This window comes from Perissodus microlepis, chromosome 23 (assembly GCF_051167445.1).
Source record: "Perissodus microlepis isolate ML-2025 ecotype Zambia chromosome 23, ASM5116744v1, whole genome shotgun sequence".
Lineage (NCBI taxonomy): Eukaryota > Metazoa > Chordata > Actinopteri > Cichliformes > Cichlidae > Perissodus > Perissodus microlepis.
The window spans coordinates 6,559,762-6,703,940 of record NC_140482.1 but is presented as its reverse complement, the minus strand read 5'-3'; the positions used below and the strand labels follow the sequence as shown (position 1 = coordinate 6,703,940).

The 144,179-nt window shown below is 43.8% G+C and overlaps 2 protein-coding genes and 1 long non-coding RNA gene across 4 annotated transcripts in view; all 3 read left to right on the top strand.

The window, feature by feature from the left end:
- Positions 1–27,303, top strand: part of pard3ba (par-3 family cell polarity regulator beta a) — a 196,633-nt gene extending 169,330 nt beyond the window's left edge. The window contains exons 23-24 of the mRNA XM_084922436.1: positions 6,690–6,766; positions 26,056–27,303. Of these exons, the coding sequence (XP_084778562.1) occupies positions 6,690–6,766; positions 26,056–26,473 (495 nt within the window). The 3' untranslated portion in view covers positions 26,474–27,303. The remainder of the gene's footprint in view (positions 1–6,689; positions 6,767–26,055) is intronic.
- A 29,511-nt stretch (positions 27,304–56,814) lies between these two features.
- On the top strand, positions 56,815–67,770 carry LOC146360891 (uncharacterized). The gene is made up of 3 exons (XR_014799510.1): positions 56,815–57,051; positions 64,523–64,673; positions 67,513–67,770. It is a non-coding gene; the product is annotated as an uncharacterized LOC146360891 (long non-coding RNA).
- A 3,979-nt stretch (positions 67,771–71,749) lies between these two features.
- On the top strand, positions 71,750–134,226 carry nrp2a (neuropilin 2a). Of its 2 annotated transcripts, XM_084920337.1 has the most exons (18): positions 71,750–72,694; positions 81,797–81,974; positions 92,007–92,188; positions 99,449–99,679; positions 101,026–101,181; positions 101,724–101,893; positions 102,839–102,994; positions 109,220–109,364; positions 111,805–111,980; positions 112,341–112,520; positions 112,614–112,758; positions 118,916–118,996; positions 119,226–119,330; positions 122,544–122,809; positions 124,312–124,408; positions 126,026–126,058; positions 131,022–131,072; positions 131,753–134,226. In XM_084920337.1, exons 1-18 carry the CDS (start codon positions 72,619–72,621, stop codon positions 132,055–132,057), a joined length of 2,733 nt encoding a protein of 910 aa, XP_084776463.1. In that variant the 5' UTR covers positions 71,750–72,618; the 3' UTR covers positions 132,058–134,226. The 2 variants fall into 2 exon arrangements, with proteins under 2 accessions (XP_084776463.1, XP_084776464.1); XM_084920338.1 differs by lacking the exons at positions 131,022–131,072; positions 131,753–134,226 and adding an exon at positions 128,001–130,757.
- Positions 134,227–144,179: the final 9,953 nt, after the last annotated feature.

The following is a 144,179-nucleotide window of genomic DNA, read 5'->3' as shown; positions in this document are numbered from 1 at the left end:
TCTGCAGTCTCTACTGTGCCATCTCTCTTTCTCTTTGTTTTAAATCTCTGTGAGTACGCTATGATAGAAGTATCATTATCAGGGGATGAACACGAGGCTCTCTGCAGACATCCTCATTGCCCTCCGAGGTCCATGCAGACACTACATTACAATGCACCAACTATGCATTAGTCCTCCAGGTGGACTTGGAGGGGAAGAAAAAAAATAAGTATAATAAGAACAGCTACTCACCTCTGATGTCTGCAGCTGTCTATATGTGCGTCAGCAGGAGGGTAAAATCCCAGCCTCAGTCTCTTTATTACCCACAGAAAGGCTCAACAGTGTTAAAGAGAAAGATGCACGCACCAATGTGTATGTGCAGTCAAACTGACTAGCAAAACATGGAAACAGCCACATCTGTGAACACCATCGCCCGGCCGTGTTTAAAATCTCATATTTGCAACCAATAATTCATCAAAAAATCCAGCTGCTTTGCACAGATGCTTTAACTTTAAAAGACAAGCCTACTTTGAATGCTGTGTCATCATTCTTGGCTGATGGCAGCTTAAACAAATCAAATCCTCTCTCACTCTCTCTCTGTGTTTGTCCACTTTTAGCCAGTAGCGTCACTGGTTTTCACAGCGATGTGCACAATGTTGTGTTGAGTATGCTTCCTCTCTCGCTTCTCTGATGCATGTAAAACATTCAGTCTATTTGGAGTTCATGTAAACAGTTTGAAAGTTTAAACTGGAGAAAATGTATTTGGACAGATAAATTAGCTTTGCGTGCAGCTGCGGCAAAGCATACGAGTCACCAGCACCGCTCTGAACACTCTGTAGCTAATGAGACAAAATATCTGTTGGCCCGGTTTGTTTCATCCTTACATGGACCTCTAGCACACTCGTCTAGTCAGAGCCTGAACTCAACTGTAAGGAAATGTAAAGAGCCATTGGAAGGTCAGAAGCTGAGGCCTGCACAAACACTAACAATGATGACAATTACCAGCAGATTGGCCTATTACCAAACTAGACTGCATTCCAGTCTGAATGTGTGTAACCTTTGGTCCCCGTGTGTGTGTATGTGTGTGTGTACCATCTGCTGCTAACGAGCTCTGTGTGAGCAGGGTCCAGGTGTGGGAGTGTTTAGTGTACACTGGGGGGCAAGTGAGCCTCCTGTTTGTGATCCGCACACACAGAGCCCTCCTAATTCGACATAATCTTGTGTGCCGACGGGCTCGATTCGGCTTAGCATGAAAGAGGTGCTTCGACCTTTTCGAGCATGAGCTGGTTATTAGCTGGTAACTATGCCAACAAACTGCCTCACAAGAACACTGCAAATCCAAGAATTTTGCCCGGAAAAAAAACCTTTCTTTTGGAAGAAGATGCTCAGCCCAGTGGCTTTGCAAAATAAAGGAAAAAAAACACACGAGAATGAAAAATAGAAAAATCACTGCTCTGGACCTGACATAGTTATCAGTGGTTAACATGAGTATTAATACTCAAACTACTACTATTGTTCCTCTTATCTTTCCTTAGTCGAGCTATATGATTATGCAAAGACTTCCACAGCCAAATTTGAGGACCCTCGATGTGGATGCACATCACAGCTAAATAAAGAAGCGGTAAAATGTTGCTCTATCTTTAAAAAACTGCAAAATAAGAGGAGGATGCTCTCGCAGATTAACGATGATACCTAGAGTATATCAAGCAATCCACTAATGCCGACGTTAGAAACAACTTATCCCTAAGAACGTTAAAGCCAACGGAAAAGAAGTCGTCTTAACTTTACCGTCACTCAACCCTAAATAGGATTAGAGCTTTAAAAAAAGCGCACAGCTGTTGTGCTTGTCTACATTTAAAAAGCGTGGTTGAAATTTAAAGATTTGTTCACCTCAAGAAGTGCTTTTCAAAGCTTTCAGGTGAGAAAGCACCCACTCAAAGAGAACGTACAGTGTCAGATTTAGCTCTGTAGTCATTAACATTTTAAAGCCATGTTTGGATGAAACTTGTTTTTGCAGGTGTGTTTTTGAATATATAAATATATATATATATATATATGGATGTGGTGGTTTCTTTATGTTTAAAACTCCAGCTGTCAGCAACTAGTGGCAGCAGTAGTTAGATACTCTTTGGCTCACAGGTTCCTGCTTTGTTTGGTGTTCTCTTCTACATGTGCCTCATATTTACAGCTTCTTTCCCCTGTTCTGTTTTCCCTCCCTCTTATCTATTCTATCTCCTCCCACGGGGGAGTCAGCAAAATCTCATCACAGTGATTTTTAGGGAGGGTGGGGGGAGAGAGAGGATGGATATCGGGTGGGTTCCGCCTCATCGTGCCAGTCGGATGCGGGGCTCGCGGGGTGATGTTGCCAACAGGAGGTGGGCATGGGGTGCCAGGCACAGGCTCCTACTGAGACACATGCTTAATTAGCATCCGAGATGGATGGAGGGAGGAAGAAAAGCATGGATGGATGGCAATACAGGAGGCTAATTATGCAGTTTGAAAAGAGACGGCGGAGTAAAGCGTCTTGGAAAAGGCGAATCTTAGCATCTCAGTCAGAGAATGAAAGCGCTGCTCAGGCATTGTGTCAAAGCACTTGGACTCTCATTTGAGGCTTATTGTATATATGAACATCACAAATTTCCAGCACAGCCAAAAGTGCTTCAAGAAATTCATTTCCTGAGCTCTGGCAATGCTTTCTGATGAATGCGACAGCTGCGCTGCTAGAGCTGAGTGGTGTGTGTTTTTCAATGCGTATCATCTGGCACTGTCAAGGCAAAGCTTTCTAATTTGGAAAAATGGAAAAGTGGCATTCTGCTCATTCACACTCGCGCACGTGCCAACCATTCTGTCATTGCGAGCGTTTGTCAACTGGCGAACTGCAGCACGTGCGATGACTCGACACAATTATAGACTTTATATCCTCTGTTATGTTTAAGCTCGTTTGCTTTCCCACGATGAGAGAGTATAAAAAGCAGTCTCTGGATATTCTTATTGTAAGGTTTTAGTGCAAACTACACACAAATAAATGCAAATGAACACAGAGGAAGTGCAAGCAAGATTAAAAGGGGGGCAGATTATGCTCATTTGCTACCTTCATGTTTTTTCCTTGGTCTTCATTAGAGTAGCTTTGGTTTTAACCATGAATCATGCAATCTCCCTTCGTCTTCTGGGCCTCATACTTCATCACCTGGGTTATAACAGCTTTCCTCTGATTGGCTGCCCCTCAGAAGGTTTAAACTGCATGGGGGTGGAGCTTCTGTGTGGGCAGTTACTTCTGATTTTTAATCTGAGCACCCACTATTGCACTAACAGTGTAAATATGACAGAAAATAAGGTAAAGCATTATTAGGTCCCCCTTTAGTTTCACCATATGGCACTACTCCCTATCATTGGTGTGCATGTGCAGAATCTGGCTTTCTTTCAGCTACCGCCTGCACATGACATTAACTTTGGCAGTGATAGCTGCACAGGCACAGCAGCAGCCATGCTGTACATACACACAGTGTTTTATATGAAGACGTCAGGTTCATCACCATGACGCTTGAGGAAAAGTGCATTTGATCCCTCTCCACCTTTCTGAAGTTCTTTTGCTCACTGACCGCCTCCTCAGAAGTCTGACTGCTGCATTTCCCCTCTTAACCGAGATGAATTTCATATTGCTGTTTTACCAGTTGCCATGGTGAGACCGAGACTTGTTTTGTGTGTTTGTTTACTTGCATGTATGTGTCTGTGTACACCGCAGCAGTATTTCAAGGCACATCATCTGGCACTAAAGCCGGCTGTCTAATTTAGGGGGAAATGGGCTTCCGTCTGAAAAGCATCCATGTGACAGGCATCCATAGTGTGTGTGTGTGTGTGTGTGTGTGTGTGTGTGTGTGTGTGTGTGTGTGTTTGTGAGTTAATAAAGGGATCATCCAGACCTTTGGCTGCAGGCTATTATGTTAATACAATCAATGGACAAAGAATTTCACTCATTTTATCTAAACACACATTTCCTCCTGTCCTCATCATTCTCTTCCTTCTCCTCCTCCTCTTCCCCTTTTTTTTGTCTGTTCACAGTCAGAAGATGTATTACGGCTTGTCCGACACACAGACACACACAGAAGGTCTTCCACCTGAGTCCCAGATTCTTGCTGCTGCTAATGCCCCCTTTACCTCACATTATTATGCATCTCTTTGCATAATGGCCCCTTCTCTCGCGCACACGCTGCCATCCAAAGATGGAGAGTTCACTTTCTGACATTATATTAAAACTGCACACAGACACACACGCGCACACAGTCGTCATGACTAGCACAATATTAGCATACTATATACACACACAGGCACAAAGCCACTTCAGCGAGTCAAGTAGCAGCCTTGCCCTAGCCATGGCTCTGATGTGCTTCACTTCCTGGCTCCCATTCATAGGCATTAGAGCTCTCTACATTACAGAGACATGCTAATGATATCTGGTAATGCGCCACTGCAGCATTGACATGCAGAATGAGTTTGAACTCATACATACATGCAAAACAGAGCGATAGACTGGTCTTGCATGAAGTCATGCGGACACTTTTCATAGTGTGTCTGTGGTTTTAAATGCTGTGTACGTTTGCTGGCTTGCATCGTTTTGATAGCCTGGATCAAACGTACGGCTGTTTGCCTTTTTCAGATTTCCGGGTGAGCATCTGTCAAATTCACGATTAGCTTGTTTATGTCAGTTATTGTACATATGGTTGCTTTTGTGTGTTTGACCAGCTTTCTAGCGCGTGCGTGTTGTGCTGCAGTGGTGGATGGAACGTTTGACCATTGAAATGTCGATTGGGTAAACAGCCTGTGTTTATATGTGAAAACTGAGAGTCCAGAATACAGATAATTGAAATTGTGTGCTCTCCCCATGTCTCTGCCTCCACACTCCTCCCTCCTCTCGTGCCCTCAGGGGCGGCTTGTTTAAAACCATTTGTATTGTCGCGATCTTGGAGCACGTGCACTTGTATGCAGCTAAATTTGATGGTAAACGTTAGACTTAAGTTCCAATTAAGTTGGATGATGGTGTTTATGGTGCAATCACTGTGCTAAAACACCGATGCATCTCAAATTCCCCTCATTTGTACAAATCCTTAATAAAATCCAAAAATGTCTTGGATCAGGGGTGTCAAACATAAGGTCTGGGGGCTAGAATCAGCCCGCCAAAGACTCCAATCTGCCCCACTTGATGTCTTAGGAAAATGTGCAGAGGGGCATAGATTTTAGACTTTTAACTTGTATATTCATGAGTTTAAGAGCTTTTCCTCCCGTTAAAGACCTCCTCATTCATAGTACACCAAAGTTTATTTAATTAAAGTTTAAGTTTATTTAAATAATTGAATTATTACAGGACAGTCTGAGCCATTTTCTGTAATTTTACAAACCTGTTACTTACTTTTTAGTCCCAACATGTCACGCTAACAGATTTCTTCCATTTACTCCAGCAGTGTTTCAATATCATGTAGAAAAACTGACAATGCTACATTTTTAAATGCTTTTGTCCAGCACGAGTCAATTTCCAGCTTCCAGTACAAAGGATGAAATGGTGAATATGATAAAAAAATAAGAGCTTCTTAGCACACCTCCTTATTATTATATTATTATTATTACTAATATATCCTTTAGTTAAACATGTAGCCTCATTGAGATCAAGGTCTTTCTTTCCAGAGAGACCTCAACCAAAAGAAACATGCAAGGATTGAAACAGCTACATAATAAAAGGCCACATTTTACATGATCACACATTCAGAAAGAAATCTACGAGAGTCGTTGCAGATGGACAAAAATCTAATATTGGAAGCAGAGTGCACCGTGCAGTGACCTGCAAGTCTGTATTGTGGTCAGGAACATAAGAAAATGAACATAGCATGTTTATTTTTTTTAAATTGGCTCTCATGCCCTGTATGGAAATGTCTGTATTCATCATGGGTTTTCTACATTTATTCACATTTCCCTTCCTCTGTAAGTAATTACAAAGTGCAGGCGATAACCTGTTATCCAGGAAAACAACGGAGAGACGTGGAGAAAGAAAGGGGAGGGGAAGAAATTTAGCCGATTGTTTTTCTGCTGCGGTGTTTCAGTGAGGATGAAAAGTTGACCTGAAAATGCAGGGCTGTGTACCAATCCATGTGGAAACTGTCTTTGCCAATTTATCCGCCTAAGCATGTGGACGGCTTTAATCATTCGGTCACTTCCTGGTGATGGCCTCTCTGATGAGAAACATATCAACCGTCTTTTCAAATCATACTTTGAATTTCTTATTCTTTTTTTCTTTACACGTGGCTGGCATGTTTGAAAGAACTGTACACACACACGCACACGCACATTTATCAAAGGGGTACAGCATCCACTTGGAGGCGAGTGTTTATGTTACCACATGTGGGGCATTCCACGACTCCTCGCTCTCTAATTTTTGTTTATACTGAAACCTTAAGGCTGCACACGAAAGCACATGTGCTTTGAATGCTTAATGTACATCAACAGAGTTAAATTACCACCGGACTACTGAAATATTACTGAGGTTAAACATGTAGCCTAAGGACATGTGTGGTCTGCACTGCAGGGTTTAGCTCCTTAAATAGGCCTAAAACTTTATTTATTCTTTCAGGTGACTTCCATCGACGCCGTTGTGGGTTCGTTGTTCGGTGTTTGGGCCATTTTGATTTGTTTACTTACATTGCTCGTCCTGTGTTTCCTCACAGATGGCACCCAGAGGAGCCGACTCTCGCCCTGACCACCAGTATGAAGAAATAGACCGACAGTACCTCACACAGCCCAGGTGAGACAGCTGTGTGTGTGTGTGTGCCTGTTTTATTCTTCAGAGCAGGAAATGAAGGGCTAACTTTTTGCCACTCCCTCCCTTTGTGTCTCCCCCACTCTCACAAGCGCACACTCACACAGAGCGCAGCACAGACTAATCCTCTTTGGAGCTTATAATTAAATCTGGAGTGTTTGCCTTGGGAGTGTCTACTCATCCCAGGAATAGGACTGATCAGCTCTCCAGAGAGCAGGGCACAGGCAGAAGGATTTCTCTCCCACAGACACACACAATCATGGAGGATGGTTTGCTCCCATGCAGGATGTATAACCTCTAGTGTGGGTTTAATGGAATTGCACATTCCTCCTGTTTGCTTAACCGTGCTCTTGTCAAGCTATATAGCACATATACATTTGCCCAACCACGCCAGAATATTCACTGTCTTATGCGTGTAAGCGTATGTATGCACATGCTGAGCAAACGCCATTTTCGTGATGTTCGCGGCCCGGCAGCTAAGTGGAGCGTGGAGTGGCACTGCGCATGGAAAGCGAGAGGAGGAGAATGAGGAAAAGAGGGGACACCGGGATGGAGAGCAGGAGAGTGAGAAAAAGAGAACAGTCATTTCACGGGTTATTGCCCCTCCTGATATGACAGGCACCAGGGAGCGCAGACATCAGCACCAGCTCAGTGGGTACGAGGCGCACTGAGAATCTGAGAGAGAGAAAGCAAAGGAGAAAGAAGGACATAACCAAGCTGCGCAGGGATAGAGAGATTATCCAGCTGTAACTAGGGGGACAAACCCAAATGGAGGCAGGTTGAAGGAGATTTGAATGACCTTTGACAGACCAAAGCTTCCCTTTTATTGCACTGTGATAATCCATCAGTCAGGTTAGCAAGGAAAAGTAAAACAACTTTAAGTCATTTCAGCATCTCGGATGTGTAGATTTGAATCTCCTTGGATTTGGAGTTTCTTGTTTGGCAACATTAGAAATTTGAAGATGCTTTATTGGGAACGTGAGTTTATCGGGAAAGCATGAACGCTGTCCCAGCCAAGGATGAAATATTCCAACATTTACTGTTTCGCAGCACATGATAGTGTTAAAAGTCTAACTCTCAGCTCATAGATGGATAGATATCATAGACTAAAACTATTCTGGGAGATCTTGAATAATTAGTCATTCCTGAGTCACTCGGAAGTTCAAAATACTACTCGGGCAGGGAAAGCATCAGTTTATATGCCGGGATGTGGAAAATGGTGGAATGATCTCCGGCACCAGAGAAGTGGAGATGCAATAGTGAAATGTAAACTGCTTCCAGCAATATTGCTAGCACAACTTCAGCTGTTCGCAAGCAGAGACAGCATGCTAACGCTAAGCTAGCCCAGAACCCAGAGTGATGATAAAGCTGAGTGCATGCTGACCCCAGACCAGCAGCCAGAGCCTGAACTTCACAAGGTAACAGAAGCAGTGATGAGCAGTCTCGCTTGTGCTTTATAGCCTCCATCTCTGTCTGCTCTACAGTAGAGTCACTGCGATGATGTAATATGGCCTCAGGTTTATATTGTCAACTGGTAATTATGAGACAATGGTTTCAGGTTGTTTTCACAGAGTAACACGAAAATAAAGTAACAAGTACTGTAACACATTACGTTTTCTGGCGAGTAATTAGTGAACATTTGATTTTAGTTTGACCAATCTCCCACTCAAGACTGCCCCCTTGTGCACATCTGGACTCCTTCCAGCACAGCTGCTATTTTTAGATTGCTTTTTGTGCAATTTCATCATGAACCTCAAACTTTCTCCGAGCCCAAACATCCATTTCTGCATCAACCTGACCTGACTTTGACGTTGCCCCTTTCCTACAGTGAAATTCGAGATAAATGGCCATTGTTTTGACACTGTGGATGGGGCCCAGCAGACGTCACAAACACACAAGTCCCTGGATCAGAATGAGTTGTCCGAGGAGTGATCTGAAAATAGCTGCAGCACTGCGCAAAGGGATGAACCTACAGAGGGAAACTGGCCATTTTTTAATTACACAGATGGGCTGAGTCATTATAAATTGAGTATGTGGGTTTAGATGCTGGTCAGGCAAATCAAGCAATTTAAAGATCTTATGAAGTCTGGGAAATCTTACTATGTAATTGTTCTCTATTTTCTGACATTTTTATTAAGGAAAACTTAATTAACCGATGATGAAAATAATCATTTGTACCGCCTTAGTGGTCTCTTGCTCTAAAATGTTTTTAGAGCATATAAATGATAATAACAGATGCTTTATATTAAAGTGGCCTCCTTCAGATTCTCTGGCTTTCGTAATTAGACACAAACACAACAAGTGAGGTTCAAATAATGTTCATTACCTCGAGAAATTTCCCTCACTGTTATTTAACTTTCTTCATCTCCTCTTTGAAGTATTTTTGGGTCCAAGACCCATAGGATGTGATCCACTTGAAATGCATATGCTACAGTTAACACGCTTCTGGGGACATTTGAATCAGCAACAGAGCAAAAAAAAAAAAAAGCCAGAGCAACAAAAGGCAGAGGAGAAGTGCCAGATAGAGTTTGAACACTATTCAGACTCACATGTTTGTGTTTTTGTTTCTGATGTTTCTGTAAAGATAAATCACGGCTCCTCGGTCCCCAAGACTCCTCTGACTCTCTCTAGCATAAATACCAAGGCGAGAGGAGGAGGGGGGCACAAATATATTCCGGAATGTGCTTTATTTTTTCTTTCCTCCTCCTTCTCCCTCTTCTTCTTCTTCTTCTTCTTCTTCTTTTTTTCATCGTGAGGGGGAAAAACAGGAGAAAAAGGGAGAGCAGACACAGCAGTGAATTGAATGCATTTTTCAAAGTGGAGCTGAACTTTGTGCAAAATCCCCCCGGGGGCCGCCATTATTGAAAGCCATTTCCTCTCAAAATGAGTGCGGCTCCACCATTGGCCTGGCTCTCATTAGCATACATTTGGCCTGCCTTTGTGTGGAGCCGGCTGGGGCTGCAGCTGGAGGGGTGGGAGGGAAAGAGGTGAGTGTGTGGGTGTGTGTGCACAGATAGTACAGGAGATGTATAAAAGCATCTCACAGATGGGTGGATATGGAAAGGAGAGGTAGGAGTTAGGATCGGTGATGTGGAGGCATTAAGGGCTTCAGGTAGAAATTCAAATATTTCGCTTTCAGTCGTCGGTATGCGTTAACAGATTACAGTTTTCCAAATGAAAGCACTTAAGTTTAGAAGATGTTTCTTAATGTTTTTTCCAACTCTTGAATGTTTGTTGGCACTTTGTGGTTATTGTGTTGGGAAAATATGGGGCTTAGTGCTAAGGGCTACTGCGTGGCAGCCAAGAAGAGAAGCTGAAGTCTGGCAAAGAGGATTTGGAAAGAGGGCTAGAAATGGCAGCATCGAGAGGTTTGCCCCAGGGGGAGGATAGTGCTGCTTTTGGCTCTTACCGCCCTCTCCACCGGCCATTAACGCTGGGGTGCAGCTCGACCTCCAGATTGCCCCCCGTGCTTTGGGAGGCACACACACACGAATGCCCAACACACACGCGACCATATGGAGAATATTAACATCATTACCAATTCAAAGCAGCGGGTCACAGGCGCGACGACCCAGCCCCGGGTTATCCAATCAGAGTGCCTTCGTGACCCGTTTCCCCAAGGTGATTGGATTAGGTTGCCAGGTTGGCGTAGCAACGTTTATCTCCAGGGCTGATAATTGGCTGATTAATGTGCAGCCGATGGCCAGAGAGTCAAGAGAGCACAGGGCTTCAGTCAGGAACCACAGTGAAGCTTCTCTCACATGTGAACAATGGAAATTATCCACTGAGAAGGACACAGAGGTTGGGCAGCATGTAAAAACTGTCCATCTGGCCACAGTAATCCCAACAGTGTATTTGTGGAGATGTGTGTGCCTCCCTTCCCTCACCAAAGGAAAACCAATAAAGGGCACCTCATTGTCTCTTAAATGATCAAACAGGTGAGGGTAACATATGCTGCAAAATGGTCAGTGAGCAACCTGTAACATGTGGTAGAGCTGAGCAGAAACTAGCAACAGTTGTAGACATTTGTTCTACACTTCTTAGTAAGTGTAGGAGGAAGACGAAATTAAATGACCAAATTCAGACAACATTCACCGACATGTTGGACTCATGAAGACCTCGAGCAAGTTCATCTCTCTGCACCTGTGTTTGCACTTAGCCGTTCTAAGGAGGTCCTCATGCTTGAATACTTGACAAGTGACTGAATCCTGTATGCTCTTAACAAGCACTCTCTGCTCCTCCTTAAAAACCAGGGGCCAACTTCTTGATTGTCCTTAGCATGCTGAGTATCCGCTGCTATGTGGGAAAGTGTCCCTTAAGGACTCTCAACTGACCCTCATGAAAAGTGCACGTGCTCTGTTCCTGGCTTTACAGCCTCTTGGCTTTCTCCACCATGTTTCAGCACTTTTCACTCCGGTTATGTATGCTCAGATCCCGATGAGAGACACTAAGGCTGGAAACACCAAGCATCCCAGGTTTTTTTTTGTTTTTTGTTTGTTTTTTTTTGGGGGGGGGTGTTTTTTTTTTTTTAACAAAGTACTGCACAAATGTCTTGTGCAAGACTTTAGGTTTTTTTTAAATTGTTTGTTGAAACACAAGTCCTGTAAAAATTATGTTCCTCCTTCCTGATGTCTGATTTTTGCAAGTTTTTCTCACTTGCATGCTTCAGGTCATCAAAAAATGTTTTTATGTTAGACAAAAATAACCCAAGTTACTACAAAATGCTGTTTTTTTTTTATTATTATGATTTAATTTATTAAGGGAAAATAAGTAATTCAAACCTACAGGTGGCCTTGTGTGAAAAAGTAATTTCCCCCTAGAACTAATGACTTGTTGGGCCACCCTTGGTAGCGACAACTGTATTCAAGCGATTGTGATAGCTGGCAATGAGTCTTTCATATCACTGTAGAGGAATGGTGGCCCATTCATCTTTACAGTAGTGTTGTAATTCACCCACTGGAGGGTTTTCAGCATTAACGGCCTGTTGAAGGTCATGCCACAGCATCTTAATCAGATTTAAGTCTAGACTATAACTCCAAAAACCTGTATTTTTTATTTTTTGAGTTATTCCGAGGTGGACTTGCTGGTGTGTTTTGGATCATTGTCCTGCTTCATAACCCTTGAACTGCAGCACATGAACTCATGGCCAGACATCCACTTTCAGGATTTTCTGGTAGAGAGCAGCACTCATGGTTGCATCAATTACAGCGAGTCATCCCAAAGCAGCTGCAGACCATCAAACTACCACCACCACCATGTTTGACTGTTGGTATAATGTTCCTTTTATGAAATTAACAGGACGCAAACCTTCCAAAAAGTCCAACCTTTGTCTCGTTAGTCCACAGAGTATTTTACTCAGTCTTGGGGATCATCACGATATTTTCTGGCAAAACTGAGACGAACCTTTGTTGTCTTTTTGGTGAGCACTGGTTTTCTCCTTGAACTCTCCCATGGACGCCATTTTTGCCCGCTCTCTTTCTTATTGTTGAATCATGAACTTTGACCTTAATTGAGACATGTGAAGCCTGCAGTTCCTTTAATGTCATTCTGGGATGTTTTGTGACCTCCCAGATGAGTCCTCGATGCACTCTTGGAGTAATTCTGGTTGGCCGATCACTCCTAGGATGGTTCACCGCTGTTCAAAGTTTTCTTCATTCATGTATAAAGGCTCTCACTGTGGTTCACTGGAGTCCCAAAGCCTTAGAAATCGCTTTACAACCTTTTCCAGACTGATGAATTTCAGTGACTTTGTTTCTCAACAGTATCTGTGGCACAATATGTTGCTTTTTGAGATCTTTTTGGTCTACTTTACTTTGTCAGACAGGCTCTATTTAAGTGATTTCATGATTTAACAGGTCTGGCAGTATTCAGGCCTGGATGTGACTGGTAGATTTGAGCTCAGCTTTTCAAAAAAATGGATAATCACAGCTAATTCATCATTTAAGAAGGAGGGCAATTGTTACTAGCAGCGTGTCACAAAACATGTTTGTTTTGTTTTGTCCAGTCTCTAAAAAAAGGCCAACGATAGATAATGAGTATCTTTGCACTCATTTCAATAAATTGCTGCATTTATTTCCCATTTCCCCTGCAAGCTATAAACAAATGAGGGCTGGCTCAAGTGCTGAGCTAAAAGTACTGTATTAAACAATTGTCACATTTAATCACTTATTTCTGCCGCACTGTTATTTCTCCAGCTGGAAATAAAACCTTCGAGTCCCGCGTCTCACACAGTCGTACTGCAAGTGTATTATCATTTTAGTGCAGTAATATTGTTAGCGCCTGAAGTTTTTGAGCTCCTGATGAATTTATACGGCCTTTTCAAGGTCAGTGGAGAAATGATATTTGTTGCTGTCCCTTCTTTATTAAACCTCAATTCAGCATCTGCCAGCTTCAGGAGCGATCACCTGTGTCCCCACCCGCTGCCGTCCAGCTGTCGAATGACTCACTTTAAACTTCTCTAACTCATTTAAAGTATATTGTCTCCGTAGGTCATTTCATTCCTCGGGTTCTAGAGAGTTCTTATTTCCGCTGTGCTTTTTTTCCTGCATTTGCCCCATAACAGCTGGTAATGGCTCAGTAACCGAGACGATTGGTTTAGAAGTTTGTGCGGCCCACCCCTCCCTCGCTTTATTGTTAAATAATACCAATAAATAAGCAGCCCAAGAGTATGGAAAGCAATGTGTGTGTGTGTGTGTGTGTGTGAAGCACTGTGGGTTTATTCGACTGATTTCCCAAGAGGTGCACTGACCCTTCCCTTTTTTAGGGGGCCTTTAAGACAGAGTGGGCCCATTGGTGTGCAGAGGCAGAAATGTTTGTCCCGCTAACAGCGTTTGCGCTCAGACACAGAAAGCTGTAATGGAATCAGCAGCAGGAAATGAAGGGGCTTTAACCAGCTCTGTCGCACGCTCAGCCGAGGCACCGGCAGCTCTACCTGTTTACAATAACTCCACTTTTTCAGCTTTTTCCCCCCTGATTCCATCAATCCTTTTGTCTGCATTCTTCCGTCACTTCTGTTTATACGTCTCTCACTTCTCTTTGTTTCTCTTCTGTCTTTCCCATCCCTCTCTCAGGCCCTGCGCACGAGGGGGGGAAATGAAATCATGGCATTATAAATAAAACAAAAGATATATACACTTTGATGCCACAGCGGTGCCTTTAAGCTCGGTGAGAAATACAAAGACTGTCATGTACGAGTCTGCGTGACATTTAGTCCACAAATACAGACGGACAGGCGGGAGTCACCGTGAATTCAAATGCTCTCCTCTTTTCTCAGAATAAAAGGGAATGCAATCCAGTGGACGCACTGATAGGGCTAATAGAGAAATGTGCTGCAGAGGACCTAAAAGTTTCTGTGTTTAGTTAAAAAGAAATCCCACCTGCTTCTGCCATCAAGTGTTGCTTTACTGCTTTTCCCCTTTTCCCCTGCACGTCTCTGTTACCCTGCAGTACTGTCCAAGAACTAAATCCAACCTTTGACTGCCTCAGTAATAGCTTCTACTTTTGCTGCCATGGGAAATTGACTGTTTTGGGGTTTTTTTCTTCTTCGTGCAGACGCTCTGGAGCAGCAGCAGATAAATGCTTTGGATTTCAGACGAATAAATGATAGAGCCCAGAAACATGACATCACCGTCACGATGAACAGGGGCACCGAATGTCGCTGCGACTTTTACCAAAGCGCCTATTCTTAGTTTACATACAGCCTGTTGGGCTTGCTGCATCTCGTCTCTCCTCACCTTCTCATTGCTAACCCCAAAGTCCCGTTCTGCACCTGGACCCACCGTTACCTGTCACCGATACTGTACACACTCCTACTCCCCCCGGCCACCCATCCTCACTATATAGTAGCAGCGAGTGTAAACACGGGTCCATTTAAATGAGGCACGTGCGTGCAGGTGAGAGCCAATTTCGACCGCTGTTGTTGACATAGGCTGGTTTGATTAGCAGAGCTGCCTCAGCAGCCAGGACCAGAGTGGCTAATGGTTTCCTGTGCTGTGGGCCTGCTCTGTGTCGAACGCTCAGCACAGTGCCATTAGCGCTCCCACTCTGCGCACGTGCATGTGGACGAGGATGAATTTGGAGAATCTGGCAAATGCATCATACTCTAATGAATATGTCAATCTGCTAAATATACTGTATTACATCCTTTAAATAAACAATCTTTACAATAACTGATGACCGGTCTGTTTGGACCACAGGAAATAGTTTGGCTAAGGTCTCAACTTATCATAAAGAAACCTGAGAATGCAGGCACAGATGTCACTGCCTGATTTAAAGCCATTTCGGTCTGTTTGGGGTCTTATTTCTTCTAATTCTGCTGCTACCTCTGCAAATTATGACACAATAAGCATTTTTACCCAGAAAAAGTGTGCACAGACATTCATATGAATGACTGTGTGCGTGGGTGTGTTTGGCAGTGAGATGCAGCAGCTGTTTTTTTTTTTTTTTTTTAACAGAGCAATTAATGTATTTTGCATGCAACTCATGCTTGTTTGTCATCATTTGACTAACAGGTGAGTGCAAAAACCGGCAGATGTGCGAGCATATGTATCTGCATGCTCCCCTCATCTTCGCTATCCGAACATTAATAGATTCAATGTGCAAATGTCAGTCAGCTGACTTTTTTGTGAGATTGTGTCTGAGAGTTTGCAGACACTAACAGCCGTGTTTTCAGGAGAGTGAGGGGTTACCTTGGCTTTTACTGCCGTCTTTTTGGTTCACGTCCCCTCAGTGAGAAGGGTCAGTGCAAAATAATCACTTGTAGTCTATGATGAATAGTTCCTCAGGCAAGTCACCTGTACAGTTCTATATAGGACCGTGCACTTGGGGTGATTTGGTAAAAATTTCAATTGTTAAGAAAAAAAAACAGCCAGCTGCACGCAGTTATTTGTCCAGCTTGTATTGATGAAAACTGTCTTGTGGCTTATTGTGAGTTGAAAGCGGCGTCCTTGGCATTCTCGTGTTGAGAATAGGAGTTTCTGAGATTCTGTGAATACCTTACCACGTAACTCTGAAACAGAAGAGGTGCAGTTCCTTTTCCTTCTTTTTTATTACTCATAGATTTGTGGTTAAATCAAAGACCATATCTGGAGTCGGGGGGTGTAAAATTATGGGCTGTTCCATAATAGTTTACAGCTTTAAATAACAGAGGCCTCCTTTTATGGTATTTTATGATTTCTGGGAAAAGTACGCATTAGTGTAAATTATGCAAAACTTGTATTTCTAACTACTGTCCTTGGAGTTCACACCTTTTTGTCCTTTACATTATACAAATTTACATTGAGTCCTTAAATTTACCTTTATTATCTACATGTTTTAAAGGTTATTTGGGATTAATGCAAATGTTATTGTACACAAGAGTGCTGTTTCTCCAACTTTAATCATACTTTTTGCCTTTTGGAGTCGGAGTGCGCGCGTGTCTGATATACACACATGGCTGTTTTCCAGCTGTTTACAGCACTTATGACAAATCAGGGAGAGCAGGATGGTGAAAGTATGGGGGGTCTAATAAGGCACTGGCAGTTGGGGGTGTTAATAATTTCCTCCTTCCGCTTCCTAGGGGCAGGTGTAGGATAACCCCCTCACACGCCTACCCCCATACACACATTCTTCGCCATCATACGGCAGAAGCGATGTCTAAATGGCCACACTCTCTCACAGTCCCTCATGGATACTCCTGTTTTTCTTTCACTGCAGAATATGTAATCATATGCACTCCCAGCACAAATTCACATGCATAGCTATGGATGTAATATCCACTCTATCATTTTCTCTGTCTCTCTCACACACACACTCACGCACACTCTCAGGCTCTCAGAGGGTGGTTGAGAGTGTGGTATATGGTGATGATGTTCTCAAAGTGTGAGTCAGATGTATTAGATGGCGTGTCATTACAGCTTTCCACTCCCGTGGTCCCCGTGGTTCACATCACACCTTGCACTGTTGCTCTATATAGACCTCAGAGGGACAGACGGGTGTCTCATCTGTCTCTCTGCCTGTCTCCTGCTAAACATAGCCTGTCTTTTTTTTTTTTTCTTTCAACGCAGACAGCCTTTTTCCACCTCACTTTACACTGTCTCCATTTTCTCAAATTGTGAATGCATCACATTTGAAGAAAGTAACATTAAAATTAGATACAGTGTTTTGCTGGATTTCTAAATGGTTTCCACTCTTGTTCAAATAGAGACGGGAGTCCTGTCCATACAGGAAGGGGGAAACAATTCATTGCTCTTGCTTTTTTTTCACTTTGTATTGCATGAATTTGCCTCCTTTTCAGTTCTGCCTACTAAAAGGCTGCCTAACTAAAAAAAAAAAAAAAAAACCCAAAGTCTTATGAGAGGAAGCAAATGCAGTCAGTAAAACAGGAGGCGCTATCAGCAGGAAGAGTGGGGAAACTGTGGTATCCTGACACTCAGTATACGTGTGTGTACAGCACGCAGTATGTCACTGATGTATAGAGATAGAAACTTCCAAATGTCAGTTTTAGACTGCTAAAGTGCTGCAAGGTGAAAGCATTGTGACAGTGTGAAGCTTGTATATGGCTGAGATACAATTATGAGTAACATCAGGATGTTTGCAAGTGTCTCGACTAACGTTAGCAGCTTGCTAATTTAGCTTTTCAAGGCTAACTAGACATAAATGAGGGTGGAGACGAGAGGTGGCACACCATACAACCAGTGGTGAAGCTCCTTAGTGGATCGTGCACAGACCAAGACAACTGAGGTTTTGAAGTCACTTGACTGCTAACCATTTGACGTTACTTTTTTTGCTATTTTAGACATGGGACAGTAGAGGGTTAAGTCAGAGGTCGACAGCCCGCAGCCCTTTAGTCCCTCAGCTGTTACTCGTGCAAGCTTAAAAAAAAAACAACAAAAAAAAAACAAAACTAATGTGACATCCACGCCCCACACATGTGCAGCTCTTTATCTCCCCATTTTCTTTGGTAGGAGGGGCTAAAATGCCTATTTTGACACTCTTTTGGTGTTGAAGATTGCCAGCCCCTAGAGGAAAGAATGTGTATTCCCCAACCAGTTGGCGAGTGTTTCTAAAGTTAATGTCAGTCACTCTGAATCAGCTGCTAAAGCCTTAGATAGGCCTAGAAATTGTTCAGTGACACCCCAATAACCACCAGTCGCTAATGAAAAATGTGCATTCCCTGACTGGTTGGCGAAAACCTTCTTGTGATTGTTTGGATCTCTGGCGTCACCAATAGTTTACATGAAACACACCAACTACTCTGCTTTTTACTACCCTTCAGCTAGTAGCTACCAAGTGTTTGTAGTCAAGTCTGTGTCTTCCATGCAAACTACACACATGTGTATCTACTAGTGACCAAAGCACTCACAAGGAGGATTTTGGTGCAGTACTCTCTGTTTGGCCAGTTTTGCCTGATAGCAGCCAGCAACCTCTAGAAACTTGTCCATGTAGGCTCTCAACCGTCCAAGATATGTTAAGCTTAATTATTTGAAATGATGGCAGCTGGACTTCTTTTTGGTTCGGGAAGACGTTTGGCCTCTCATCCAAGAGGCTTCTTCAGTTCAGAAACAACTGATGGATAGTCCCAAGTATTTAACCCCATGTGGGGGTCATTTTCTTCGAAGGGGCCCTGAGGCTTGTTGACCCACTATTAAATCATGCGAGTCATCACAGCCGAGGTGTGAAGGCTCTGTAAGACATTGCTCTGTCCCATCATCATATGAGCAGTTGAGGTCACTTGAGGCAAATTATGAGCAACCAATGGCCAAAAAGTCTGGGAAAGCAAAAAATAAAAATGGACTTTTAAGTTATTTGCCTCATTAAAAGTGTCTGTTTCTTCACCACTTGTGGTCGTTTTTAGAGTAGGGGGTATAATAAGTAATAAATAAGGATAACATAATGACAAATTGTACAAATAGATCAAATGTGACTTAGCACACTGTTAAATGTCATCTGTAAGTTACTGAGGCTAATGGCAGCTTAATAATATCACTACTATCACATTCAGTGGTAATAACAGCAGCCTGGCATGTACTAAATCACTCTTGAAAGTCTCCCATTCTCCTTTTTGACATTCATTCAGACCTGTTTATTTGTTCCAGCGTCGTACGTGGAACCCTTTCATTTGCATGTGATGTTTTAATTTAATTTTTTTATTTTGACATTTCTAAAGTGTGTGTGAAACTTTCCTGACAGCTGAATGGAAACACACCTACTGTCTGCTTGTCTCTCGTTGTCATAAGCTCCTTTCAAACCAGATTAGCAGTGCTGGCAGAGCCCCTCTAATTGTCATTACCGACAGCAAACAACATTTTAATCCGGCAGGAATCATGTTTGGCATGTTTGGGTTTTTTTTGCTTTGAAATAAGTCAAAAGTAAGAGCTATGGAGGAAATTTCCTCTTTGTCCTGAGTGAGCTGCAGCACAGTTATTATGCCGTTAGCGTGAGACGGGTTAATCGGTATACAAGAAAATCATTTTACATCTGACTTAATGCAAGTTGTGTCTAAAACTCAACATTGTTGGACTCTATTCTCTGTTTTTAGGCCTCGCATTTCTTTTTCCGTCTCCCCGTATTCATTTGCTACGTTGCACACAAACAGGCCCGTGAAGTGCGTTGCGTAAGTTATCAAGTAAACAGGGATCTCATTCTGACGCTTGGAATGTACAAACACGACCATGCACTCTTCTCTGGCTCGCGTTCTCTCGTTCACAATATTTTATTTAGCTCCACTAAATTCAATTATAATTTATGTGAAATTCAAATGTTGCATAAATCCAAAGTTGGTTGAGGACATTTCAGGTTACCGACCACCCACAAAAACTCATACGGAGTTGAAGACGTCCACTCCCGTCCGTCTCCCAACCAGGCTGGAGCCAGCTGTGCGACCCAGGGATGAGAAATTCCCTAAGGGTCACCGAGGCCCATAGAAGCCCTAATCCCCCAGCTGCTTGACCGGACACACACACGGATACATGCTGTCAAATGGTGGTAGACAGTCACGTCATTACTAACACATCTATGTTTGCTTACATGCAGTGCTTTCACAGGCTTGGAAGTAAAGGGTTTAACCAGTGTCCTTTACTGGTGTTGCCTGATTTCAGGTCTAATTGCCTGAAACCAGCAACTTTGTCATTGTTAGGGGTTCAGTCAGTCATTGAGCAGTACAATTTGCCAAAGCACTTATCAATAAGTTGGTTGGTGCTAACTTCTCTGGAACTGCTAATACTAGTCCTGTTCACTTCTATGTACAGGGTGGGCCATTTATATGGATACACCGTAATAACATGGGAATGGTTGGTGATATTAAAGTCCTGTTTGTGGCACATTAGTATATGTGAGGGGGCAAACTCCTCAAGATGGGTGGTGACCATGGTGGCCATTTAGAAGTCGGCCATCTTGGATACAACTTTAGTTTTTTCAATAGGAAGAGGGCCATGTGACACATCAAACTTATTGGTAATGTCACAAGAAAAACAATGGTGTGCTTGGTTTCAACGTAACTTTATTCTTTCATGAGTTATTTACAAGTTTCTCTTTGTTCACAGCCATTGACATGTCGAAGAGGTTAACACGTGAGGAGCGGATCGAAATTGTGTTGATATCTGGTGAACGCAGTAACCGGGTCATTGCGGCAGTTTTCAATGCAAGACACCCTACGAGACCACACATCTCCCATGCTACAATTAGCAAACTACTTTCTAAGTTTCGTGAAACTGGTTCAGTGTTGGATTTGCCAAAATGTGGACGCAAGAAAACTGTCACTAATGAAGAAACATCAGTGGCTGTCCTAGCTTCATTCAGCAAGAGCCCACAGCGTAGCACTCGCCGCATGTCACTGGAGAGTGGCATTAGTTGAACATCCCTTCGGCAGATATTAGCTACTCACAAATGGCACCCTTACAAACTCCAGCTACTGCAGCATCTCAACGAGGATGACCCAGATCGGCGCACAGAATTTGCAGAATGGGCAAAACAAAAATTGGAACAGGACCCTCAGTTCACGCAGAAGATTTTGTTCAGTGATGAGGCAAACTTTTATGTGAATGGTGAAGTTAACAAACAAAACCACCGCTATTGGTCTGACACTAACCCACATTGGATGAATCCTCCAAGACTGTTGGAACAACAAAAATGATGGTTTGGTGTGGTATATGGGGTACAACGATAGTGGGTCCATTCTTCATCAATGGAAACCTCAAGGCCACTGGATATTTGAAATTGCTACATGATGATGTGTTTCCCTCTTTATGCACTGAAGCTGGCACGTTCCCTGAGTTTTTCCAGCAAGATGGTGCACCACCACATTATGGGTGCCAGGTCCGAGCATTCCTAGATGAACAGTTTCCTGGAAAGTGGATTGGTCGTCGTGGGCCAGTTGAATGGCCCCCAAGGTCTCCCGATCTGACCCCCTTAGACTTTTATCTTTGGGGTCATCTGAAGGCAATTGTCTATGGTGTGAAAAGATACGAGATGTGCAGCACCTGAAACTACGGATACTGGATGCCTGTGCTGGCATTTCTCCTGCGGTGTTGCTATCAGTGTGTGAAGAGTGGGAGAAGAGGGTTGCATTGACAATCCAACACAATGGGCAGCACATTGAACACATTTTATAAGTGGTCAGAAACTTGTAAATAACTCATGAAAGAATAAAGTTATGTTGAAACCAAGCACACCATTGTTTTTCTTGTGACATTACCAATAAGTTTGATGTGTCACATGGCCCTCTTCCTATTGAAAAAACAAAAGTTGTATCCAAGATGGCCGACTTCTAAATGGCCACCATGGTTACCACCCATCTTGAGGAGTTTGCCCCCTCACATATACTAATGTGCCACAAACAGGACTTTAATATCACCAACCATTCCCATGTTATTACGGTGTATCCATATAAATGGCCCACCCTGTAGATTCATAAAAAGGTAGCTCTGTGGCAGGCCATCCCAGCATCCAAGAGAACTCTATCCCACCTACTGTAACTCTTAGAAAATGGACATGGCAGAATGAGATAATTTAACTATTTAGCTTTTAAAATTTTATACAGCTATAAATATTAGCACTGAAAATAAATGGATGTCAGCAAATCCAATTTTAGTGTAGCACTAAGGGGTTACTGTGATATTTGTTTGTTCTAATACTGCTTTGGCCTTATCTTAAAGAGGACCGAGGTGATTACATTTCCTGAATTGCTACTAAGCAGAGAGGTTATATAGGCGATGGAGAGACAAGTAAAGCCTAAAGGAGAAGAAGAGAAAGATGAATATGCTCGTCTGAAAGATGTGGAAATTGAAGATCGCAGAGGGAGGGAAAAAATAAGGAGCGATGAAAGAAGAACAGGGAAGCCAGCAGTGGTTCCTGTCTGTTTGGGTGGCCCTGAGCCGGATTGAGGACCCAGGTGTTCTCCCCCCTCTATCCACGTATCGCTCCATTCCTTCTCATCGCCTCCCCTGGTGGCCTTCGCCATTTAATCTGGATTAATGAGGAGGTTGACCTTCGGCTCGCTTCCTCTCTGTCTATCCCTTTCCATTCCTGCCTTGCAGAGCTTTCCAAGCAGGACTACGTTGTTTTTACCCACATTTTACCCATGTCTTCATTTCATATTGTTTCTTTTTCTACTTCTCTGAATCTTCTCTCTCCTCTCTCTCTTTTCAACCCTATTTTGCTCTTTATCTCAAGCCTTGGCAGTGCAAGTCTTTGTGCATGTGCAACTCCATCTTGGCTCTACTGACTGACAAAGCAGTGCTGTTCATTGTTGGGACCACCTGTGCATCCTGTCCCACTGCTCTGTTTGGGTGGTCAAGCCTCGCAGCCCACGCCGTACTGATATACGGACACACACTTAGAGAAATTCACGTCACCGCAGTCCATGAATATCCTCATGGGAAGTCTGCAAAGGCACAAGTACAGACGCACACTCACTCACAACCAAGCTGTGCGCTACCCAATCTGTGGTGAGTGAGTCCTTCTAATTGGCCAGTCAACAGGTGCTGAGCTCGACTCATGGGAGTGGACAGAGGAGACGGAGGGATATGATTACAGAACAAGGGAAAGGCTAAGCTCAAGGCTTCTGTATAATAACTGCAGCAGGAGCCAGTTTTGAAGGGTGGGAAGTAAATATCTAAATCTGTTTGGCTGTTCTGTGTTGCTGATTGATATACCACCAGAGCAATTTGAACAATAGCCAGCACTGTGCTGCTCATGTGGCGGTCAGAGCAGTTCTTAAAGTAGCAAGTAGCAACATGTTTTCCATAATCAAGGAAGGAATTATGCCAGTGTTATAGTTTTCAAACTAGAGTGCATCATGTTGTGCCCACCTAGGTCCAAGTGTCATAAGTATGTCATGTATATATTTTGTCATAGAGGCTAAACTACAGGCTCTGTGGAGACATATGTGCCTGCCAGTTATGTTGTTACCCCATGGTCTTGACCGTGTAGACCAAGGGTGGGGGAACTCCAGGCCTCAAGGAACGGTGTCCTGCAGGTTTTAGATGTGTCCTTGATCCACTTGGTGTAGACACTAAACTATGAGGGCATCAAATTTGCATCCCTGCTCCAAGAACACTGTGCAAATTAAGACAAAGAATAACAACTACTACTATGTTTGTGATGTCCACACAACGAAAGTATCAAATACAGCCTACTGTATCTCAGTCTGAATCAGATTATTAATTTTCTTTGGCAACACACACTACTGATCTATGTACTGCCTCGTCTCTCTTGTCATGTCTTTGTTGAACTCACTGAGTAATTACTCACTGTGTTGGATGGAAAAGCACACGTAAAAAAGGGAGTGAACTCTGGATTTAATAACTAGTAGACTCTCTATTATCAGTAACAGCTTCAGTCAGAGTTTCCCATCAGTCTTGCTCAATAGGGCTGGGCTATATCATACCGTTCACGGTAATACCGGTGTAATTTTGGGCAACGATAGGAAAATGAAATATCGCAATAGAATAATGGGTAAAACGCACATGCGCAGTGCCTTTGTTTACATACGCACATGGCGGCGACGCAGAATGAGAAGAGCGAAAGTGGATCGTTGAATGAAACGGATGAACCAGAATTGGTTTGTAAAAATGCTGCAACTTCATGGTGTGGAACTGGTTTAGCTTTCGTCCGTCAGATACACAACAAAGCACTATTTTTGGTAGCGCATGCTAGCGGGCCGTCGTTATTACCGTGTTGTTTGGAAAATACGGCACACTTAAAATCAATCCTTTGATTTTTCTGAAAATCGACAGTGCAGCTTATAATCCCGTGTGCCTTATGTATGAATTCTGGTTGTGTTTACTGACCTCTAAACGATTTTATGTGGTACACAGCGCTCGAAAACCTGTCAAATGTTTTAGTACGACTTTGCTAAGCTACGAACCCGCACAGCTTGATGGATTGTCGGAGCATTACGGCTATCGTAGTCAGGCGCCTCGCGGAGTGAAACGTACTGCGCTTCAACATAATATTACTGTATTGTGTGTGTATAACCTCTTTTTAAGTTTTGTGGATATTATACATGGTTATGCTGAGGATATGTCGGCCAATTTCCACTGGAAATGCCTTTTGGTTAAACTGTCAGCGAGGAATTTGCACTGTTACGTTTTTATATAACTTTAATGCACATAAAAAACAGCTGCTTGTTTAAGTGAAAATACATTGATGGGGTTTTTTGCACTAATAAAGTTGTGCAGTTGTAAAGTATTTTGTCTAGTGTCAATTATATCGTCAGTTATATCGTTATCGCAAATTTTCAAATGTATATTGTGAAAAATATTTTTGGTCATATCGCCCTGCTCTATTGCACAATAATGAGGGGGAATTCTGGGTTATCAGTTTATCAGTATTTTTGGGATGTATTGATTAAAAAGCCTTTGTAAGGTCATGCCACTTCATCTAATCCAGGTAAAGGTCAGAACTCTGGTAGAACTTTCTTCTATCTCTTGAGTCATGCATCTTGTGGCTTTACAGAACTTCTGTTAAAGTCTTTTCTTTTTTTCTTTTTGAGTAAAATCCCTTGGCGTAATGGTGATTCTGAAACCTTTGCAGCTTTTGTCTAATCCATCCACAGAACATGCTCCAGATCTTTGCATAACGTCTCCCACATGGACTGATGAACACCTAGGTCATACGTTTAGCTGATGTAGCGTTTTTAATGCTTCTTTTAAGGTATTGTGAAAGAAGTTGGGCTCAAGACATTGCCCAGTATTTAGTGAGAGTGCAGCTTTGTCAATAACTACCTCCTTAATGGGAACACGTGACTCCAAGTAACTTTTGAGAAGTCTTTAGCACAAAGGTCCTTATGTAATCCTGAGTACTGATTTTTAGTAAAGGCATGTTTTGGTCTAGAAATTGTGACTTAGATGAGCCACATTTTATAAGTAATCAATGTGAAGAATCCTGGAAGTTCCAAAGGATTTTTTGCAGCATATGAACATATGGTAAAAATGTGTAGTTTAAATTAGCTCATGTAGTATATTAAATTGTCTGGAAAGCAGAGATGTTTGCCAAAATGACTTTTATATAATTTGAATGCCAAAACGTATAATTTAAGATGTTGACAGTTCTCTTGCACCTCACCACTTTTATAAATAGGAGAGTTTCCCTTACAGCTAGGCTGCTGAAGACCTGACTTTTAGATTTGCTTACTCGCTCTAGCTTGACTTGTGTGTCACTCACCACTGGAAACAGCACATAAGACGGAAAACATTTGGGCCCGAATGAAAGGTGATCAGCCCTCCCTTTTCTTTTCTCCTGTGTGTCTCTCTTTTTTCTCCCCCCCCTCTCTCGCACTTTCTCTCTCCTTCCGTCTCCCCGAGCCCCGCGGGTCGCCTTACCCTGGGGTTTAGCCCCTAATCACCCACAGCTAGTGGGGAGGGAACCGGAGACTTCCAGCTGGCTGCCTCGTTATTGCAGACCCGAGGGACACACATACACACATTCCTGCACACACGAGCTAAAAACACACACACACACAACCTCATATATGCTTACCAAGGCATTTGCTGTTATCTCTTGGCATCTCTCCATCCACGGCCTCCCCCCCACAAGTCATTCCTGCCAAGGCCGCAGCCTCGCCACATAAACTGAATAACAGAAGGCGGCTTACCACAAAGGAGGCCCAAATCTCTGGCACGTCCACATCTCCAAACCAGTTTAAACTAGTCTTAAATGTTGACATCTCTAGACTGTTAGCCATACATCTATATTTGTATGTAAAATGCATGTGTCTGTCCTGACTGTTGGCGTCTAACAATCCTGCAGCCAGGACTCTAACAGAATTCTAACACCAACCATCTTTTTCCTTTCAGGAGGGATCCATATGATTACCCCACCCACTCCAGACCTGTGCCAAGAGATTCCGGCCCCAACCACTATCAGGACGCTCCAGGTGCGAGTAACTCGGGCCGTTTGCCAATCCCTCAGTTGAGCACCCAGCAGCCGCTCAACAATCCCCGCTACCACCCCTCTTCCCAGGCAGGACAGCAGCACCGTGCTGCCTTAAGACAGGACATCCCTCCGTCACCCTCCGTGGGTCAAAGAGGGCGCCAGTACTACGACACCGTAGGGAGAAAAGACGGATACCGGCAAGCCAGCCCCGGCCGCTACACCAGCCCAGAGAGAAACCCTGCCGTCAAGGAGCGTTACAACAGCCCCGACCGCTATCGCTACGGTGACGAAAGACAGCCTGACCCAAGACGGAAGAATCCCATGATAGGCGCGGTTTAAAACAGTACAAATGCAAGTAACATAAAGAGAGCGTGTTTGTGAAACATATCAGCTGTCACCTGGGCCGCCAGTGTGCATCAGTGAAATTTTTGCCATATTGATTCATGTAATCAGAAGCTGTAATGCAAAAAAAAAAAAAATAGGGCTTATTTTTTTGAGAAAGGGAGATTTGTGTGTTGTGTGTTTGTTTCCAGCTGCGTGTATCTATTTGCTGGTGTGTCGTGGTGTATAAGAAGAGGACACAAGATTTTATGATGTCGAAATTAAATGAAGTTAAATATATTATATAGAGTAAACTCCGTGCCAAACGTATACAATCAAGTATATTGAAAGCTATGAAAGCAGAGCTGACTCGCATTTTGCACATGCTGATCAAGCTGAAGGAAATTAAAGAGGGATCACCTTGACCCGTCAGACTGCTCCAGCACAGAGAGACGGGAAGCTAAAGTGGACAAACAGGAAAAGGAAGTAACACCCCCTTCTTCTTGTCCTTGATGTTTAGTCGCTTGGACTTCCTTTACATTCTGCTAACACACTGCTTCGTCTGTTTTTTTGTATTTTTACCTTTCCTTATCTGGACATGGCTTACTCCGTGCTCATTAACTGTGTAACTGAATTTGCAAATAAGATAAGTGATATTTTTGTAGCGCTTCTAATAAAATGTATAAATCTTGATCTGCTGCAGGCTCTTATGGTAAGCTCCTTGTAACTTGTGGAAGACATTAATGAAACATTTTATCCTTTTAACATATCACCGCTAAGAGTCACTGCACTGAAAACAAATTGTGTCAATGGTGGTTTGATTTAAACTGTCAAATAAGTGCACAACTTCTTTTTTTTTTTTTTTTTTTTTTTTACAACTATTTTCCATTAAATATCTTGATAAATATTCTCAGGCTGTGCCACGTCATTTCATTTCATCCCATTTCTGCTTCATTTCACCTGTTAGCTACAGTACGCGTGTATGAAACACTCAGACTAAGACAACACCATGAGTCATCACTTTAAAAATTCATTATAATATCCAGCTTAATGTCTCTGAGCACAATCTCTAGATAAATTTGCCCTGTGAGATGACTGATAAGAGTAGCCAGCATTCCGATAATGACTAAATCATCTTCAACAATTAGAGGCAGGGAAATCTCCACTGGAAAATGATTACTGCCCAATTTGCTCTCAGAAATAAAGATGGCACTGATTGGTGAAATTAGACTTGAAATGGGGAATAATTAGTGTGGAGAAGGCTTTTTCTATCAGTTTAGGTTTAATTAGCATCGAGGCCCATAAGGACCGGGCCTCTCTGCGTTCCCCTGACCCTCTCCTGTCTACACTGGAATAGACCTCCAAACAGACGAGCACAGGCAGATAAAAGCTGATCAATCCTTCTCTTTAAACCAGTTTTAAGCAAATTACCTATTTCCCAAAGACAGGAAACACGTAAGACTTCAGAGGAGATGCAACCTGTCTGACTAAATACTAGTATAAACAAATGCTTATTTTGACACATATCATATATAGTAAGAAATGCAGTGCTTGTCACAAACTAGAATAGATGAAAGCTGGATAAACAAGCAAGGGAACCACCAGCTGTCTGCTGAGCATCCTGTGATGACAAAACTGTCAGAAATTGTCCGCAGTTTCTTCCTAATAGATCTACCTTGAACTAATCAAGCACAGGCAGGGGAAACTAGTGCATCTGTAATGGCCTGTTTGATTACACAAGCTGTTATAGAAAAGTTTTAAGTGAGTCAGAGTAAGAAATCAAGTCCTCCAGAAGTCTCTTATGTTTTATACTCATAGTCCCCATAAAGGAGACACTTCTGCAGTAGCTGAAGGCATACATGGTAAGATAAGCTCAACTTATCTTTAAAAAAATACAATTAAATTAAAGAACTGAGCGGACCTCTTTGTGATTAAAGCAGAAGGTTATAACCATTTAAAGCCACAATTAAACAGCAGACATGCAAACCTACACAACTGATTCACATATTTCTTAACTTCATGTATTTGTTTTCCATATGTGAAAACCTAATGTTAATATCTGTAGGAGTATGGCTAACAGCTAAAATCATTAGCTAGCAGTATAGATAAACATGTTAGCTAAACCTGCTCACATGCTATGTACAGGGTGGGCCATTTATATGGATACACCGTAATAACATGGGAATGGTTGGTGATATTAAAGTCCTGTTTGTGGCACATTAGTATGTGTGAGGGGGCAAACTCCTCAAGATGGGTGGTGGCCATTTAGAAGTCGGCCATCTTGGATACAACTTTTGTTTTTTCAATAGGAAGGGGGCCATGTGACACGTCAAATTTATTGGTAATGTCACAAGAAAAACAATGGTGTGCTTGGTTTCAACGTAACTTTATTCTTTCATGAGTTATTTACAAGTTTCTGACCACTTATAAAATGTGTTCAATGTGCTGCCCACTGTGTTGGATTGTCAATGCAACCCTCTTCTCCCACTCTTCACACACTGATAGCAACACCGCAGGAGAAATGCCAGCACAGGCATCCAGTATCCGTAGTTTCAGGTGCTGCACATCTCGTATCTTCACACCATAGACAATTGCCTTCAGATGACCCCAAAGATAAAAGTCTAAGGGGGTCAGATAGGGAGACCTTGGGGGCCATTCAACTGGCCCACGACGACCAATCCACTTTCCAGGAAACTGTTCATCTAGGAATGCTCGGACCTGGCACCCATAATGTGGTGGTGCACCATCTTGCTGGAAAAACTCAGGGAACGTGCCAGCTTCAGTGCATAAAGAGGGAAACACATCATCATGTAGCAATTTCAAATATCCAGTGGCCTTGAGGTTTCCATTGATGAAGAATGGACCCACTATCATTGTACCCCATATACCACACCAAACCATCACTTTTGTTGTTCCAACAGTCTTGGAGGATCCATCCAATGTGGGTTAGTGTCAGACCAATAGCGGTGGTTTTGTTTGTTAACTTCACCATTCACATAAAAGTTTGCCTCATCACTGAACAAAATCTTCTGCGTGAACTGAGGGTCCTGTTCCAATTTTTGTTTTGCCCATTCTGCAAATTCTGTGCGCCGATCTGGGTCATCCTCGTTGAGATGCTGCAGTAGCTGGAGTTTGTAAGGGTGCCATTTGTGAGTAGCTAATATCCTCCGAAGGGATGTTCAACTAATGCCACTCTCCAGTGACATGCGGCGAGTGCTACGCTGTGGGCTCTTGCTGAATGAAGCTAGGACAGCCACTGATGTTTCTTCATTAGTGACAGTTTTCTTGCATCCACATTTTGGCAAATCCAACACTGAACCAGTTTCACGAAACTTAGCAAGTAGTTTGCTAATTGTAGCATGGGAGATGTGTGGTCTCGTAGGGTGTCTTGCATTGAAATCTGCCGCAATGACCTGGTTACTGCGTTCACCAGATATCAACACAATTTCGATCCGCTCCTCACGTGTTAACCTCTTCGACATGTCAATGGCTGTGAACAAAGAGAAACTTGTAAATAACTCATGAAAGAATAAAGTTACATTGAAACCAAGCACACCATTGTTTTTCTTGTGACATTACCAATAAGTTTGATGTGTCACATGGCCCTCTTCCTATTGAAAAAACTAAAGTTGTATCCAAGATGGGCGACTTCTAAATGGCCACCATGGTCACCACCCATCTTGAGGAGTTTGCCCCCTCACATATACTAATGTGCCACAAACAGGACTTTAATATCACCAACCATTCCCATGTTATTACGGTGCATCCATATAAATGGCCCACCCTGTATATTTAGCTTAAGGTATAGCTACAACAGTTTCAACTGCTAGCCACAATTTGGGCTAAAACAAAAGAGTCCCACTTTTTTTGTTTGCTATTTTAACATTTTTAACAGTTTACCTGTGCAAAAGTCTTGAGCCACTGGCTGAAATACTGCCCAAAATCATGGCGGACCCTCCACCATGTTCTACAGATGGCTCTAGACACTGTTGTACTGCACTCCTAACCTCCTTCGTGTATATTGACAATGATTTGAACATGAAAATGTCACATTTGGATTCATCACTCCAACAGACCTGTTGCCGCTGATTTTCAGTCCAGTTTTTGTGTAATTCGGAATACATCAGCCTTTTTGTTTTGCAGTTTCCTTCCTTTAGTGATTAACTAAAGTGTCAGGTGCATCTCTCAGGTCCTGTGTCAGGTCTTTGCTGGATTTTTTCCTGTTTCTTTCAGATACAGTTCCTGTGCTGTAAATGCAGTTTTTGAGGCTTGCCACTTCTTTTGTCCTCGACTTGTACAGTTTCTTCAAGGACACACTGCACACCATGCCAAGATATGTCAAATATGTGGCTGATAGCTTTTTAGGAATCACTTGTTGTTGCAAAAGTAATATTTTATGTCTGTCAAACGTCATTATCTTTGGCATTTCATATATTCAACAAAAGAAATGAGAACAAATGTTTTTGTGACAGGCTGCTCGTAACAAAGTGCCTAAAGATACAAATTAAAACTGGTTCTTTGCCAAGTTGTCTGTTACTTGTAGACACAACGCTGGTTTATTCGTTGACTTTTGTGCCTTTTTTATGGTTGAATGACTCAACAAACTAAAACACATTTCTGTTAAAGAAGTCAGGTACAAGGACTGGAGATAAAATGAGTGAAAAAGCAGCCAATATTCAAAGTAAAACTCTAAAGACCTCCAGAAAGCCTGAAGAGAGAGAAACACTCTTAACAATTATAAGAAAGTCTGGCTCCTTGAAAGCAAAATATAAAGAAATGAAGGGTGGCTCAAGATTTTTGCACAGCACTATATGCTTACCTAACACCTTTATTTGTTCATTGTAGTGAAATTGTTAGAATTAACAGCTTAAATAGTTCTATAAAAGACAGATGAACTTTTAAAACAGTGAGCATGAAGTTGTGAGCTAAAAGTATGCATTAACAGAAATGATTGGCTAAATATGGACAAATAAATTCTAAGCTAAACACAATAAATAAAGAACATGGACCTCATAAATAACTGTTAACAGGAGCGTTAAATGGTTAAAACAGTAAATCACAGTTATTGATAGGTGGTTGAGGTATTGCTAACCATAAGAGCCATAACAGTCTAAATGGGGAGCTGAAACTAGTTCAGATCTGGTTTTAAATAAGCTTAAAAGACCACACTGAATGTAAGAGGCATTGATGAAGGGATTCCTGAGTGCATGTGACAGAGCTGTGGGTATGTCAGATGAAAAAGGTTGGAAACCACTGGTTTACTTAATTAGCACTCGTATGTGTGTGTGTACTTATAAAGCACGTCTTTACCGTTATGAAAGACATGCAGTTATAATTCCATGATGATAGTATAGTAATGGCACCGTGCCATGGTATTACAAGCATGAAACACTGTAAAAACCTCCCTTGGGTGGTCTGATGAGACATTCCGGTGTCTAAATGTGTCGATGGTGGAGCGTCAGCTAATGAAAATGCCTCATTTGTGGAGTGTTTTCGGTAGATTATGAAACTTAGGAGCCAAATAGAGATAGGGCCCTCAAACCAAACATACTAAGAAGGAGATTATTTTATTAAGCGGTCACTGCTCATGGCTACGTAGGTGTGACCTGACCAGAAAACGAGTTCGGCACACTAGCAGTGTGTCGATGGATGCTCAAGCCATGCTAGGTATGAAGGAACACTGGATTGAGCAGGAAGTCAAGATGGACCAACTGAACTGAGGAGGGGGGCTGAGGGTACGTCTTTCACTGTCTTACAGTGCTGTGATTGCAGCCATTGCCCAGCTCTCCATGAATGATACTCATGACCATCGATTAGCGGTCAGCCAAGACTGAAGAAGTCACCTGGATGACGCCAAGGAGCTCGTCTCCAACGCCTGCGTCCATATGAACAGAATCAACTTCCTGATGTTTCCAAGTACGTTTGTTATAAAGCGGAGGTGGCAACAGCGAGCGCCGTGCCAAGATTTCCTGTGTCTCCTCTCATTCACACTGATGGTAACACAACTCGCGGCACTTAAGCTGGCTTCGCTGTGCTTTAAAGAAACGCTGTAAACAGGCTCCTCCGAGTGCTTGTGGTCAGCTCGCTGCTGCCAAAGATAATAAACAACAGCAACTGATTATCCGTGAATTAATTGCATTTTAAGTCCATTAAACAAAAGCTTTGGAATTGCTGTCAGGAGCACTTGGCTCTAACACCCATCTTAGCAAAATTACTCTTCCGTCCGCAGCCACAGCCTTCGAGAGTGCCTCGGCCTTTGTTCATGGTCATCCACAAGGAGTGCTTTTAGTGCAGTCACGTGACACACCCTCCCTCTGATGGTCCGCGGTCATGGCCGTTGATTCGCTGACAGACATATTTTTACGCCTCATATCAGCTCACGCCATGTAAAAAAGACGTTTTCCTCTCCCCGCTGCATGACCTCTGATTTCGAGAAAGGCCGTATCCTTCCTTAAGAGCTACTTATCTATTCTCTGCACCCACCCCTCCTTTTGTTGGCGATTCTTTCCCGACTTTAAAAAATAAAAATTCTCTCCCATCTTTTTCTCTGTTATGTGAGAAGGGGGTGGGGGTGTTTTGCGTGAATTAATCTGACACCTCGTAAGCCCACATTTTTGTGGAACTAAAATAAAAAATAAAAAAATGCAAACGCTGTTCCCCAGTCGATTGTCATGAACCGTAGGGTAGTGTGAGAATTCCCTGGTTATGTTCTCTTAGCATTACCTATTCTGCTGGTGCCCCTGTTGTACACCTTTGCTTGTTAGCATGTGTCAATCAAAAGGCGTGCTCTGGGGAGGGCAAAGTGGAGAGCTGAAGCAGTTATCTGTCTCCAACACAGCTCCCAAAAAAAAGACAGAGCAAAGTCGGCGGGAGGGGCTGAGATGGAGGGGATGTGAGTACGAGAGATGCTGGAGGACTAGTATAGAGGAGCATACACCCTCGCAACACAAGAATGAAGGTAAATGCCCGCGCTGACCTCGGCCTGCGCTCGCTGGCCCCTTTCATCCTCTTCATTAAAGGCACATTCCGCCATATTACCCCGCTGTCCTTCTGTCCTTCACCTGCTGCCATTCATTTCAATTCAGCCCTCGTTAAGGCATCACGGTCTCCGAACGGAGTGTAGTCGGAGCGGTCCGAGCGGATCCTCTCATTTAATTATACAGTTCATTAGAAAGGAGGCCCGCATCCCCACTCCACCTCCCCCCAGCTCTGAGGCAGACCATGGGAATAGCTGGTGGCTAATGTGCAGTTTAAATGGCCTAAATATGGAGATTGGTCGAGTTATGGATTACCGTTAACCGTTAGCCTGCCCTTCACCTACTTCATTCGCTTTTATGTCAGCCATGTAGCCTTTTGATGCAGTATCTCTCAAGTTGGAGTGTGCTCTTTCAGCCAGCGTGTTTGTTTGATATTGTTCATGAACTGTGAAATTGAATTTCCACACTTGGGCTGATATTGGAAATAATTTCATATCCCATGCAATATTCTTGCTCGGTTTCACCTTGCGCTGTGTTTAAGACATCCATTTTTGCTTAACGTGTCTTTCTGTGTTTTTCTCCTTCGTCTTCTTCTTTTGCAAAGTCGATTCTGCAACACCGTTAATTTGGACCATATTTACCCTGAAAGCAGTGTTGGCTCTCCTGGCTGCCTCTCTGTTCGCCCACACACCACAGCCGAGCCACCAACCACCATCTTTTACTCCAAAGCTGTCGTCATGGAAACGAGGCCGCCGCTCCTGGCACAGCAGCCCCCCCTTTTTTCCAGTGCTGATGACATCGTAGTAGCAACAATGAAAGGTTTGTACATCCCATTATTAAGAGGAGCAGGGGTTTTTTCCCCCCTCTTTTTCGCTTTTGGGGCAGGGTCACTGAGCACCTGAAACCTCACACAGTGTGAAATGCTTTATCAGAAACACCCAGGTCTTTTATTCTATTCTGCACCAACACTGGTACCACTTCAGGTAGACGAACCTGGCAGGAGAAAACATAAATACAAAGCTTTTGTCAGTAAGCTACATGCAGCATTTCTTCCTCTGCGTTTTGGGGAGCTTCTGGGATATGTAAATATATTTCCTATACTTGAAATCCAAAACACGGGCCTCAGTCAGTGAGCATGTTTCAACCCAGAAGATCCAAGACCAGCCTGAAACCACTGAATGGTCTCAATGTCTGTTTGCTGTGAGCTTGCACAAAGCAGCAACCTGTACGGCTGAGAGGTGAAGCCAAGGTGCAATTCCTCAAATGGCCACTTGAGGCTGTGATTTAAAAGTCATTCCCAGCAGACTCTAATGTTAAAACGGCCAACTTAATAGCAAAAACTAACATGTTTACAACCAGTTAGACATTTCTCCTTCAAAACATCTGCGCTCAGGTTATTATTTACTTATTTGTTTGTTTTAATAAATCACCCAGTTAAGTTTTCTTTGAGATTAAAGTTGGAATTAATCGGGACATGGCCCCTCGGACTCATCGGTGGGCTTCACCTCCACTAAAATGAATCTCCCGGTTTCCTTCCAAGGTACCTATGGTCCAGTTTTCGAGAGTGACACTCACTTTGTAGGCTATCGTTGCAGCTTGCTTAGCGAGTCAGCTAGTGTTAGCACGGCTCCATCGCTTCAGTTCAAAAAGGATACTTTCTGTTTAAACAACAAAAAAAAAAACAAGATGGCAATGCCACGAGGTGGTTTTTTTCATCTTTTATGTATAGTTTATTGCTCCGGCCCGAATGCAGCAGAAAGGTTTTACTCTCAGGAAAAAGCTTTGCATTGTTTATTTTCTTTTTGGCTACGTAGCCTTGGAGCTGCTGGACTCTTTAACAGCAAACCCTCCAGAACTTTGTCTTCATTCATCTCTCCCAGCCTTCTCCACTTTCCTATCGCTCCGGTGATGAAAAACACCAAAGAGCCTTGTGGACTGTGGTGTTAACTTGGGGCTAGCAGTGTGGTTCGCCGGGTTGTGATGTGGCCAACAACAGCTGAAGTCCGTGACCCCTGGACCCCATCCATCAGGCTTTCATCACCAGCCCTGGCCTCTGACACACACAAAACTTCAGCCGGGGAGAGAAAGCACGCAACTGGGAAATGCATCAATGTCACTGAGACACTGGGAACAGTATTAGATTATATATATTCACTTTGTCCGGCACTCGACATGCATGCGAGTTATCATACACCAGTGCGGTTTTTGCTCTTGAATATAAAGTTATAAATGTTTCCAGAAGTACTGAGTGAGGTTGCCAAACTGGTTTTATAGAGGTCCCAGACTAAGCTGTCCATCATGTGCAAACTCCTCGTGTATTAACCTCCTCTTCTGACACATTGTTTGCTTCCACTGCTGTCTCACACACACACACACACACACACACACACACACACACACACACACACACACACACACACACACACACACACACACACACACACACCTGCTCTGGGCTCAGGCATACACACAAACTGTCGTTATGGACACACAGAGCATCCGTATCGTTTTGCCCTCACACACATGTTACCAATATGTGTGTGGCAGAGGCTCAGCTGACCGCCTGGCAGTCACTGTGAAATTGGCGCCCTTCTCATACAGATGCCAGGTGTTTTGCTTGGCAGCCAGGGGTGCCGGGGGTGAGCTTGTGTCAGGAGTGTTGGGTTGCCATGAACTGCAGGGAAAGGATGGGAGCAATATGTTATGGGTCCCTGTTAGTCCAGCCGCTCGGCTAAGATGGAGCGCTGCCAAGGCCGAGATGAGTTTACAGACCGCTTGGTTTCTGTAGGAGTTTGAAAACATATATTAAATTATGAGGCAACATTATTTTTCAATTAACCTTATTTTCTTGACTGATGCACGTATGGGTGCCAAACATAACATCCCAGGCGTACCACTCAAGGCAGTTTTTGGCACTGAATAGCATTAACCTCCTGCACTGACATGTTTTTCTATTTTTGTTGTGCTGTAGGAATGAGAGCTCACCCCATACCATGAGCAGCCCTGCCAAAAAATTCGCATATGCTGCTCAAACACAGAGAATAAATCCAAGTTTGTAGTGAAAGCTGGAAAAGGCAACATTTTGGCAGTTTTGACATCTTAAGATTATTTTCTCCTGATACACCAAAAGGTGGCAGCTGTGGCTCTGGAGGATGAGCGGGTCATCGACCAAACTTTAGAGGTCTGCATATTGACGTATACTTGGGCAAGATACTGAACCCTGGGTTGCCTCCATGCATCCATTGGCGAGTGAGTGCATCTGTGAATATTAGACAGTGTGTTACGGTATAGGAAAAAAAGGTCTTATATGATTAGGTGAATAAGTCTTGTATTTAAAAGTGCCTTGAGTGCTCAGCCTGAACAGAAAAGCACTGTATCCATTTATAATTTTACCAAGAATCAACATTTCCTGTAGTGATCTTACCTGAAACTGGTTTTGCTGTTTGCATGAAAAGATGTCACGTTGGGGCATTAAATATGAGGTTACCACTGCAAGGTAGTTAGCTAAATTAGCTTAAGGAGAAAACAAGGAACAGCAAGTGGAAGTGAAACTTACAAATGCTACTTGCAGGATTTCGAAACTCAGTCTGCTTATAGAACATTTACAATGTGGACCTTTTTGTTTTTTTTGGAAACACTATAAGTGAATAGGCTAAAAGTTTTAGCTAACCGATATTAGCATCAGACTTCCCTAGCTGATTACTTACATTGGGGCAGTTATTTATTTTTTTAAGACTATTTCTTTAAATCTTAAATGTACAAATAAGGATTTTCTAGCAAAATGTGAGCAAATTTGCATTTTCCAGGGCAGAAATACACTCACTGGCCACTTTATTAGTTACACTTGATTGGACCTACTTTTGACTTCAGAACTGCCTTAAGTCTTCATGGCACAGATTCGACAAGGTGCTGAAAACATTCCTTGGAGGTGTTGGTCCATATTGACATGATAGCGTCTCACAGCTGCTGCAGATTTGTTGACTGCACACCCATGATGTGAATCTCCTGTTCCACCACATCCCGAAGGTGTTTATTTGTACTGATAACTCCAGGCTAACAGGCTATGGTGTTTAAATGATGTTCAGTTAGTACTAAGGGGCCAAAAGTATGCCGATTAAATATCCTTCGCACCACTACACGACCAGCAGCCGGAACTGTGAATACAAGGCAGGATGAATCCATGATTTCATGTCGGTTACACCAAATTCTGAACCTACCGCTCGAACGTCACACCAAAAATTGAAATTCATCAGTCAAAAAAACTGAAGCATCTATTCTGTTGTCCAGTTTTGATGAGCCTGTGTGAATTGTAGCCTCAGTTTCCTGTTCCTAGCTGATAGGAGTGACGCCTGGTGTGGTCGTCTGCTGCTGTAGCTCTTCTGCTTTAAGGTTTGATTTGTTGCATGATAACAGAGATGCTCTTCTGCACACTTTGTTTGTAACAAATAGTTACTTGAGTTACTATCACCTTCCTGCCAGCTCAAAGCAGACAGGCCATTCTCTGAACTGGTTGTGCCACAACAAGAATACCAAGTTCAGTGTCACCGGAATCACATTTTTCACCATTCTTCATGCCAGAAACCAAAAATAGTCATCTTTCAACATGTTTTTAGGCATTAAAAGTCTTGTAAATGATTGATATATGAGCTAACTCCTTTGTTAAAAACCTGAAATGGAAAAATGGGGAAAGTCTGGTGGATGTAATTGTTACCAAATTCAAGATTGCTGCCTTGGAGTGTGAATAATTTTGAGAAAGCAGCTTCTGAAGCTATGTTTTGTGAAACACCATAGATTTTTATTAGGCTCCAGTGGAGTGTGAGTGTTAGGTTAGAAGCATTTAAACACTGGGGGGAAGACGCTTGTTTGGATGTGTGGGTGAATGAGGCTTGCAGCAAGACAGTGATTTGGATGCTCAGAGTAGAAATACACTATATGAGCACCAGACCATTTATTAAAAATCAACTTACCAAGCTGATTATTTATGCTAGAACATTAATTTTGTGCTGCCAAGTTGTGTGTTTTTTTCTAATGTGTATTTATATATACAAATACAAATACTAATAGACACAGCGCAGGAAACTGTATGTCCTGATCTGAACAAAGACACTTTATATCAGCAAAATAGCTCAAAATCTCATAACTAAACAGTGTGAAAAATGCTTACACGGATCATATTAAAGGACTTGTTGACTTGTTTCCAGCTGAACTGAGGGTTAAGACTCCAACCATGAACTGCAGCCTCGCTGGTTTACGTCTCTGTGTCACTCGTGTGCTGCCGTCTCCAAAATCAAGCCGTGTTGACGTTACCCCAAGTATTCATAAACTCATCCAGACTATACAGAACATGTAAACAACAGGCAAACCTTTCCCTGCTATGACTGCCCAAACTGGCTTTGATGCAGGGGGTTGTGCTTCTTTTCTATTCTCCATCGCCACGGCATGCAAAAACGATGAGCCTTTTGTATGTTTCGTGCTATCCAAATGTTTATTCCTGTTCTATTCTGCGTTGCATTGGCTCTTTATGTTGGCCATCTAAGTCACATCACCCTGTTTCCATTTGAATCACTTCATTTTTACCAAGTTTAATCTTTCACATCACGTGTCACCTCACGCAGCTCTAAGAAGCAGACAGGTCATTTGATTTCCGGCCTCATCTTCATTTCGCAGAGATGGTCATTCCAGCGTGGATTAGATAAGGGTGAAGACAAAGTGGAGCCTCATTGGAAAGTCACTGTAGCAGCCAGCAGTGTAATCCATCCACGCATTCCTTCCAGAGAATGCCAAACAGCTCGCTGAAAATGAGCTGCCGACCTGACTCCATTAGATCTCTGCTCTGTCTCTCCACTTTCTATCTTTCAAAAACACACACACCTTGCACTGCAGAGAGTGACACACACACTCACACACACACTCGCTCTCTGCGCCTGTCACCGGCTTCATTAGCACTAAGAAATGTCCTGCTCATTAAGGCGAGGCAATTAGTGGCTAATTGAGAAGCTTTTTGCAGTGAAGACAAACTTGCTTCCTTCTCTTGTTCCAGCATGTGTATGCATGTGTGTGTGTGTGTGTGTGTGTGTGTGTGTGTGTCTGTGTGTGTCTGTGTGTGTGTGTGCGTGCACTTCGACCAGTTGTTACATCTGGATTCCACCTCCAGCTCATTTTCTTGAGGCGGTTGTTCACCACAGAGCTGCTGCCTGAAGGAGATAAGGAGCAAAACACTGGGAGAAGTTTTTTGATGCAAGACTATGTTTATTTCAGGAAAGAATTTCCCATGGATGAGCAAAACATGACACATAATTTTTTTTTGTATAATTGTCTATTTACTGCAAGTGTTTTGCAGTTTGCTCAGACAGTTTAGAGCTTCTATTTTGCAGAGTTGTGTCATGCGATCGAGAGAGAAAAGGCTTAATGGGGAGTTTTCCTGGCTCGTTTGAATGCGCCTTACCCCCCTTCATTATGCCTCCTTTCTAGACATAACAGCCCAAGTGCCACAACTGCACTGTGCACTCACATAAAAACACAAGTTACCAACTGCCTGCCCTTCTCACTCCGCAGTTTGACTTTCCATCCCTCCATCTCTCTGTTTCTCTCCTCCGTCTCCTCTTTCCATTCTGTCACTTCTCTCCTCCAATTCTTTGCAGTCCAGAGATAAGCTCTGTGATAGGGAGGAAATGACAGTAACACACATACACCCACACGCACACACACTGTCTGCCAATCACTTTTGCTCATTTCTCAGATAAAATCTCCTCTGGAGATAAAGTTGATTATGATATCTTTTATTTGTCTGTTTTCTTTATGCATGCTAATCCCCGTCCTTTCCGTCCTTTGCCCTACAGGGGGCAGAATCCGTATTACCTCATTGCACTTTGCAGCCATGTGACCTCTTCCCCGATTTAAATACGCATTCCCTGGCACCGCCGCGCACTCACATTGCACCATCGCCTCAAGTGATATACAATCTTTCTCCAACAAATGGAGATAAAAATGATGACCATCCAGCCCTAAATAAACTACTCACACACACACAGACACACACAGACGCACACATATACACAGCCTGTCTCCTTGTACCCTTTCACATCATGGTTTTCCCCTGTAAACAGCGCAGATATGTGACCTGCCCTCTCTGACCACCCCCTGAGTGAGTGTGTTTTTGTAACATGCCTTATCTCAGCCCACCCCACTTCAGAGGGAGAAGGACGGGAGAAGGGGGGCGAGCCGGGTCGGGGATTCCCTGTGTGTTTTGCTTAATTCCCATCTAGCACACACACGCACACATTCATGCACGTACACAAACGCTTTATAGAGGAATAAAGTTGCCATTGTGCCATGAATGTTTCCGTGTTAGAAGTCACACAGACTCCAGAGGTGATGGTCTGACCACATGAAAGCCTGGGGCTGACTTGACTCATGAAGGACACACACACATACACACACACGCTACATGAATAGTAGAGATGCCCCGCAGGGGGGAAGGCCTGTGGGTGTCCATGAGGGGCAAGTCACATCCTATTCCTCCTCTCAAACAAAGAGCAAAGTGAGCAGCAGCCTTGTTTTCTTGTGTGTTTTTGTGTGTTTCATGTTTCTGTAGGCCCATTTGTTACAGAGGAAAAATAATTATGTGTTGTAAATTGATGTTTTTTTTCTTAAACATGGTTTAACAAACAAGTGTAACTCTACTACTATGTTGTTTGAATATCCATGTATTTAACAAACTTGGGTAGACTTTGCAGAAGGAGTTCATTTATATAAGAGCTGGTGATTCAGGACCTGTGTGGGACTCTAAATGCACCTGAATAACACACAGACCTGCCACAGCTCTTACTAGTTTTAAACACAGAGCGTAATGTATGAACAGGGTCCCAGTGTCGAATCCACTGCCTGGCTGTGGCTTTTCTATGTGGACTTTTATGTTCACCCTGTGCCTGAGTGGGTTTACTCCAGCTACCAGCCGGCTTCCACCCACAGTCCAAAACACATGCATGTTAGGTTCATTGGTGATTCTAAACTGCCCATAGGTGTGAATGGGTGTCTGTTTGTCTGTGATAACCCTGTGATAGACTGGCAACCTGTCCAGGGTCTACTCCCATCCCACACCCTATGACAGCTGGGATAGGCTCCAGCCCCACGATCCTGAACTGGAAAAGCAGAAAAGGATGGATGGATGGATGTTACTACCTTGAACCGTTGCATATTTGACTTAAGTGTTCTGAAATGCCAAGGCTCTACCACAGCCGTCCACTACCTTTTTTGGGCCACAGACCGCTTTATGTCAGATAATATTTTCACGGACCGGCCTTTAAGGTGTCGCGGATAAATACAACAAATTAAACCAGTACCCTAAAAAAAGGAGATTTATTCTTAACAAACGGGAAAAGACCCAGGGAACGATAAAAACGATTAAAAAATAATGATAAAAGCCAATAAAAACCCTGAAAACCATAAATTTCACTGAGCCTCTACTCTCACGGACCAGCACCGTGGCCCGGGGGTTGGGGACCGCTGCTCTACCAGACAGACTGAGAGTAATGCTAATATTACTTCCAACATGGGCTTGTTTCCTTGTTTTTACCATCATGGTGTTCTTAAGGCGATCACACCAGCTGTTAAGAATCCTCACTGCTTGTAAAGCACAGCATTCACACCGGATGTTCAGTGTCACTAAAAAAGGTTCAGACTCAGTGAAATTTTAGTTGCAGCCTCTACATCAACTTTTACTGTGATTTACTGTAAGTGAATCTGAATTCTGTGAAACAACATACAAAAAAAAGGTAACACTTTATAATATAGCCCATGACTATGGATGATCATTCCCCTGTAATTAAATAGAATTTCAATGTGTTTTATTTAAAATACAATGTAATTATATTTACCTTGGATTATTTAAAGGTATTCTAGAATAAAGACGTTAAATATAGTTATTCATTTGTTTCTTGTAAAAATCTGATGTTGTTACCTTATTATTGTAGTGTACCTACCTTAAGTATCTGTGAGTGAATATAATTACATTGTAATTTAAAATAAAATACACTGAAATACTGTTTAATTACAGTAGAATTGTGCCCTCAGTCCCAGGCTGTATTATTGAGTTACCAAAAGATAAGCACGAATATATGACGTTTCTTTAATAGTGTGTGTCCACTGTGATCATGCAGGTGCCCTCCAGAAGCATCCCGACCTTCCTTCTCCTCCTTTCACCCTCAGCTGAAGCATATTGATGTCGTGTGAGGAGGTTAAGCCTTTGGTTTAGTGTCCGGGCGGCCGTGACATTCTTCCTCCCCAGCCTGTAATTGACTCATCGGTGTGTGTATCAGTTAAACCTCGGCTCACCGGCTCTGCGGGTGTCGAGGGGTCATGATTGACAAGCTTCTCTAATGCCCCGGCTCAGCAATTTGGAGCGTGGTTAGGGTTTTTTCTGCTCTGTTTTTCCCTGCAGGTACTCTTTTCTCCCTACATTTGATTTTTTTTCCTCTCCTGGCATTTCTCACACTTGTTTTGTTTTCATCTGTCTGCCACGGCGTCTGTTTGCCTGTCAATCACTGTCTCTACCTCTCTCTAGCTCCATCTTTATCTCTGTTTTCATCCAGTCCTCAGGACCTGCACGGACTTCCCTCCTCTTCGATCCACAGCGTGGGTTTACGTTAGTGAAGAGTAGTAGCGTTAAGGCTGTACTGCTCTGCAGAGACCAGCTGGGGGTCTGTGTTTCTCTGGAAAGTTTTCTGCTCACACTACCGGCATGCCTTTCTGCCCCTGGCTTGATTTCAGCTGTCTATTCCTGCATATGTACACACACACACGCACATACGCATCCACAAAATCGCTCTACCTCTCTTTCTCTCTCTCTCACACACACAAACACACACTCTCATGGACCATATGTTGAGCCTCCCCAGTGACTGGACCCCAGTAAGGGGACATTATCTATTTAAGGCGCTAACTCTGCGGATTAGATCAAGATTCAGCCCTGCAATGGCCAGACTGGCACAGCACCCTACTTCAATTAAGGTCACAACACACAGACAGACACAGTCACAATAATGTGATCAGTCTCGCACCCAGATGTGATCACACGTGACTACACAGTCAGAAAAGGCACAGCTTTAAAACGTTGACTGCAATTCTGTTTTTACAGTTTTCCCAACTGACGTCATTTTGGAAAAAATCTATACCTCCTCGTATAAGACGACCGCTGGCAAGAAAGTAAAGCAGATTACAGGTCATCACTGGCATTATGAGACATATTAACACCTTTCATTTAAAAGAAGCCATGCTTTAAATGTTAGAACCAAAGATTTTTTTAAAACTAGCTCATATAAGCTCCCTGAGTGACATCTGGATTTGCACCCGAGCTGAGTTTTTATTTTTTTGGACACTTTTCCAAGGCTGTAAATCTAAAGATGGCACTTTAGTGCACATGAAAATGGAGCTTCTGGAAAACAATAATATACAGCATGCCTGCTCACTCATATTCAGATGCTAAGCAATAATAAAGATGAACGCCTTCTTCATCCCGCTCTCTGTGATCTCTCGTCTTAAATGCCAGCACGGCTGATCGCATAATGCAGGGACCAGATGTGTAAACGGAGCATGTGCCGGGAAAAAAAGAAGAAAAATAAAGATTTGCTGTTTATGAAACTGAATTTATAGTGAGAATAGACTTATCTCTCACAAGTTTCATTTTCAATAGAAATCCAGAGTTACAGATAAGGTGGAGGTGGAAATGTGCACATTTAATATTGTGTATAAACATTTTTTGGCTTAAAGAGAAATTTGTGTTTTTTTATGACACTCAAACTGTGGCTCTTCGCCATTTCCACATGTACTAAAGATTTTGCGTGGACATCATCTTAGACCTCTGGCATGAATGGCTCAAAGAGGATCACCCATACACACGCACGGGGAAGCTTTTTCAATTACTAGCAAACATTGGAGCTAACTGTCTTTACTTATGATCGAGCTGGTAAACCCACCGCCCAACACACAAACACACCATCGTCCCATAATAATAATTCAGGTCCATTTGCTATTCTGGGCCCCCGTATTTATTTGTTTATATCATGAAAGCCATTCTGTGGAGTAGTTAGAGTTGGGAATGTTAGAATAATGAGGCAGGCCTGTAAATAATGAAACAAAGGATGTAGTGCATCAATTAAGAGCCATTTACTGCCTCGAATCCATCTCATCTCCATGCATGTGTGTGTGTGTGTGTGTTTGTTGCTGTGTGTGACTTCAAGCGTGTTTTGGGGTTTTTGCAAACTACCTCCCTGTGCGTTGCACACGTCCTCCTGAAAACACATTAATCAAATTGCGAGACATTGCGTTCTCCTCTGATATGAAAATGAGCCGTCCGGAAAAACATTGAGAACATTGTCACTGTAATTGCTCTTTGACAGATACACACACATGCAGACACTCATATAATCTTTAATTGCCTCCAAAATGTTTATGTCAAGATGGCGTTGCGAAGATAATGGCCGGGGACTGCGTGGCCCACACTAATGGCATCCCCGTATTTAGCGCTTCACATCAGCTGAGGAATCGGCAGAGCCCATCAGATATTTAGTGGAGTGCAATGGCTGCTATTGTTGGAGTAATATTGTGCTGCTGGATGCAAGCCAATTCATTAAAAAAAAAAAAAAGCTTATCACACCAGAAGGAAATCTACAGCACAGTGAGGCATATCAGGAAGATTTTAATAAATAAAGCTAATATGACATTTTTAATACTGCGCTTCACTGTTTACATGCTGGAATTTTGTTCTTCATGTTGCTTTAGAGCTGAGTTGTTTGCTAGTGTTTGCTCTCTTATATTTGTTACTTTCGCTGCAGAGTTCATTAAATCCAGACTTCTTTTTATGATCATTACAAAGGCGATGGTAAAAAATTAAAGAGTGCTATTTGTTATTCATGAGGTGGGCTGCAGAAGAAAACACTTGTGGGTATATCGCTGAAAATAACACCTTATCATATCCAAGATGTGTGAATTCATTACTAGAAAGAGACAGAGGAGGCAAATTGTGACAAAAGAGTGGAAAGACTGTGGAAAAAGGTAATAAATTGTGTATATTATATTATATTATATTATATTATATTATATTTTTCTGTTTCGTCACCACTTTAAACTACAAAATAAAAGAAATCCTCTGCCAATGACTTCTGCTTCTACTATAGACTGTAAGTAAAAGATGGCCTTCACCCATTGGGTGTTTTAGGACTGTTTTGTGTATTTTGGCCATGACAGTCTTGCTTTTTTAAAACCAGACATTACAAGTGAGGTGTAGGTCTTACTGAGAACCCAAACATGCTGGATGCCCATATAGAAGAAAATTATCAACCATAATATATAGCCATGTCCTAAAATATTCTTTATTGGCCTTGTTTACTTTAAATGTGACCAAATCTCTAAAACCAATATCATTGGGTATAAACTAACTTGTGACCATAAAGAAATCAGGGAAGTGTTTACTAAGATCATAAATTAAGTAACAACTATGGTCATTTGCTCATAAACGTCTATAAATTCTGATTTCCTTTGGCTTCTAAAGGTTTTAGAGCTGCAATAAATGTAATAATAATTTTAATGAATGTTATTATTATTGTTCAAGGTCAAATTTATTTATATAGCACATTTCAAACAGCCGATGCTGCACAAAGTGCTTAACAATATAAAAATGGTATTAAAAAGCAACAATGTAATACAATAATAACAATAAAAAACAATAATAGGACAATAAAATAATTAAAACAATAACTAAACTAATTCAAATAAGACCAAAATGCTTGGGTCATAGTGTGTTAAAAGCCAGGGCATAGAAATGTGTCTTTAGTAAGGATTTAAATTGCTCAAGTGTTTGTGCAGATCTAATATTTAAGGGGAGACTATTCCAAAGTCTGGGACCTGCCACAGAGAAGGATCTATCACCACGGGATTTGAGATTAGTCCGTGGGATGGACAGCATTAGTTTTGAGCTAGACCTCGTGGTTTTTCCTGGAGCATAGGCAGAGAGGAGCTCAGACAGGTAAGGAGGGGCTCAGGCATTAAGTGACTTAAAAACAAAAAGTAAAAGTTTAAATTGGATCCTGTAGGAGACAGGAAGCCAGTGTAAAGAAGCTAAAACTGGGGTTATATGCTCTCTCCGTTTGGTACCAGTTAGCAGGCGAGCAGCTGCATTTTGAACCATCTGAAGACGATGGATGGTGGCCTGATCTAGACCATAATACAATGAATTGCAGTAGTCTAATCTGCAAGTAAGAAAAAGGTGAATAACACGCTCAAAGACGTTAGCCGGGAGGTATGGCTTTACCTTGGCTAGCTGTCTTAACTGAAAAAAACAGGACTGAACTACTGCACTCACCTGCTTATTCAATTTAAAAGAACCATCAATGTAGACACCGAGGTTTTTTACATGTGTTTTACAATACGAGGAAAGGGCGCCCAGAGTGCTGTCGATATGATTAAAGTTGCCAAAATTATTATTATTGTTATTATTATCAGTGACAAACAAACTATTTACCTTGTTTTGTTTGTTGTTTTGGTTTTGAAGCCTATATAGCAGGTAGATGTTTTCAGTAAGCATCTTCCCCCTACAGTACCTGGTCAGCACCAACAGACAACATCACATAGATAGTGAGCTAAAAGAGCTAAAAGTAAAAATTGGTTGCCAACCATGTTTGGGTTTTTTTTGCATTTCGAGACCAGTTGCAAATAATTGTGGTGGCCGTCCACTTTTAATCGCAAGGTGAAGTTAAACTGTCATTCTGTAGCAACTACGCCCCTATTTGTGGGGACATTTTTGAATTTTTGTTTAACATTCACCAAATGATCACAGTTAATTCAGAGACTGATTCCTTCTTATTGCCATCTTATTGCTGTCTTGGCAGACTAAAAACTGAAGATGACAACTGGTTGCAAATGGTTGTGGATAAGGTCCCCATCTTCAAAGTAACTATTTCAAAAGCAATGAGACCGCCAGTCAATTGCACACGGTCACAATCATTTTAGTTGTGTTGTGGTCTCCAACCACTCAACAGTTGGAGACCACAACAATCGCATGATTGTTGATCTTTTAAGAGCCACAGCCAGATCAACCTCATGGGTGAATACCAAAACAGAGCTAAAAGAATTGCTCCCTGTATCACACAGCATCATCAGATCGTTACACACCTCATCCATCTTTGGTGGAGTGAGACATCCGTCAGTAATCACTGGACAAACTGCTTTTTCAACATAGAAATAACTTTTTAATGTCACCATAGAACTCTGAGTGAGGCAGGACAAAGTTTGCATATTGACTACTGGACTTCCATTTATCTGCTGGACGTAATTGTGATCTCAGTTTAATTGTAATGTTGCTCCACTGCTTCCTCAATTAGTGAAGCTTTAAGCAATGAGCCTCAGTGTAGCATTATGCCTGCAAGAACATCATTTTCCTTTAATTATGATACACAAAATTTTGCTTTCCATATTGTTTTTGTGTCACCTGAAACCTTAACTACACACTTTATAGAAATAGGCACCTATGGTTGGCTCACTAAGGTCTTTTGGCCCATTTTAAACGAGTACACATTCTCAGTATTAAGAACATGACTGACTGCATTAAATTTCACTCTCACACTGTTAGTTTTCTTAGGGCTGAGTAACCTACACCTTGAATTTTCATATCGTTACAGTTTGTTAGTTCTTCAGATAGCTTCGCCCAGCTCAACCCGAGGAGAGCTATAATCAAACAGAAGAAATGAAAACACCTGGTGGCTATACTGGACCTTTAAACGGGCAGCTAATCTACATTGAAAATGTACAGGAGTCTCACTTTGCATGTATTTCTTTTCACTGCAGGAAAAAAAATGTGTTAGGAGTTGACTTGCGGGGGTCAGAGTCTCCATCATTCCAGGAAAAAAAACACCTGAATAACAACAGCTGCACTATCTGCCGGTATCTGAGCTCACAGGTACAGTGTGTTCCTCTGTTTATGCACACGTCTCTCCATTTTCTCTGTTTCACACCCCACTCGCACACCAGCCAGATTTCCAAGTATTTATTTGCACATCATGAAGTGTCTGCACTAGAAACGCTGCATTGAAAAGAAGAAATTGATCTCCAAATTCCTGCTCTAGTCTGTTTTTAATTTTGTAAGTGAGGAGTTTAAGCTTTAAATGGACGAGTTACAGATAAGCAACATGAGCTGTTTTGGCTGTCGTCCCAGATATTCTCGTAACAAGTCTCCAGACAACATGAAAAACATGGCAACGTGAAAAAGGGAAGGCATTCTAACAACTTTTTTCTCTTGCGTAGACGGTTCTTTTTGTTGTTTCTTCAGTGTTGCTCACAGTAGTTTCCCATTTTCAAACTGAGCCGCCACCTTATTAGGCAGCTAAATGCAACAATACCGCCGTCAACATAACTCACCCAGGATTTTCTAAGATTTTTTTTTTTTTACATAACACTTTACTTGCATTACATTAAGGGAAGTTAGAAAAGTTCTCTTTAAAAAAACTAAGTTTACCTAATGGATGAAAATGTAGCTGCACTCGCTCACACACTTGCCAGCTCTCTCCTTGACTCGCATGCATCACACACACACTCTCAAACTCTCAGTTGCGATCAAGCTGCAGCAGTAGTGACCTTGCTATCGTTTACAGCAGCTGCCAGTCCATTGTGTACTGTGGTTTAGCTCAGTTACTCCCCCCTCCTCTCCACCACAACATTCACTCGTGCACACAAACACTGCAAATGGCATCCCAGTTTTAGCCATGCCTCTCTAGCCTCTGCCTAATTATCAGGGCACTGAAGCTGTCATAAAAAGCCTATTGTGGCCACGCTGAAGCAAGTCTCTTCACAAAACTCAGAGAGATTGACATTTATTAAGACGGAAACCTGCTCTGGGACTTTCTATCACAGTCACCGAGAGCAGAGAAAACGGATATAATGTGGGGAAGAAGACTGTAGATTGCGATGCATTTGTCTATTCAAAATCTAGGTTGCAGAATAACAAGTAAATGATTTATGAAGGCGAGCACTTTTCCACAGCGGCTGAGGATTTGAAGTCGAAGTGAAATGACAACAGGCTCAGGCAGATTGTTGTATTTACTCAGCAGGAATTCTGAGTGTAAACCCAAACTATGCAAAGTGATGACAGATTGGTTGTTGTCATTTATTTCTCCATAGCTTGCATATTAAAAACCTTGCAATCACAATCAGTTACTAAGTACAATAACTCTGCATGGGTTTGTCTTGGTTACACTGGCACAAAAAGACTGACAGCCAACTTAGTATGACAGTATTTACCCATAGTGTTGTATGATTACAAGCTAAGCCTGATGTTAAACATTTTAATTGTAAGTTATTAGGAACAAAAAACAAAGAAAAAACCCCCCAAACTGTTAAACTTTGGATACTTGGCTTAACTAGGCTTTGAACAAAGTTAGTCTAGAAACTGTTTTAAGCCAAATTTCCAAGTCCTCTTTGAACTATCTGCTACTGTTACCACTAAAAATCCAAAACAGTTGGACTGTGTAACTCAGATCTAAATCACCAAACATCCAAACAAACGAGTACGAACAGTGGAGTTCCACAAGGCCCTATTCTGGGTCCTCTTCTAATCTGACTTCTAATTTGATTTGAAGTTTGGCACGTCTGTATTGCAGTGTTAATGTTTGTTTTCAAATTCCTAGTTTTGCAGTGTTGTGACTGTTAAGGTGTCCTCATGTCCTGATGAGCAAATCCAAGTCATTGTTGCTGAAATTTTTTACAAAACCAGTGTTCCTGTAACTGTGCAGTGTATGAGGAATACGAATAGGACCAAAACCAGAAGCACTGTCTGCTAACACTTGTTATAAATACATACCAATAAGTACTCATGACTAGGATAAAATTAGCTGAGATTGTATAAATCAAATTTAAAAAGAAAGTAAGCAGAACGTTTATATCTTTGGTCTATTATATTAAGTTTATGTGTCTTATTCTCCTTAAATGTTGCACACTAATTATAAACAAATTAATACAACTTGCTCTTTTTAACTTAACACCACTTAATTTGTAAAGTGACCCTAACATGTGAAATTTTAGGGTTAGGGTTACTTTATTAGACTGTTGTTTTTTCTACAAATGTATACCACATTTAGTAACATACAAAGCTAAATATGCAGGAACCCTGGATTGCCTGTATGTGGAAGTAGAATACATTTTCACAAAATAGAAATCATTTCTCATTTATTTTAAATGAGTTTTCTTGGTTTTAATGGCTCATGCTGCATTTCTTAATTTGAGTCTTGTATTTATTATAAAAGCATTTCGGATTGCCTTTGTGTATGCTATGTCCTTTATAAATAAACTTGCTTTGGCTTGCCTATAAATAAATGTTCATTATGCACCTGTCTATCACAGATTAGTGGCTCAGTCTTTATCCGCCATAATACCTTGTGTCTGACTCGTGGCTATTTTCTTGGGAGGCCCTTTGGCACAAGAGATGCATTTTAGATTACATAGAAGAACTAGCTCGTTAGCATTATTAGTTATATTCACCGAAGCTGACAAGGCTGAGAAAAGTGAAAAACACCTATGAAAAAAAAAATACACAAAACAGTTTGTCACTAAGAAATAAATAGTGCTGCTGACTGACAGGGGATCTGCATGAAGTGTGGGAAGCAGAAGCACATCTTTTAGTCCAAAAACACTCAGAGTCAAAGATGAATCCGTTTAGATATAGTTGTATAGTCCAAGCTGTACTGCGGCCATTAGGCTCAACACATCCATCATACTGTTGCTGTGTGGGTTTTTTAGCAGCATGCCAACCAGCCTGCTCCCAAACCATCTTCGCTTTTCTGAAGCTCGACTTGCTCAAATTGAAAGAACATTGACCTCGAGTGGGGCGTGACTTCTTGCGACACTGTGGCCATTTTTAATAATGAGCAATGCATGGAAAGTGCTGGATGTGACGTTTGGACAAACAGGTTTATCACCCCTCCCAAAAAGACTTGAAAGCTATTGTCATGACCTTTAGATGGTAACCACCATAGGAGCGTGGGATTAGAAATAATGAGTCCAGCTGCAGTCATTACCCAAAGGGAAGGGTTGTGTGTATGTGGACTGCTGTCAGGGAACAATTCGATCACAAATACAAGCCCTGTATGTAAGTATACTGTAAATTTAAGTCTGTCAAATCCTAAAATTTACATTGTATTATGTTCTCTCTAACTGGACTAATGTCAGTTTTCTTAATGTAATAATATGTTTCTTTGCCTCTTTGGATCATCCCATTCAAATTCAGTCATTCTGACAGCCTCGTCTAAGTTGACAACAAACAACAGCCATGCAACAGTCAAAAAGATCAATGTCTTTCATTCTGTTTCTGTTTCCTCATAGACGCATACCCTTCCCTGTCACACTTCCCCCCCTCTCTCCCGGTTAAGGTGTTTACAGTGTGTTTGCCATCCGCAGAGCAGGCTAGTGAGCTTTGTTGCTCCTCTCTGGTCCCCTTCCTCATTTGCCTTTGACAACACTGATAATCCCACAACAAGATCCCCCCATTCAAACCTCCGTCTCCACACACACACCGCTCACACATTCGTGTGCGCAAGCCCCTCGCACACAAACGGAATCGTGCACATGTACGCTAGGTGCCAACCATCGCCATGGCAACTCCAATCAGCAAAAGCTCTCTTTCCCCTATTACAGCGAAGATATGACAGTTTCCCTCTCCTCCCTTCTGCCCTCCTTGGAATATGATTGTTTCTTCTCTTTCCCCCCCTCTTTTCCTTCCTCCCTCAGTCGCTCTGTCTTTTTCTTTATTTCCTATCACACACACCACTCTGTGTCTCTTCTTCCAGACCGCCGCTCGTACTCAGTGATACTAATCATCACCACAGTGCAAGAGGATAATATATATATTCAATTCAGATTTTTTTTAATCAGAAAAAAGGTGGGTGCTCGTCTCGGGAGAGTTCAGTTCAAGCTCAAACATTGGCAAGTAAAAGACACTTTTTCTTTCTTGACTGATCCCAATTTAAATCCTCATGTTCCAGTATTAGTTTTGGCCAAAGTCCTATCACATCCAAGGAACACACGATGGAAAAAAAGTAGGATTGGTTAGGATCTCTTGAATGTCAGAACCTCTTGGTCTAAATGACTCATCAGATCCCACTCTATGTGCTCCAGATACGGTGATACGCTATCCTACGTACATATCACTGTTTTTTGTGCAGTCACATGATTGACAGCTTATTTGGTTTTTATTGAGAGCTCTTTGCTTGGGGTGATTTTAACATCATCTGCCAAATACGAGCCACAAGTCGGCACCAGGGAAATTAAATTTAATGGGAAAACAAGAGTTAATGGTGTGTAGTTGGGGTATTTACCATGTAGCAATCAAAAAGTGTCAGATGAACACTCCCCTCATAAAATTACATGAATTTAACTATCTTGACTATCTTGCTGTACTTATTAATGACAGATACTGCTCTTAAGAGCTGGTGTTATAAGACACTAAACCATAGCACATTTCCAATTAAAATATATGGCTGTGCAGTGTTTTGCTGTAGGTGCTACTGGGTTAAAATAGGTGGAACAACCTGTAATGTGGGAAGCATTTTTGCCCTGCCGTAGAGAGGACAGAAGTCCTATTATACAATGAACGTCCTTACAGTGAAGTGAAACAGACCATTAAAAACTATGAAATCTGTCCACCAGACTCTCCGGTTCTCATGCATACTTTTTCTTATCTTCATAACAAACTCCACCGTTTCTCTCTTCCCTATTCAAGCCAACTTCTCAGCCATTCAGCACTCTTACCTACAGATAACATCATCGCCGTTGGGCTATGCACCGTTGAGTTTTCGTAGTATGGCACATTAGCACGTCCTCACTGGATCCACGTGCATGATTTGCGTAGGCAAAGGTGACACAAGCGCACACCAAAGTAGGACCATAAATCCCACACATGGAGTTGGAGAATGGATTGAAACAAGGTTGTGCTTAATTACAGCTACTAAAATCCTCACTTCTCCCTCCCCCCACTGCTGGCTGTGGCTGTCGAAAGACCAATTTAGGGTCCATTCACATCAAAGACCCCTTAAGACACTTCATGGTACCATTGTTGTTTTGTCTTTGAAAGAGTCAGAGGCAAAAGACAAAGGAGGAGAAAGTATAAGGAAGATAATGTTTAGTTGTTTGACATAGTCACCCCCTCATACTGCCTCTCACAGACACAAGTACACTGTCAGACAAACGTTTCCAGTCCATTTCTTCTCGTATTGACTCCTCTGATTGTATTTAAAGCAGTAAAAATGTTCTGTAAATTTGGTGATCCTTTCTGTGGATGTGAATCAAATCTTCACTCCAGCAAGATTATCTTCTTTAAAGATGGCTGCTTGGTTAGCAGCCACTAAACCACATCTGACTCTCGACTGGGCTCGACACCATAAAGCCCCGCACACTGTTCGCTTACAGATGGTGCGCGCACATCGGAGCCAGCGAAACCCGGCCAAACCATCAGAGACGATTCCAATTCACTGCTCTGATACAGAATTAATCTCAAAAGTATGCAAAGTGAACACTGACACATTTCAGACTCCTCTCACTGGAGTTAAAGTGTATATTTAGCAGCTTTTTACTAATGAGGATGCTAATGGGCAACTGTCTGTGATGCCGGAGCATCACAGCATTCAGACAGGAGGTTTTCGGAAAGTTATTTCCGATTTGCATCTCTTTATGTAAGAAAAAAGTGTTCGGCTTGAACACAGCTTTGAATAGTTTTAATGCACTGACTCAAATGGAGCCTCATGGTAGTCAAAAGCGGACTAAGAGGTGTTTCCTATCAAAAGAGAATCGGGAAAAGCTTTTATCAGAGTGTTTCATTCAGAAAATAAGAACTGTGATGACTAAGGGGAGAAGCTGTGAAATTACACCTTTTCAATATGCAGCGACAGTAAATAACGGTAATAGACATAAATTCACATTAAGCATTCAACCTTGACAGTTTGTGAGTTTCCAGCAGAAATCTCAACTTTTTACAATCCACATACTGGATATTAGGTCAGTTAATCAGTGAAAGCTGCCTGAGGAGGCTCCTTAAATGACTAATTATTGGATCATTCATCAAGAATAAATACTATTGTTTCACTAGACTTTTGACCTTGGGGTAGATTCCCATTATGTCAGTTTTGCACTATAGATGTCCTACTTAAGTGTCTCCCTCTTCACATTCAGCTGAGCTCCAGAGTCACTGAGCTCTACTGCGATGACATTTGTGACCCTGTTAAAAGTCACCGCTCGTGTTTGGATTTCCTCACTGTCCAAGTTATTTACACCCAAAGGTTTTTAAAAAAACAAGGACAGCGATTCTGGTCAACCAGCAGGGTTATTTAGTAAAAGCTAGCCAAGAAAATAAAAGGTTGCAAGAACTAATAGACGTACACAGTGATGTGAAAAAAGTAATTGCTCCCTAAAACTAATAACTGGTTGTGCCACCATTGGCAGCAAGAGCTGCAATCAAGTGTTTATGATCACTGACAATGAGTCTTTCACATCACTGTGGAGGAATTTTGGCCCACTCCTTGGAATTTTTTTTTAAGATTCAGCCACACTGGATGGTTTTCCAGCTGTTTAAGGTCACGCCAAAGCACCTCTGTCAGATTTGACTAGGCCACTCCAAAACCTTCATTTTGGTTTGTTTTTGTGGCATTCAGAGGGGTGTTACAGATCATTGTCCTGTTGCATAACCCAAGTGGTTTACTTTCTTTTATTATTATTACAACGTGAAAAGTACACAGTGAAACAAAATGCTACCATCAACACAAAAACTCAGCAGGAACACAGCAAAACCTCCATCCTGTTCACTTCTACAGCCCTGCTGATGCCCTTCTACATTAAGCATATTTTTAAAAATGTGTTTAATTGGGTATGTTAAATACTCTTTTTAATGACTAAAAAGCTCGTGACATATCAGTCTTATTTATCTTCCAAGGTCAGCAACATTTTCTGCTGGTTTTCTTGTTGAGAACTGTGCGACATATAGAGTAGAAGAAAACGTTTAAATGTTAAGCCAAGATACTAAAACGCCATTAGACCTTGAAGATAAAAATGAGTGCATCTGATAATGGCTCTATTTGATATTTCATAATGGGCTGATAATGACATTACAATGGAAATATTCCTGATAATTACAACAATTAAAAACACATCTGTCTCCTAACCTTCATTTAGATGGGATTTATCCGCCATTTCAAGAAAGAATGAAAAATGAGAAAGTTGAGCGCTCTTAATTATGGTCCATATAATTAAAGGCCTTGGAGACACAATATTAAGACAAAAGAGAAGTCTGCTAATCTTATAACAAAGAGGCTTTACATATAAATCTTTTCTTATTACTTAACAAAACCCCACTTTAGAAATACAAGTCTGACTCTTTCTTTCAGTTGAAACAAGTTAAACACACTAAATCAGGAATTAAAATGAGGACTTCAGCTTTTAATATACATTTTAATAAGCACCGACACTTTCACTGACTCTTGATATTTATTTCAATTGCGAGGTCCCTGAGAGACACTGGGACATTTCCAATATACATCTCAGTGAGCACAGCAGAGGCAGACACGAACACGAATTCTTCCCCCCCTGAAAAGCACCAGCCTGTATCCGTTGCTTCAGACAGAAATTTAAACTACGCATCACCAAACGTTGCCTTATCTAGGTCAGAACCGACATGACTCGAGTCTGATTTGGCAGTGGCAGCAGTCACATGTTTCATTCATCATCGCGGTGGTAAACCCTCGACAGTTTCACTTCACTGTAATTAATATAAAACCATAACGATGTAGCCCGTAGTGAGCACACGAGGTCCTTTCATTCAGCATGAGGCACCAAGCCAGGTTTGGCTAGATATCTTCCACTCCTCTAGCCAGTCTGTCAGTGTCACATTTTTAAGAGACATGAGGATAATTTGTAATATTTTGTTGAGGTGCACTCCACATAGTTGTGGTGAACTGGCATCAGTCCTAACGTGGGTGGTGAATTAGGAAGTTGGCGGAAAGATGTCTTCTGTCTATGCCAACTGTAAATTTTTATGTCCTATCATTTTCCACTTGTAAAAGCAAACTCAGTTTTTCCTGGAAGGCAAAATGAGTTTGCATATTGGTCTGTGGTCAGATCAAAATTCTGAGCGCAACCTTTAAGGAAGGAGTGCTCAGTGGAGATGGAGTTTAAATGTGGAGAAAGTCCAAGGCAAAAAACCCCAAAAGAAAACCTTACTGATATGATCAAATACTGTTTGTCGTAGAAACACATTTACTTAACACGTCTAACCCAACAGACCTTAAAAGCACCCACCTGCATCATTTATTACCTTAAGAGGTAATGAACAGTGTAGGTGGGCTGGAGGCACGGCTCTATTTAACCGAGCAGTTGATTAATTGTAAAGTTTCCAGTTAATAACTACTTGTCAGTCAAATCTGAACTCGCCTTGGCCTAGACCTGTAGCTTGGAGGTTAGTGCATTGTATAGAAATTATACTACAAGCGGATTTTAATTTTGCAGCATTGTATTCAGATAGTTGTTGGTCTTCGATTATATCACATTTGCTGTGACCAGAATAACTCAGATCCAGTAGACTTACATGCTGTGAAGGTAAGAAGACCTTTAATTATGTCGGCTAGCTTGTTTGTGCTAAGTGCACTGCTGCTGTTGTGACTTAGTCAGCCAACTGTTTGCTAGTTAGTGGCAATGCAATTTAAATACAGGCACAACAACTGTACCTTTTACCACTTAGCTGTTGATAACACCGTAGCATGGGATACAGTGGCAACGGGCTAGCTAACCCAGATTTCTTGTTCACTTTTGGTAGCTTACACTTGCTGTGGTGCAATGTTAGCATTCCTCTAAAATCAGTTTTAAGGTGTACTCATACTAGACATGGTTACTTTGTCTTTTGTTCCTGGGCCTAACTTGCACACTAGTCACATAAACTTCACTTTACTGGTCAGTTATGCTCAGGTGCAGCACAATCACCAGATCTGTTACTTATGATAGCTTTCGATATAAAAATTATTTTTTAGTAGCTAGGTATCATAGGCTTCTGGCGCTGATTTGGGCAGCATATGCCTACTGGGACATAACCAGTATATCTCAGTAAGCTTTCCACTAGCATTGGAAAAACTCTACGTGGTGCAGTTGCTGCGATAGCTCCAGCCTGACTCACTGATGAGAAAGGCAGTAAGAGTTGGGTATGGAAGTACTTTGCATTAAGAGCTACTTTTGCTGTGCCGTTATTCACAAGGGTTCTTGCAGCACATAGCTCCACTGGTTTGATTTGGCAGATTTTTTTTATACCAGATACCCTTCCTGACAACACCCCAGGGGGAACTGTGTCTTCTCCAAGAGTCAAACGTGGGATCATTCACTTGTAATGATACAAGTGAATGAATGATAAATGTATTAACCACTATGCAATGCTGTTGTGCAGCTATGCTCCACGGGCTGAAGTGCTTGAAATGACTAATGTTACACAAATACTGACGCTAACATAATGTAACTAATATTATAGCTTGCATTGATGTTAACAGGCTACTCAGCAACCTTCCTAACATTTCAAGTCATGTCAACAAAACATAATGTTAACATTTCAAAAACATCCCTAGGTCAGTGACTTAAAACCAGTTGTGTAATTCAACTCTTCTTGGTACCAAACACTAAATTTCTGCTACTAAGTGAGTACTAGTGAGTATACCCTCAGTTTAGATGCCCAACAGGCACCTGATAAGGATGATTTTTTAGTCTCATTAGATCAGTCATTACAAACATCCTCTATACCACAAAATGCTGTAGTTAATGTTCCTTAATCTTAGATAGTTGCCCACACTGTCAAACTCAGTGGAGAAAAGCTGAATAAGTACTGACATAAGCGAGCACTTAGACTAAGTTTGTTCTGATTTGCCACTCTTCTTTTTCTTTGAGTAAGCCAAGTTATCCAGCAGCTCATCATCAAGCTGGGATTTTTGGGGAGTTTCTTGTATTGTTCGAATCTCTCATACTCCAGACCTGCACGTCTACTTAGTGCTAGGGTAAGTTAGGCACATCCGGATCGGCTTTTCTGATTTGTTCAACCTGAGCTGACCAAAGACCCAGATTATGAAATATCCTGTTTTTACTGGTTCAACAGCTTGAGAATGAGGATCAGGCTGCTGAACCAGTAAAAACAGGCTTGCTCAGTTCCAACGCCAATGTTAGCCACAAGCCCTTTGATCTTTGTTTGCATGTGTGTTTTGTGATGTGTAGTAAAGTGAGGGACATTGATTAAACATTATTTGCATCCAGTGCTCCCAGACCAGTTAAAGGAATAAGGGAGAATGGATATCAATAATGTTAAAGATAAACTGAGTTAATTTCTTTAGAAGATGTCTAACACTGAAGGACAAACAGATTGATTAAAATCGACAAATGAAAGGAAAAACCAGCCTGAAGTGTATTTAAGGTATTGCATCACCACATGTTGTCGGAAAAGCTAAATTGCCCTTTAACATCGATTCTACGTGTCTCACTGAGAGACATTCAAAAAGATATTCAGTTTTTTTGTGCTTTGATTATGGATGAGACTCTCCTGTCCCTCCGAGGCCTGGGAACATGATCGCAAACAGCACAGCAGACCTACCGACTCCCCTCGCTGCAGGGGTCGAGGGTTCAGGTTCTTCCTTTAATCTGTCACTGATCTGTATCTTGTTTGTCATGAAGGATGGAGACGACTTACTCGTATTCCACCCGATAAACTTGTTTGTTGTGTTTTGCCTTGTCAGACACAAATCATCATCTATCTTCACTTTGGTCGAGGTTGGCTTCACCTGAGGTCAGGGCACACTTGATAACACCTTGATATCTCCTTCTTATCGGCTATCTAAATTACAACCGCCCGGGACCACCGTGGGGAGCTACACGAGCGCATACCAAACATACCGGTGTCACCCTTCCCTCAGTCCTTGCAGTGTGACTTGAAGCTCAGCCAAGCTTGATAAACACTGACAGTTGAAGCGAGGTATTTCCATGACTGACGGTTATTGACTCAGCGATATGGTGATTTGTTTCTGCGCTGCGGCGCAATTGATTAGCCATAAGGAAACTCAGGAGACGTTATTGGATTGCTATTCAGAAAGATTGAGTGTCAGTCTCCATCGGATTCCAAATCTCATCCATCTCCTTTTTTCACTCTCTGGGTTTCTCTCTTCAGAATATATTAGTCATTTTCAATAATAACAGCCTGATATGGAGGCGTCTCCTGTCCTCCATTTGATATTCTATATCCATGGCTAAATAATGATGGATCCACGGGCTTGTCTTGTTCACCTGTCACACTGTTCCTTCCTTCTCCATCTTTGCGCGTCAATGCCTTGCGGGTGCCTCGCCTGTCTCGCTTCCTTTCTGTCTGTCTGCTGCCTCCATGCTCTGACATTAAGGAACCACTCCACAAACTTTACACCTGACGACCAGTTAACTTGTGAGAGGTGGACTTCCAGAAGTAGACTGTAAAATTACATTTCTGTCCCTACAGGTACACTCTACACATAAGTACGCCCTGGGGCCTCCAGGTAATTATGTGTACCTTTTCAAGGCCTACAAATGTACATATACTGTATCGCCCTAAGCAGCAAATGGTCCAGTTTAGGGCTGGGCTATATCATACCGTTCACGGTAATACGGTGTAATTTTGGGCAACGATAGGAAAATGAAATATTGCGATAGAATATGGGTAAAACCGCATGCGCAGTGCATTTGTTTACATACGCACATGGCGGCGACGCAGAATGAGAAGAGCGAAAGTGGATCGTTGAATGAAACGGATGAACCAGAATTGGTTTGTAAAAATGCTGCAGCTTCAGTGGTGTGGAACTGGTTTAGCTTTCGTCCGTCAGATACACAACAAAGCACTATTTTTGGTAGAGCATGCTAGCGAGCCGTCGTTATTACCGTGTTGTTTGGAAAATACGGCACACTTAAAATCAATCCTTTGATTTTTCTGAAAGTCGACAGTGCCCCTTATAATCCAAGGGGCCTTATGTATGAATTCTGGTTGTGTTTACTGACCTCTAAACGATTTTATGTCGTACACAGCGCTTGAAAATCTGTCAAATGTTTTAGTACGACTTTGCTAAGCTACAAAGCCGCACCGCTTGTTGGATTGTCGGAGCATTACGGCTATATTAGGCAGGCGCCTCGCGGAGTGATACGTACTGTGCTTCAACATAATATTACCGTATTGTGTGTGTATAACCTCTTTTTAAGTTTTGTGGATATTATACATGGTTATGCTGAGGATATGTCGGCCAGTTTCCACTGGAAATGCCTTTTGGTTAAACTGTCGGCGAGGAATTTGCACTGTTACGTTTTTATATAACTTTAATGCACATAAAAAACAGCTGCTTGTTTAAGTGAAAATACATTGATGGGGTTTTTTGCACTAATAAAGTTGTGGAGTTGTAAAGTATTTTGTCTAGTGTCAATTATATCGTCAGTTATATTGTTATATCGCAAATTTTCAAATGTATATCGTGATAAATATTTTTGGTCATATCGCCCTGCTCTAGTCCAGTTGCATTTTTAAGGGTGCACTTTTTATGTAAGTTAAATGAAAATTATGCATTTTGACAAGTTTTATTCTGTATCTCTTTTGTATACTGAGCACACAGTTGGTGCAGAGAATAGCAACGTTGCCTCACAGCAAGAAGGTTCTGGCTTAAATTGGACAAAGTCTGTGTAGTGTCTGATGGCACTTCTGTGAGAAAAGGTACTTGTCTGGTGAATCCACAGCAAGTGAGTGGGTATTGTGTGTTCTGCCTGCATGGCTCTATTCAGGCACACTAAGCCTAAACCAAGGATTTCTAGTAGTGAGGACACACCTTAAGCAGACTATTTTCTGCTATGTTACAGTGATTGAGCTGAAAAAGGCGAGACAGAAATTTGTCAGTTTTGAGCCTAATATGTGGCTTGTATTACTTCTGTTCATCAATCATCGTCATCCATCACTTTTTATTTACATGATCAGTGCAAACATCTGAAAGCTACTTTGCAAAATCAGGAATAACATACTGGCAAAATAACTTTAAAGGGACGTAGTCTGCTGTTTTCTAACTGCACTTTTCCATTATTTTACATTGCAATACTTCCATTTGAAGTAAATTATTACTTTTCTAACACTGGGTTTTTATTCTGCCCCTCACTTCCTCCTCTGTCTTTTCTCCTATCCCTGTAAGGCCAACCTGATTCTTAAGCCAACTTTCTTTCTGATTGCCTCTCACAAATCAAAGGTTTGACTAGCAAGTGGGTGGAGCTTCTGTGTCCACAGCCACAGCTGGGCGAAAGTTACCACATCAAGGCTATCTCCTCTCGTTGACATCATACAAGTCCAAAACCGAGTGTTTGTAGAGCAGTCTGAAGCCTTATAGCTTTTGGTTCACAGCGATCAGTTCAACATATGCTAACCTCGTTATTTGAAACATCGGCTCTGTTTAATATCAGGATTTACTAGCATTATATGTGCTGTAGAATAAATAAAAGCATTTTAACAGATCTGTGTGGACTGAAATAACATTATATCTATTATGACAACAGTTTATAACCAGTTTATAATCCATTGTGATCCATTAAATGAAGCTCTGGTTTCTCAGGCTCCTGCATTGGCTCGACCAGCGTGGTAATTTTCCCAAAGTGCTTGAACTTCCTGATTTTCTATGGTTGCATTAATAACCGATTCGAATGATCCTCCTTAATAATTTCTATAGTTATTCTTCATTCATAGTTTATCCTTCTGTGTGGTTTAACACAAGCATAAACCAATCATCACACTTTATAATTCCACTCTTAACTGTTAACTGGTGACTCATACATGTCATGATTAGTCTTTTTTTTCATACCGTGTCCATTACCTAATAGCATTTTAGATTTTATTTTCTTTATTTGTAACCACATTCTTTTTTTGTTTTGTTAATAATTCCAGTATTGATGACATGCAGGTGGGAAAGCCACGTGTGGCATGCTGGGTAATAAGTGACAGCCTGCTCTGTTGTCAAAGCTGACAGTGACTAGCTCTGATTCTGGAGTACGATGTGTATTCTCTGAAGCAACCTTATGTTTTGGCTTTTCTCTTTCTAGCTGAACTTTAAGGAGACTTGTGCCTCAACATTGATCTGTTCAGTTCTATAAATCTAACCTATATATAAAAATATAGTTCTTATTATACAAAACTGTGCAAAAGTCTTGCACAGTTTATATGCAAATATTATGTATGACCACCTTTATTCTTCAGCACAGTCTGAACTCTCTTAGGCGGCTTTCTTGTTATTTCTTTAAGGAGTCTTCAGGAATAGTTCTCCAGGCTTCTTGAAGGACATTCAAAGCTCTTCTTTGGATGTTTCTGCCTTTTGTTCTATTCTCGGTCAACATGATCCCACACTGCTTCAATAATGTTGAGGTCCAGGCTCTGGGGCGGCCAATCCATGACTGATAATGTTCCACTTCGTGCTTTAACTGCATTGGCAGTGTGTTTTCAGCATTGTTATGCTGAGAGTTGAATCACTTTTGACAAGATCACCAACACGCCTGGCTGATCCCCAAACCATGACACGGCCTCCACCTTGTTTCACAGGTGGCTTACTAAACACAAAGACATGGAAAGGGTCAGGTACAAGAACTGGACTGAAAATGAGTGAAAAAGCAGGAAAGGTCCACAGAAAAACTTTCAGAACACTTTAAAAATTTACAAAAAAATCTGTCTGCTTGCAACAAACTATAAAGAAATGAGGGATGGCTCGGGACTGTGCACAGTACTATAACTTGGGCCATAAACTGCATGTTTCCATCTTTTCATAATGGACAGCCAACCAAAAGCAATATTACAAAAGGAAAGACATTTGTAGCAAATTTTACTACACAGCAGTGAAGATCCGAAAGTTTCCAAAATGACCAGATGAGCAAAGACATTTTAAGAGTTGGATGTGCACATACGGAGGCACATTATAGACATTTAGTGAAACAGTACAGCTATAAAAAGATTGTCTGAGGGTTGATTGTTTACATGCGTATAAATTGAGAAGGATACCAACTGTGTGTTGTCTGTGAAACCGTCAACCAGTGTTGCTTCCTATTTACATTAAAGCCACTTTAAAGGGACAAAAGAGTAAAAATGCCAGTTTTCACATGGCATGTCTTCTCTCTTTAGCCACTATTTCCCACAGCATTTAATCTCAAGGAGACAAAGCTAGAGTCCATATTGCATTTGCTGGTGAATATCAAGGTCAGTTTGTTTCCAAAGGATGCACAATGAAGCAAATGTCATTTAAAGGTTTGTGTGAGTGTGTGTCTGTGTGTGGGGCGAGGCAGGACATTCACTTACATGACTAACACAGATGTTACCTTTGTGGTCAGAAGGCTGTAAGTCAATTAGGTTTTGCTAATGGGGGCCAAGTGCTTAGCTGTGTCCAACACACACACTCACACAAACACACGCACGCACGATATTGATAAGATTACCATGGTAATGTGAATACATCAGGGTTAAACCACATTAAGGGAGACGCCTTTCTCGATGATCTTTGCCTCTTTTTTTTTTAGCTGCTAGCCATCTCAGCCTGAGTGCCCTCCTCTGCCTCTTCCTATGTTTGTTAATAGAACCTTTCTTCTTTCATGTCCCCCTATTTCCTTCTGTCTTCATGCTGTTTCTCCCACAGCAGATGCACGGTAAATCCTCCTTTGTGGCTCTTTACATCGCTAACTTCCTCTTCCCATCTGTCTCCCCAACTATTTTCCTCTCACTCTTTGTCTTTCTCCATTCAGCTGAGATGCTCGCATGGTGGGGTTTTTTCTACAGAAATAAATACAAAATCCTTTATCTTTCAGATTTTCTTTTGTATTTACGCTCTTTATAAGCTTTGTTTTTATCGGCGAAGTAAAGGAGAAAGTCATGAATAAAATGAGGTTGATTGATGAATAAACCGCTTGTTATTGGCATAAAAAGATGGCATTATTTCAACAACTGATTAAAAAAATAAGGGTCATTGTCATGAAGAGAATCCATTCATTCATTCATTCATTCTTTTTTTTTTTGCCATTTAACCAGGTTCGGGTGATGCTGGCAGTACACTAAGCAGACAAACCCAGACTTCCCTCTCTCCGGCCACCTCTTCCAGCCCTCCGAGGGGACATTCCCAAGCCAGCCGAGAGATATAACCCCTTCAGTGTTCCTGGGTCTGCCCTGGAGCTTCCTCCCGGTAGGACATGACCAAAACACCTCTCCCAGGAAGCGTCCAGGAGGCACCCTAGTCAGCCAAACCACTTTTAATGGTTCCTTTCGATGTGGAGGAGAGGCAGCTCTACTCTGAGAATAAAAGCAATACAAATCATACTAATGCTGTATATGTAGCCAAACATGATATTTCCTTTATGCCATAGTACTTCATTGTTATCTAAAATGTGGTAAATAACTGAACCACACTCTTAAATTGTTTGATGAGTTTCTTCAAAGTGGACATCAGAGACATCAAACACTGCATTTTATTTTATCCCTACATACACTGTTCTCCTAATATACATCTTCAGTAATAATCAGTTTGACTCTGACCACTCAGTAACCTTTGGGGATTAAAAAACAGAAGTGCCAAAAGCTGCAGTTCTTCTAATGGCCACTTGAGGCTCCAAAAGCAAGTCAGGTGCCATAGACTCCCATGTTAAAAAAACCCAACCTTAGAGCAGAAAATAAACCTGTTTATAGCCCGGTACAAAAAATACAAAAACAGTTTCCTCCTCTACAAAAAATGTACAATGTATATATTTAATTAAAACACACTTGTTTTAATTTTGCTAAGGTTTAAAATTAGGGCATCCGGACACAGGCAGTGTCAGCAGTGGAGAGCTGCATGTTATTTTGCAATCTATTTACATCTAGCAGCACGTTCCTGGACAGAGCCCTGTAAATGTCCTGCATATAACTTATTTAGCCAGTTACAAATACAGTACAGATTACAGGTTTTAATAATGTTTACATACAGCGCCACCATCTAGGATTGATAAGTTGGGGTTGGTAGAGCTGCTCTGACTTTCTAAATTGGAAGTCCGACTTGAGGGGGCTTTGGTATTGGAACTCCAGACTAGAAACTTCAAACCATCAGGCATCATCTCCACTATTCCAGTCAGTGAACTGAATCTCATAAACTGTTTGTGTTGTTGCTACCTTTTAGGGCATTTTAATGCAATTATCTCACTTTTAATGTGACCTATTGTGGGCTACAGAGCATCCAAAAAGTTTCTCTCTTAGTTTTGTCGAGTGAAATTCTAATGCTTTATTCATTTTTGAATAGCACTAATTAGCAAATATGTGCATCTGCGTGCTTCACTTTTGCTACTAAATTAGCTCCGTACCCTCTCAATTAAACACGCTCACTTCTGGCTCCAAAAAAACAAAATAACAAAACAGCACGATGACCCAAAATGCTGAAACCAGAAACCAACAGTTGTTCTAATGATTTCTATACATCCAACTTTTACATAAAGTCTGCACTTCCAGCTGAATGCTACAATAAGCATGAGGAAAATTAGAAAGTACCCCTGCAGGCTAATGCTTATTTGGTTTGTGCTCTAACCCTGCATTAAATGTGTTAACACTGAGGAAAATATGGATTAATGCCAATTTTAATCCTTTGAGGAAAACGAGCCATGCAGGGAAAGCAGCGCGTTGACTTTATCCACGGTATTAATGCACGCTATATAATCAATTGCCCGTGGATGATGTAATAACATAGTGTGTCTTCAGTCACAGTTAGAGCATGCATACATAATGACACAATCCTTCTCGTTCTGTTGTGCGTTGTGGTGGTACATAAAACTGCAGTTCCTTGCCGTGCAACACTTTTATCTCCCTCCTATGGAAAAAAAAAACCTCACGCTCTCTCTCATTAGGATGCACTTGTCCTCCAGTGTTTTCTCTCCCCAGTTTGTCGAGTGCTGTTCTTTCTCTCAGAGGCCAAGTGATAAAGGCCCCACAGAGTAAACAAGGCATGGAGAATGGCTTCTTGTCTTTTTTTATTATTGTGTACTAATGCAGCGCTCATTCCTGCTGTGATGAAGCAGCGTTGGAGCCCACCTTGCGAGGGGCGGTCTCATACAGACTCGAGCTGTACGCAGGAAAGACAAACACTTAAACATGCCAATTTACATGCACACGGGAGTCCCCGATTTTTAATATCAACCATCAGAGAACACGCCCAAAAAGATTAGCCACAACATCTGCAGTAGCATTTTTTAAGTAGCTGGATTCCAGTTGTAATTTAAAAAAAAAAAATCACCCCACATGTCAGGTATTGTCTTGCAGCCTGGAAAATATGTGTAGTAACACCCCCTCTTTATGTGTGTCTCTTTTTTTTTGGTCTCCAGACTAAAAAGAGGGGTGGGGGGCTTTTTGGAGGGAACGGGGTGGCGAAGGTCACTTTGATGTGACTATAAAGACACACAGCAGGCCAGTGGAAAGAGATGAAAGGGACGGAGCAGAAGTAAAATAGATCCTGGTGGAAAAGCAAAGGAGTAGGAGATGCATTGCTCTCTCCCTCTCTCTGTCTGTTTTTTTTTTTCTTTCTCTGCAAAATACAAAGGATAATGATGCTGTTTCATAAACAAGAGGTGACCAGGGAATAGAGCAGGCATCTTGCAATTAAAGCGAGCAAACAACAGTTTTTTGAACCAAGCTGACAGCAGCTATGAGGCAGTAGCTTCTGAGCAGTGGAGCCATCTTGCACACGAAGGAAGCGAAGCTCATATCTGAATAAAAAAATAAAAAAAAACCCTGCAACTTATTAAGCAGGTTGATACATTACCATTCATCAAAATAGGGCATTTGGCAACTGCTGATCAGCCACTGATTTATTTAGTGAGTGATTAATAAATTCTGCTTTATTTAAACAGACTGCGCTCGGAGAGGCTTTTTGGATATGCCATAATTAAGCAAATGAGATCTGTCTAGATTGCTGTCATATGTGCAGGTTTTCTGCGTGGTGATCTTAATATTTTAATCATTTTAATGTATGTATAATCTAACGTTGAGTTTGTTTATATTTACAGCGTGTTCCTAAAGATTGCCTGGAGCTTGGATTCCTCACCCTCCTGGCTTCATGCAGTTGCCTGCCCCCATTAGGCTCAGATGTGTACTGCAAATGAATCACCCTGTACAGAGACGAGGTTTGGCTGGATATCAGCCCAGACTGCAGTCAGTGTTTTATTATTATTATTTCTCCTTTCTGAATGGGTGACAGACTGAGCTCAGTAATCACAAAATGCCAGATTAAGTTTATTACAGCTTAAATCAACGCCGGACAGAAACACCACCCCACCGAAGATCGTTAAAGCTGGTGCCTCTGGGGTTGTTTCCTTAAACTGAAAACGTTGCATTCCAGTATAAATTTATTTAGCCGTTCCCTCTGTCTGTCTGTCTGCAGAAGCTGTTTGTGACTGCAGCTGAAAGTGTTTTGATGATTGAGCTGTTTCTGGTATTGAAGGTAGCACAGAAGCTCACATACACAGAGAGAGAAAGTGAGGGAGGAGGAGTGGTAAGACAGCAGACAGACACCAGATGTTTCCGTAAAAAAATTCAACCAGTCAGCAAGAACAGCAGAGGCAATATCTGCAGTACAGTAGCTCGAAGCATGTGTGTTATTACCTTAGCCGGGGCATGCCCGTACCTTGGGTGGCCCGACAGTGAGTCTAGTGCCTCCTGGTGAAACACGGGGACACCCAGAAATCAGGTCGGGAATATGTTTCATGGGTTAGATTAGGATGTCTGTGTGTGTGTGTGCAAAGATGAACTCTTTAGATAAAAATCAGCGACATTTTTAATGATCCCGGGGGAAATTGGGTCACTGTAGCAGCAAAGAATATCATGAAGATAAAAATCCAGAATATGTAGATGATCAAAGAGAACCGATTCTGTTTCTCTCCCTGTTTTCTGTCACCCATGCAGTGCTATAATGGTAGATGCTCATATCAGACAAAGTTTCCAATAAATAGGCCAGCACGTGTGCAAATAATCTCAGACTTCTTACTGCTCCAAACACTCTGTTTCAGACAGTTTTTTTTCTGCTCTGCATCTGCGTGATGTCATTTGCCCCGCCCATGTGCTGGTGAAACCTTCTGTTTGCGAGTGGCAGCAAAACAGAAGAAAGGTGGCTTAAAGGGCCGAGACGGCAGATGAGTCGAGGAGCTGCACCAAGACAAGCGTGGGATAAAATGATCTTGACGAGTCTAAGAATAAAAATATGCATCTGTTAATGGGTTGCATCCCCTTTGAAGATGCAGCAGCCATCGGTTTACTCCAGAATCCTGTGTGTGGCTTTGTTTACATGTGTGCCTGTGAGTGCTCTTATCATTTAAGCCCCCCCAAAGAAATGCCGGACATCTCTGATGCTGTGAGATGAAGCATCATCCCCGTGAAGACCAAAAGGAGATCGCGAAAGTCCCTGTCGACCCTCTGCTCTTGATGTGCCTGTAACCCCGCCCACACACACACGCGGACGCACACACTAAAGATGCTGATAGGGTCAAGTCGGGGCTATCTCTGGCTTATCTCCCACCGTCAGATCTAAAGCTGTCTGTCAGTGATGAAGAGAAGAAAGCTGAAGGCCTCAACCGGGATCACTCAGCCTCTCAAAGACTGCCCGACTTTCGCAAAGCCTCCTCCTCGAATCCACAGCCAGCTGACTACGGCCAAAAACACTGATGGGAGCGAGAGAGTGTAGGAGAGGTGTTGCAAGAGAGAGAGAAGAGGTAGAGAGGTGTGTGTTTGTGTGTGATGGAGATGTGTGTGTGTGTGAGTGAATTGGGGGGGGGGGTAGAAAAAAATGAGGGAGAGTTATCAGTCATGCCGTCAGTCTCTGGGGCGGGTTGTGATAAGAGAGGCAGCGGTTGGTATCTCTCTTTCTCTCTCACTCCCACATACACACATTATGTGAGAGAGAAAGGCCCTGTTGTGTTCCCCTCTACTGCCCATGAGTGAACACAGCGCAGGTGTGCTGGGGTGAGGGCTCAGACTGTATGGCAGCCATTTGTCGACTTCATTTTGGGGCAGAGAGACGAGAGAGGGAATACAGATGGTGAGACCTTGGGAGGGGATGGGGGGGGGGGGGGGGGGGGGGGGTTCTGTAGAAAAACGGGGTTCCCATATTGCAGCAGCAGGTTAAGTGTTTTGTTGCAAGGCCTCTTTCACTGAGAGACGTGACCTGTGGCTTTTTTTAAACAGGCGGCGTGCTTCCAGCGCGTATCGTTTTAGTCATTTTCAGCATTTCCTAAACGGTGTCTTCTCATAAATGTCTTCTTCGCCACTGCATCTCCTCTTCTATATAAACAGAAGATTTAGCCATGACGTAATGTTTCACCTACACAGGAACTCACAAGTCATCAAGACCGTAGTTTGATTGACAGGTGTTCTTGCAAGTGCTGTGCAGCATTAGCTTGTTGCCAGGAGTACCAATGCATATGCAACCAAGAATCTGAGACTTCACAGTATCTCGTGTATTCCCTTGCGGGTTAAATCCAAACACGTTGCATCCACAACATTCCCACTGTACATCTCACACAGTTCAGCTTCCATTAGTCATGTGCTGACCCGATATTTTGGGGGGGGGGGGGCAAGGGCAATGGTGGGAGGAGAGATGTTGACAAATGTTGGAGGGGGAGTATCAAATGACCCCTGGGGACGGAAGGGAGGGGCGGAGCAGAAAGTGACCCAGTGTTGCTTGAAGGTTTGGAAGTGCCTGTCTTCTCTCTCTTCCTTGTTATCTCTCTGAAAGGGTGATAGCGGAGGTTAAGCAAAGATCACTTCTGCTCTTTAAAGACTTCAGTCAGTGCTTTTGCCTCAGATAACGCACACAACACGCATATAATCAAGTCCCCGATACACTGAAAGCGTTCGGCAGTAGAGGTGGGCGGATCAATCCATTTGGTATCAGATCGATATTAGCACGGATGGATTGATACTTCTTTTTCTAAGTTCTGTATATAGCCCACTGAATTGTGTTGTGTAATTTTTTTTTTTAATTTTGGGGAAATGAAAAAATATGTGTCAGGCATGCACTATGAAAAATGAAGGTATCGGTATCTGTAATACTGGCTTTGTATTTTCTTGCCATCGATACCAAAATTTGCAATAACAAAAGTTCATGTGGGCACAGACACCCCCCCCCCCCCCAACTGGAAGCTCAGATTAGCCAATCACAGTGACATCTGACAGCCATCGTATCCTCAGGGCCAGAGGTGGGTTTTAAAATGACTGACAGGCAGTAAGAAAGCCGCAAGTCGATGGCGTCTTCTAAACCTGGGGGTGTGTAGCGGCGGGGGATTGACAGTTGACTGAGGTGACAGACAGACAGTGACACACAGACTTGTCATACAACCTTCTGTCAAGGGCATTGGGGGGGGGTCTTCTCTTGACATTTACTACAATGTCAAGAGAAGACACAACTATTCTCCACACAACTTTCAGGTTGTGTGGAGAATAAAGAAAGAAGACGATGCTTAACGTTATAAAAGTGCACACACTCAGAGGTAAAAGCTCCTACAGAGAAGCAGTACAGTATCTTACATTGCCTCAGAGACTTTGCTGTGACCTTTAGGAATGCACATTTCCAAAGAAAGATGCCAGCATGGCTACATACTGTACCTCATTACACAGCCAGGCCTCAACCAGTCCATTACATTACACGGTAATACAAGCCATAGGCAGGGCACATGGGCTGGACGCTGGAGAGGCCTTTCTCAGCAGATTATTTTGGGCTCGGTACTGTGTCATTACACGGCCTCACGCTCTGTATTTAGCCCTGTTGATTGCAGGGCTGAAATTGGGCAGGGCTGAGGTGGGTTCTCCCTCCACTGAGTCGAGGGCTTTGACATATAGTATCGGTCGTTCTTGTGCGTGTGTGTATTTTGTGGCAAAAGTCGGCTGTGCAGCCACCCGCCTCACTAATCAGACACTCCCTTCTTTCTCACTCTCTGTGATATATTTTTGATCTTCATCTGCACCCCCGCCCATTTTTTAAACAGCCCCAGGAGAAGCTGTGATCCCCTGGTTTACCATGAGAATGGTTTTTTTTTTTGTTTGTTTGTTTGTTTTATCTCGGTCTCATCTGTGTAAGAGTTAATATCTGTGGTGTCTTTTGAAATAGGATGCATCTGTTTATGTGTGTGTGAGTGAGAGAATGAGGGAGAGCGTGCCCCCCACCCCCCCATCCCCACCTCCTATAACCGGCGATCGACGGGAGGGGGCGGAGCCGAGGCGCAGTGACTGTAACGCGATAGCTGCTCAGCTCAAAAGCGCGATCACTCACACTCACAGTGCGCACACCTCACAGGCTGGACCCACGCTGCTGTCGGGGCAGAGCGCAGGCTTCACGGAGCCGTTACCAGAAAGAGGAGCGAAGACAGCAGAGAGGAGAGGTGCTGCAGGAGGAGGCACGGCATGTTCGTTGTTTCTGAGGATCGAGAGCGCGCTGCTTTTCATTTATTTCGTTACTTTTGTGCCTCGCTGGGAAGCAGCTTCGGACTGGGGTTTACGTGGCTTTGAGAGCTGTTACCGTTGGACTTTTTTTTCTCTTCGGGTTTCTTATAAAGCTCCTACCGGAGAACCAGCCAAACCCTCGTGTGCGTAAAATCCGCGAGCGGGAGGACGCAGAGTTATAGGGAGATACCGGGACAGGGAGAGTCCCCCTCATCGGTCAGAAGTTGGCGCACCCCGGAGCCTGCTGTCCTGTCCGGACTCTGCGAGGCGCAGATATCCCCTGAAGCCTCCCAGCTGCGGAGCGCACGCAGCACTGATCAAGGAGTTTGTTGATTCACTGTGGGTCTTTTCTTCTTCTTCTTCTTCTTCTTTTTTTTTGGATGCGGTTTGGTGGCATCGCTCCGCTAAATGGACAGAGTCAAAAGGACAGCGCTTACAAAATATTCAGATTTTTCTCAGTGACAAGTAGTTGGCGCACACTTTTCTCCACCAATGGTTTAATAAACACCGTGGGCTTTTTACTACAGCGGTTTAGTTTTCACTGCTGGTCCCGAACGGCTGTGGATTTTTTTTTTCTTTTGGAGGAACGGCAGCATTTCAATCCTGCGAGGTGGAAACATTAGATACTTGAAACTATCTACAAGTTTTTTTGTTTTGTTTTTTCGTTTTGTGTGTGATTCAACATGGATTTTGTGTTCTCGTTGGTTGGATTTTTAATGGCAGTGTGCCATGTGTCGTTAAGAGTCAGAGGACAAAACGGTGAGTTTTTTTGGTTACTTCTTGATTTTGACGCACTCGTGATCTGAGTCAGCCAAAACAGCCTAATTGACACTAAACGTTGCTCTAAATCACGGGACCGTGTTTTTACTATAAGCACCACATTTAAGTATCATCTTCTCTTGGTCATTGTAATTGCTTTTATCCTTCAAATTCATTTCCAGGTCTCCGAGTCATGTTTCAAATTATTTCAACACACAAACGCTCCCATGATAAAGCTGTTGATGTTTTATTCCTGCTAAATATGGCAAATACAGCAGCCTGCGGAGGAAAGGCTCTGTATTTGTTTTGTTTTTAAATGTTTAGATCTTATGCACTTGTTTCATCAAAATCATACTAAAACATTAAAAACTGAAAGACATGGATGCGTTCATTAAATGTTTAGAAAAACGGAAAGTGGAAATTGTTACGCTTAGAATAGTTTGCCGTGAAGCGTGAATGTTAAATTTAAACACGATGTTTATCCAACCCGTTCTCATCACTTGTTTTCCTTTGATTAATCATCTCTGGATATAAACTAACCCCACGCCTGATTAAAATGCTTTTGCGCACATCGTGATGAAAACGGCTAAAGCTGGGTGAAGAGTCTGCGTCTCACAGAGCCCGTGCGTAAAAGCGTACAAGCTTCAGTTGTGTTGACTAATAGGATCACTATCTTCATCAGCCACCACGAGTCTCTCCTTCAGTATCTCCTCGTGCTCCTCCGGGTTGTCTGGGCAGGGTGAAGCCAAGGCTGAGAGCTCCAGGCGGCGTGGAGGCACACCGCCACCTCTGCGCTCTTAGCCGTCTAAAAGAAAAGAAAAAAACAGCAACTAGGAAGATAAGGAGCAGCATAATAGGAGCCAGTTGGTATGGATTTAGAGCCTTGCTTTAAGGTACTTAAGTAGTTTACTGTTCAAACAGAAACGGCACTGTGGTATAGCTTAACCACATGAGTCCTTTGTATTCTTCAAAAAAAAAAGGGGGGGAAATAATTTTCAGGTTTCACCATGTGGCATAAAAATCAGGGTGATCGCGATGCGTTCGATCGCCGGCAAATAAATGAGTGGATTACAAATTCACGCGTGCCGCTTCTTTACGCGGACAGAAATTGTGACAGATTTGAAGCTGCTGCCGGTGGTTGTTGTTGGTGGTGAGCAAGGCTTGTTTTACCATACAGAGAAGTGACGCCACTGGTGGGATGACACATGGCTTCACGCTCGGCTCACTCGTTCCTGTCTCGGTTTGTTGACGCATTTACGGTGGCACACTTTTTCATATTTATGTGCGCTTTTCTTCGCCGCTGTGGTGATCAGGTGGCATTTCGCTAAAAAAAAAAAAAAAAAAAAAAAAAAGACAAAACCCAAAACTGCTTTATGTCTTTCTTTCGCGTGGCTGTGATTCTCAGTCCTGGCTTTTTACTTCTTAATCATCATGCGCTGTAGTAAGATGTACATTTTATGCGATCTGGATAAGTAGTCTACTGGGAGTAGGCGGGCTGGGGAGCTGTCCGTGAGCTCATCATGACTGCTCAGCCTTTACAACACCACCCGCTGGCGTGCCTCAAAACAAAGGCAAGCTCTCTCTTCACTTCATTTGCACCCATCATCTTCTTCTTTTTTTTTTTTTTAAAGCTACTTGTTTTAAATAGGACAGCTATCTCAGCCATCCCTCTGAATGTGTGTGAGTGTGTTTTTCACTGGCTGCGCATGTACCCATTGATCAGAGACAGATGTGGGCCTCTTGGCAGTCATCAGGCAGGCAAGAAGCTGGATCCCCCCCTATTCTCTCTCTCTCCCCTGCCAAGACACTGCACCACATCTCCCTGCCTCTGTACTCCCCTCAAGAGCCACATTACACACAGATGCCAGAGGAAAGAGAGACTGACAGATAACAGAACAGAGACAGAACAGGGAGAAAGCGAGAGCAGCATAAACAGAGAGACAGGGGGAGTGGGAGAAAGACGGTGACTCCAGAGTTTAAGAAAGCACAGAAGAGTGACCGAGCCATAGCACGAAGGCAACAAAGAGGAGGAACGCTCAGAAACCAGATCAGCTGAGTGGATTCCGCATCAAGCAGCACGGTGGAGTAAAAGGGCAACATCAAAGTGTGCAGGGGTCAAGAGTCAGATCGCATCCGGGGTTCATGAAGGGACAGCGTCACGTAAAGTGGGATAAAGCCCCAGCCACAGGGGTGAAAATACTATAGCAGAGATCCTCTTGTGAATGTTAAGCACACAGAGTCACGTTAAAGTGTTTCGTTTTCTAAAGAGTTGCTGTTTTGTGATGACAGAGTCCATCTGTGCTTCGGCAACTTGATACATTTGCAGCAGCAAAAGGTTTCCCCTAAAATGTAATGTTATGGAACGAGCAGATGCACGCCTGAGGCATCCCAGCCAGGAAACTCTTTTAAGTGTAAAAATCCTACGAGGTGCCAGGGTAAATGATCCACTAAAGATGTTCAGCGCTTGGACAGGTCATGCTGTGGACTTCTGGGTTTTTTTTGTTTTTTTTCTGCTGGTGGCACCTTCACCCTCATTACAAAGCACCATTTTTTTGTGTGTGTCTTCCTCAGGCAGTTTTCTGCTGCAATATTTCTGCACGAAGAAGAGTCACTTCCATTCCATTTGTCCTGTAATCACAATAGTTTGACTCGCTGACATGTGCATTAATTACTCCTTACCACAAGCATTAATATTCAAGCCATTAAGCAGCTCATTTGCATGTTTATTGAGCGGGCGGCTGTGCATCCTCTCCATTCATGGTATTGACTTCTTTAGAAGTTGGATTTCTATTATTTAATAATATCAGCTCCAGGGTGAAAAGAACTTAGTAAATTTTATCACCTTACATCATGTTTTTTTCTTTTCTCCCCCTTCACCCCTTTGCCTCTTGTCTTCTCCTCTCGTCTAGGATCCTTTGCATTTCTCTGTATTTTAATCTGGCCTGCCTCAGAGGTATCATCTGCGAAAAAAAACAAGGTCACCTCTCTTAGCATTCATAGCCAAAGACAAACCGAGCGGCCCGTTCAATACCAGTCAGGTATGAGAGTCACAGGCTCGCACAAAGCCCTTGAACAGCTCACCACACTCAGGGTGAAATTAAATACAAGACCCCCATAAATAAAACAGAGCTGGGTCTTTTCAGTCTGTCGCATTAGCTGCACATGGGGGGGATCTTAACGGGCGCTGGGGGACTGGGTTTTTAGGTAGGGAGCCATAGGGGGTCAGCTATGTCAAGAGGCAGGGTGTTTTAGAATCTACTGCAATTCAAACCGCGGGTTCTTAAAAGAAGGAAGCAGTTCAGGAGTGTAAATTTAAAGAGAAGAAACTGCCTTTTTTTGTAAGAAGTGTAATTCACCCAAAAAGAGGTTACTTTTTTTTTTCTTCTTCCTTTTTTTTAAGCAGTCAGTTCCACTGCAAGGTAACACTCTGCAAGGTGGGGGGTAGAGGGTGCTAACAAATCACCAAGACTCCTGCAGCGAAGCTCAATTCTTCACAGCTTTCCCTTGCTGATGTAGGCTCGCTCCACCTTAGACGGGGAAAATCTTTTGTGAAAAGTGCTTCGGTGGTGCAGGTTTGACACTGGCGCGCAGAGCCAAGGGGGTGCACTGGTGGGGGGAGAAGGAGACGTGATACAGTAGCCAGGTAGCGTTTAGGATTAGGCCCACACCATTACCCCCCCTCCACCCACCTCCTGCTGAAGGCACCAGTGACCATCTGTTTACTCGATTGATCCATTGATCCATTGATCAGGATGGCCAGCGCTGTGCATTTAGCTGATTAACGTGGGGCACTTATCCTGTTAGGGAGGGAGGAGTAGAGAAGGAGAAAGAAAAGGGAGGCAAAGAGGATTTGGGGATATTATCTGCTTTTGATGTGGCTTTTGTTAGTTCTTAAAAGAAATAATCCCCCTTTAAACACAGTTAACAGTGTTTAACAAAAAAGCCATTGTCAGCGACTGTTGTGTTTCTTGGAGCCGACTGTTATTTGCTTTTGGTCAAGTTTCACAAGCTCAAATCCACCTAAGCATCAATGCATGCTAGTGACCACTGAAATCGGGCTCAGCTTTCAGCGGAGCGCCGTCGTTTAGCTACAGCGTATTTGATTTTAGATGTAAATTTGACACTGCGTTGTGTCAGTGAGGGGAGAGATTTCTATGCTTGTTTTATGTTCACAAGCACAGACACAGCCCCCCCTGACAGGAACAAGAAAATGTTATGGCCGTCCAATCAGAATGCAGGGAATGAATAAAGGCGTTAAACTGTAATCCTCAGGTTTATTTCTACAGACTCCTCAATCTGAAAGGAAACGACGACAAGAATAGAGCATAAAAAAGTGAAATGAGTCTCAAATGTCTTTCTGAAATAAAGTTATTGGTTAATTAAACTAATATGAACGTGGAATGAGAAATAAAGAACCAGCTGGATGATAGAAGTGCAACAGTTTTTGTCTCATTATTTTTATATTTCTGGTCTATTAACAATCTTGCTGTTTCCTTGCATGCATACACCTGTACACTTTACCTGCATCACATCCATGGCCAATTTGGACTCACCAATTAGCCTAACATGTGTCTTTTGACTGAGGGGGGAAGTCGGAGTACCTGGCGAGAGAAAGCATGAGTCTCTCTCTCTTAACGCTTTTATTTTGAATACGGCAACAAGAAACATTTGAAACCAGCATATTGACTAAACTCAACCATCTATGACTGGGTGGGCCACGCTCCCTGCTGCTGAGGCGCACACTGGTTTGACCTAAAAGGTCTTAAAGCAGGTCCCCACCTCTTCATCTCCCTCCCTCCTTTGGCCCAGCCTAGTGTCGAATGGGTGAGATTAAAAGCAGTCAGAGAGACAACCCCATGCTCTCTGAATGTCTGAATGCATGAGTGCTGCCCACTCACTCCCCTCGTATTCCCTCACTCTGGGTGATAGCACTTTTTAATTAAGGTGGGGAAGCGGGGAGGGAGCAGGCGCAAGGGACGGGACGAGAGACACTAGGAATGATGGAGGGATTTATCAGCGCCTCTCCTCGCACTCGCGGCTTATCCCAGAGCGTGACGCCGTGCCTCCCCGATAAGGCAGCTAATAGAAATAAGAGCGGCGGGACGTGCAGCCGAACTCACACATGCTGCAGAAACCTGAGCTAAGACATGCAGACGTATGCACATTTTCTCAGATAATGAAGATAAAGGCACTCGCATTGGGTGCGAAGACGTCTCAGGAGCGACTAAAAAAGAAATGCGCACACACACTCACACAAAAGTCATTAATTCATTTCATTGATACAGTCTGCGCTGTGCTTTATGTCTTTTGGATTTCAGTTCCATCCACTCAAAACGCAGCTCTGCAAACATACTCTTAAGACTCACACATACATAAAAGTGGCATTGTTCATTGTAATAGGGCCTTGGTCCATGCATGGCAGGGACATATGCAGCACTTTGTGTGTGAGTGTTTGTGTGCAGACAGATGGGCTGCTCTAGTAGAAGAGACAGTGTAATTCGTGGAGCTCGCTGGCAGCTCCTGAGTGCTTCCCCTCTGTTACTCATCCAGCACCACAAGTTCTGTTCACACCCAAACATTCTGCTTTAAAGTGAAACACACACACACACATTTGTACCATATAAGCATCCTCATAATGGCGAGCTATTCAAAAAATTAGAAGAGAATACACACACATCTGTCACTTTCCTTCTTCTATTTTATTTTTTTCTCATCAGCCGCAAACAAACACCCACCAAACTGCACACACGCATGTTTGCCTGTGTGTGTGTGTGTGTGTGTGTGTGAGAGGTGACTGACAGAGGTTTCCCCCTGGGGGTCGGCATCTGCAGGACAGCACCGGATAGCAGTCATGTCTTAATGAGGCTCGTCAGGCTCTTTTGCGCTGCACACATGCACCCGCTCCTTTCTCCATCTTTTCTCTCTCCTCCTCGGCTGCCTGTATTTTTTTCCCCTTCCTCATCACCTTTTGTCGCCTCCTCCCTCTCCCCGCGCCTGTCACTCCTCTCCCTCGCTCTTCCCACCTATGTGCTCACCACCGCCCATCATGAATCAACCCAGCCTGCCGCCTTCACCCCCCCTCCGATCAATCTTTCCCCTTCTTTCTCAATCCGTGTTTTATCCATCGCCTCGCCATCAATCCTCCACCCTTCCTCACATCCCTCTGCTCTTCTTCATCCTCTTTCTTCACCCTCATCCTCTCTGTCACATCTCCCATTTTCCTTTCCTACTGTAATCCTTTCATCCCCCCTTCTCTTCCCACTCGTTCTGTCATTTCTCCTGCATCCCTCCTCTTCATCCTCCTTTGGAGGCCACTGAATGGGCAGCTCAGGGAAAAAAAGTGTTGAGGCTGCAGGATTCTCCCCAAACGACTTAATCTGCCGAGGCTCTGCGCGCTGATAGCCTCTTGCACACCGTCCCCTCCATAGGCTTCCCAACAATGACTGTCTGTCTGCACAGCCGCGGCAGATAAAGAGATGTCTGTGCATGTGTGTGTCTATGTGTGTGTGTGTGTCGGTCTTTCTGTCTGTCTTTGTCATTCTTTCCTATCCCTGCTATCTTTTTGAAAAATTTCAGTTAGTGATTTTTTTCCTCCCTCCTGTGATTGACAGGCCCTCTGCGTGTTTTTGGAAGTGAGTTTGTGTGTGTGTGTGGGTGGTCCTTTGAACATTGTGCAGTGGCTCTCTGTGTTTCCGTGTGTTTATACGTGCACCTAAACGCGTGGGAGTGCGTTAAAGCATGTATTCATGTGTGCACTTATGGCTAAAATTGCGTGTGTGTATATTTGTGCAGTAGTTTGTATCTGTGCGTACGCATGTGGGCGGCTGGAGTCATGCGCTCCCATGAAATCACCGGCAGCTCTGTGTGTGTGCGTGTGCCTGATGTGAGCGTGGGCGTTGCTCCTCTCCAGTAACAAAGTAAGGAAGCCATCGCAGCTCTATCAAATGTCAGAGAATCTAAGTGTGCCTTTTAAGCACAATAGGCGGTGGAAATGTCAACACTTGAAGGGTCTATTACACTTCAAGCCTTTGGTGCTGTTTTTTCCCCCCCTTATCTTTCCTTCTGTTTCCTTTATTGGTGCTTTCACAGAAATTTGAAAGAAACAGGCAAAAATATCAACCCATTTATGTCAATAATGGATTCATTCCAGTAGCTGAGTGGTTAAGGCCAACGTTTAGTGACACATTGTTAATGCCATATGATTCATGTTCCTGTCTCAGTTCCTTTCCTTCCTCATATGTATTCCTACGAACGTCCGCTACTGTAGTGAAACAGGATTTGTCTGTTGTTGCGTTCAAAATCGTGTTGGTTATTAAAGATCTCACTGGAGGATCAGCAAACATAAGCTAAACAAGGGATTGCCAAACAGGGATACAGTTAGCCCAGAGTGTACTTCAGGTCCAACCAAAGTCCTTCTAGAAGAATTATCTAAATTAACTTTCACCAGGACAAAAAGAAATGAATGGAAAGAATCAGTCAAATCTTAAAGAAACGCTTAACAAGTCATGACTTTGCCCTAAAATACATTTTTAAAGAGTCTATCCTAGTCTATTTTTTTCTATCCCTTGGAAGATATTCTTCCATAGATTTCAATTTAGGATTCTTTGTCTGTTTTCACTATCTGAACGTCTCTCTTTGATTGTGTCTTTGGTGCTTCTCTCCATAACCAGCAGGCACATGAAAAGATTAGCTCAACTAATAAGAAAATCCAAAAAAGAGCAAGAATTGAACCGACCCGAGCAGTAACTTCTTAAAGTAATGGCTAACCGGTAAAAGTCAACACAGAAAATAGATAAGTAAATATGAAAGATTATGGTTAGAAGTAAACGCAAACAAGAAGTTAAATAAAAGTAAAATGTATGTACAAAGTGTTACAATAGGATGTTAAAACAATGGATAAAAACGTTAGCTAAAACTATGGTGAAAAGCTAAAGTTGTTAGCTAGCACTATGCTATCCAAACAGAATTTTAAAAGATTTAACAGGTAAAATTGATCAGTAATCATAAAATAAAACATTAGAACCATTGTGGATGAAAGCAGTTTGGATTAATCTTAGAGCTGTTGTGGTACATCAAATGAAAAAGGTTGGGACCATCTGAGCTAAGCTAGCTCCTGCTGTTGTCATGGCGCCCCTGTTTTTTTTTTTTTCTCTAAAATTGATAATATCTCAAATCTGTTGCAGAGTAAGATTAATAAAGAACCAATATGCACAAGGCTGCCGGGCTTTGTGCGTGCATGTGTGCAGAATACTCATATATGTTTCTTTTGTATGTGCATGTGAGTTTATGTGTTTAGCATGTTTGTGGGAGATAACGGAGAGAGCGAGAGCCGCCGTGGCTCACGGGGCGAAATCAGAGAATGGGGTCTTTTGTTGGCGCGTTAGCTTCTCATTACAGAGTAGGGGTGAACCCCAGAACCTAGCTAGACAGGCCGTCTGCGTGTCACTTCCTGTCTAAGCCTGCAGAGCTACGCTATTGGCAAGCTATTGTTCCTGGGAGAGCGTGATAGGATCAGGGAATGTGTCCTAATGTTTGCAGATTGGCTTGCAGGAGCAACAATTACACTTGGAGAACGCTCCCTATGGGGGAGTAGGGAGATAAGAGCCTGGGTGTGGAAGAGGGTGAAAAAGGCTCGGTGTGTTTCTCTGTGTGTGTGTGTGTGTGCGCGCTTTCACCAAATGCAACAGTAATGATCTTTTATTGTTTTAATAGCTTACCCATGTGGCCTGCTTGCATTGAGAATCCACAATGGAGAAGTTTTTCCAATTTCCTCCTAACTGACAGCCTAAATTGCTTTCTTTTGTTTTACTGTTCATTTGTTGCTCATCCCATCTTCATATAGAGAAGCAAGGTAAATGAAGGGGCGCCCACTGAGATGCTGCACAAGGGGAGCGCATCATTTCCTCAAGCTTTTTTTATTATTTATTTATTATTTTTCAGTGCTTTAAATGAGTCTGCCCTGCAAATGACGCTGTGTAGAAATGCATCAAATTATGTTTAAAATAAAAACATGCATAAAACATTCTTAACCGCTCCTCTTCACCTGCTTTATAGTCAGTACCTCCCAGCACCTTCTAACTCACCTTTCTGTCTCTTACACAGCGCCGGAGTGCGGAGGTTTGCTAGATGCCAGCGAGGCCGGTTATATCACCTCCCCTGGCTATCCTCTGGAGTACCCCCCACACCAGAACTGCCACTGGATCATCACGGCGCCAGAGCCCTCGCAGCGCATCGTCCTCAACTTCAACCCCCACTTTGAGATCGAGAGGCTCGACTGCAAGTAAGACGGGAAGGCCGGGGAGGGGGGAAGGAGCTGGATTCGGGTCATAATGGTGCAGTCCATAAAACCCACTCTTTTCTGTCAGGGGAAAATTGGCTTCACCAGTAAGATGGTGTGCTATTATTGTGGCTGAATGATGATTCATGTTGACACGTTCATTAGTATGCTGCGAAAGCATCCGTATCTCAAATAAGTAATTTCCAGTTGAGGCGCACAGATTTTTACATACTGTTATAATTCAGTGCCGGGTGGTTTGGCCCAATTCCAGGCTGTTGAAACGTAATCCGCATTTTGACCACAACAGGTCAATCGCAAAGGAAATTTTAATTGCAGATTGCAGGCTTCCTGTGAATAGCAGACCATTAGGTAGACTGTGGTTTTCTTTTTATATTTTCTGACATAATTATTTATTCAGAAAATGGAAAGCACATAAGCTCCACGTAGAAGCACATAACCATTAAACTCATTTTGTCCTGGATGCTAGTCGCCTTCTCCCAGGCAGTTATGGGGGTTAAATTCCTTGCTCAAGGGCACATCAGCTGCAATATCAACCCTCTGTGTTTTAGAGGACAGGAAACGCTGCTCATTTCCACATCCCAAGGTTTTCTGCTTCTTTCACACACTCTTGAATACAGACGAGGAAAAACAGGTCGCAATAAAACAATAAAACACAAATGGAAAGAATGATTCAGATAGTTTAATAATAAGTTCCTGTGTTATTTCCGCTGGTTAAGCTTTAAAAAAAAAAAAAAGCGTTGTCAGCCAGGATGTATTTGTGTTTTATCCTGCTAAGAACCATACAAGGTGAGGTTTTTAACCTTCTGAAGAACAGCAGACTAGTTGGGAAGATTTTTGACAGATGTAAAAATTTGAAATTTACTTTTGAAGGCATCAGCCAGCATTACCCAGACTATAAAGCTCTAATCCCCCCTCCATCTGATAATCAAATGCCAAGCAACATTTGGAAGTCGGCGTCTGCTTTTGGGCAGTAAAGACAGAATGATAAGATAGGATGTAAGAAAATGAATCATGATGTATTTTGAAGTCAGACATTGGAGGGTGGGCCGAGAGAGAATAAACAGGGGAGGCTTTAAGAAGTAATAGAAGGGAACGAGACCCAGCTGTTTATCTCGATATGAGCGAGTTGGTCAGTTTCCTTTCTCAGAGACATAAATAATCCAAATCATATGGTCTTCTATTGTCTATGACCTCAGAGGAAGACGGTAGTGGGAGGGTGGAAAAAGCTCCCAGTCTCTACTGTTTAATTCAATTTTATATACAACCAATTTTGGTCAAACGATGAGTCCATTTGGTCAGTTTATCAGTGCACTTTCTCTCTCTTCTCCACTCTGTAAATTGAAGAATTAATAATGGGGGTTTTTTTTGCATTTATTTTATTTTTTTGCATTGTTCGTCTACAAAGTGCTTTGTCTGGCCGGGAGAGGGGAAGAAAAACCAAACCAAAATAAAAAAACGTTGCTTTCATGAGCGCATGAATGGCCGCTTTGGTTGGAAAAGGTTTTGTAATATTTGACGGGTTCTTTTCGCACGGTAGCGCCGCGACGGCATTGAACTTGAAATGTTATTTTGATGTCGCCGCCTTTGAGTCTCCAGGTTTCCGTCGTGTTTTTTTGTTGTGTAATTATCTTTTTGCACTAAAGCGCCTCTCCGCTTTGACACCAGCATCGCTGTGTCGGCAATGCGGCGTGCCCGCACTTCCTGCTGGACTGGTAGAGAGGGAGGGAGGGATGCCTCAGCTGTTGATAAGCAGTGTGTCAGACAGTTTCTCACAGCCCAAGGCATGCAGGGCAGGAGGAGGCTGAGGGAGGAGGAAGAGAAACTGAAATACCCCCTTCTCCTACTTCTTCTTTTTTTCCCTTCGGTACAGACAATCTTATTAGGATGGTTTTTTTAAACATTTTTTTTTTTAACACACGCCTGAAGGGGACAAGGCCTCGGCGTGCCCTCTAACACACACCCCCACTCAGTCTCCCTTCATCCTGTATGTATGAGTGTGTGAGTGTGAGTGGGCGTTTATGAGTGAGTAACTGTGCAAGCACGTTTTGCAAGTTTGTACGGTTAGCATCCTTCTCTATCCATCACACCTCTGGTGACCCCCACCCCCCCAGTTTGGAAAGAAATAGGGAATAATGCCAACATGTTTTTATGCATCACCTTTAACACCAGTGTGCCCTTCTGTGTTTTGTAGAGAACCCTTTAAGGCACAGAAAACAGCAAAATAGGGCTTGATAATCCTCCTCTCTCCATCCCGTGTTATGCTTTTCTTTTTTTTTTCTTTTTTACACGGATTGATCCAGGCCCTGTAGCGCTGTTACGGGTTGCTTCCTTTTCTTGCCTGTATGATTAGGCATGGCGGTGTGAGAGAGTGAGCAGAGAGGAGATTTTTGCATGTTTTCACGGTCCTCCCTGCGAGGTTAGGGCAAGGGGAGCCAGAGGGCTTTCCAGGAGGAGGGAAGGGCTCGGTATCTCGGCCGGGGCTGAAAATCTGCGTGACAGGTGGGATTACAGAGATGGCAGAGCAGAAAACCGGAGCGGTGTTACCTGAAAGACGCAGGGCTGTGGTGTCTGGACTGCTGATCATGGAAGCACGCAGGAAACGGGGGAAAAATGGTCACATGAAAGGCTGAACATGTGTTTTTGGATATGCTTATAAAGCACGCGTGCACGTGCGCTCTTAAGCACGCAACCTGTCGGTGTAAAAGTGCTCATCAGTCATCACCTCACCACCCCCACCCCATACCAAGGCACTTTAGGCCTTTATAAAACTGAGAAAAGTGCTTGGTCAGCTCAGGCAAGGCTTCTGAACGCTAATATCCCCTGCCAGCTGGTGATTTTCCCTCGGCGGGTTCAAACAGTCAGTACTAGTGCGATGTAACGAAGCCAAACAGCGGCTCGACTGCAGCAATCAAATCGTGAGCCTTATGCAGGCGCTCCATGTCTGAGGTGGCACTTTAATTCAGGATTTCATTTCAGGGGGAGTCCGGCCATGTGCCAAATAGCTCTTACCTCCAGGCTGCCAGCCGATTGATGCGAACTAAATGTAATAAAGGCTAGATGAAATATCAGGCCCATATCTCTAATGCAATCTGCCATCACCAAGCCCCAGGATGCTACCTAGTGATATACCAGGAGTCGAGGAAGGGGAGAGAGAGCGTTTCTCTCCAGCTCTCTTTCTCGACGTCTCCCTCCTCCGATTTTTTCCTTCCCTCCATCTCTCCCTTTGTTCTTCCTCTCTCCCTCTCGCTCCCGCCCAAGGAGGTGTTTTATTTTCATGCACTTGAATTAAACATTGAAACGGGTGGGTGCACGCGCACACACAGACACACACACAGACACAAAAACAGTCATTCAAGAAGATCCATTTCTTGCACTTTTTCCCGGTTTTTATTTTCTCACTTTTATTTGGTTATTTGTTATTGAATGCAGTCTGCCTGAGGTGGAAAGATTTTATTATATAACTTTATAACTCTTCAGACACACAGCTAGACACCCCCCACACCCATCCCCACCCCCCGGGGCTTGTGACATGTCTGGCCACAGCGAGAAGTGCCACCAACACACGTACCAGCTCTGTGTTTCTATGCGTGATATCGCCTTTTTGCTAGAGCTCGAGGGAGGGGTGGGATCAATGTCTGTATTCCGCTTGTAATGGGAAATCTATAAATGATCAGCAATAGCCAGAGGGGAAGGAAAGTAAAGAAGGTGCAAAAAGGGAAAGGGAAGGATGATGGCTGAGGATGAAAGGAAGGACAGACGAGCTCCCAGAGGTCATGGCTAAAGGAGGGAGTTGTTCCAGGATCATATCTGTCAACATCTGGCACTTGGCCTACAGTTAGGACACAATCATGGTCATCAGCGTCCAGCAGTCAACACAGCTGCCGGGATTTAATGATGATATAATGGCTAACTGGTACAATTAACCGTAAAAACCCAGCATGTGATTAGGATAGCCCGGTGCAGCTGCAGCACTGTTGTCTCTGTATTCATCTGTCACAAATGTAATCAGAGTTGATGAACTACGCCGCGGTGCGAGGAAAGCACAACGGCCAACATGCTTCGATAGAGGTGAAACGCGTCCAGCGAGAGTCAGCAGGGTCACGGCTTCAGTGCAGACAGCGTTTATAGTTTGATGCTTCCGATCGATGCTGCACTAGAAGGTCTGGGGCTGAGCCTAGACAGTCTGTGGTCAGTGGTTTGGCCCGAGTCATCTGTAAGCATGAACTCGTGATGGACAGCAAGGGGGAGGGCGGCGAGGCATGAGGAGATGAGAAGGAGAAGTGCTGTTTGTTTTTTGGAGGGGGCTAGATTGAAGATGGCAGGCCCCCGCGGATCTGCTGGGATTTCTCTCGCAGCATCTAGTTAATATTTCAGAGGCACTTATGGCTTATTAGAGTCCCCTTTGCGGGTGGGAGGGAGTGTGTGTTCAGATATGTGAATATCTGGGTGTGTGTGCCTTTGCTTAATTTCTGCCTCTGCTTGTGTAAATCGCGGCGAGGCGGACGAAAGAAAGCCAAAGACAGCGCCTCATTGTTTACTGGATCGGGGTCTTGAGGTTTCTCTGAGATCTGAGAAGTAGAAAAAACGGGTGGAGAAACACAGGCAACAGGAAGGGGGGAAATCATTTCAGCCGACAGCCCCGAGTGTCTGAGGGTACGGCCAAGTTTGATTTCCTGATGCTCGAGAACAGCTGTTCCCCTTTTAACAGCATAAACAAAATAAATCAAGGAGACAGTGACGCACCCGTGGCAAATTACGTGTTAATCTCTTACATAGTGCTGAAGTTCCCAGAAAATGCTTTGTGTAGGCACTGAGAATAAACTAAATGAAACACATACACAAAGCTAGCTCTTTTACAGAAGGGTGGTTAGATGAGAACTCATGTGCTGATTTCACAAAAGATGCAGGAGGACGGTACCAGCAAGGACTGTAAATGTATATAGCAGATCCCTAAAGGGGAATGACCAGACTGACTGCACATTATTGCATAGTGACCACTAGCAGGGTCAGTAAGGCCACAGAGGCATAAAAGGCCTATAAATATATAAGCAAACAGTGCTCTGCAAAAAGACTTAACACCTAACAAAGACTTGCAACCTCATATCTCTCCACAAGCTCCTGCTTAGAAGATCTGCCTAAATGAACACATCAAGATTAATGTTGGCTATGAGAAGTTCCCAGATTTCACAATAACACCTGCTAAATGATGGGTGATGATAGCGAATAGGGCGGACCGTCGACTCTTCGCAAGATAGGTTGTTAAATCTGCCCCCTCACATAAATAGTGCTCATTCTACTACTCTCCTCTAGCAAGGCTAAAAGGTGCCATACAAGCACAGCTCACATTGTTTAATGGCACTGATTATTGTCAAATATGTGACAATAAATAAATCTTTGCTACGTAAACCTCAGAAAAGGATGCTCTGAGTAATTTAGATAAAGTGTCATCATGTATAGTAATCTTCCAGAGCAGCTTCATTGTTTATGATACCGTCAGCACTCATTTGGCATCTCTTAAAAGAAACCAGTACTGCTCGTACCAGTTTCGTCTTTAGTGGTTTCTCGATTTTTTATAGCCTATTTTTACAGTTTCTGCTGTGTGTCAATGTAGAGTTTTACACTGTTTTGTGGTGTGTATGTATACTCGCTTTGGGCCTGCGTTTGGTTGTACTGAGGCACTGCTGCCTGCAGGAAATGTCCCCGGTCCCCAGCAAACAGCAAAATGTGTGAAAGGCAATTAGTTGTTTTGTCGCAGGGGTGTCGTGATATATGAGATCAGAGGAAGAGAAGACGTGTCTGGGCTGGTGCAGAATTACTGGCCTTTAAGGGTTTTTAGTTTCTCTAACCTTCTCCCTCTGTTCCAGCTATATTCTATAGGGGAAATGAGGGTGGGCGAAACTGCTGCCCCCCATAATGGTTCCCTAACACAGGGCTGGTTGTGCAGACCTAGACAGACCACCAGACAGACGGAAAGTTGGGGATGGATGGTGTCAGACAGAAAGGTGGAGTTTGAATCAAAACAATTCCTAGAGGAATCTGGATCTGGATGGGGGCTTTCTGCTTCCGTGTGTGTGTGAGAGAGAGCGGGACGCGGCGCTAATGCGTACCTTCATGGGCGCAGATGTGCGAGTGCGCATGTGCAAATGATTTATGTGTGTGTCTGCGCAGTGTCCTGGAATGCAATCAAGTGTGTGCTTGGGAGAGACAGACAGTGGGCTCTCACACGTCAGGTCCTCATGCAAGTATTCATCAGAGCCTGGGGAGAGGCTGAGCGAACAGGTCAATAATCACATCTGAGGAACACTCACTCACTGACGCTAATCCACGACAGGAGAGAGGGAGAGGGGAGAGAAGGATAGAGACCCACTCCAAAATCAATTAAAACCTAATTAGGCTCTCAGCTCTTTCGCGGGCCTTTTATCCTCGGCGTTGGTGATGCAGCATCGAGTGTGTACGCGCACGCATGTGCTTGTCTATGCCGGCATGTGTCTGTGTACACGTCTGTCTTTGTGTGTTTGTTGGCACATGTTTTGAGTGTGTGTTTTCCCTAAAGCATGTGTCAGTAACAGCCCTAAGCAGGCGTACTTAAGGGATGGCCGCGGCTCTCACAGACTCACAGTTGGAGCCTGCCACTAAAGCCTCTACGATCGCCTCTGTAATGCAGGATTACAACCAAGACACGTATAAGAGTATTGGACAACAGCTTCTTTACTTACTAGGAGGAGAGCTCTTCAGGCCTTCTTTTGTGCAGATTGGCTTGAGCCCCAGTCGTCATCACAAGCTTAGACTGGAGGAGCGTGCAAGAAGACTGAAACATGTCGCAGTGCACCTTTGAAACTTTAAGCTTTATGAATTTTTAAAAAAGTAATAATAAAAATTGGTAAGAGAGAGGCAGAGAGAGTGAAACTGTTGAAACCGGTTCAGGAGGTGTAGCAATATCAGGCTATCATGCTATTTAGCCTAAGGCTGCTTTCACACCAGCCGTGTTTGGTTGGTTTAAATCAGACTCTGGTTCACCTGTGCAGAAGTGGACACAGTAATTCCACTCAAGTGCAGACCAAAACCGAGACCCTTTGGAGGAGGTGGTCTTGGTGGGGTTCTAAATGAACTCCAGAGCAGTTTGTTCGTGGCATGAATGTGATCCCACCACGATCCAACCAAGCTAACAGGTGTGACAGTACAGTTGTAGCTAAACACCTTTCCGTAGGTAACATAGCTGTGTGCGAAGTTCTGCAGAAGCCAACAACTAGCCTTGAAATGAACATAATGAAAAAGCTACAAGTCCACAAACCCATCAACTGGCTGCGACCAGAGTAAACGGGTCAGGCTTCAGACTCTGTGTGTCTTGCATTTCCCCCCTAATCCAACTCTGGCACTGTTTTCGTTAAACCCTCCTTTGCCTCATATATAAACCTTCTTACCTTCATCTCGGCTTTAAAATATTCTCTGAAACCATGACCTGAAAATCTTCCCAAGGCCAAATCAAACCTGAGATTCCTTTATTTCCCAAAGTGCATGTCCTTTGTACTCTTTTTTTTTTTGGTTTAATTAACTCGCCTCGTCCTGTACGTTCTTTTTGTTGGTCAGATGCTTTCATGTGGCGATATTGCAGGCTCATTGCAGCATTTTCACACTTCGAGCCTCACCTGTGCATGTACCACTCTGACCTAGATTAATATGGTTGGGATTATCCCTCCATCAGCAGTCTTAGCTTGAATGCTCTGTATAGGAATCAATACACTGCAGGAATGCGATAGCCAAAAAAGAGGCTTAGTGACTCTACTTAATCCAGGTTTTATTCCAAGCAGGCAGCACAAAAGCAGTCTTAGTGCTGAGATTCCACAAAGAAACACAGCCTTGAGCTGATTGGTTTGTCTCAGCTCTTCTGAACGCTTTTCATTGTAGAGAAGTCGCGGGGGGGAAAGCGCTTACCTGTTCGGGACATTGACGAGATGCTGAGTTTGAATGCGGCTCCGAAACCCGGAGTCATCTGCGATGATTTTTTAACATCAAACAACCCGTCACGCTAATTAGCGAGACAACAGCAGCCCTGTTGTTTTGTGACAGCTTTGTTACACGAACTAATTGAAGCAAGTGCGTTTTGCATGCCTGTATGTTTGAAGGGTGTAGCTGCAGGGTGCCTGCAGCAATGCAGTCAGCTACATTGGGAAAACCCAGTGTTTTGTGTTTAGTGTGTGTGTGTGGTAAAGACACTTGTAGAGAGAAACACGATTGAGTATCATGATAGATTATAAAATTACAAGGAAATTATTCACAGTTGCAACAACTTGCAATGCAATAACAACACAAATCTTGCACTCATACAGCAGCAAAACAAGCTCATGCTTAAGAGAATATAAGAGATAGAAAAGTGCAGATTCCTCTCAGACACTATTTGGATGAAAATTATTGAAACTTGCTTTAAAACAGTAATCCAGCACTGAGTTAGAAACAAGCAAAAATCATGGAGATTTCTACACCTTCCAGTATTCACACAACCTAAAATTACTATCCTGAAACCTGGTGATTCACTTTCAGCTCCAAAACATGAACTAGCTCCATCTTTATCATATCAGCAGAGCTATGATATAATTTAATGATGGCTGTCCAAGGCAGGGCTGTGTTTTCATACACTGCGTAGTATTCGCTAGCCTTTAAGGGAGCTAAGGAGACCAAATTAGTCTACCATTCATAGAGACTTTTTTTTGCCTACATGAATATCAATGAAAAATCTTTAGACCCATATTTTATGTGTGTTATCTCATGCAGGCTACATATCTGCATTAAACTTTGTGTCCTTGTGGAAAACAAGTGCAAAAGTGGAAATTTGGAAAACTTTGATGCTGTAAAATCCATCCATGTAGTATTTTCCTTAAAGGGAAACAGATACTAAATATCAGCCTGCAGCTGTGGTGCATCTGCAAGCCACTTTGCAACCCACCGGCTTCTTCTTTCATCCTGTACCCCACATGATCATCGCGGTGGGTCTTGTTGCTCCCAGGACAGACGGATGGAAATAACAATCTTCTTTTGACTTGAATGATCCTGACTGAACTCTGTGACTCTGTGTCGCCGCTTATGTCTAATAATGGCACAGGAGTGACACTCGGGGTTAATTTTGGATCAGCTGGTTGGGCTGCCTCTTTGTGTGTGTTTTTCACACACACACACACACACACACACACACACACACACACACACACACACACACACACACACACACACACACACACACACACACATGCGTAGTAGCCTGCCAGTTGAGAATTTGCTTTTATCATTCAGGGTCAGTTAGCTGGTCAAAGGTCAAAATGAGCCAAGAGCTCAAGCATGTGTAAGCTAATAAGCAAGGTGCCTGTGCATTTCTTTGGACCAATTTTACTCTCCGCTCCTTCACCTTAATGTCATCATCCCCCCCCCAGCCTTCACCTTTTTACTATTTCATGAGCTCCTGCCTATTTTTGCGCCTCTTATTAACAAATCCATCCATTTGCCCCAGTCTTCACCCTCAGATTGCAGCCACTTGTTCAATTACGTTCTGCTCAAACGCAGCCCTCTCTTCATTTTCTTTCCTGTTATCCAAGATTTGGTAAAATGGCGAGAGCTAACCTCGAGCTGATGTCAGAGGGATCTGAGCTTGTTGTCTCAAGCAGAACTGGGTCATAAGAGCTAAATTTATTGAATACAGCTGAGGGGAAGCAGCACATATGAGGTGTGGCAGAGATGTTTATTTGTGTCTTGAAGTTGTGTTGTGCTATTTCGCTCTGTGTATTCTGTCCTGAGGCTGAACTCTGACGGTAAATAGATCCACACCTGTCTGTTTTTTATTAGCTGAGCCGATTGCATAACCCCATAACTATCTACATTTATCTCCCCTCTACATTTCTCCTTTTATCTCTTTACCTTTTTTAATCCCTTCCTGATGCATTAAACTCTGAGTATGCTGCATCCTAGGATTTTTTTAAGGAATGCTTTTAAGAGAACAATCTAATTCATTTCTCTTATTCTTTTCAGATACGACTTCATAGAGATCCGCGATGGAACTTCAGAGACGGCCGATGTTTTGGGGCGGCACTGCAGCAACATCGCCCCAGGGCCAATTATCTCATCTGGGCCATCCCTCCAAATCAGATTTGTCTCCGACTACGCCCATCAGGGAGCCGGCTTCTCTTTGCGCTACGAGATATTCAAAACAGGTAAGGAAGCATTAACGGGTTGTGTTCTTAAAGCTGGGTCTGTTTAGTGCCACATTAACCCTTTAAAGCCGATCGGAGTGGGCACGCTCCGTTTTGCGTAACTATTTTTAAATCCCGGTAGCACTGCAACCACGTAAGCTAGCACAATAATTTTTTTTGCATATGAAGCCGGAGGAGTTGTACTTACATCTTATGCTATCAGCTTGTCCAAAGTCACAGTTTCCTTCCACATATAGCTTTGCAAAAACTGCATAAAAAGCAGCAACAAAAACATAATATTCCAGAAACAGGCACGGGAAACTGTTCTTGAAGTACAGAGAGAGAGAGAGAGCTGTTCATGAAGTGTGATTTTATCGTGGTGGAAGCAAAACAGCAAAAGTCAGAGGGAATTCATGACGATGTTTATGTGAAGCGTAGTTTGGATCTTCTTTTGCTGCTGGTTCAGTCAATATTGTTTGGAGAGAGATCAAACTAACAGCTTTAGAATCAGCGCAAAAAGGGCGTGAACACAAAGCGCGGACCCGCCGAAACATCAGAATCAGCGAGCTGTCGGCTTTCAGCCCCGACCGTGTCCGTGCCGTCGGGTGAGAAAGGCGACATCTCACTGATTCTGATCCGCGGGTCTGCGCTTTGTGTTTACGTCTTTGTGCAGAAGCCGTGTTCCTGCTCTTATTTACTGTTTTAAATGTTTGGTGGTTGTCAAAATTTTGTGACGTTTCACCTGAGATTCTGGAATTTTCGGCAAAATACATTTATATAAAAAAATCGATTCAGGATTTTAATGAATCGATATCACGTTATCCAAGCCAGAATCGATTTTAATCGATGAATCGATTATTAAAACCCACCCCTAGTCAATAACGCCACACAGTTCATTGTGTTTTTTCTTAATTTTCTTGTTTTTCTGCAGACTTTTTTGGGCAATTCAAGCAATATTTTATATTACATGAAAAACAAAACAAACAACAACAAAACCTAAAACAGTGTGCATCATTTTGTTACAGTTTATGTGTGGGACATATTTCATCAAACGTAAGGCTCCCCTTCTCAAAAACACTCAAGTTAATGGTTTTTTGTCATCATGCGCCTCCTTCGCCTTCATGTTAGCGGCCCAAAACCCGCAATCACTCATCCCATCACTTTCCCAGTAATTTACTTCAGCAGAGGGGACCGGGTATGCAGGCAAAACTTACAGAGCGAGGACAAAACAACAACTTTTAAGTTGCCTCAAAGCACGTGAGGAATGCGTTCTTATATGAAGCAAGAATACACTTCCTCCGGGGCCGTTAGGAAGACTGGGGTGTGGGAAGGGTTATTGTGGGATGATGGAAAATGGAAAGAGCTCCGAGGCTACTTGGGAGTTTGACTTAAGGTCAAAGGTTTATGAGCGGAGGCAGAGGCGAGGAGATTGATGGGGACGAGCGTGTGGCGAAATTGAATTTTCTCAAAAGTCGTCAAAGTGCACGAGGTGAAGTGCGCTTTGCGGGCAAGGCTGAAGTATTGTTTTAGTGGCGCTTGTGTGTTTGTGTGTGTGAGTTATAGTGGGAGGAGGTGAGGTGAATTGGTCAGGTGGCCTCGGGGGGAACAAGATTTATGTACAAGTGAGTTGCCAGCGTATTGTCTCTGCAGCAGTTATAGGTAACTCCTGATTTGGGTCTGGAAATGCTTTTCGATTTAAAACCACGAAAACAGAAAGAATTCGTTAATTCACCTCCCACCTTTGAAGAAATGTCCCTGGCTTTGTGTCAAATGAGTGTGACCCAAATTTGATGTTACCGAGGACACCGAGCTCAGACCCTGGCAGTATAACTGACTGCATCTGTCTCACGCATAGATGGATTGAAGGCTGGTGGATTGTGGTGGGGGGGATGCGGTTGCCGTGCATTTAACAAGATCCTGGTATAAATACAGGGGTGTAAGAGCTGGTGTCACTGTGCGAGCACATGTAGGTGTCTGCTGGCTGCATGTGTGGGTGGTTCCACTCAGCTTGTTGTGCGAGATTCTGTCTGTCTCTATGTATGTTTGTATGTGGAGGCGGGAAGAGAGACCCGTATGTTTGTGTGTGTGTGAGACAGAGAGGTAGAGAGAGAGGGACAAACTGAGAGGGAAAATGATTGGGGTTAAGGGAGACAAACTGACAAAGAAGGAGTGAGTCAGAGAGTGGAAATGAATTCAGGATGCGTGATTGAGGCCATGTGTTAATTACGGCGTTCCCAGCGCCTGCACGCTCTCTCATCATGGCTGTTTGTCTTACCGTGGCAGGCCCGGGCCCTCTAAACAGCTTACAACTTCTGACGGGTACACAGAGATCCGAGGCTGAGGTGTGTTTACTTACTAGAGGAGAAGTGGCAATTGTGCAAGCGTTATTTTTACCCTTCTTAACGGATTAAGGCGTTGTGCATTTTTGCACGCTTTTATTTTTGGGAGGTGATGGAGAAATGAATTTTAGTCCAGTCTGTTTGAATGTAGCTGCACAAAACTCAGTTTGTGTGTACAGTGTCGAGGTTGGGAGGTTGTGTTTATGGGTCTGTGTGTGTTTTTAAAGGGTGCGTCCTGACAGATAGAAATCTGTGCAAACAGCTGGGAGACGTGTGTGTTTGTGTGCGTGTCTTCAGCTTCCTCCCCATCTTAAACAGACAGCTGAGGCTGACCCCACCACACTGTGTCTGGAAGTCAGACAATGCAGGTCTGGTTTTGATTCTGTCTGTGTGTGTGTGTGTGTGTGTGTGTGTGTGTGTGTGTGTGTGTGTGTGTGTGTGTGTGTGTGTGTGTGTGTGTTTGACATATCCTGCCCTGCTTTCTCTGCATTGGACTAATGATACTGTGGCTTGTTTTTGTTTTGTTCATTCAACCTTATTACATAAGCAGTGACTGTAGCTACTCCAGGGGTTTTTTGAATTGGACAAGCAATCTATTTGTGCCACTGCCACCGTGTGTGTTTGTGTGTGGTTTATGTGTGTGTAAGTGGCGTGGTACAGCACAGTTAGAGCTAATCACTTGCAGCGTTGAGGATCACAAGTCGACCTTTGGCTCTACATCCGTCCCAAATAACCCTTCACCCTTCGGTTCACGTCCTAAGAAGAGCCAGGCTCTTCCATCTATCCCTCAGTCCACTACACTCATGCACACACGCACGCACGCGCACATACAGTGCACAAACGCCTTAATCCTACTGTACAGTGAAAGTGCACAGCTCCCCTCCCTTCCCCCTTATTGTTGTGGCCTACTTTGGTCCTACTCATGCGTGCTTAACCCTTTATACAGCCCTGACTACCACCCCACACAAAGTCACGTGCTGCTGATGCTGTTACCACGGCTACAAGGGGAAGACTTATGATGGAAGCCCCCATTTCACCCTTCCCCAAAGCCCACCAGTAGCTCAGTGGGGGCAGAAAAACAGTGGCAGCCAATCCAGTGTTAAGATGGGAGCATAGAGAACCTTGGGGCATTGGGTCTTCTCCATGACCGCTGCTGACCGCTTCTGTGGCATCTGGGGGTTCGGGTGGTGGTGGAAGAGGGCACAGCCTATGGCAGGGACCCCCGCCCAAGTACCAGACATAACACACTGGCCTTGCGTGTCTCTCTGATGCTATCGTGCTGATTGGACGCGTCAGTGATGGCTGTTACGGCTGATTGCAACTTGTTTATTCCTGAAAAACCCATGAGCCCCATCCCACTGCTGAAATCACGCTCACGTAATTAACCGGCAAAAGGTGAATTAAAGTCATGAATAAATAAATCGAGCACAAAAAAACAAGAGCGCTTAAGACTGATCAGCGATGAGGAAAAATGCGTACCCGGAATGAAATAACGAGACATTATCAGCAACCGCGTGAACGGCTTTGATCACAAACAGCAGGAGGGCTTTTTTTGGCATCTGCATTTTTTTGTATGTGTGTGTGTGCTGAAGATGAAAAACAATTGATAATGGTAATTCATTTAACAACAGCAACATAACAGAGGCATCAGTCTAAGAAGAAACATTCCTCTCGAATTGTCTCTCCGGATATATAAAAGTGTCAAACCACAGCATGCCAAGAATGCTGTTTCTCCTTTTCTTGGGTCTTCCAGTTGTTCACAGTGTTGTTGTGGGTTTTCCACCCTTCCCCCCACACCCTTGTGTAGCGTGCCCCTTCCCCTACACATCTACGCAGGCATGCACGTACACAGCCCTTCCCCGGGTGTCTCGGGAGAGATTTTCTTCAATGGAAACCGTGAGCCGAACTCAAGCGTGGGGAGGTTACACGAGAGATCTGCTCGCGACTGTATACGAGGAGTGGGATGTATGTCAGGCGGAGACAGGCAGGTGAGAGAGAGGAGGGTGAGGCAGGTTTTGATGTGCGGCAGACGCAGAGGTGAGCCCTCAGCTAGAGTTGTATGTCGACGCCAGGCGAGACAGAGGGTTGAAAGAGTGAATGAACACAGGCCTGGCACGTCGCTGGGTGGAGGAGGAGAGGAAAGGGGTTGCCCTGACACAACGTGTGGAGCTGCCACTACTACATCAGGCACTCATGTGCAAGAATCGAGTGGTTTCTACCCAGCAACTCGCCCTCTTACCCCCACCCCACCTCCAATCACACTGACACACACTCTCACTCACTCACACTATGACCTCCCGCTCCTTGCCAGAAGACAGCTCTCGCCAAATGGCAGCTCATGGTGTGATGCAAGCACCAAACAGGCACGTGTGTGTGCGCAGGCATGTGTGTGTGTTTTTAAGACATGAGGGCCGAGGGGGTGACAGAGGGAGGTAGAAAGGGGCGAGGGGGAGGGGAAGAGGGGGACTTGTTTTTGGCGTGTTCATACACTGTGAGCTAATGAGCAGTGACGCAAAGAGAAGGTGCATATGCGCACACTCGGCAGAGCATCGGCACGTGACGTCGCGCGAGGGCGACAGCTCCTCGAGTAACAGACACGGCGTGTTTGGCTGGGCGATGGAGTCAAGCTGCGCTCAGATTGAAGATTTCACCAGCAGGACTCCGCAGACTTGCTTTGCACTGTGACCCAGTGAGAAACAAGGCCAGTGTGTTACTGGGTCTCACACATGCAGACACACACCTTCAAGCACGCACACACTGAGGGAAAACAGGCAGCAAGAAACGGGTCGTGTGAGCAAAAACGTACATGCAAAGAGGAGCATTCGCAGGAGATGTGACTCATGCGTTCTGCGCAGTTCATTTGCTGTCGTTATGATCGCATTACAGACACATGGAGATTGATGCTGCTTACTCCTATGTGATAACTGTACACTTAACACACAGAGCTGAGGTCAGTGGTTGAAGGGATGGGGAGATCTTGGCTGTAAATTACCCTCACATTTCAGCATCCCTACTTCTGTGTGTGTGTTTGTGTGTGCGTACAGGCAGCCAGGCAACTGATCCACGGGTGTTTTGATGTAGCGGTGTGTGTGGGAGTTGACACAAGGGGTTGAATGCCTGCTTTTAACGTGTGGGGGGGAAGATTCATACATTTTTTTTGTCAACATCTCAACTGTCAACTGTGACATGAATCTATTGGTGCCAGGTAAATCAATAGGAAGATATATGCATCATTGCACTCAGCTATATATGTAAGCACTTTTTTTTTAAATGTGAGACTTTGGCAGGAAATGAGAGAAAAACGGGATATAAAGAATCTCTCACAAAATGGGGAATACAAATAGAGATATGGTATACGTCTCCTGGGTTTTCCTCCCTCTGTCTCTATGCTGATTAGGGTCAGCTCTCTGCCATTACCAAGTGTAGACACCGGGAGGGGGGGTCAGAGGAGCACAGTCGACCCCTCAGCTTTTCATAGGGCCGCCTGATAATAAGAACCGGTGCCTCCGAGGAATGCTGCCGAAGGAATGTTCCACTAACGCGTCTGTGCTCCTAAACGCCGCCTCTACGAATATGAATCTGGTTATCAAACGCAGCCCTGGCAGCTCCCTGAGACAGTGCAGTGCTTGCCTGGATACGGCGCCGCTTTCCCAGGTTTGAAATCCACCAGATGCCTCCTCCCGTGAGCCTCTTCAACCTGACCTCCCAGCTTTCCAGTGGAGTCAACGATGGGAAAAATGCTTCTAGCTTAGGCTTGTTTTTCCTTGCTGGTAGTGACCGGCCAGGCGCATTTGTCTGGGAAAGGAAACTGAAGTGAAATGCGTCTTTAAATGAATTTACCTTCAACGAGTCAATTCAGCAGGAGAGAAGTAGCAAAAAGAAAAAAACACACAATGTCCAGTTTAAGTGCGCTTTAGTCCTAGAGGAAGAGCTGCGATTTGTCCCACGTATCTTAGCAGCGTTGCCACATGAGGATGTGTGTGTGTCTGGTGAGCATGAAAATAGAAATGCATAAAGATGTACAACTGAACGGAGCCTGCATTGTAAAGATAGAACTATTTAAAGGGTGAGCGAACTCAGGCTCGGAAAATAAACACAGCTTATGAATGAGGCAGCGCGTGTGACATTTGTGTGAAGACCTGTCTATTTGCCGTGTGTGTGTGTGTGTGTGTGTGTGTGTGCTGGATTGTCAGCTCTCTCCCGCCTCATTGATGTGCCGGTCCATAAACACTCGGCCGTGACTCAGGCTCCCCAGTGGACCGCGGAGCAGTGGCTGATGGGTAGATGATCTGAGCCACACAGCTGCTGCCGCTCAAGGTGAGCCGCCCAGGGCGCATAAATCTGCATAGCTAATGAGGAGCCGCCGCAAAGGGCCCACTTAGAGCCATTACACAACTTTTGTGGTATGCATGAGCGAGGTGTGCGAGAGAAAGTGAATGACACGTGCACACACAGAGTGCAAATGAGACCCAAAAAAGGGTAAAATTTCAAATATATGCTCTAAAGCCCCCTGCAGTCTTTAAAGGTAGAATTTTTTAAGGGCTCAAGTAAAGGCTGGGTTTTGGAGTGCACTGTCATTGTTTGAGAGCACAGAGGTGGTATGAATTTAAGGGGATCGTGCACAAGAGCTCTAAGCCTGCTTGCGTTGCATGATGCAACATTAGAAATGCCCAGTTGAGCATTTGCTCGCTGTGTTGGTTTTTTTTCCCTCCTCCATCTACAGCCACGAGTCGTGCACGTTCGTGTCCTTTCACCACCGCAGCTACTGTAAAATCCCAGCGGGGCTGTCAGTGACGAATGAGTTTCTGAAACACCTTCTGCAAGTCAGATGAGATACCGCCACGTGATCGATTGCTCCTGCTCGTAACGCGACCATTATGGGGTTTTTTCTGTTTTTCACTCCCAACTCTAAATATCCTCTTATCCTTGTGTGTCTGCTTAGGCTCGGAATTCTGCTTCCGCAATTTCACCAGCCCTACCGGCATGATTGAGTCCCCGGGGTTCCCGGATAAATACCCTCACAATCTGGAATGCTCCTACATGATCATTGCCCCGCCCCACATGGACATCACGCTCACCTTCCTGACCTTCGACCTCGAGAACGACCCCCTGCTGGTCGGAGAGGGTGACTGCAAGTACGACTGGCTGGACGTGTGGGACGGTCTGCCACAAGGTGAGCACACAGACACACACAAACAGATGTCGGAATATCTCAGCATGAGCGTAGACACACTGGAAAGACACCCTGTCCTCACCTTTCAACGTGCGTGGACAGCCACATTTCCACATGCACATTCCTACACTGAAATCTGCATAGCAGCCTTCAATTTCCTGTGCAGGCATCCCTCTCTTTGATGTAAGCTCTTACCGTACAGTCCATCCCATTACTGGACACCCCTGAGGAGCAATCTGTTCCCATGGTTCTCTTCCCTCTCCATAATAACAACCCGTTCCTAACCCCCCTCGTACTTTCCTCCCTGTCCTCCATCCTTATCACCTAGCACTTCCTTCCTCCCCAGGGTGAGCGAGAGTGACGGCCACGATGAGTATCTGCTTGTATGCAAAGAGCCGAGATCAGAAAGTGGGAATGGGAGGGGTTTGGGGGAGAAAAACATTTGAGGATGTTATCAAGGGGCTTTGATAGTGACCGCCATAGGGTAATGCTAGTTGCTCTGTAGCTGATGAAAGCCACATTAGTAGTGGTGAGTGGTTCATTTCTCACCTCTCGCTTTGCCGAGTTCCTTTTCTTCTCTCTTTTTTTCCTTTTCTTTTTGAAAATATGAAGCAGGGTGGGGGGGGGAACCAAGGATTTGCTCTAATTATTCCATTTTCAGTCGCTAAGAAGGGATCCAAGTGGATTTAAAATTCCAATTATAGCCTTGAATTTAGGAGCTTTGATAGCTGAAAACAATTTATACCATTCAAAGTTGAGAATTAGGAGCAAATTAAAGTGTAACCCAGTTCCAGTGAGCCTGAGTTTCCTTGGGCGTGAAAGAGGGACGGGAGACGAGGCGGAAGGGTGAAGAATTTTTGTGTCTGGAGACCGTTGTAATCCTTAATGTTTGTGAGTGCGTGCACGCATGTGTGTGTCTATGAGTGTGTGAGTGCTTGTCTGCAGCTGATCCCAGTGCAGCTTGCATTAAAGCAAGGGATTCCATTCCCTCTCCTGCTGGGTTCTGGCTGAGACACACACATGGCAGATGGAGGGATGGACAGGAGAGTTAAGGGAGAGAGGAATGAATGGAGGAAGGGGAGATGGAGGAGAGGCATGCTGTGAGTCATTAGACAACACTTACCGAAGCAGCATGACCACTGGAAACCTGTCTTTGCAGTGCTGGATTTCCTTTTTTTTTATCTTATAGGAATTATCACATGTGCGTGCTTTTTCTGATTTTTCTTCCTTCCTTGAATGTAGCATCATACAGAAAAATGCATGTTGAGTTTTTCAAAATAACAGCATGAATGGTTTTTTTAAAATCCTTTTGTTGCAATATGAATTTCGTGTGTGTGTGTGTGCAGTGGCTCCTCTGATTGGCCGGTACTGCGGGACAAAGATCCCCCCAGAGATCCAATCGTCCTCCGGCCTGCTGTCACTCTCCTTCCACACCGACATGGCCGTTGCCAAAGACGGCTTCTCCGCCCGCTACAACATGACACAAAAAGAAGTCTCCGACTGTGAGTGCACCATCACTTTAAAAGCGCACGTGTGTGTGCATTTGTGTGTACAGAGTGTAGGTTTGCTTACCTGCTTTTATTCCCAACTCGATTTTCTCTCTTTCACCGCTTTCGTCTCTGTCATCTCTGCTGACACTCGTCTTTCTCTCTTCATCTTTTTTCTTTTTCCTCCTCTCCTCTTACCCTCTCGATCTCTTCAGCCGTGCCTGCTTTAATGCTATTTCAATCTCGGAGCGCTCCCTCACCCCTCTCAGCCTATTTTGCGCTCTCCTAAGAGAGCATGATTTCTCAGAAGCGGGCTCATACTATTTTCTTTTAGAATATAAATTAACTCAACCTCAATTTAGCTTCACTCACCTGTTGGGCTGCTTTCTGCCTCTCTCATTGTCCTTTCTCTTTGTGTGTGCCTGAGTTTAACTTCATGCCTCTTGTTTTTTCGAGCTCTGTGCCCCTCATGCCTTCTCTTTCATGTCTGCTAAACCGTTATATTCAGTTGTATTCAATGCAAACATAGCTGACGTTGCTCCCTCTTCTCCCGTCAGCATTTCACTGCAGCATGGCGCTGGGCATGGAGTCGGGGAAGATCAGCGACGACCAAATCACGGCCTCGACGTCCTTTTACGACAATCGCTGGCTGCCGCGCCAGGCTCGCCTCAACAACGATGACAACGCTTGGACGCCGGCAGAGGACAGCAACAAGGAATACATACAGGTATCACTCCGCGAGGTTCAAGCAGGCCTACGCTGTCGAGATCAGTCGATGTCAGCAGCAGCTCGCAGCAGCTGACGGATCAGCTGGTACCCTTTCATGCATTCAGTCGGCAAATGTCAACTATTTAAGTCGCTTTAGCCCACCTGCAGTTGTTTCGTACCCCAGGAAGAAGTCGTGCTGCTTCTTTCTTTGCCTTAGGCTTTCCATGAATGTACATGGAAGGGGCAGAGAGGTTCCAGAACAGAGCCGTGCCACCAAATATAAATAACCGCGCATTTGAGCTGTCTCGAGGGCCCGGGTGTTTAAGAAACTTTTAAATGCAGTTGGTTTGCTCTGGTAGAAATCTGAAGGCGAATATTTGATTTAAGGCACAAAGTCTACAGCGGGTCGACACTGATACCTGAATCAGCGACGCGTTAACTCGCTGGTGACAGTAAATTTGTCTCGGTGATACTTGCGGAAGAAGGCTCGGCGAAGAAGGCTCTCACGTACAGTGGGGGACACACAGAGGTGCTCACACATAAAGGGAATGGAGGAACTGTGAACCGATGATAAGGAAGTGCTTCCACACTCTCAATCTTTCCTGTCTCGAACGCGTGCATAGGCAGAGCGCGGAGGAGAGCGGCAAGAAGGCCGTGATTGATGAAGGTGCTCTTCAGGAATGCATCCGAACACTGTGCCATTGATCTTTGCCTCCAACCATTTCTCCCCTTACACACATCACAATGTACAGACACACACACTCACACACTCATAGATACCACCTAGGCTTCTTCAGTAGAAGGCCACAATCTGCTGCTGCTGTGTGAGCGATAGACTTGCAGCTGCTCGGCTATCAGCCTGGAGCACATCAATCCTGCAGTCTACGGAGCTTTCTCTGCCGCTATTCTATTTTATTTCAGTTCATGAAAACAAGTTTTATACATTTTTCCCCCCTTTTTCCAGGTGGATCTTCATTTCCTCAAGGTTTTGACCGGTATTGCCACACAGGGTGCCATATCCAAGGAAACGCAGAAGTCCTACTACGTCACAACCTTCAAGCTGGAGGTCAGCACCAATGGAGAGGACTGGATGGTGTACCGCCATGGCAAGAACCACAAGGTAGAGCATTAAACGTGTTTATAAGTAAAAACGAGGCCTGAAATGGTCCAACGGGCAAGCTCGCTTTAAAGTGAAGTCGAGCATCCACGCTGAACGCCGCATTTACACCTCCGAGATGTTCTCAAACAACTAAGGTTGTTGTGTTCGCTCGAGAGCCATATCAATGGCATCAGCGGACGCTAAATTCCTGAAGGAGTCTTTCCCCTTCTAAGACTGTTTATGAACCCGAGTCATGACCTCAGTCATGAGTTGGAGAGAAAGGGAACGGGAGGGAGGAAGAGATAGAGAGAGGAGGGGAACCTGACAAACAAGAACAATGGAGTCCTCTGTGTGCCCTTATCTGGGACTGCTATTTATCATCTTTCTCAGCCTAACTCACACACACACACGTATAAACACACACACCTGGGGGTTGTGAAACCCTCTGAGCAAATTTGTGCCTTGAGAGATTCACAGCATTACTCTCCGAAATCGCTCCCATTTAGTGTTTCGATCGAGCCTCGTTAAATGTGCGTTTGATTGCCTGCTCGTTGTTACTTATATACACACAATGGCAGGTTGTTGCTATGCCGTGACCGACAGACAGCCGGTTTCCAGGGCATTTAAACCTTGTCCCTCACATCTGGTTTAAGGTCACTGTGGATTTCAAACAAAAAAATAGAGTGGCAAGAGTGTGTGTGTGTGTAAAGAGGGGTTAATCCACACTACCCGCACAGACTGGGATTCCCCACCCCCCCTCCTCCTTCTGTGTGTGCCAGTGATTGGTTTGGGTGGGGCCAGTGGGGGGTATTTGATGTAGAGATTATTAAACAAAATGTGGATTTGGCTCAAAAGTCAACATCTGTGCAATTTATTAGAACCCCCGGAAAAACACACACACACAATTGAGAGGACCCCCTCCCTTTCTTTAAATAACCTCTGGCTGATCTCCCTGTCTGGAGATCTGTGCGTGTGAGCGCATACGTATATGATGTGTGCCTGTCTGCGGCGTGTAATCTGAGTCCGGTAATCCGTCTGAGCAAAAACTGCTCGGACACTTTGAGACACGGATTCAGACAGATGCTTCGGCATGCATTTTGCATTCGGGAGAGAGATATTAGTGGCGCTACGCTGCTTTGAAAACAGCGTTTTGTTAGCTTTTAGAAAACCGTAAAGGCGGTAGGAGGATTGAAGATCTGTGAAAGATCAAAATCTGAAAAATGTACGTTTTCTAAAGAAAATGGTGAAAACCCGACAAACAAAAGTTTGAGGAAGCAAAGTCAGGGAATAATGCCTGCTGCTTTTTCTAATTGGACACTACTTAATCTACATAAAATGCAGAATTGATTAAGCATACCATCTGCTTCTGATGATAAAGAAATACGACAGCTACAGCATTTACTGCATGCATGATAGGGCTCTAAATTCAAACTCTACAAGGATTTATTGCACACTCTCCCTCCTCTTATGTATAATAAAGAGGCATCTCAGATTGCGTTACATAAAACCTGCTCTTTGTGTATTTGCCGACCACAGAGAAAGCCGTCTAGGAGAGTTTGCAGCCACGGTTTTTACCTCGGACTTTGTGATGGTGAAGCCGAAGAATTCGCTTTACTCTTCGTGACCCTCGTCAGACAGGTTCCCTTCTGGTCTCCAAAGTTGAATCTTTCCGTGACTGCTAATCCACCACTGGTGTTTTACAAACTCCCGGTTAGCCTGTCCTAAGCCCCCCAAAGAGCCCTTAAGTGGTTGAAGCTCAGTTCTCGTCAGGGGTCCTGTAATGACTGGGATTTGGTTCTTCTAATTGTCATTTAGCAGTGAGCTTGAAGCTCGTGCAGCTTTGGACAGGAGTGTGTAGACGTGTCATTATTGTGTGTGTGTGTGTGTGTGTGTAAGGTTGAGGCACGAGTGTGCCTGTGCATCACGTATGAATCACCCGTGAAAGAAAGGGCCAGTTTGGTGGTTCTTACCTCCCCGTGTTTGTTAATGGAAGACAGCTCTCTGACACAATGCGTCGCTTTTTTGATGTGTTAACAAAGGCTGAAGGGCTGAATGCTCCTAAGAAGAAAAAGGAAAGTAATGTGGGAAATTAGAGTGATGAAGAAAGATGTAAAACACACCAGCGCTGCACATTAATCACCTCAATCACACCACCAGGTGTGGGCGTTTCTGTCATTTTTATTATTTTTTTTCCCAAATATTCTGCATGCCATCACATTTTCAATTCGACACCCATGTGACTTGTTAATTCTAAGTCACATTTCTCACATATGCGCCTCATTACTTGATGAGATGCGAAGACACTCAGGAACTGCATATTTCGCACACTTACACGTAGACGCGAGCTTCGCAGCGATTTTTTTCTTCTGTTTTGTTTTGTTTAAATAGACGCGCACGCTCCTGCGCCCAAACTAATTAACATTTAAAACACACGCTGTCACCTGTCTGTGAAGAAAATCCCAGGCGTCCCAGTGCTAAGCAAGCTTTGTGCTGCTGAAAGGCACTGTATGTGCTAAATCAGTCTAACGCTGACACACACATAGTAACATGGAGGAGATGGGGAAAAAGTCAGCCTTCAGCTTTTCTTCCTGCACCTCCATCACACTGTAGAGTAGAAGAGAATAGAATAGCCTTTTATTACCTTTGTACATGTAGCTCTCAGGCTAGCGGTGGACATATCGATCGATCAGGTGGTATCGCTAATACCGGCCCTGTATTCACTTGGTATGCGATCGATGCCCACATTTGTAGTATCCCACAGCACTAGCTCAGGCACAAACACACAGGCTTTGTTTTCCGCTTATTCTACATGCTGATGCGTATTAAAAACAGCGTGTGCGTGCGCCGACACACAGCGAGACACAATCGGTTACATCGGCACCAAGCAGGAGGCTTTGACCAGAGGTGGTGTTAGGGTCACGACTTCAACCTTTGCACGCGCGCACACACTCGCCTCAGCCTCTCTTAGAGCTAGTTGTAGAGAGCGGCCAGCTGGAACCAGTTTCTACTGTCAACATCTTCATAGTGAGAAACAGGGGAAGAGAGCCAGGGGGAATGAAAAGTGTAATGGACGGAGAAAGAGGCTGGGATCAGGAGAACAACATGGGAGTGAAGAAAGAAAAAAAATGGCTGGAAAACAAATAATGACTTGTGCAGAGAGCTTGCCACATCTCCCCCTGGTGCCATCATGTTGCAGAAAAACACTGACAGAGGAAGGAGATGTGTGCCAAAACAGCGCAGAATGGATGGTAAATGAATCAAGCTATGATGTGTACATCCATCCGCACCTCACTTTCCAGGAACAAGCGCTCTAACGAGATCCAGCGAACCTTTGCCTGCTTTAAGATTGCACATTACATTTCCGTACTCTGTTTGCTTAGAAATGTCAGGAGGATGTTTACTATAATACAAACACGCCCATCGCGGTGACCTGGTTCTCTGCAAAAGTCATCAATAATTAAACACCCGTGGTGCCTGGGTTCTGCCGATGTCCGCGAAAAAGAGGCCTGACCGTCACATGTTGCTATGCGAGCGCGTAATGGGGTCTTCGTTATATTTTAATGACTCTTGGCTCACTTGGAGACACAACATGACAGCATCAATTATTCAGCCCACCTCGAAAGCACGCTTACGTGAGGGGAGGGACCCGTATAGACACACACATTAAAAAATAAAACCCCAAAATTCCAGTTGTTAGGCAGATTGGAGGTGGCCCAGACACCAACCACACTGACCGCCCTTCCTGGTGCTACAACTTCCTTTATTTCAAGTTAGCGAAAAAGTAACCAGGTTACCAACGAGTTAGTCAATGAACAACCATCTGCTTCCCATGGCCGTTGACCTTTAACCTTAGAAGTAATGGGTGAGGAGTGGGAGACCTCTCAGGTATCCTGACAATAGAGTTGAGGAAGTCGTGAGAACCGAGGACACTAAAGACCAAACCGGCAACTCTTCCCTGCCCTTGTCTTTCTGTGCTGTCTTTCTTCTAAGTTTGCTCTCTCTCCACTCACATCCATAATAATTTGCTTTTTAAAAGGAAAAAAAAAAGAGCCTCTGGAGATGATTCGTACTGAGAAAATTATTCTTTTTGTGTCAGTAATGTTGGCCACATTCCCAGGTTTTATCCAAGGATGAGTAGGAAAGAAAAGCAGCTGGCAGTGTTGCAGTGCATTGACTGATGGCCTTTTAGCAACGTTGGGCATTTTGAAACATTTCTGGGAAGCTGAAGCCCACAGATATTTTACAGTCATTCCTCAGTCTACCCACTTCTATTGACCGAAACGCACTGCTGTTTTATTTACGTGGCATTTATTAAAGTAAACTTTGTGGGGGTTTTTTGCTTGTTTTTGTTTTTCTTCTAATGTAGTAAGCATTGCCAGCTTCTTCCCAAATGAGGAAATTCCACTGAATTTTCTCATTTTGGCTTATTATGTGATAAATGCTTGGATGGAGTATTTCCTGTTACAGTCAATCTGCTCGTTGTTCTTTTCCTCCCTGCTCGTCACCACTCCCTTCATATTCCTAAGTTATGTCCTCTGCCCTCCATTCAACCTTTTTCTGTCTGCCGCTCCCTTCTCCTGCACACCCTCGCTTTTTCTGTCATTAACCATCCTTCTGAGGACGCGCTTCCTTTCCCCCGCAGTCATTTTCGGTTTTACTGCCTCACCTGCTGCTCTTTGTCTCACATACTCGGCATCTGGGAGTGGGAATGATGGGGCGGTTGTATTGCAAGGCCTGCCCTCCATCGTGGACGCGCACTGGTGTTTACATAACCCCCATAACCACATCCCCTGTTTTGCCTCTTAGGTAAACATAACAGCTGGCTATCCTCGATCCAGCAGCAGATAGAGCAGCGATAGGCCTGCTTATCTGTTCAAACACTCACAGCGCTTTGTATTATCAGTGTGAGCTCCACTTGATTTAATCAGGCCATGCCCAAAATCAAATAAAACCCCCCGAGAAGGATTTTAGAAATGATATCACTCGTATTCCCATCGGTTATGGAATTTCTGGAATATCATTTTTTAGAGTTAGGGGAATTTTGTAAATAGGTCAAACAGAAAGCAGACTTTAATGATTTAAAAAAATATATATCAAAAAATCAAATTTTTAAGGCTGTGGTAGAGTGCTGAGGTTTGATCTCAATTAAAGTAAAAGAAAACTCATGTAGGGACCTTTTTTTAGGCATGATGCCTTTTAATCTTTAATTCAGCCGCTTGTAGCAGTTGTCTTCCCATCTCTCCATTGTGTGCAGTAGCTGTGATGCGGCGTTCCTATCAGCTGGCACGGTGAACCACAAACAGAGTGTGAGTGACACTTAACAGTCACTCAGTTAAAAGACGCTCACCCTGCTTATCTGGGTGCGTGGGATGTGACCGTGTTTGTGTGGGCTCCTGTGGTTTCCTGCGTCTGGGTGTGCGGTTACAGTGAGTAGCCGCCAACAAGAGGAAGAAAGGCAGGTGTGAGGAGACATCAACAGCGCGGTCTGGACGAGGAGATTTATGTAGAAAATGGAGGTTTTTGAGATGAAGAGCGATGTGGGCTCGAGAGTGGAGGGAAGAGGATGCGGGGAAGGAAAGAGGAGGAAGTCACAATTGAGTGTTCCCATCCGATTCTCTCGAGCATCACAGGCGATTGCACACTTTTCTGCCCACAACAGGAAGTAACTTGACCACCGCGGTTACATTTGCCCTCTGACCCCTCCCCCCTCGCTGCCCCACCCCGCTGCCTTATGGGAGGAAAGGAGCAGTTCAGGGAGAAGTGAATGTTGATGCTGTGGAAGCGTCAGGAAGTGAATTTCACTCGCATCCTGCCCACCTGGACAGACTTCCTGCCTCCGGCGGCTAATCATGTTCTGTCGTGTCAGGTCAACTCTCCCACAGCTTCCTATGACCACCAGTGCAGAGGTGTGTGGAAGTCGATAGATGTCGATAGGGTGTGTGTGTGTGTGTGTTTGAGGAAACCTCATCCTTCGATGGGCTTTCCCAGCCTCCCGGTGCTGAACCTTCAACCCTAAAACACATCGACAGCTGGGCTGGTGACACTGGATCCGTGTTTGGGTTGTCTCTGCTTTGTCCGGCCTGCCACTGTGTGTGTGTGTGTGTGAAGCCAAGCGAAACTGTGCACTGTGGGTGGGTGTTCAAACAAGAGTGTGTGTCTAACTGAGAAAGAGAAATAAGACAGCACATCTCCTCCTGATGGTAACCAACCTTTTTTGCTTGTCCTCTGTTTGCCTTTGCTGTCCAGATTTTCCACGCTAACACAGATCCGGCCGAAGTGGTTCTCAACCGCGTCCCGCAGCCGGTCTTGGCCCGGTTCGTTCGGATCCGACCACAGACCTGGAAGAATGGCATCGCCCTTCGTTTCGAGCTCTACGGATGCCAGATTACAGGTGCGTTCGTGGGCGTGTGTGCGTGTCACGAAGCAGTCAAGTTGCCAGAATCATCCCGCTTTGCATTCATGGCTTGAACAGAACTTTGGGTTCGCTTTCTGTGACTCGTGGGTTTAAATCAGTAATCACACACCAGTTCTATCCTCTCGGTTCAACCAACACAAAGCACTGTTTTAAAATCTAACTTGTTCTAAAAAAAAGAAGAGAAAGAAAAACCCATCAGCTTTTTTGGGGTTTTTTTTGGGGGGTTTTGTGTCCCGTTTGGATCTTTAGCCATCAGAATTGTTGTCTTAAGGCCAAGAAAGATGCCAAGCGGATTTATTTTACCAAGTGGATCATCATGGCCTTGCCATATTGGTCCATTTGATTGACCTTTATTATAATTATGTATTTATTTTATTTTCGGTTCCTACAAACGGGACAGACATGACTGGGGGATAGGACAGGGAGAAAGAATGAAAGAAAGAGAGGGAGAGAAAGAAAACCAGAGGGGAGAAGAGACGGTGAGAAAGGGGGGAAGAAAGAAAGAAAAACAAACAAAACACCTGGATCACCTGTATGGAGAAAAAAAACAGAAGAGAAAGCAAACAAAAAAAAGCGCAACATAATAAAAACAGCACCATCACAATAAACTAGCTAGCAGTAGATAACAGTAGATACTAAATATTAAACGCTATTGTGCAGCACGCAAGATAGACAGCGCACAATGTGCTTTGAGACAGCAGCCAAGAAAGGTGTAGTCCGCCTCTGTGAACACCCGTGTGTACACCTGTGTGCATACCTGTGTGGATCAGCATGCTTGTATTCCAAAGGTTTCTCCATGTAACGATCTGCTAGGGAGTGTGGGGAGCCATAAAACCCATCAGCTTTAACAACATTTAACTTCCTAAACCTTAAAGGGCCGGATCAAACACACACACGCATTCAGACATAAATGTGTATTTATACTCTCTCCCACAATCCCTCTTGCTGTGTTTTAAACATGGCAACCCTCGGGCTAATTAAAGGAAGCTGCTGCTTCTATTCTTTCTTCCAGAGGCACCACCAGTGTCATTTTCCTCTTTCAGTGCTCTCCCACTTCTTCTTCCCCTCTGCTCGCTTTTCTGTCTCTGACTCCCTCAACGCTGCCACCCCCCCACCACCACCACATCCCATTTTTCCTCTCATGGTTTTGGAGACTTTTTTTTTTTGATGTGCCGTCTTTGCTCTGTGAGCTCCTCTAGATTGAGAAACGAGTACCGATCAATCATTCATGGCTCCCCGTTCACTCTTACATCAGAAACTGTGATTCGCCTCAGCCTCAACAGCTGCTATTGGAATAACTATTAGCTCTTACAGTACAGGTGCTTCAGCACACAGGCGCTTTCTAAATATAGCGCGTAACCTCAAAAAAAAAGCAGGCACACCTCTTGGAATATACACAGACCCTTCCCACACGTACGCACAGTCACACGTTTTCCGTCTCCTGCGCTTTTTATTCATTATTTACATCTCCTGCATTTGCGGTGACATAACAGCATGAAACTTTGATCTGTGTTCTCTTAAACCGTCAGCACTACTAACATCTCCCCACATCTCTTCCCCTCCGTCTCTCTCGACGCCCTCCGCGCTCATCCAGCGCCGCTCGTCTCTCACTCCGCCTACCTCCGTCCTTCCCCTTCTCCCACTGTTTGTCTCTGCAGGCGACTCATCTCTGCGTTTCTCTCTCCTTTTCCCAGCCTCCCCAAGCCGTCATCTCCCGCTCCAAGTCTCCTTCTCTGCTTTTATTTTCACCCCCCTCACCACTCTTTCTTTCCACTCTCTACTTCTCTGTCTCCCCGCTCCTTGTATCATACCTTATTTTTATCCCCTTAATCCTCATTTCTCTCTCACACATACTCCCTCAGCAAGTTATTTTCACTTCTACTCACCCATCCGTATCTGAATGAGTTTCATTTTCGAGCACTTTGACGTGTACATAAAACTTTCTCTCAGTCGGCGAATGTACATAAAATGTGTGCCGCATAATGAGCAGACGAGCTATTGTACAGAATATAAAGAAACAATGCACCGAACAGCATTATATGGCGCTCAGGGTATTTTTTTGTTAGATGTGAGATGTGAGAAGCGTGCATGCAAAGCAGACAAGTGTGCCCATTCAGCAGCAGACTTAACATATGCTTTTATCTCACTAATGGCAGCCTAATTGCATATTGAACATGAAGCGGTAGCGCTGTGTTACACATCTTTTTCTCTTCCCTCCATTCTCTTGTCTCTCACCTCATCTTTTCCTGTTTGTTCCAGTCTAAACTCTTAATGCTCAGTGGCCAGCAGTGTGATCCTGCGGCGAAGCCTAACAGCTCCCCGGTGGGAAAATGTGTACCAGCACAGCGTTAGGTGGTCTCTTCTTCCAAGGAAACGGCTAAAGAAGTCTCTAACCCTCTCTGCCTTTCCCCTCCAGATGCTCCGTGTTCGGACCTGCAGGGGCTGATGTCCGGCCTGCTCCCCGATGCCCAGATCTCAACCTCATCCAGCAGGGACGTGGTGTGGAATCCCGGGAGCACCCGTCTCGTGGCCAGCCGCTCCGGCTGGTTCCCTGCTCCTGCGCAGCCACTGGCTGGAGAGGAGTGGCTGCAGGTAGACTTTGCATTTATTGTGCATTACTTTAAAGCAATGATGTTAGCATACACCTTTACCTTCTAGTTAAGTTAAAACACAGTCACAGAGCACAGCTGCCATAAAAACATAAGCATTGTTCTTATGCATGAGTTCCCCCCCAAAAAAAAAAAAATGGCTGCCAGTTTCTTCCTGTTAAAAGGGAGTTTTTCCTTTCCACTGTTGCCAAGTGCTTTCTCATATTGTGATTGTTGGGTTTTCTTTCTATAACTGTCTTTATCGCACGATATAAAACACATTGAGGTGTCTGTTGTTGTGATTTGGTGCTATATGAATAAAACTGAACTGAATTGAATTAAATTATAAATCTAAACTCTACAGGTGGACCTGGGTTTAGCCAAGACAGTGCGCGGAGTCATCACCCAGGGAGCGAGGGGAGGAGACGCAGGAAGTGGAGCAGCCACAGATAACCGGGCATTTGTCAGGAAGTACAAAGTGGCACACAGCCTGAATGGGAAAGATTGGAATTTCATCATGGACAGCAAGACTAGCTTACCAAAGGTGGGTCAGGGGAGGCGGGCAGATGAAGAGCGGTGCTCTTCTGTGTTTTTTTTACCAGTTCAGTAACCACTGCAGTGTTGTTTTTTTGTGCAGATCTTTGAGGGGAACACACACTATGACACCCCAGAGCTCCGGCATTTCGAGGAGACAGTGGCCCAGTATATCCGACTCTATCCAGAGCGGTGGTCTCCGGCAGGCATTGGGATGAGAGTGGAGATTCTGGGCTGTGACCTTCCAGGTAGGACGCTCGGCCTTGATCTGTTTGACACAGGATCATTTTATATACATATATGATAATTTGCTGCCTACAGTATTCCAGGCTGAATTATTTGCCCTGCGCTGCAATGAACTCTAACCAGAAGTGAATGGACCTTGAGGAAGGTGGCTCACTAGAAAAGCGAGCCTCACATTAGATATGCATGAGAGTCATTAGAGGATGCCAGAGGTGAAAAGAGACACCCCGTGTGAGCTGAGAAAGGGAAACTGATAGCACCCTTGAAAAGTAATTATTTCTGATTTATTTCTGATATTATTACAACGGGCTTTGTGTTAGGTTGTCTTTAAGTATCCACAAGCACCGTGAGCGGCAGGCAGTGGACAGAGCTTGGTTTAAATGAATGCATCCCCAGAGAGAGAAAGAGAGTATTTATCAGTTCACTCTCCAGCGTGGTCTGTTATCCAGATGTGAAAGTGCTGTCGGATCATACGCGCTATCACCAGCACTCACGCACATATGGACCTTCACTGTTTACCACTCCCTCTGTGCCTGAAAAGGACGACTGGGCAGTATAGCTCAACATTTACAACAGCGCTTAAACATGAGTACATATGCATGTTTTGACACACGTTTACCCCACGCGCCACAGGAAACGAGAAAAGTGTTCATGCATGTTCTCTAGACGCCTAGCATGCACACGTACTTTATTACACAAGCATGTCAAGCTACGCTTTCATTAGGACGATTTATGTGCGTTTGTGCGCTCCCACAAGCCCTGATGAAGAGCACAGTTGAAGAGCGATTGTCATTATCACCTCTACTGCACGTCCAGAGAGCTAACAAAGTAACCACAGTGTCTACAATATAAATGTAAATGTGCACAGGTCTGTTTGCATGTGCCTCGTTGTGCAAAGATGCAGCACCCATATTTTCAATCCATCATTATGTACAGTTAAAAAAAAATTAACAGAGGGAAGTCCCATGCAGTTTATGATTGCTGCTTAAGGCTTGCTACTCTAAACACCTGGTCCCTGATCATTTTATCCTCCCCTGGAGCTCCTCCAGAGCACAGGAAACAATGTGTTTTACATTAGCTGCTGCCTGATGATTGACATGTGGAAAGCAGAGTACAGAAACCAATGAACACTAAACACCAACTTAAACGGGAACAAAATGAAAAAGTATTTTAGGCTTTACCGCTTGACAGAGTTGACTTTCTGCAGATGGAGTGGAGAGTTCGGGGGAAACGTGACACACAGTACTATTGTTAAGGGTCACACATTGTTCACAGACCACCAAAACTCAGCAGGGATGACGGACTACCGCTGACATCCCGTAAATCATTCGCTTCTCCGTCCCCTCTGATTTTTCAGTCGTTCTCTCCAGTCTTCAGCGATGTTCTCGGTTTACTTTTCACCTTATTGTGATTTAAAGTAAGAGGATGAAATTTATCCCCAAATCATCCCCAGCGCACTAAAGCACAATAAGAGCTCTCTCTCCTTATTCCTCCACATGGTTGCAGTTGTTTCGTTCCCACCCCGAGGCCCAGTGCGTGGGTCTAAAAATGTTTTCGTTCTTTTTTTTCTTTCTTCATTTCCATGCCTCCTCTCTTTTCGTCTCCTCCCCTCTGTTACTCATCACTCGCACCTCTTTTCCACGCTCGCTGCTGTTGGTCCTGACTCCTTCAGTTTCCTGCCCCCCCCCACTGTTGCCACACAACTGACTTGCACACAGATCCTCTACAGTGACTTTTTTTTTTTAGTGTACGTACTCCCAGAATGAAAAATTTATGAGCTCAGGGATGAAATTTTAGAGGGGAAAAAAAATCCAGGTAGGCTCATTTCAGTCTTGGGAGCACTGAAAAGTAGAGCTCGCACATGCTCACGCACACACACCTCAAGCTGTCTGTCCTCCCTCCATAATTCGAGTAAACACAGTAGAGCTAGCTTTCAAATGATGATCGCTCTGAACCATTTTTCTCAGTTCGGTCCTATATCATTCCGCCTTTGGAGTAAGCGCATTATCCCAGTGTTTTCACAGCATCCCAGCCTCTGGAATTTTGGCTTCTTTGTTGTTTGTGCTCTTGCATTATTCATGTCATAAGGGAACCCGCCTCTCGTTTGGGGGAGAAAAAAGCAATAACCCTTAACTTAAATGATTAAGTTTTTAAGGTGAAGGCTTGATTTAGCATTAGAGTCCCGCAAGTAGCGATTAGGGCAACTCTCCAGGAAATTAATGCAATCTTTGAAGTGATGGTGCGTCTGTGTGTGTGAGGATGAACCCTGATCTGAGCACTTAACCCCACCCGGCAAAATATCAAATAATGGCTACTTGTCTACCCCATTGTGTTCTTTTGGGGTGTATGTATATCTGCGTGCATGCATCCATCACTCTGTGTGTGTTTGAGTGTATGTGTGTGTGCGCATGTGTGTGCACTCAGTACTGCCAGGGAAAGATTTACAGAAAAGCTTTCTACATAATTGAAGATTTTTTTCCTCTTCTCTGACATATTGCTGAGTCACACTCTTTGGAAGTGAGCAATGTCTTTTTTTACAGGGTGGGTTGGCCCTCACGACCGTGTGTGTGTGTTTGGCGACTGCGTGTGCACTGAAAAGCAAGCCCGCAGAAGAATTTGTCTGTGAGCATGTGCATTCGCATATGTGAGCGTGCATCTCGATTATCTATGTCAGCACTGCCCCACCCCCTTCCAGCCGCCTCGGGCCCCCGGTTCTAAGTGTTGGTATCTCATCCCGTGCATGATGATGACTTGCATCATCACCTGCAGCAGCAGACACATTATGTAAGACAACACTCTGCTGCAGAGGGACTGTTCCTGCATTTCAAGGCTCCCTCTCTGCTGTGCAACAAACCCGCGTGCTGCAGCTCTCGCGACACCGTCCTCGCACGCATCAAGGACAGGACTCGGGGCATGGTAGGCAGGTCACATACGTTAACACACATTACCTCCCCCTCGCCTCGCACAAACATACACACCCTGCAAACAGCGCGCAAGTCAGTGCCATTCCCATCGCCCCCCAAACACTCCTGTCACACCCTGGAAAGGTCAGCACATTTACACTGTGACAAGGCCTGACCTTTGAAAGCATAGAGTACTCAGGAGCTGGGCAGAATCTTAATGGACTCGACTGCACGCTCTCTGCTTGTGTGTGTGTTTAGCTGCGGCGCGCGCTCAGGTAATGTGTAGATGGTTTATTTTAACGCCCGCTCCTGAGACTTAACTAGAGGACCCAAAAGGTCAGAATGGAATAAAAAGGCAAACACACACACACAAAAAGCAAAAGACGGCGAGAAGAGCGAACACAAGAGGAGGAATAAAGAGGAGACGCTGAACAAGACGTGGTGGCCCATTTGAAAGTTGGATGGGTGGAAGAGAGGTAGGAGGGTAGAGTTGCTTTCCATGCTTTTGCTTCCCAGTGGACCGGCAGCGATAAGTCTCATTAGGTAGTTAATAGCTGACATAAAGGACGTGACATTAACACTGGGTTAATGTCAGAAGCAGTCGCCAGCTGTGGCCAGCCTTTTCATCTCTGCCATTTCTCCAGCTGTGGCGCCGTTGCGCTCGTTTCCGCGGGAAGTTCTTTTAAGCAGATCAATTGCGTATCACGGTGTGTTTGTTGCCCTCATTGCTTTTTTCGCAGCCTTTAAATGATAATGGTAGCCTCACAGAAGGAGGAACCTTAACAGCAGGAGGCCTCTAGTATTGCCACTAACAGGCGTTAGACATGCTTAATCCATGTCACGCTTTTTCCTTCTTAGATACTCGTGTGTGTCTGTTCAACCTCCCGTCTCACACACGATCATCAAGCATCCAAGTCTTGGAGTTGTTTAGATGGACTAAATAAGAAAAAGGCAGAGGAAAATGAAATATAATGGGTTTGAGAGTGCACTTAGCCTTTTTTTTAGGAGTCACCGTCGTCAAATGTCTGCAATATGTTTGAATCTGTTTGAAGAAAAGAGACAAACAGAAAGAAAAACAAGTTGGCTGACTAAATGTAAATGTGGGAAAACACCTGCATTTTTTATTTTTTTATTATACATCTGGATCTTTGGCTGACCCAAACTCCTGCGTAAATTCCCACAGCTCACCAGGGTCAGCCCATCTGCTCTTAATAACTGCGCTTTTATTTTTTCTTCCTACCACTTCACATTCTAGCTGCAGCCTGCTCAACATGTGTGTGTGTTTGTGCATTTGACATCTTTTAATGAGCAAACTGCTGGATTATTTATGCCTCTGTGTGTTGTTTGTCTTTCTTTTTGATATATGCGAGATTTAGTTGACGTTAATGGAGGACCGAAAATCATACATTTCACTTTGTGTTTGTTCTCCCTCCTTCCAAGCGCGCATGAGTTATGGAGTGAAGAAGGCCCTCGAATGCACACAGACAAACACGCACAACAGTTCACACAGACAGCAGAGTGGGTGATGGAGTGTGTGTGTCTGTGTGTGTGCGCGCTTTTAGACCCCTCTTGACAGCGAGAGAGTGGTCCCAGAGTGCGATCATCCCGTCCGAGGTCGAGGGGAGTTTGTTAGACAGAGCCATCCATCAGCCTTAGCGCCAGCCTGTTTTGTGTGTGTGTATTAACATGTGGACATGTGTGCCTGTTCATTTGTGCGTCTGCATATCCGAGCCAGTATGTATGGTAGACAGATTCTGACGTCTGAGTTCCCAGACACAACATGACAAGGGCTCTCTTGGGTTTTCTGTGCCTTCCTCTGACAGGAGACATGAAGTAGTACAGTGAGGCGGTTTCAGTACCACGTGCGTCAGTTCAGCCACGTACGATTCGTAGGCACGTTCTTTATGTGCTGAGTTATGATAAAATAAGGATAAGGTCATTAACTCAAGCAGCAGCGTTGCTGCATTGTCCTGTTAAAGGTGCATGCTAACGGAGACCTTAGCTGTTTTAGCGTAACAAAAATCAACATTCATAAAACAATAAGTCAAATTTTCCTGCTTCATCTGAGTGACTCTTTTTTGTTTGCTTGGATCAAACAAACTTGTTATTTTGTGTTTCTAATGAGCCAAGTTCACTGTTTCTGTTCTTTGTGCTAATAACTGTCGCTAGCTTACTTTGCTATCGCCCATTTTTGAAGCCTTTGAGCAATTTTTTTTTATCACCCTAGCTACGAAACACACTAAATTTAAAAAAAACAAAACAAACCTTACTTACTTTCTTAGTTACTGCGACAACCCAAACTACGTCTTCTTATCCCGCATTCTTGTTGTCTGCTCTTCTGTGCTGTTTTCTAGACTTTTTATAGCAGCTTATATCAAGAACTCGATCGCTAATCAGCAGCCGCTCGGCTGCACTGGCAAGACTTTAAAATTTGCGCTGACGGTAAAAAGCATAATGAACATCCACAAGCTAAATAAACATAATATAGGCACAAGTAATGTCGACAAACATACGCACATTGATTGCAGATTGAACTTTGAATTGTGACATTTGAATAAAGTATTTGTATAAACCACATAGGTGCCGGCACTCTCAGTGGCATTTTGATGCAAAGTTTTATCAAGATTGTTCCTTTTGTCTAGGAGGAGATAGGAATCATACATACATATGCTACTATCATTATATATGATGATGTAAGGGGTGGTTGTGATAGCTACCCCCTAAAAGATGCTCTTCTTTATTGTTTATTTTACTCTTAAATAAGACCATGATTTGCAAAATGAGCATCATGTTCTAATGAAGAAGATATAAAAGGGCAAAAACTCCTCTCTGCTGTATTAAATCAAGTGAGAAGAGGGGTCATTTTCCCATAGCCGTCTATATAATCTCACTCCTTTCTGACCCCCTGCTGAGTGTCAAGAAGACTCCATGACCTGAATAGCTTTCACTTTTTACACCCGGAGACTACCTTTATCTTTTGTATAGTGTATGATCTATAGAGGCACAATGGAGAGTTATTATTAAAGACTTCATTTCCGTCTTGTTGTTTTTTTGCCTTTGTGAGTTTATCATTTCCTCTTTCCCGTTTGTATTTCCTGGCCCTCCCTAATGTGCAGCTCCCAAAGGACATATCGCCACATAAATAATGTCTTTAACAAACAGCAGTTCATTTTGCTGCCCTCTTTACAGTAATACATTGTCTGAAGTTGGCTTTAAGGGGCCACCTTTGACCCAAGTTTCATTATGTTTGTTCCTGCAGAAACCTCAACCCCAGCAGGCACCACCACACCCACGCTGCCAGCTGACGTCGAAACCACCACGGTCCCTGTCACGACTACAGGTGAGACAGGTGTTTAACATGAAAGAGCCAAAGAAATGCTGGATTAATAGCGTCATTAGGAAGCTGTAATAAGAAAGATGAAAGGCCTGAGAAAGCGCTGCATGACATTATGTAGATCAGCTGCGAATGCTCCTGTATCTGAAATGACTTTGATTTCTCACGCCTATCTGCCCTTTGGCTCTCACTCTTACGCTGCCTTTTTCTCCCTGGCTGATCTCCACCTCTACAGCGGCCACCTCTCCCCCATCAGACGCCGTGTGTGAGTTCGACCACGGCCTGTGTGGGTGGACGCACGACCCCAACGCCCCGCTGCTCTGGTCCCTGCACAGCAACGGTGAGTCTCCTTAACAGAAATGTGAATATTTGGTCCGACTCCCTCAGTGTTTTTCCTCTGCACAGCATGCATTTAATAGATCTGAAGTTATGTCCGGATGGATTTACAGAACAGTGCAGTTAGCAGCTCAGGTTCACTACGGGAACCCCATTTTCTTTTCTTTTTTCCTTTTTTTTTTTACTGTGGGGTATCAGCTTTTATGTATGCAGCTGCAAGCAGACTTCTATTTGGGTGCAGAAATTGTACAAGCATGCCGTTTATTCCATCAACTTCCTCGGGTCTAGACAAGACTGCATTTTCTATAATTAAATGGAGTCATTCTCCTTCTGAATCTTCATTGAGTCCCCCCTTTTTCAATTTGATTAAAATAATTCCTTAAATTGAAACCAGTCTAATTTGTCAGCGACGCCGTGCGCCAGCCACGCCGCTCTTTCCGAGTGAATGAGAATGAAAATGAACTGAGGGAATCAGAGGGAAAACAGCCTCCACGGAAAGCGCACACAGCCTCGCATGTGACATGCAGCAGCTCACCTCTGCGTGTCAGAATGAAGTCTCGGCAGGAAGGGGTTAAGACCGAGCGGCTCCAATTAAGTTCAGAGCAGGAGATTCCAAAGACGAGCGGTTATCCCCAGCCGTCCTTTACTGCCCCGCAATTACCTCAGGCACGTCCCACATGATGCTGTGTAGACTTCCATTTACTTAGGCATTCCTTGAAGAAATAATTATTCATTTTCCTCTTACGCATACCCACAGATCAAAAGTCCAGCATTTGGCAGGTTGTTAAAAGGTACAGAAGAGGTTTCCTGCTGGGTTTCCTTTTTTTTTTTTGCACTATTTATAATTTTTCAGGGTAAGGGATCGTTATCCCAAGATTGTTTTAAAATTCATTGGTCTCGAGCAAGTCTCCATGAAAGATTTAGCATTTCTGCAGCTGGAGAAAATTAAACAAGAGGTCCAGTCTCCCTCCCCCTACACACACACACACACACCCAACCTGCTTCAGTGATGTCACCTCGGTCATGTTCAGGAGGACAGCAGATCTCGTGGCAAAAAGGAGGAAATGTTCTTGAAGCGTGACCTCTTCAGGTCATAAAAAATCTATGGAGGGGGGGGGCTTCAAAGCGGCTTCTTTCATTAGACAGGCCGTGGTGGCTTTCATGCCTGAAGTATCATTTCCAGCCATTTTGACACGCCGCGCGAGCCTTTGATTTTCCCACGGGGGTCAAAGGTCATGATATCCCAGCCAGCCTGCAGGATCTTTATTTCGCCCCTATCAAATCACTGTTGTAATCCTCTACAGAATTCCCGCACCTCTCCCAGAAACCACAAACTCATCACCTCTTGACCTCACACCTGACACCAGTCATAGTAACAGTAATAACACACAATCCTAGAAATAGCCACCATCTACTCTAATACTAAATCAGACTTCCTAGTTTATCATGCTAGTACCAGTGTGATAAATTGGGTTTGTAGACTGAATCATTGTTTTCCTCATGCCAGCAGCAGACCTCTGTGAAACAGATTAATAATGCTCTCTTTTTGCTGTGTCCGGCGTGGCAGCCTCGATTATGAGGCGTCTGCTGAACAAGAGGCACAACAATGGAGGGGGGGGGGGGCAACAGACTCCACTTCAATGCGATGCGATGAGAATGGAGGAAGCTTTGGTGCGCACATTGAAATAAGTCATAAAACGCCTCATGGAGACCTGATTTCACATCCTCTCCAGTTGTATACATATATATATATATATATTTCCTACAGTAACACATACACATTCATTCAAAGCTGCAGAGGGCCAAGGGACACACTGTCACACGCTGTCTTAGGTGTCACACACAGGCGACTGCGACACATGGCGGGCAGAGGGGAGCTGTCAACTAGGAAGAAGATTTATCCCCCCCAGATACTTCCAGTGTGATCTGCTGGACACACGGAGCAAAAAAAGGCTCACTCACTTAGTCACTCAGCAAACCTGAGTGCGGTGGCAGTGGATGCTACTGCACGCCGATTGAAACTGGACAGAAATAACTGTATGCTTTCTTACTCTTGTGGTAGTTTTTCTCTCGCCTATAAAACAGAAAGGCGCTTAATTGCTGGAACACATATACACACAGGCACCAACAGACACACACAGTTGTTCTTGATAAAGCAGGTGATTTAATCTGCAGATTGTTGATATTGGACTCTTTCCCACCGGGCCCACTTAAGAAATTCCTCAGCAGACACCTCACCGAGCCGCTCTCTCACACATACGCGGGCATGCACAATGCAATCTGTGCTTCTCGTTCACACAGGCAGTCACTCATACATGCGGTCTCTCACAATGGAATTCGTGTCGCTTTCTAATTTGCAAACTAAACATCCTCTGGTGTAAACAAGTGGAGGAGGATGCATTTCTGTTGGACTTTTCCGTTGGTTAAGTCATTTACCTGAAAGGGAATGAAGAAAAAAACGCCTCAAGGGTCTTGGCTGGAGTTCTGCTAGCACTCGGTGTATGAACGACGCTCTCAGTGGACCTATTCTTCTCTGTGTTTATATTTGTCACATCCCTATTGTTTGGTATGACTATTGTGCTGTTGTGATCCCATTCCTGTTAGCAACTGGTGATTAGTGTCTCGGGTTTTTTTTTTTTTTTTTTGAACAGTCATGTTGGAAATGTCTAACCGTGTGAAAAGCCATTATGTACATGTGTGCATGTCTATATATGTGTCTAAGTCATGATTAACGACGATAATTCTCTCACTGTACGCACACACGATTCCTTTGTGTACGCGCTCCGTGTTTGCCGCACAGACTAACTGCAGCAGCATCCATTTACAGTGAATATCAAAAGTCTACACAACCATTCATTTTCTCATTTTTTTATTGCCTCGAGGCCTGAATGAAAATCCATTAAATCAGACTTCTGTTTATTTATTTTTTTCATTTTCATTTGACTGCAGTAACCAGCGAACTCAAGGTTAAAACAAAACCCTGCTCACTTTCGGTAATGTGGAGAGAATGCAGAAAGGGCTCAGTTTCACATTTTTGCTGTGAAATTCACCAAAGTCAACAATTTTTATTTTTGTTCTTGACGGTATCAGATTTGGGATAAATGCAACACGTCTATTCACAGAACAGGAATGTGCATGTGGCAACTTTTATATCGCATTTTGGTCCGAGTTAGAGAAATTCATGTTCTATCTTTTCTCATATCTCTTTCCCTTCCAGAGCTCAACAGCTATCTGTACATAGACGCAAGCCTAAAGACTGAGCAGCAGCGAGCTCGGCTCTTGAGCCCCGTGTTGACCGCCGACACTGGGCCCCTGTGTCTAGTCTTCTCTTACCAGATATCGGGGGAGGCCCAGGGCCACCTCAGGGTCCTGGTACAGGACGCCCACTTTGAAGAGACGGTCCTGTGGACACTAACAGACGATCAGGGCCCCGTCTGGAAGGAGGGTCGGACCATACTACCTCGATCTCCTAAAAGCGTCCAGGTAGTGGTTAAACTCTGTGTGCTCATAAAATAAATACTTAAAAAGAAGGCAAATGGGAGATGAAAGAATCAAGCTTCTTACCAGTATTATTGAGTTATATATGAATCAGGCTTTGTAATCTTGAGTTAGACATTTTTATTACATGCTACCCAGAAAGGGAAAACATTTCTGTTGTAGTTTTATTAGAGTAGGCTGTTAATATTTTCAATCTTAAACACCCCCAAAGCTACATTATATACGCTCACCACCACCTAAATGTCAAAATCTGTTAACTTGAACTTATTTTAAACTTTCAGGCAGGCTGTTAGCCATTTCATTCAGCCATGTTTAGACTTCAGCTTCAGCTGTTTACCCAAGATTTCTAGCTTAAGTGTTCAAACATTTATCCACAACTTTTATCTGCTACTCTAGTTACAGTTCCCCATCATGCTTAATCATCATGTTTAGCTAACAGTAATCTCTATGTATCCCAAGAAATTCTAACATATTATTCATAACTTTGCTAGCTATTTCAGCTCTATTGCCAGTGTTTTTAGCTAACAAGTTTTAGCTAAGGTTTTCACAAACCGTTTCAACAGATTAGCCATAACTTAGACAACAATTTCTACTATACTTAATATTTTTAGCTAGCATACAATTTAAAAAATTTTTTTCGACCGTTAGTGATCGCACCCATTTCTTTTGGTGGTAGTTTTTTTTGTACTGCTTAGCTGCTAATTGTTGTTTTACTGTTAAGAGTTTTTCCTAAATCTGCTAAAGTTTACTTACTTGGGTACTGACTTAGCTTACCAGGTTTAGCATGTGACCCATGTGCTCTAAAGCTATTCCAGAGTTTTAAGTCTGTCTTGAGGACGGCTCAGTTCCCAGTATACCTGGCCTGTTGGCCACATCATGCATTGCTATTATTTTTTATCACACAGCTGCTTCCATTCATGCTCGCCATGGTAGCTGCTGCAGTATTGTTCTCAGCTACAGGTGTACACGCCAGTAGCACAACACTCCATGTATAAAAGGGCCACGACTGTGTGTCTTCCCCTTGCTTCTTGTAGTTCAGCTGCCCATGTGACGCTTCTTCTAAAGCTAAAGTACGCACTTGTACTTGTAGCAGAGCATATGATAGTATCAGGTTTAAGCTCTGTGTCACTTTAGGCCACATTTGAAATAAAGTACGTTGTAGTGTCACTCTGGCTGTGGGACTGTTTGGAAGTTGGCTGTGCATTTGTCAGAGACATCACAAGCAGTTAATGTTCTCATAAAAAAGTAAGTGGGAGATGGTTGCAGAGCAGGGAAGGATGATTGCAAGTGTTGAGTGCAACTTTGAAATCGCAGGCACCGTATTAAGTTTTTATCCTATTTCTCCTCCTCCTGCTGCTGTCCCCATTTTCAATGTGCCTCCACCCCCCATCCTGTCATCCGTCTTCCTCTTCCTCTCACTTCTTTTTTCTTCAACTTTTCCCTCCTCCTCTTCCTCTTCATCCTTCCTTTTTTTTCGGCTGTGGTAGGTTGTGATGGAGGGTTACTTTGTGCACGGCACCAGAGGGCACATCTGGATAGACAACATCCACATCAGCTCGAGCACCCCACTGACGGAGTGTACACGTAAGTCGCACACGTGCTTTTTTTCTTTATTTTTGCTTCTTCTTGCCAAAAATCTTTAAAGATAAACACACACACTCATGACACATTATCTCACCCTCCCATCAGTCTACTGCTCCCTACTACCGCCTCGACTTTCAGTCATAAGGTCCTTGAGCAGTGACACACATGAAGTGAGAAACACCGGCACCACCACACACCAATCCTTCACTCGCCCTCCCATCCCAGTTTCAGAGACAGCCTCTCCTCCAAAGAGCCCACCGAACACAGAGATGAAAGCAGGAAGAAGAGGGAGGGACAGCGTTTACTCCTCCACGAAAAAAGAAGGAAAGAAAAGAAACGAAGAATAGGAAAACTAGGCCATAAACGCCCCGTGGGCCCCGGCGATGCTAATCTATGTTTCATTAGATTTCTCTTTCTCCCTCTATCTCTCCTGCGCTCCCTCCTCTGTCGTATTTGTAAACAGAGATTTTCCCGAGCCATCAAAGGGAATTACTAGACAGGCTGTTTCCCAAGCAAGTTTCTGGGTGCCTCGCACGAGCCGAGCTCCAGTGTAGCCTCCCTAATCTAGCCTGAGCAGGGGCTTCAGAGAGGGTGTTAAACAGATCAGAGACCAAGCTGGCGGTTCGGAGCCAAAAACCTGCCGTCATCACTTCTGACTGACGTCCAGTGTGCTTTGGAGCCGGACCACAGTGGGAACATGGCAGCGGGGGTGGGGTGGCAGAGTGTAACAGAGGGAAAGTGTGTGTGTCTATGTGTATGGCCAGTGTTTTTCTGTGTGTTTGTGTTGAGTCATTTTTATATTTCTGTGTGTGTCATGCGAGTCCTGAGAGAGTCTAAGCAGCACAGCAGCTTGGAAGGCAAAGATGATAGCCCAGCCCCCCCTCCTGCTTCCCTGCTGCTGTGTTTCCTCCTTCCTCCCTTCCCTCTCCTCCTTTGCCACTCCCAGAGCATGCTGGGATGTTGCTTATCACCAAACACAGTTGAGTTTTTCACAGTACGTCGGCGTTCCCGCCAAAAGGCGCCAGTTCCCAAGTCGGACCCCCTGTTCCTTTACTCCCATTCTCTCTTTCTCAACCCCCACCCCCAGTCACACACACACACACACACACACACACACACACACACACACACACACACACACACACACACACACACACACACCATGTACCACACACTGAGACACACACACACATCATTTCTCTGTGTTTGCATTCCAGGCAATCAAAGTGAAGGTTCTGCTCTGTGCATTCACTGCCCGCTCCAGTTTTACTGGACGCTGCAGATAAACAACTTGAAATGTATGAACTTTGCAAATGCAGACACACACATACGCCCATAGCCTATACACTATACACTCCCGTCTCAAATCCCTGGCAACCACAATATACTCTGTTTGAAACAGCGTTCTAGCAGAGAATCACTGTAAATGCCATAATTCATGTGTGTTATCTGAGGAATTAACTTAAAATTTCCTCAGGAGGAGTTTGATAGTCTTGTGACATTTGCGTGACATTTGGCTGACTTTTTCTCTTATATTTAAAGTTATCTAACAGCTGTCTCGCTCTCTCCCCCCTCTCTCTCTGCTCCTGTCTCCCGCCCGCCTCTCTATCCTCACAGAACCCTTCGCGGCTTTTCCTCCCGAAAATCCAGGTGAGTCTGACTTTGGTGTGAAGTCACTTCTCCTGTGGTCTTGCTTCCTGCCCGTCGGTATGCACTAGCCTGGGTTTATTTTTTTGCTTGGTCTGAACCACTAAAAGAAAAACCAATTAGTCTAAATCACTCCTTTACACTGACAGCACAGAAGCCGAGTCCGCCACAGCTTTGTGAATCCAGACTTTTTAAAGCTGATTCGCCACGTCACCGGCAGCATGTAGACGTCTCAAAATGAGTACTAATGGCAAATATTCACCAAACACCAAATTAATTTTGATCAAATTTTAGTGAAGTTACAGGATAGATCGCTTCAGTAGCTCATTGTTTTACCTTGTCAGTTTTAGCAGAAACAAAGGATTGGTCTCAAAAGGAAAGACTGTACGTGCGAAGGAAGCCGAATCAGGCACGCCATAAGGAGTCATATTTGAAAAGGGCTACATATTCTCTGTTCTAGGCTTCCTGACACAGCCTGAAGGGTTTTAAATAACTGTCTGCCTCATGAAAAATATTTAGAGCATCCTAGGAGACCCTATGAGATTGATGTTAGTGTTTTGGCATCTCATAATGTCTTCCAATAAGATAAGAGCTAGGAGGCTTCAGTGCGAATGTGATGTGTGTGCATTTCTTCGGCTTTTCTACTCCTCTGACTTCACACACGCGCACACATATAGCACACGGTGTCTAACCCTTGACAAACACACATATTAATATCATCACACACACACCAGCGTCCCCAGTGGAAAGCAATCAGATAGAGTGACTGAGCAGCATCGAGCATGGGTGTCTCTGTCTCCTCTCCCTAAGTCAGCTCTGCCTAATGAGTGTGTGCAGTGTGAAGTAGCAGGAGCACGCACCATTTCCCCCTGTAATTATGTGACACGGTCCAAAAATCAGGATGTATTCAGCCCCGCTTCATTTTCCCCTTAGTTCAGTGTGACATCCTACATACAGCTTCTCCACATCAGCTTTGGAAAGAGCATGTGGGCTTCTTCTTCTTTTTTTTAAGTTTTTCCACTCTGTCTACAAGGGTTTGTTTTAGTAGACTTGGATAGAGGAGTAGAGGCCTCTTGGAAGCCGGTTAGCTGGTTCTTACCAAAAATTTGAGAATTGGGTGGGGGAGGGGGAACTCAATCCAGGAGCAGCAGAAGAGTAGAGGATCTGTGGAGATGGTCTCTGAGGAGACAGCTCTTTGGCTTGAGAAGGAGAGGACTGGCCAGGATGCTGATGCATGACAGACAAAAAACACACAAAAAAGGAAAATGAAAAACCAAGAACAGAGAACAGGATAAATTATGTACTCAAAACAAAATCTGACAACTCGAGCCAGCTAAATAACAAATCCCGGTCCAATATGAGCTCAGAGAGTGAGAGAGAGAGTGCGAGCTCTGGAACGCTGGATACCCGTGTGATGTTCCCGCTGATCCTTGCATGGTTCTGAGATGATATCAAGGAGCTGTTTGTGGCTTCCTGTGCCAGTGTGAAACAGGAAGAGGAAGCTCCTTAAGTCAATGTGTGTGCGTGCTTTTATGACTAATTATTTTGGCTTTCGTTTCACACCAAGAAATCTCACTGGAGCTTTGTTTAAAAAAAATAAATAAAGAAATAAAAGAAATAAATCGCTTGCATTGCACTTGATTGGATCCAACTATTGGAGCGATTTCAAACCAAATCTCTTGACGATCTTGGTGTGAAAACTTGTCCTCCAATTGCAACCCAAGCTACGTGACAGAGATGGATGCATTTCTTTCTTTCTTTTCTGGCCTTGGAGATTTCTTTCTTTCTTTCTTTTTGCAACTGGCATGCTTGTGCATGCTCACACGAGATGCACGCCTGCTGCTCGAACAGGGATAGAATCAGACGAATTCAGTGTTAAAAAGTGAAAAACAAGTGCCACTCCTCTCTTTTCCCGCTGGCCAATTATTCTGTATCTCTCCACCAGGGGGAGGCGTTCCTGTGCCTCCCTTGCCCATCCACTGGTATTACATTATGGCTGCCGGGGGTGCCCTCCTTCTCCTGGCAGCGGCCATCTTGGTCAGAGCCCTCTGTTGCTGTCGACAACACCTGGCCACCAAGAAGAGCCAACTGTCTGTGGCCTATCACAGCTCTTCGCAGTGCTTCCAGTACTCTAACTGGTCCTCCAGTATGGCCACCCCAGGGGTGGAGCCGGTCCTGACGGTGAGGTTGGACAGCCGGGACCGACACCGTACCCTCTGCTAAAAGCGAAGCGCTTATAAGCTGCACTGTATTCGTCAGAGGACGACGCCGACCAGCGATGGCAGTGAGAGTCGTGGCGCAGCAATATCGACGAACCCTCTCTTGCTTTAGTTTACAGCCCCCAGCGGTGATGATGACGACAAAGACATTGTCCTAAATTGCTGAGTGATATTTTTTTTTTTTTTGGCAAAGGAAACACTGTGGCCTCTCTCTCTCTCACATGCACGCTCTCTAATGGATGTAGCTTCGGTTGCTGTTTTTCCTTCCCTGTTCCATTAAGGAGTTTTGCTGTTGACATTTCACACTATGCTGCTCCTGATGAGAGAACTGAAGACTGAGTAAGTTATTTGTCTGAACAGCTTGATTCGGACCATTGAGTACCGTCTGGCTCCTCATAACCCCAACGGTCCTTCTGGAATGACCCCAACGTGGACACACACACAGGCATGCGAGGGGGAAGAGGACGGGGAGGGGATTTTGAGCTGGTTCCGCTGCAAGGAGCCAGCCAGAGCTGCCAAACCACGAGGCTAAAACAAGACCCCAGAGACACGAGGAACCCTGCAGTGCTGAGAGAGGGAGAGACGGGGGGGAGGGAGGGGGGGAGAAAACTGTGCTAGCTGTGGAAATGATCTGGCAAGGCCCAGAAAATGAAGCTCTTGGTATCTCTGTAATAACACAACCACAGGATAGTTGCAATATGAGTTGTGCCAATAGCGAGGGTGTTTGTAAAAGAACAGAAATGGGATGTGTGGAGGGGGGGGGGGTCCATTGTCCTTTTCAACAAAGCATGTGCACATTTACAAAAAAAAAAACTCACAAAAATACAAAACAAAGGAATGCAAATCCATCATACTTAAAAAGTCCTGCATCGCAAACGGAGTTAACCAGCTCCGTTTGATTGAACGTCTCATCTTTCTCTCGATAAAGGCATCAGTCAGTGATGGATGCGGCCGTCTTCAGTGTTTCAGTGTTTCATCTTGATTCTCTTGTGTAATAAAGCACGTTGTTCCACTCCCATTCATGCTTCATACCACCCACTCCAGTTGTTCTCCGTGTCTTTGAGCCGCCCAGATGAAAGCCGTGCCTGAGCCGAGCCTTCTCGTGTTTTCCAGTGTGAATATGTGCTTGTTGTTTTTAGGGTTGTAAATAGACACATCTGTCTGCCATCGCCGCTTCGGTCCTTGATTTACGCTCCTACAAATCCCACAATGCCGCCGGACCAGCTGGAAGCCATAAGCGAAGTGTTTTTGCCGTATGTGTTCATCCTTGAGAGGAATCCGAGATATTACAAAAACCAGAGCAGAGAGTTTCAGCCATTCAGGGTTGGGGTTTTTTTTTCTTCTTCGTTTTTTCCCTTTTTAGTGCCATTATTGGCCGGTGACATAAAATAAGACACAGCTAATGCACTTCTCGCTAATATTTAACACATATGGGCTCTAAAAGCCCATTTTTATCGTGTAATTGTCACCGAGATAGACACACTGGCGGCAATTTCTCTCTCATCAGTTGGTACAGAGGTGATGAGATCTGACACGAGCTCAATTTAACACCCTGGATTGAATGAAATTGAGGTCTTCACTCTGTAGCTTAACGGGGCGTGCTTTCCCTGGTTTGTCACTGCTGCAAAAATCCATCACCTACAAGCCCGCAGCTCAGCAGAAATGCACCTCAATTTGTTGTCACAATTTAGAAGCTGCACTTTTTTCTGGCACACTTTGCCCATGTGCTTTTAAATCAACTTGGGGGGAGGAGGGACCGGACACCCTGCTCGAGCCATCTCAACACCATTATGCTTCCAAGCCTCTAATAGTCGTAATTAGTTAATGGACAGATAGCATTTATTAGGTCTGCGGTAAGCACTTTTCCCTCCCATCAACCGCACCTCGATCGCCCAATCCCCTGCCAACTACCAGTTGCCCTGGAAACAGTATTAATAATGCCGGTGGCCATCAGAGACCAGCAGATCTAGACGTGTGTCTTGCCAAGCAGCTACTCCCACTCCTGACTGCTCGCCAAGAGCAAGCGAGCCCAAACACACACTCACATGTGCGGACACAAATGTGCACAAAGTTAAAAGAAAACCCATCTAAAGTAGAAGTACTCTCAGGCTATTGGGCTAGAATAAAGTGCTGGGAGGGAGGGCTTGCCACAATTCAGACAGTCACATCCACGTCAATTTTCAGTTCACACCACCTGGCAGATCTGTTACTTTCACACAAAGCACTGTCACGAGCAACTGCTAACGTTTTGTCTCCATTATTTTTCTCTTCTTTGATGATCTAATGCACCGGTCGAACAGTAATGATGATTTCAGCAGCGATAATGACGGGAATTGTTAATGATTTGATGACATGTTTGCATTGTTATTCACACTGAATGAGCAGTCTTACGCCATCGATATACCATGTGATGACTGTGTGTTTGACAGGAATGTATCTTAATGATCTTTATTATTAATAAAGTCATATTTTTCTATTTATAAGTGTGTGTATGAGTATGAGTGTGTAATATCAAAATTAGCAGCAAATATAAAGCAGTTAACGGTATGCAAAGGGTTGCTGTTATTTCTGGTGATTGTGTAAAAAGACACTGAACTCGAGTTAGACACTTGGTGAGCATTTAAAGGAAACCTTGTAGAGGCAAATGCCGAGGCATGTTTTCGTTTATTTGTTGTAATTACAGCTAGAATTATGCGTAAATCGGATTGGTGTTTAAAGTCGGTGTGTCCTGTGCTTCTGTCTGATAGTTAAGGGACCCGGTGGTGATGGACGAATATACGGTGGCCCGCTAGGTGGAGGTAAGACATGGAGCTCACACCAGTACCTTTTTGTCATTTCTATAAAGTACTTTTATAAATTATAAAGAACATTTCTGTAAGTTATCTCCCTTGTGGCAGATGGCTATACCTGGTTCTGCTGGAGGTTTCTTCCTGTTAAAAGGGAGTTTTTCCTTCCCACTGTTGCCAAGTGCTTGCTCATAGGGGGTCGTCCAATTCTAGAGGTTTTCTCTGAATTTTTGTAGGGTCCACACCTTACAATATAACGTGCCTTGAGGCAACTGTTGTTGTGATATTAAATGGCACTACATAAATGAAAATTGAATTGAATTACCTCTGTTCGGACTTTAGTTTCTGTTTGTAAACGAGTCTTCTACTCACAACAATTCATGACTTTAGTGATGTTTGATACAATCTTTTCTCTTTAGTAAGTCAAAAACATCACAAAAGATCAGGTAGGGTCAGGAAGTCAAGTTTACCTGCACTCCTGACAGATCACCTGATCTCATTAACAGAAGTTTACCTGTAATTGTAAAATCTCGTATTTAAGTTGATTTTTCCAAGCCACTTTGCAACCCACCTCCCCATGTCATGTATATCATCATTAACTGTAGCAATCTCTACAATAATTCAATAACGATAACAGGTTTATACAACCACTCCTTGCCTGTCATCATACTAACCTCCCGTTTTTGTCACAGGTTTACAGTTCCCAGAGAGGAACACGCCATCACCGTCATCCGAGCCTCCAGTCACGCGTGTCTCAGAAAAGGACAACTCGTGGCTGTACACCCTTGACCCCATACTGGTCACAATCATCGTCATGAGCTCTCTGGGCGTCCTGCTCGGAGCGGTGTGCGCCGGCCTCCTGCTGTACTGCACCTGCTCCTACAGCGGCCTGTCGTCCCGCTCCTCCACCACCCTGGAGAACTACAACTTCGAACTCTACGACGGCCTCAAGCACAAGGTCAAACTCAACCAACAGCGCTGCTGCACCGAGGCGTGAGAAAGAAAAGGCGATTCGAAAAGGAAAAGGAAGATGGAAAGAAAGAGAGGGATGACAGTCATGCTGTGAAAACCTCCCGCTATCTTCTTCATTTTGCTTCAGTTCACTTTATTCCTCAGCAGCGCAGATCCCAGGACGCACAGGCAACGAGAAAGCCACTTTCGAGCTCAAACGAGAACTCGTTTTCCTATTTCGGAAAGCATTGCACAGTCCAGTATTGGTAGTTTTATGGCAAAATGAACCACTGAGTAAAAAACTGATGGACTGTTCCGTTCTGGGCCTAAAAAGTAAATATCTACACATATCAAGTACAGATTCTTGGTCCACCAACAGAGAAATGTTTATAGATGCATCATAGATTTGTATGAGGTCTAGTTTTGAAAGTGGATACTGTAAACTACACAAACAGCGAGGCAGACACATCGTGTTGGAAAGGTGGTAGGTTAGGAACGTGCTTATAAAGCGTCTTTTTTTCTTTTGTTTTTTGGATCACGTGTGAACACAGTGGCCTAGAAGTTAGCTCCTTGGTGTGGACTGTTGGCTCCTTTGTTCTCTGCTACCTATCAGCCTCAGTTATCCTCTTAGTTCCTGACAGTCTGTGGTCTATTTAGTCACCGACGCCCCTCGAGTTTGTCTCACTGCTCAATCACTTTCTGTTTTAATGTTTTAGTTCTGGCCTGTTACCCGGTCTGTGACGGCAGATATGTTTTGTTTTTTGTTTTTTTAATGAAGCAAAGGAAGTGTGTGTGTGTGTGCGTGTGTGTGTGTGTGTGTGCGTGTGTGTGTGTGTGCGTGTTTGTGTGTGTGGGGAGGGGGGAGGGGGGCTTTTTAACACATTATTTTACTGGCAGAGACGTTCTTGTTAGATTTAGTTGTCGGAGACTGTTGTTGCCGGTTCCTGTCAAAGAGAAGGTCACGTTTACATTGCGGTTAATGGTAAAAGGTCAAGGAGCTTTGGTTGGTGCAACCTATGGATTGCTGGTAAGAGAAGAGAAAAGAGAAGGAAGGAAGGAAAGAGAGGCTATAAGAGACTATGACTGACAGCGCACTAAAAAAAATCCCCTGCCTCTCCCTCGTAGGGGCGATGTTCTCTCTTTCACGAGTACAAAACAAAAAAAAAGCAAATGGGATCAAAAACAAATGCAGTCAGACACAGCTCTTCTCAATCGACTGACTGACTGTGTGCCCGGACACACAACAACGCCTTAAAAGCAAACTGTTGGTGGAAATGTTGAAAAAAGGAACGTTGAGGACACATCGAGACCAGAGAGGAGGATCTCTCTCGCTCTCTTTTACACGTGGACCTCAAAAGCCATGATTTAAAGGACCTATCCCCTCTTTTTTCCCACCACCCACCTCCCCCACCGACACACACCAACACCGGAACCCCCGTCCCACCTCAACTTACTGGCTAGTTGTGGCCTATTTTGTGATTAATTTTTTTGTGCGTGTGTTAATTTTTACTGTTGCAGCATTTTTTTTTAAACAGTTTAAAAAGGTCTTGTCGCACATGCTTGGATTGGACTTGTAAGCCATGAGAAGAAGGGAGTGAAGGCCTTTAAAATTCCCCGTCCACAGACACAAACATCCACGCACTTCCCTTGTATATACGGATGTATATACAGAACACAAATACGCGTCTTTCCTCTCTGAAAAACTCGAGAAACTTTGGACATGCGCGCGCACACCGAGAGTATGGCAGAATCTAGAAATTAAAGGGAACGATGGCTTCTCACACTTTCGCACTCAGCATCACATCCCATCCACCCTTACTCGCTGTCTCTTTCTCTCTCTCCTCTGAGGCCCACATCTCTGGACCCCCACTGACTCTTTTCAAAGTGCCTTGGAGCCTCGGGGATCCAGCTTGCCTTTGGAGCCAGTATAGGATACAGTAAGTTGAGACTGCCAGCGACAGTCACAGCGCCCCCTTCAGCCCGGGAGGACCAAATGAAACAAACACAGGAAGACAGGACCCCCCCCCCGACAAACACACACACACACAAACACATACACCCCTAACCCTTCGCACTGCTAGGACTGCTGTTGTTGTTGTTTTAAAGGGGTCTTTGTACAGAAATGCTCTTTTTATGATTGTTATTATAATTATTGTTATGATTATTTAATAAAGGATTTATACCATAACTAATAAACTGATGATGATTTCTTTAACTCTGACGCGTTTTTACATTTTTTTGTCGAAATCTTGGCAGGAGCACCAGAATGCTCGTGGCCACAACTTGATTCTTCCTGTCCAATTACTTCCTGCAAACTCCCTCTCAGACTTGGAGCCAAAACTTTCACTTTTAATTGCAAAAGGAGTACACGCAAGGAGCAACACACACAAACTCGTGTTCTTGCTCTCTATTTCTGCCATACACAAACACACACACATAATACTGTGTTGTCAGCCTGCTACACTTGGCCTCTAATCTCCCCATGATGTCCCATTAGTCTGGACCTCTGGTGGCCCTCATTTAGGAGCTCCAACATCAAAGCTTTGAAGTGCCCGGCGTCTCAGCCACACACGCGTGCGCACACACACACACACAGACTCATACAGTACACATGCAATTACTTTGTTTCTCTTTTATACAGCTTGCTGAGGCTCCCACACACGGTTCCATTTATCTACATAAGCTTTCTTCACCTAAATGCAAGCCCTGTTAGCAAACGCAGCCCAGAGTTTCCGATCCAGAAGGAGATATGTTTGACTTATCTAGGCCTCGTAGGTGCGTGTGGTAAGGGAGCCAAAGTGGTCCAAATTTTATACAGGGGGCGGGGCAAACTTGGATAAATGAAAATGCTGCTCCTGAAATGTGTTTTTCCCTCGTCCAAGCTCATTGCAGTCGCACCTTATTAATTACAGCCGTGCTTAATACAAGCTGGAGTTTTAAAAGAAATGGAGCCTGCAGCATGGGTAGGACATTATGAGCTGTGCTAAGCATAACGAAAGGTGTTGTTCCTGCATGGTGGCAATGGCAGCGGCTGTTAGGATGCTCCGGTCCGTGACATAGCGGGCCAATTACCATCTTTGAAAGAAAAAAACTATGAAAAAACAACCTCACAGACAATCCCCAGTCCGCTGGAGGAGTGCGATGCCATCTGCTCGCAGGTTTGATTGATCCCGGCAGAACAGTCACGACCACATCACACGAATGAATGCCGACAGGAAATTACCAAAGGAGCCAGATTGTCATTGTTCCATGCTGCCTCTTGTTTTCACTACCAAATTATTCTTAATTTTTTTCCCCCCTCTGAGTGTGTGTGTGTTACCCAAATGTTGTTCTTTTTTCTTTCTAAGTTTTTATCAGCCTGTAACGGCACGCTGCAGGAGCCCTTTCCTTTAGCCGCCAGATCAGAGAGTTTTGTTGCCTCTGAAGCCCGAGCGGTCTTCAAAGGGAAAACGCTCTGGCGCCCTATAAGTGGATAGGCCAGATTGAGAGAAGGGAGCCTATTTGAGGGTCGCGCTACAGGAAGTGACTCGAACACACAGCTAATTAATCTGGGGGATTATGCAAGAAGGGTGGAAAAGAGAAGGCAGATTATTAGTCATCACAGTCGGGGAGGAAACTTTCTTTGGTCTTCTAACTTAATTATTGTTCTCTTTACGTTGCCTGATAAAAGATTCTCATGATGGCCCAACTTTACGAGGCCTGTTTAAATCAGCTTTTTGGGGTCTTAAATGCGGTTAATCCTATTAAACAGCTTTCGATTTACTCATCCAGGATATTAAGAGAACAGAATGTACCTCAGCAAAAGTAATTCACACATCAAAAAAACACACAACTCCTTCAGTGAGTGTCTGAAGAAGAACACCTGGAGACTAGACAGCATATCTCCTTCAACTGCATCCAAAGAGCTGTCACAAACTGCAGCAGCAATGCACAGACACAAACGCACAAACATACACGAGTCAAAATTGACAACCTGCTTACATGTGTAGCTGCACTCGAACCACCACCACATGCTTAAATCCCAGTGGTCTTTCTGGGAGGGGGGCCCAGATAAATCTTCTCGAGCCTGCCAAGCAATTCAAAGCACCTATATGGGTCATTGCGGGGAGGGCTAGACCGAGTGGGGGTGGGGGAGTGTGTGTGTGTGTGGGGGGAGGGGGGGGGGGGGGGGGGGGGGGGGGGTTCGGTGGCAGTGTGCCTGCCACTGATGCCAGACCCAGTGACAACAAATACCAAAGTCTTGTACAAACAGCAGGCAAACCATCATTTTCCTTCCTCTGTGACATATATGTATGGGACAATATGTATGTAACTTTGTAATTTCAACATGTTGTCGCCTCTTGGCCAGGACTCCCTTGAAAAAGAGGTTTTTAATCTCAATGGGACTTTTCCTGGTTAAATAAAGGTTTAAATAAAAAAAAAATTATCATCTGCCCGCCTCCAGAGGATGCTGCTTCCGAAAACAAATACATGGAGGAAATGATTGGGGTGGAAAAGGCTCCTTTCAGAGGTCCAAACTAGGCCAGCAGTCCTATCATTGTGAGGCAGAAAGGAGGAAATTAACTTGATAAAAAAAATATATCGAGTGTCATTTGAGGCAATTTTGAGGCCTCTTGACAAGGGAACGCATCACTGATGGTCTGGTTTTAGGTTTTGTTTTCGCTTGTATGTTCCTCCCACTAGACTAAAGCTAATGCCTCGAGCCGCCTTTGCTCAGCAGCAACATTTTGGTTCAGATTTGATTTCCCAGAAGTATCACAGCTCTGCTATGTCCCCCATCATCAGATCTGAGCCACTCGCACTGTATCGCACTATTAAGACACTCAGGCATTTCCACATAACTGAACTTTTGTTGTGGATTCGCAACATGACCAGCGGTCCTGTGTGGTAGGCCACCTGTTCTCTCCACTTGAGGCTGGTGTGTTTACACTCACAGTTGCCCTATATAGCCCGGGAAACTTGTTATCGGGCATGGTGGGAGGCCTCTTGCAGTCAGCCCTAACCATCTGTCTGGAGTGTTGTTGGTTGAGCTTGATTGAAGGTGTTGCACTTCAAGTGCTTGACATCAGATGCCAGTGGGATTATTCCTTGAGGAGAAATGTTATTTGCTGTTTTAACCACTGTTTTCTTTGATCAAATGCTTAAAACAAGCAGAAAGTTCCAGGGCTGAAAAATAAGACTCGCAAATGGCCACATGAGGGTGACTCCAAAGGCAAGTTGATGCCCTATGGACTCTAATGTTACCATAACCAGCTTCACAGATGAAATACACATTTACTGACTGGTACATAAAATATACTTTGATCTCTATTCCTGATGTTCCTCTTCATAACAGCTGTAGAGAGGGTATTAACCCTTACAGTTTTACATTATTAGCTCTTTGAGTGAGGTAGGCTACTTTGGTCACTTAGACCAAAAACCGTAACCTAGGTTTCACCTATGAACTGTAAATAAAAGATGGACCCCACACATTGATTGTGTGGATTTTGTATTAAGAAGCCTCAAAGTTGGTGTTACTAGCTACTTGATAACTTAGCACTGCATCCTTCTTATAATAACCAGATGGTCACAGCAGATGGCTGCCCCTCCCTGCCCCTGGTTCTGCTGGAGGTTTCTTCCTGTTAAAAGGGAGTTTTTCCTTCCCACTCTCACCAAGTGGGTGCTCACAGGAGATCGTGTGATTGTGGCCTTTGAGGTGACTGTTCCTGTGATTTGGTGCTATATAAATACATTTTAATTAAATTGGACTGAATTTTAATGTGGTCACTTCTGTGTCCAAAATAACAAGTTGGTGCCAGCTGTAAAAGTGGAGTCTACAAAATGAAGAGTTCAGAAATACCTCCATCTCTTATATACAGTGTATGGAAGATGCTTGGCCCAGTTTATTAAATGAAATCAGTGGAACCTTGAGTCTGTAGACCTATTGTCTGGCTCAAATAGATTTAAATGAGTAAGTTCACTTTGCCCAAGGAGATCTTTGATATGATTGATATTATGTCGAATTAGATAAAAGTTCTATTTTTGTATTGGGGTCAGCCTTACTATCAATTCAGACCCCAGAGGTCTGGCAAATTTTCTATCAATTATAGCAACCAATAACTTATTTTAGTTGGTTGGTCCAACCAAAATGACTTTTGAATAGAAGAGTGATCACCATTGATACTCGAAAACTGCAGGATGATGATGATGGTTTAAGTTTTAACTTAGCTCTTAAAACAATTCAAGTAAGTTCTGTGAAACCTTAATCGCTGTGAACTCTTGAACCCGAGAGGGGAAAAAAACAGCTAAAATGTATCTGTCAGTCACAAAAAGGAAAGCAGTTAGCGGAGCAATCATCCCTGACAGGCTGTCAGGATTTGAGTGGGTTTTTTTTCTTCCTTTGGCTAATCTTAAAAGCATCTGTAATAATCTGTTCGATGCTGGCACCGTAGACTGTTTCTTCACTCTGTATCTGTCAAATGATTTCAACAAAGCTGAGCAGTTAAAACTGTAATTATTTGAACAAGCGTGTCAATAATAGAATTGAAAAAAACAAAGTTGTATTTCATGAGAAGTGGTAATCAATTAACAGTGACAAAGGCATGACGCTTTAAAGAATGCAGCTGGAGCGGATTTCAGGGGGAAAAGGCAAATAAACAGCTGTGCTCATCACGATTCGCACTCACTGTCATTAAAAGGGAAAAAAAGAAGAAAGAAGATATAAAGAAAACGTCAGAGTGTCTGAGCCTGTTGAGTATGTTTGGTGCGGGGTGCTGGTATCCCAGTTTAGGCTTTCTAGAGTAATTGAAATAGCCTTCTCATAACTTTCCTTTCAAATCAGGGCTTTTCATTACATTTTCCATTGAGCCAATAATCAAGTTCAATTGCACTTTGAGACCAATCTGTTCCAAAATAATTGACTATTTTACCCGTCGAAAAAACAACCGCCCAAGTCTCCCCGGCTCTGCACTTAAATCTCCTCATCTGAATCAAATTAGTAAGTAACGTGTGTTTACCAAGCAGCTGTGTCGGGAACACCCACCACACTTCTCCTTTGATGACGATGGTGTGATGTGGGCAGATATGCAGTAAATAAAAAGGTAAAATGTAAAAGCATCAAAGTTTTGTTCTGTAAATGCTCCCATTTGGTATTTGCGATAAAATATTTGAAATATTTAAAACTTCCATATTTACTATAAATCTCCCAGGGGCCACATCCTACTAACATAGCCATATATAGATAATATGATCACCTCTCAGCCCCTCATATTTTGCTGCGTTGTTTAAAATAATCATTAGCAAATGTAATCATAACCGTAACAACGTGTCATTATTGTTATCACTGTTTATAGTATCACGGTGTGCTGCATGCGGTTTGTCCAAATGGTGCTCCCATACACCAGCAGAAGCTCATGCTTGACTGCTGGGGGCGGGTCTAATATCTGTCAAATGCCTTACTGCGTGTTTCATATGTTTAACAAAAAGAAGCATGCAGCCACTTTATTAGGCGCACCTTGCTGGTCGTGGTTGGAGCTTTTTTTCCATCAGAACCAAAATTATGTGTTGCATAGATTCAACAAGGAGGAAACTTTCCTCAGATTGATCCATATTTACATGACAGCATCACACAGTTGCTGCAGATTTCTCGGCTGAATATCCATCATGGGAATTTCCCGTTCCACCACATCCATAAGGAGTTCTGTTAGTTTGAGAACTGGTCACTGTGGACATGTGATGTTAAGGAAACCAGTTCGAGGGGATTTTAGGTTTTTGAAATGGGGTGTTATTCTGTTGAAGCAGCCATCAGAAGGTGGGTGCCCTGTGGTCATAAAGGGATGAACATGGTCAGCAACAATGTGGTAAGCTGCCACATTTAAACAATGCTCAGTTGGTACTAAGAGGGCCAATGCGTGCCAAGAATGTATCCTCCACCCCGTTACATCACCAGCAGCAGTCTGAACCATTGATACAAAGCAGGATACATGCATTCATGTTGTTTACAACAAATTCAGGTCCTACTATCAGAATGTTGCACAGAAATCAAGACCTCAAGCACCAGTTTCCTGTTCTTAGCTGACAGGAGCGGCACCCGCTGTGGTCTTCTGTTGCTGTTGCCCATCTGCTTTAAGATTTGATGCACTGCGCATTTTCTGCATACCTTGGTTGTAACAGGTGGTTATTTGAGCTACTGTTACCTTACAATCAGTTTGAAGCAGCCTGACCATTGATGTGAACTCTGCCCTCTGACATCAACACAGCAGTTTCTCCCAGGGAACTGCCGCTCACTGGCTATTTTCTCGTTTTCAGATGGTAAACTCTGGAGATGGTTGTGTGTGAAAATCCTCGCAGATCAGTTTATTTTTCCTAAATTTAGGCTCATTCAAGATTCCATATTTGTGTAAAATCTTAACTTCAGTCAAACCAGCCTCAAAAAGCACAGAAAAAACAAAAAAAACTCCCAAATCTATCAGAAGCCATGATTGTTAAGTTATGTAAACCTAATTATGCTCACATGCACCCAGTATATACACATTCAACTAACTTTAATATCTTCATTATGTTTTATTTGTCAGATGTTTGCATGAATGCCTTTCCACATTCAGTCCCCCTTCAGTGATAACTCCATGGCCACAGTCATGCTGTAAATAATACACTTGGACATATAATAGATACATTTCTCTCAACAGGGAGAAAAAAGCAACAAAAACACTGACCTTACAACAACTATTCCCATCCTTCATCTTATCTATCCAATACACTGATTTCCATTACGGCATGAAATTGCAGCTGTCACTCAGCGACTGTTGTTTTCCTTTTTATACTCACTTCTTTACGATTTCATCATAGGCAGTGTAAGCTGTGAGGAAAAGCGATGTGGCAGAGAAAGATTATGTGCCAGCGAGGCCGGTGTCGATGTGAAGCCTCGAGAGGGAGAGCTCTCACTGTTTGGTTAATGTGGGATGGAGCTCTGTGCTCTGTGTATGCCCTCAATCCTCTGAGTGGGCTGCTGTTGATGGTATGGGTTATATTTTATGCCTTGTAGGAGGTGAGGAAAAAAGTGTGCGTGTGTTTGTGTGTTTGTGTGTATGTGTGTGTGTAGGACTGTAATGTGGTGACATCCGTCTCTCTGTGATAGTTCTGTACCATAGCGCTCTAGAAAAACTGCACCCGGGAGGAGAGCAGATTTACAGCCTCATTCAACTCTGCTGAGCTCCAGTTAAACATCATTCACACCACCAAGCTTAGCTATCCCCCTCTCTCTTTCTCTTTCTCCTATCTCCCCTCACAAACACCCTCCCTCATAACAGCACGCGCGTCGCACGGGCTCTCCCTGAATGATGCCACGGCGGCAGATCCACGGGAGAGATTTAGCTCGCTGCATTCCTCTCTGCATTGTTTTTCACCTGAATTATTACATCACGGAGCGAATCTCACATTTGCACCGGCTTCAAACCGCCACACTCCCACACAAGCTTTCGTGCTCGCAAATATTCGTGCGGTGACTTCGAGAGGGAAGAGAAAAAGCAGAAAAAACAGTTTACACAAATGGAACAATTGTTCTGCATGTAACCAAATAAAAGAGGGAGGAAAGAGGCTGGCTCGATTTGCTTATCACTCCCCCTCAAAGTGCAGTTTGGAGCCCTTTGGGACATAACAACCATCAGGCTACTGGGAGTATCAAGTCAAGTAAACACATTGTAGTAGAATAAGCAAGCTGCACAAAAAAAGGCCTTCCTCCCATGACCAAGGCCACACACAACGACCCAGCGCTGCAGTGTTCATATATACAGAGGAAAGAACAACAAATAGCAGGCAAATCCAAACGCTGCAGAAATCAAATCAATATCCCCGCTTTATTTTTGATACAGTTTGGACTTGGCGTCATCATGGGATTATTTGTAACAGTAATAACCCCTTAGAGGATGGGGACTGGGGAGCATGCGCCACCTGCCTCCAATCCTAATCCACCTGGGGAAGGGATAACAACAAGAGTAGCTGGATGAGTGGGTGGGCGTGCACAACTCCACCTGCACGCGTTGTGTTTAGTTTATGTTCTTTCGTTTTTTTCCATGTACAGACCTGCTTGTTGGAGCTGTGGACGCGCACACGCACAGGTTTTAGTCCCCCAGGTGTCCTCCCACCCAGGCCGAGGCCTTTCTCCCGCATCTTCGGTTGTTATGGAAACAAGAGGGGGCGTGGGGCTGTGCGGGAACAGAATTTGCATGGGTGTTGTATGTTAGCCCCAGAGAGCATGGTATGCTAAGCAGCACAAGTTCAGCAGGTCAAACTACAGTATCTCTCTCTCGCAGCACCTTGCCAAGAAGGAGAAGCGCCTCTGCACTTGTGTGCTTCTGTATTGAGTGGATCACCTCCAACAGAAGCGAAAATACAAAAGGTTCTGCAAATTATGCGCATATAAATTTAGCTCTGAGCTGCTTTCACAGCCATTTATGTCCAAAATATATATTTTTTTTAACTTGGTATTTTCAAGTGGGAGACAAAGTGTTGCACCGTCTTGTCTACTGCTGAGTCTTGAATCTGTTGAGAAACCCCAGCTACTCATGAATATTAAATTATATGTTCTGTGTGTAAATGTATGGTATAAGCATGTGTGCAGGTCTCTTTCTGCGTTACTATAGCTATGTGTGGTGCAAGACAAAGCAGCCTCTGACACCAAATATGTGCCACCACGTTGCAATGTAACTGAAAGCAACAGTTCTTCATCAGCGGGAAGATGCTTCAAGTATTCCCACGACCCCCAGCTGAATAAATAACCTGCCCCCACTCAACACCAGTGAGAGTCCTTGTCTCCAGATGCTCTGGATCCCGGCTCGCATCTATCCACCAGGCCCAGCACTCCCCACCCTCATCCACTCCTATAACCACACTACAATAGCCTAGAGGAGTGCAGCACTACCTGCATACAGTCAGCACATGCAGATACTGTGCACACACACACACACACACACACACACAAACAAAGCTGTGATGGATGGCTTTCGCCTCACGGTAATGCACCAAAGCTTTATCCGCCACCCTCCAGCCCAGAGGAACGAGATGCTCTTTTAAAATTGACATTCTCCTCCCTGGCAGCGTCCCCAGCAAACCATGTGGAAGTCAACCTGACCGCGGAGCTACTCATGCAGCAAGGTGGTTCCCCTCTCTTTCTAATCTGTCTTGGGTGTGTGAGGGCTCAGAGAAGCACTTCCAGTTCATTAAATGCCTCTCACTTCATACTCCATTATTCAAAGTTGTTAGAATACATCACACTAAGTGTGCATTTATGTCTCATAGTGATGCATTGTACATACTAGGAATACACTGCTGCTGCTTAGTGTAGTCTAGACCGCGGTCAGCTCCTCGACTAGATGGATGAGGTCCCGATGATACCGAGATTTCATTTTGATCATTTAGAGACAAAAAACCTCCACAAGGCTTGCATATTTCTGGTTCATGCCCCAAGTCACGCACATATAAAATTATAATAAATAAGATGTAATGTTAATGGAACACCTTGAAAACCCATCAAATGTCAATGAGAAAGAAATCATGCTGGAACAAAAAGATGTCACAGCGTTAGACTGAAATGAAAATGATCATCCTACATCCCAAAAATCAAAGTAAAAAAATTACTATTAAATTTTACTTGATAACTAAATCAAAACTGATGCACGAGGACAAAAACGATGGTTGACTGCACTGACACTTTTATTAGCAAATAAAAAAACAAAAACAATCATTTTTACTTAGTTATTGGATGTGTATATGATCTGTTTTAATAAGTTATTTATTTTCATATTGTGAAATAGCCTAAAAAACAGACTAAGCATTCTAACTTTGTGTTATTCAGTCAGTCCCATACATGAACATGGACACACACGTGATCTTGTTTTATCTCATAGTTTTTCTGTTTGTTTCTGTTTTTAACATAGAGATTTGTGATGCTGTGTTTTCTGACCACAGTCCCGTGATGCTTCAAGTTCCTCTTGCCCGTACCTCAGTTAAACCGCGCTGCTGCTCGCCGCTGTCGTATTTTTGACCCACTGCTGAGCAGTTTTTAACAGTTTTTAACCAGAACTGTAAAATCCCGGAGTTTTTGTGCAGCCAGACTGAGGAACTGAGCTCATGGTTTTATTCCACCTTCCAGATTGCTTTGGACACTGTGGCTCCGTTAAGAACCAGGCAGCC

What these genes read in the sequence shown, in the direction of transcription:
- nrp2a (XM_084920337.1), top strand. Translation starts at nt 72,619, where the DNA reads ATGGATTTTGTGTTCTCGTTGGTTGGATTTTTAATGGCAGTGTGCCAT. An exon ending in AAGAGTCAGAGGACAAAACG is followed by an intron (nt 72,695 to 81,796) that starts GTGAGTTTTTTT and finishes TCTCTTACACAG; the next exon opens with CGCCGGAGTGCGGAGGTTTG. An exon ending in TTTTCCTCCCGAAAATCCAG is followed by an intron (nt 126,059 to 131,021) that starts GTGAGTCTGACT and finishes TCTGTCTGATAG; the next exon opens with TTAAGGGACCCGGTGGTGAT.